The following is a 144,179-nucleotide window of genomic DNA, read 5'->3' as shown; positions in this document are numbered from 1 at the left end:
CTGCTTTAACTTCAAATTTATTTTTTAATTTTTGTCCTTGTTTGCACAATGCAGTACTTAGTGCAACCACAAGAAATGGAGGAATGAATAGCAGATTTCTCAGTGCTTGTCACATAACTATTCTTGTGGCAGCATGTATATGTGCAAGGATACAGTATAGAAGTTCTTGTTTTTATACAGGGTGTGCAATCTTCCCTCCACTTTCTGAGCTACATGTTTGCACTATATCATAGGCATGGACAAAATAATAACAAGATCACCTGTGATCACCTTATTTCAGTATCAGTGCACACTGTGATTTATAGGTGCACATTGCACACTAATGACCACCAATGGAGATGATATATTCAGTAAAGTAGCAGATGTTTTTCATAGATGCTAATTCCAGCATAATCAGGTGATTTCCAGTACTATGAAGCTATTCAACAAGCTATAAAGCATCCATGTAGCCTGTATTCCAGTTTTCCTGCATACTTCAATACCATGGAGTAGAGACAAGGAAATTCTATACCCAAAATAAAATTTTCTCAACAGTTGCATTTAAACGGTAAGTCACGAACCTAGAATGTATTCTTTAATAATATTATGGAATATCCTTGTAAATGTTAACTTGGTGCAGTAATGAAGTAAATAGTGGTGGATTTGTACAGAAAGTGCATTAACACGTGACAGCAGACAGTTTACTTATATGCATCCATTACTAAGATTTATTTCTTACTGATCTCGTTTTGCTTTGCACTTTTTGCGTGATATGCCACAGAGCACAAATAGCATAAGCAGGCAATGGCTGTGTTTATCTTTTTGCGTGAAGCACTGCTAACCATCTACAAAGAAGATGGCCAAAAATAGTAGCTATATACATTCAATTAATGCCATTGACCATCCTGAAAAAACAGCCTGGAGCACAGATAGTACTGGGTTCTAATACAGAGTCTACAACCTTTTTTTACTGTTGTGACATTGCAGATTACTGCAGTGAAGTGCAACATAAACAAGTGTTTCCTCTATATTCTTGTGGACTGCCATACACATGGATCTGGGTTCAAATGCACTATATTCCATATAGTATTATTTTTACTGATAGAATCATCTATGTATTATTACATTTATGATCACATGTATGACTGGGTATAATGTTTAGTATAGTCCTATAAATGCATTCATGTTATCTTGACCAGCATGGCTTTAACTTTTGTGAAAAACACATGCACAACTGCCTATACATGAAATTGTTTGCTACTGTTGCATTCTGCTTGGCAGATGTTAACAATGTGGTTCTCATTTGCACACTGCTTACCTACATGCAAACAGGTATAACTCACATGCATGTATACTTTGTTAACTATTGTGCAAATCCGCTGCTCCCCGAGCTTTGGTACTGTGTATTATATGATGTTTTCCTATTAGTATTTATTGTCCATTTCCTTTGTACAACATAAAACTACATGTGGAAACATAGAAAATTCATGGCACACTCTAAATAAATCATAGAGTCACAATACATACTGTGACACCCCTGCACTAGCCCAGTAATGAAGAAGTCTCAATCCTCACCATTAGCACTCATGAGGGATGTGCACATTGGGAGGATGACAAGTACACACACAGCAAAGTACAATTTCCCTTAAGAGCACACAGAGATCACAGCCAGTCTGGGGCTGGTTTCTCCCTCTCTCTCCAGATCCCCAATAAGACTTCCCACTGGCACAGCTATAGGGTTAAGATCTCAGCTGAGTGGTCAAGCCAAAACCTCCAGCATCCTCTCTGTCCAACCAGTGATTCATGTCCCTGCTCAAGTAGCTGACACACACACACTTTGAGATTTGAGTTATATATAAATAAACAGACAGACACTTCTGGGGAAGGCTGGCACAGGTTTATTAGCTATGCCCCCTTCTGCCTAGACTAAAAGGTAGTTATCACTGCCACCAATCATCTCTTTATCAGCTACTATAAGGCCCTTACAAACGGTGACCAATTCTACTGTGAAATGTTACTATCATCCAAATGGTAAGTGTGACCAAGACTTTCAAGGCTATTTAGGAGTGGCCTATACAGTGTCACCAAATACACATGCAAGTACACTAAGAGCTTAAATATCTCTAAACAAAACAGCCACAATTAAAAGGTTGAAATATATTTAATAATACATAATAAAAGACAAAGACAATACTCAATCACAGACACAGTAACTTCAGAGTTCAAAATCACAGGAAATATTTTAAAACAACATTTCAGGACAGTCTCAAATAAATACAGAAAACATCTAAACTAATCCTTACTATATTCCTATCTATATCTAAGAGAAATCACTTTTCCCAAAGCATTACTTACAGACAACAAACGGGCAGAAGTGCTGATGAGTCAATGTTTCTAGGTCCAAAACAAGATACAAAATGCACCAGACTTTCTCTCTGACAGAGCTCTTAAATTAATATCACATTTTACTGCTGGGTCAGCTTGGGATGACATTACCCTTTGTCACCTGCCTTCAGTTCCCAGGCTAACAGAAACTTAGAATTTAGCAGGTTTGTGTCAAAAATGCATATCTCTCAGAAGTTTGCCTCGAACTGGAAGTCATAAAACAGTTAAGCACTTTTACATTTTAAACCTAGTAATTATTTCTGTTTCAAGACAATAGAAAACCCTCTAGCTCTAGACATCCTGTCTCTTTGCATTAACTATCTTTTATAGCACAGTTCTAAACAATTTCAACTTATTTTCCTGAAGTTTTGCAAGTTAACTCTGCATGTTTCAACTTCTACCATTAAAACACACATCTTCACAGGTATATAGTTTATACACATTTCTGCTCTTTTCCAGTAGGGGAAACTGTGGTTACATTCTTGAAGCTCAGTACATAACATTCCGTTCAGCGCATACTTCTGCACCGGTAGTTCAATATTCAATTAACATAATTCTCTTACATTTGTAAGACAAGCATACGGATCATATTAATATTTACAATTGACATAGAATTATTTACAAAATTCCAGATAGCTAGGCTGGCAGCATATCAGTTTGTCACACATACATGTAATGTTCCCCCTACCAAGCAGTACAACCCAGGTGGCTAAGTATTTTTTAAACACATATATCAGGTCAGCCACACTGCAAAGTGTAATATGTAATGTTGTGCACTCTCTTATGGACAGGGTCAGTTGGTGGTGCTGATAACCTTGCTCTGCTGAACTCAAACATCCAACTATTTTCAACAATGGTACTTGTGTTTTTACACAGCTAGGCTTTTACACTCCTAGGACACATTATATGAACTTATGAATCTAAGTGCCTATGCAGGCCACACAGCCTGTTGTCCCCCACATAGCCTGCTGATGTCATCTTCCATAAGTTCACCTGCAGCCATACAAAAGTCAGACTTGTGCCATGGCACTTGCTTAAAGTACTGAGTTCTGTAGTCTGTGTACTTAGATAGGGGTTATGTTCTAACTGCAGTCAACTGTGTGTGTGTGTGTGTGTGTGTGTGAGTGTGTGTGTGTGTGTGTGTGTGTGTGTGTGTGTGTGTGTGTGTGTGTGTGTGTGTGTGTGTATCTGTCCAACCAGAAGAGCAAGTGTGTATTCTGCAGTTACTGCCCTGATGCAATAAATTGATGGTATTTTGATACTTTCACCTGGCTACAAATCCATTTCAGGCAGGCCTGCTACCTTCTTCTCTACAACATGCACTGTTGATGTCATCTGTTCAACAGACAATGCTGATGTAGTCAGCTATATCAGATTATTGCATATGCATTCATCCCACCAAGGCAGGATCAGACACTGGCCTGGAGCTCCAGCAGACATCACCTTAGGTTCATAGGAGGTTACTAGGCTATATGCCGTATGGCCATTGTAAGCCTAGCCATGGTATACCATTGTTCCCTTACTGACCAGGTTGCATGGTCTACAGTGGATATAAAAAGTGTACACACCCCTGTTAAAATGCCAGGTTTTTGTGAGATATAAAAAATGAGACCACAATAAATAATTTCAAAACTTTTCCCACCTTTAATGTGACCTAAGACCTGTACAGTTCAATTGAAAAACAAACATATCTGTTAAGGGAAAAAATATATAAAAAAAAAAAAAACGTACAATAAGCTGTTTGCATAAGTGCGCACACCCTTAAACTAATACTTTGTTGAAGCACCTTTTGCTTTAATTACAACATCCAGCAACAAATAACAAGGAAGAAAAAGAAACTGATTAATGTCTGTAAAGTAAGGAAAATACATACTAAAAAGGACAGTACTTTGTTATGTAACACACAGGCTACAGGGAATTATAATATTTTTTCTATCAGTAAACCTTCAGTCTACAGAAAAAGGCATAATTTTTCCAAAAGAGAAGGTAATTGAACATGGAAGTAGTGAAGAAAATTACTGTAAGAAAAAAGAGAAAGACAGATGTTGACTACATGGCTCAACTTGTGGATTTACAATGCCAGCTGGATAAGAATTTAATACACAATGAAAACAGTGGGATTAATAAGACTAATGTTGAAGAAGCTCTATCCTTTGCAACAACTGATAGAGCAAATGTTACAGTATTACAAGTTGAAGATTCATCAGAGCTGGTCAGCAAATATATTCTTGTAATTGGAGATTCAGTTATTAGAGAAACTGATACTTATATTTGCAGAGAAGATAATGAACACCGAATAGTGCTATGTTTACTAGGAGCAAAAGTAGAAGATGTGAGAAACCTTGGAATGCCTTAATGTAAAGAAGTACAGATCTGTTTTTATTCATGTCAGTACAAATGATCTCATCCACTAGGGTTCTCTGTCTGTTAGTAGGAACTGACAGCCCTGTTTGATAGTATAACTTGTACTGGTGTTAGGATGTATTTTTCATAAATCATCTATAGCAAGGATAATCAGGTCACAGTGAATGAATGAAAAGATTTTTTGGGTAAATACCTACATGGAAAAAATGTCCTGTTTTAAAAAATAGAAATGTGTAGAACATCCAAGCCTAAATTTTGGCCACACATGTATTCAGACGGGATGGTGTGCATTTGCAAGATCAGGGAAGAAAGTTTTTGCAGCAGATATTTTGCAGTATATGATAAACACTAGGCAGGAATTTTGTCACCTCAAAAATGTGACAGTTCACAGATAGCAACATTTCATGCATCTCTGATGATTTGTAATACTATGAGCATTAATAATAAAGTTTTATTATTGGAAAATTTGCTACATTCCCACAAGATTGAAGTTGTTATTGTCTGTGAAACACGGTTATAGAACAATGACTAGAAACCAGTTCTGTTAGGGTATAAATGTTTTTATTGTAACAGTAATTCTAACAAAAAATCAGGTGGAGGTATTATGATAGGGATTAAAGATAGCTGTGAGACCTGTGATTATTACATGTTCAGTAATAACCAATACTATAGATTGTGTAATTGTGACAATATAGGTGACCTTAGAACATATAACAATTGTTGGAGTGTATAGACTACCAATGCCAAGTGCAGATGACCTAGAGGAATCTATACATTTCTTGCATGAAACACAGGAGGGAAGAATAATATTATCTGGGGACTTCAATTTATCAGAAACAGACTGTAATAATATTGATTCAACAACATTAGTAAGGAAATTCTTCACAACATATATTCAGGAACAACAATTTCTTCAGATTGTTAAAAAACTACCACGGGATTGGACATACTAAGCATTGTTTGTGTTCCTATAGAAATTGCTGCTACTTCACGTCAAGATTTACCACCATTGATGGGCAGTGATCATGGGGCTATAAAGGTTAATTTGTTGCTAGATAATTCTGCCAAACTGAAATCTAAACCAATGCACAGAAGGTTAATTACAGATTATATGGAAGCAAAACAGTCACTATGTAAAACTAACTGGAGTGAGGTGTTCAGTGGAAAAACTGCAGAAGGAATGTGGAGAGTTTTAAAAGAGAAATTGTCTGAGCGCAAAAAATAAAAAAAAAGGTTTAACATCAGGATCTAGTCATACAATATCAGGGGGATATATTTCCATAAGAACAAGATATCAGATTAAGGTGAGAGACAAAAAATATAAGAAATGAAAAAGATGTCAAACTATGACTTGGAAAACTGAAATAAACAAGTTGGACAAACAGATTAAGCATATTGTGAGACAAGATCAAGAACATTTTGAAGAATATTTATATAAAAATATTGAGCATAATTGGAAACCATTTTATAGCTATATAAGATGTGGAAGGAGTAAAGACACACAAATTGATAAACTGTGTGCAGTTTCTAAAATTTATTCTCAGAAACAAAATATTATAGATATATTTACAAAATCTTATGCAAAACAGTTTGCCTCCACAAAAAGGGTGATAGGTTGTCCTAGTGACATCCAGGTAACCTCATGTACTGGCATCAAATTAGATTATATTGAAAAAGTATTGCACAAACAGGATCCAAACAAAGCACAGGGAGGAGACAGAATTAGTAAAAATGATCTGAGATTCACAAGAACGTATGGTGCCATTATATATACTATTCATTAGGTCATATAAATATGGGGAGATTTTTCAAGATTGGAGACGTGCTTATTAAACCTGTCTTTAAGGGAAAGGTGAGTAGGACAAACCCAGAGTCTTATAAACCCTTAAGTCTACTTTCATGTTATGGAAAAATAATGGAGAAAGTAATATTGGATACATTATTGTCAGAATTGGATAGGTTGGGGCTTGAAACCATATATCAGCATGCATAAGTTGAAAATAGATTTATTGTCACCAGTAGCAAGATGTTCTATAACAATATAATAACAGCTATGAATGAAAAATTGTACTGTGATGTAATTTATATAGATTTAACTTTAGCATTTCACAGCGTCATGCACAAAACACTGATCAATAAATTAGAACAACTAGGCACTGATGTACTCTTGATAAGATGGATAGCTGCATGGCTTTACAATAAGACATGGCAAGTATCATACAGCAACTGGACAGGTGAAATTCTTGGTTAAAGTCAGGGTGTCCCACAAGGCTCTGTCCTAAGCACTTACTTGTTTAGATTGTATTTTTCAGACCTAACTTTTTCATCTCAGGTGTTCTACGGTCTATATGCAGATGACCTGAAATTGATTAGTTAATTACGTGTCACAGATAAGGCATGTCTGCAAAATAACTTGACGAAATTGACTATTTGAGCACAAGAGAATAATATGCTGACAAATACATCAAAAACTAAGTATATGAGATATGGGAGACATAAATTAAAAGGTGAATATTTAATACAGCACATAGTGACTGAAACTGTATATTCATTTAAGGACATGGGTATATGGGTAGATCCAACAATGAGTTTTTCTAAGCATATCAACCAATTGGTTAATGATAGTTATAGAACTATAGGTTGTACAAAAAGATTTATAAAGTCTACAAAATCAAAAATGATGATGTCATTGTTTGTTAGTTACATTAGACCCAAACTTGAGTATAGAATAACAATGTAGAAGCCCTATAAGAAAATAAGCATGAATAAAATGGAAAGAGTACATGGAAAATATACCAAAGGCATCCATGGATGTGAACATTTACGTTATTATAGAAAGACTTAAATATCTGAACTTGTACAGTGTCTCTTATAGATATCTAAAAGGAGATCTGATTCAGGTGTATAAGGCATTTAGAGACAACTACTTTGGGGTTATCAAATGGTACTAGAGAATCATCAGACAACCTATGTAGAAGACTCTACAGGAATGAAAAGTGTACTATCTAGTTCTCTGACAGAGTAGCTGATGCACGGAACAGATGACCAAATTAAATTAAAGCAAGTACTAGTTTAGATATTTTTAAGATCAGCCAGGACACTTATTATGGGAGCAAGTGTTTTGGTATATTGACATGCTGGAAGAGCATTAATACCTGTGCTTGAAATATTTGTACATATGTATTTAGTAGGCAGCTTGGGATGTTATCTGGTCCCACAAAAGCTGTGTTTATGGCCATGGATAGTGTGGTTATGACCTTCTCTTTGGAGATACTAGGTAGAAGACTGGTGACAGATTTGCTTTGGGGTATGTCTGGTGGTGACAAATGGAATGAAGTTTGCCTCCGAAAGTTGGCCCTTACCTTTTAGATTTATGATGTAGTTAAAGAATGCCTCCTGATTATCTTTAGCTAGGGATTCTAGTTTATTTTCATACTTGGCTTTACAGGACTTTACAAGATAGCTAATTTGCTTGCTCAACCAGTGGAAGCTGTCCTTAATCTGCTGAGTCAGTTCTCTCTTATTCTTAGACATTAGTTTCTTCCACTTGTTGTATAAGCCATTTATGCTTGATTGTCAGCATGGTGGCTTACTTTTTTGGGAGCACCTTGTTTTGATCCATTCAGGTTCAGCCAATTCTATGCATTTGTATAGGTATTTATACAGGCCATTTGTTTCACCTCTGTATAGCAGTCATTGTTGACAGTGGTAATAGGGAGTTTGAAACTATTTATGGCATCACTTAGGAGGCTATAGTTTCCTTTGAAGATATTTTTAATCCTTTTTGCTCTTGAGTGTGGGTGAGGTATGATCATTAACTTGAACGAGACTGAATTCTGATCCAACCTGACCAGGGAGGGCAAAACACAGGGGGTAATACAGAGACCCCCTATGTTGGTCAGTAGTAAGTCTAGGACATTTGAGCTGCTTGTGGGGTACAGACTATCTGTTACAGAGCATTTGTATTAACAAAGTCTAGGAACCATAGGACAAGTGTGTTTGTGTGTGTGTGTATATATATATATATATATATATATATATATATATATATATATATATATATATATATATATATATATAACTCCCAATTGATGGAAGGATAGTTGAAATCGCACATGACCAAGGTGTTTGGCTGTATAGTGAGTGACTCAAGTAGGTACAAATAGGCAGAGTGGTTCTCATGGTTCATGGTGGTTGACCTATAGCTAACAATGATGTGAAAGGTGGTTTTATCTACAGTTTAGTTGGACTTGAAGTAGCACTACAGAGTTCTAGTGTTTGAGCAGTCTTGAGGTGTAGTTGTCTTTAATGGAGATGTATTCACCTCTGCCTTTGGTTCTTTCATGCTTGTTTTGAGGTCTGAAAATGTAGAAGGTACTGTAGCTTTGCATGGCTGGGGGGGGGGGTTCTCTGCAACCTTGAACCATGTCTCTGTGTCTCCACAGATGATGTGGGCATCTTCCAAAGTAAGGTCTGTTTCCAATGAGTGAGTCCCTGATTTACAATCCTTGCATTAAACAGCATAACCTCAAGTTTCTCTCTAGTAGATTTTTTTAATGTTGGGAATTTAGTTGTTCCAGCATTGACTAAAAAAGGCACTATGGGGAGGCAAGTACCTTTGCCAGTAACAGAAAGCCAAGAGGTGACAGGTGAAAACCATTACTTGGCAAAGCAACATGGTCTGTCTACCATATCTTCCCAGGCTGACAAATACTAGATCCCCCTGGACAGATAACAGAAGCTAGACCAATTGGTGAAGTTAATCATGTTTTGTTTACAATGAAGCATCATCCTGGGTGAAGGTTGAATGTTGCTTAGGGCTAGGAACATACGTTCCTGAGATAAATAATCTGAGATCTCAGTCATGTCTCTCTTCATATACTACAATAATGTATGGCTCCAGTCATTCAGTCCAACATGGACAATGACAAAGTCATAATGGTACTTGTTCAGAGACTTGACACCTGACAGGCAGCTGACCGTGATTTTCTCCCCATCCTGGTGAGAGGGACATTGGTGTGTCCCACTATGGAGTCATTTATGATCACAACATTTGGCTTTGAGGTATTTTTCCACAGGGGCGTATTGGCTGAGACACTGTTGTGTATGTTATTATGTGTAGTGGATTCTGTTGGGTCTGCAGTGTGTGCAGTAGGTTTGCACTTGGGAGGTCTGTTATTTTTAGCTAGACTTCTAGAAAGTACCTCTGTCTATGTAGGTTTATGTTTTGTGAGCTTGTTATGTGCACGAGGTGAAGCGTGTGTACAGACAGCATGTTTGATATCTGGTTTGTTGTTATGCGAGAGAATTAATTCCAAATTCATAGTATAGATACACCTCTCACATGTTGTATTAGTTTGTTTTAGAAGTAAGTGGCTTTCAGTATACATGAGGCAATTGCTACATTACCTCAGGATGCCCATGTCAATCAGACTGCCTTAAGAAATGGGGGATCACTGTCCATCCTTTATGGAAGGTGTATACTGTAGTAACTAGTTGGGATTGGGCTAGATGGACTAGGTTTTGCTGTAAGATTAACAAAAAGCATATATTCTAGGGAGGGCTATGGGTAGAAAAATGTGTCAGTGCTTCACGGTGCACAACTGAGTTCCTTGCAGACAGCAGTGCAAGCTCTGAGCAGCTGCAGTAAACTGAGTGCAAACCCGGCCAAACACAACACTGAAACAAGTGAAGTTACATAATTTTAAAGAAGTAAACAAAGGGAAAGGCCAAGACTGAGTCTTCTTCCAGTAATCCCCAAATCAGATTGGTCCTTGGCTGCACACTTTTGCCACAAAGGTGGAAGGTAGCCTTCTTTGTGTAAGATGGCTGGTTTTAGTGTTCAAATGATAACAGTCTAGATTCAGCAAGCCTGAATCTAGCCTATGCTATAAAATGCGGAAGTAGTGGAAATTCAAAGTTCAGAAAAATTGCAATCACAACAGCAACAACAGCAAAAGCAAAAAACACTTTAAATAAAACAGCATTTCAACACAATACTCCAAAAAGAGTGTAGATATCAAACCTTCCTAGTGTGAAATAAGTGGTCTGAAACCTGAGTGTTTAAACCAGAGCTAAGACACAGATGCAATAAGCCTTCAATCAGCATTTCCCAGCTCACAAACCTTCATATTGTAAAGTAACTGGTTTGGAGCCCAAGTGCTTAAACCATTAAAAAGATACTTAGAACAACATGCACAATAAGCATTCAACCAGCAATCCCCAGCTCAGAATGGCAGAAGCTACTGTCTCCTCCCACAAGAGTGTAGAGTACAAACCTTCTTAATGTAAGACAACTGTCCTAAAGCCCAAGTGCTTAAACCAAAAGTAAGAGGCTTAGAATAACAGTTACAATGTAGCGCAATATCAGACAGATGACAGTGACATATCATTCAGTCTACCCACATATATCATGTCATGGTTAGTAGGCCCTGTGTTATCTTGATGAGAAAACCCTGTGGTCTCTCCAGATGCTGCATGTGTCTGTTGAGGTTCATGCAAAAGACAGCATTATACTGTATTGCATTTTTGATAAGTCTGACTACAGTGCTGTGATACAATCCTGGGATCTGAATGTGATGCTGTGTGTTATGATATGCACCATATATATCTACTGGAAAACAGTAAAGGGAAAAGTTAAAAAGTAATTAGACACATTACAGTTCCTGACTTCACAAGCCTTACAAGAGAATACACTAGAAAGTATTGGCATGATGATGCTATCCACTGTATAATTTGCCAAGGCAAATATAAGTGACAGATACAATTATCAGTTCAACAACACAAATTCTGATATGCTAGGCAATAATATAGTTGTGCACTCTATGCATCAGACAAAAGCTTTTGTATCTCTGAATCAAAAAAAAATGGAAACAGGGATATGGAACAGTTATCATCACTTGCACAAGGTGTTGTGTGGGGCGGCAGGAGGCTTAGGTTGTTATAAAAAGTTGGTGAGTGTGTGTGAGTAAGAAAGGGAAGCAGGAAGGCTGGACTAATTAACTGTTGTGTGCATGTCTGTAGGGGTACTACATGTGTAAGTGAAGTGTGACAGTCTGCATGAACACAACCAAGCTCAGTGCTAACTCTACTTCTTGGTATGTCAGAAAGGTGTGAGCCATGCATGGTAGAGTTGGCAATTTATCCTAGTCACCCCCAACCATGAGAACTGGCTCTGTCAGGAGTTGCACTGGCACCTCCACCACAAAGGTCAGATGCAGTGCTGCTACCTGAACATAACTGATGTCTGCTGGACATGGTCTCTTCATGGAAACACCAAGGACCATGACCTCATGGTCTGTCATGTCTGGGTGTGGACAGTGCACTCACTGATGGACCAGTGGAAGCACTGCCACTATGAGATCATGATCTGACAAGGCCACATTGGCATGGCTACATTGGCTATCAGTAGATGTGGCTGACCTACGCCCACTATGATGCTCTTCCCCTCCCAGCAGACATTAGATCACAGACACTGCTTGTTCCATGACAGACACCTCTCAGTCCATTACAGACACCCCCAAATCCATTATGTCATTCATCTGATCCAGTGAATCAGTGACACTGTAGAAGCAGTCACACATGTCAGCCTGTGCCACATCCACAACCCTTAGCATTTGTCTGGAGCATCTTTCTGAATGTGCCTGTGGCTACATGATGGCTCTAAACATACATTGAGTGACAAGGGAAGAGACATCTGCACCAGGTGGAGAAGGGGGAGCAGGCCCCCTCTGAGTATCCCTATCAACCCTCCTGTATGGTACCTCACCAACATTTTGGCTATGGCCATACTCAACAGGCACTAAAGATGCAGTAACCACACTTCCCTGCTTAATGTCCTGTACGTGTTCAAGATCTGTGGCCTCAGTGGACTGGGTAGGTATAGGTCTACTGGCTGTATCCAGGGAAAATGAAGGGGATGGTTGGATGTCAGCCTCTGTATCAAATTCAATCTCTGCACCCTCAACCATGCCTCAGTTTTACCACCATCATCATCAGTGTCTGGTGAGACACTGACATCAGGTGGCACAGGGCCCACACTCCCACTGTCATGATCACCTGTGATGTTGTTTGTCTTTTTGGCTTTTCCTGGTCAGGGGTCGCCACATTGGAAATCTGGTCTGCTAATGATTGGCAGTAGATTTTTATGGTGCCGAGTTGCCAGCCCAATGCCCAACCTTCAGTGAAGGCATGCCCATTTGCAGTACTGAAATAAATTTATTTGGCTAACCATCTGCAGTAGGCATACATCTTTGGATTCCTAATAGTCCTGAAATAAGTTAAGCAAGAGGTAAGGGCAACATCATCACATTTAACAGAAAGGGGGGTACTAAATGTACTCCTGTATATCTACATTATGTATATGTTTCAACAAGAATGTGGCTGATATCTCCAAAATGAACTTAGCACTGTACCAATCTTCAATCCCCCAAAGATAAGACATGTGACACAGAAGTAACTTTTATTTCAATTATTTTACTATACAACGTATTCAGCTGGTCATATAACAAAGCCTACCTGGTAGCCCCTCCTGGGACTCAAAAGGAATGGCACCTACATTGATGACATGTTGTGGGCCACTTTGCTGTGAGTTGTCCTGTCTGAGGATATTTGCCAGAAATTCCTTATTGGGGGTGAGAGGTGGTTATGCAGAAGGCCCACCCAGTTACCCTCTGGTCTTGGGCAACAGCAACTGCATGCCTTCATGCATATGTAATCATGTTAGTGGCCCTGTGGTGCACCTGCTTGTATGTCCAGCTGTGGCTGCTAACAGAATTTATGTTGGCAACAATCTACTGCCATAGTCTGATCTTTTCTGTCACACTGGAACAACCCCTTCTGAGAAGAAAAGTGCCATGTTGAAGGAGTGCATCAAAGATAATAGTATTTTGGATCTCAGCCTCAATGACATTTTGGTTCCTAAATGACAACAGAATGATAAACAAAGGGATCACATAACTACAAAGAAACTGTTACCAGGTAAAACAGTAAAGGTAGGCAGTCAATAGTACCCACTGGAAAAACATGAAATAGTCTACAGATGTGAAACACTAATCACAGCAGGATGCAAAACAAGAGGAGTAGCAGTAGCAACATATTTTTGTATGCGCTGTAGCAGTAACTCGGCTGTGCTCCCCTGCAAAGGAATAGTCCATTCTAGTTTGTGACAAAACAGTAACCCTCCTTTGCCCCTCCACCCACAAAAGAACAGGCACATGAACCATTTTGCTAATAAACCATCTTTGAAATGCTAAACATATTTTCAAAGGGCTTGTCCCTGAAGCATTTGTAGATATGTATCGCATGGCTTTCTATTTTCATGTATTGTCAATCACTTATACTTCTGAAATGGCTTGACAACCATGGCCATGTCATCAGCACACTTCTAACTACTGTGTATATATAACAGTGTAAAAGGCTTTGCTTCACATTATTTATTAATATATTCCACAATATGCATTATGTAGGTAACAAAATGGGAGCATACCAAGTGGAGTTCAATATTCCTCTGTATATATATCTTTGGAAATATTTTTTTTTTGTTTTGCAGTCCTGCAAACATGTGGTAAATATTGTCACCATCAGTTTGGCTAGGATTTCATAATGGAGTAGATTATTAATGGATTTCATCTGTCTTACCCTCTGTTTCAGAGATACTAATTACAGCATAAGTAGCTGAATCACATGATAATAAACCAATATGGTGGAACTACTCAACAAGTTATAAAGCAATCATGCAGAGTCCATGCTGTTTTCCCCATGTATTTCAAAAGTTGTGGAGTACAAACACAGAATGTCTACACAGACAGAATGTTAGGTACTGCTGCTGCTGCTTAACTCCATTTGTATGTGCTACAATTCAGGCAATGCTGCTAATGCTGCCAATAGGCCTAGGCCAAGACAGATAAGAGTATTTCAGGCAACATTTAACTTATCGCAACATACACAACATGGACTCTGTAGATTGCTACAGGGGGACAGGGATAGAATACAGAAACTCTGTGACCTCTGCCGGACTCAACTCAAAGCCTTTACCTCCCCATGTATTGGCTGTGTACTGCTTGCATCACAGTCAGCCCTGAATTAACACTGTAACAAGTGCTGCATTAACAAGGTAAATCCTGAACATGTACTGTATTGTATAATAATATTATGATGTGTCCTTGTCTTTCATCACTTGGTCCAGTAAGCAACTACAAGGTGGAAGATTTGTACAGAAATTAATGTAACAATAGCAGAGAGTTGTTTGACTTGTGTGTGTCCATTAGCAAGTAATAGGCCTCAGGCCTCAAATATTCACACATTGATACTGCCCCAAAGTACTGATGATCACTGCATGGCCTCAGTTTAGCACATATGTTTGTAATGAGAAATCATAACAGAAGTTAGAAAGTAATGAGAGACATAGCAGTTTCTGGCTTCACCACTGTCACAAGATCAAAGAGGCAGGATGCAAAACAAGGAGAGTAACAATAGCAACATATCTTAGTTTTTCCCATAATAGTAGCTCAGCCTGTGTCTACCCCCTCCCCCCAAAAGAACAGTATACCTTTGCATGTGCCATGACAGGAATCCACCTTTGCTCCCCCCGAAAACAACAGGCTATGGTTTGTCTGAGCCATCAGACCTACCCTTCATTTGATGGCAACTGCATATCATAATGTTCCCAGTTAAGATTCTCACACATTTTAAGGTAAATTATATAGATTGGCTTACACACTGCATGTCTCTGTGGTCTATTATCATGACCACAAAAACCCTGTGCAGTGAACATCCCTTTGCAAAATGCTACCCAGCAAAATCTAACTCCCTCAAATGGCCATTCCAGTAGGGGGAAAAAACACTTCACCAACCACAAACCTAACAAAATTTAAAACCTTCCAAAGTGGGGGGCTTTCCCCCCACACCCCCCTAACTAAATATACCAACTCCGAGATTGTACTACAGTGGGGAAAATGGCAAACTCCCAATGACGACCAAGTGTTTTTTCCCCAAAGAAAAAAATTGCTGAAATGGCCATTTGAGGGAGTTAGATTTTGCTGGTTAGCATTCAGCAAAGAGGAATTTGCTGACAGAAGTTTTTGCAGACATAATATAGAGCCTGTTTCTGAGTACTGGTCAGATAATTGATGAATGACCAAGAAACATAGAAAGGTCAGACACAGCTGTATATTTACAAGGAATGACCATAACAGCTTGTGTAATCACTAAGTGCACTACATCCAAATATATTAAATATAATACATTTACAAATAACAGGTCATACCTTGATATCAGTGTGCATTCAGTTGCACTTTGTTGTGTGAGGGATTACTTCATTTATTTGCTGCAAAGTTATTTGTATGGCAAGGATGAATAAGTCACCCCTCCTGTTTTCTGATGGTGCATTGGAGTGATAGTTGGGATCTAGAGCTATGTAGTCATATCTCATGTGTGCTAACATTTTCTACTGTGTATGTCATAGACTGATTTTCCTATTTCAACTATTTCTCCATTTTTTTATATTTATATATATATATATATATATATATATATAGATATATATATATTTTTTTTTTTTTTTTTTTTGCAGTGGCCACTGTTTGTGCTATGTGCCACTTCACACAAATGGCTTTGGTGTCCACACTAATGCATGGTGTAGGCAAAAACAGTTATGAGTGTTATTTACACTTGTATTGGAAGCAAGTACCATCTAGCCATATTTTAGAGACTCCATACCAACTATCACACTTCAGAATTTGGATTTACACATAAAATATTTGACACTGTTACATTCACATGGATTTGAACCCAGTACCATCTGAATACAAAAATGAATGGAATGCTCCATTAACAGATGGTAGTACAGACTCAGTTGAGTAGCAAGTGTATTTTAGAGACTGAATAGCAAATGACAGACTGAACTGCTCTTGTACACACCTGCTACTTAACTGAATTTCTGGATGTAGGTTTTAATGCACTTAATGCAGTTAAAAGTTCTGTCCTGGGGCCAACTGGTACTGGTTCCAAATGCATCTTTAGCAATTACATTGAACTACTTTGGTAATAATGTATGCATCACACACCATCATATACTTCTGCTGTATAAAACTAAATGAGTATCATGTAATAGTAGTGTATAAAATATTACAGAGGATCACACAATGCTGCTTCATACAAATTTAAAGGGGAAGATATAACATTAGTGATATTGGGAGCAAGCACAGAGAGTACAAAGGGAAATCTTTGCTAAACTGTGTCAGTTACTATTGATTGTATTAAATAAATCTTCTAGCTAACTGACTGTGTGGCAGCATGTGTTAATGCGTTGTTGGAGGCAGATGTTACTGGGTTCAAATACAGGTGTAAGTAGTAATTTTGCAAGTGTGTATGATACTTTAAATATATCTACTTATATTGCAGACATTTACCATTGCTTCTCATTGGCATAAGATGCACACCATTATGGAATAATTATTTAAAGAAAATAAAGGGGAAAGACAGGAAAGTGGAAAAATGGAGAGCAAGCAGGGGGAAGAACAAAGTGAAAGGATAGAAGGTATGTGCAGTAAGGATGTAGGAAAGAAACATAGATATACATTTCTTCAAGAATAAAACATGAACATATACATAAAACATTACCTGAATTTGGACTATCACCTCCAGAGAGAGGGGTGACCACAACACAATGTGTTGTATAGGGAATTGTAACGAATCAAGTGTGTCATGAAAACACATCTGCAAAATGGAGAGCTGTATATTTGATGATGTTTTTTATGGGACAGGTGACTTTTTTTTGAGAGAGAGCAGTGTTGGGGAAGGAATGAAGGGATGTATGGGTGAAGTAAGTTGGGCAGGTGAGGAAGTAATTCCAGGCAGACAAGACAAACAAGATAAAAAACAGGGACAGTGAATGACATTAGAGGTGGGTGAATACCATGGTTGGGGAGGGTGGGAAATCCAGTTCCCATGCACATCGAGAAGATTGATAGTGAGAATCTAGTCCTCACCCAGTGGACTGTCATCACTGTCACCTTGCTGCACTGTGGACTGAAGTGCCTGACATCTGTGTCTCCTATGTGAACTCTGAACAAGGATGGAGAGCAGATGCACTATCTGGCATTGGCATACACCCACGGTGTGATGCACAATCCTATGTACCATCCCTGGCAGTTCCTGCCTGGTGATAAACTCCCCACTTCTGCCACTGCTCCCAGAGGGAACCCATGGGACAGGCCTACCCCACTGTGTTGTGGAAAACAACAAAAAATTAAAAATAAAAAAAAGAGAAAAGGGTTGGGTGAGAGAAAAAATGGAGAACATTAGTAATTTCATATAGAGATACAAAGCACTGATACAATTATTTGACTCTGTTCTGTTACCTTTACTTTTAACACTACAAACTCCTAAGAAATGTCTTCATTACTTTTAAGACTACCCAGTCCATAACAGAGACATACTATAGTACAGATTGCAGCCACCAATCCTTGATGTGTGCATATATTGCACTGATTACAGTTTACAGAAGGCCATTTGTGCCACTGGTATAGAGGTTTGAAGTTACATAGCAATAATGATGAAAACCTAACAGTATTGTATATTTGAGAAGTGTGGTTTTTGAACCCACAACCAATGATTACTCTCTAATACTGTACTGTTATTATCACATACAGACTACTGCATGAATACTTTCCTTTTACATTTTAGAGATTCATGCTCACTGTTATTTAAGAATATGGAACTGCTGCTTTGTGCTACAGACTAAGGCATGCATACTTTGTTTTACAGTTTAGATATGCATGCTCAGTTTGATACAACTCTATTAAATACCAGCTAAGCATTCCTTAATGTGAATGCTACTAAATTACTACAAAAATTATTATTATTATTATTAAATTACTATTTAGACCTGAACTGTTCTGGTGCATACATATCACATGCTTCTCACATTCTTACCAAATGTGTGGCATGGGACCTGACATTTGAGGCTTGCTCAGTATCAGCTGTAGAAAAAACAGAACAGAATACCATTATGAACACCCATTTTAAGTATATTCAGTTTACCTCTTAAAATTACTCACTGAAATTGAAACTTACACATCTGAGGGGTATCCCCTGTACTAAATTTTCAGATCCAGTGGTCAAGGGCATCCCGCTTCCTCCTCTGGAGGTCACCAAAATGATGTATGCATTGCTCACCAGTGTGGGAGATACCTGTAACACTGGTCAAAGCCTTAGCAGTACTATTCCAGGCTTCAGACTTTTATTCTGAGCCTGAAGAGTCCTGCTGCAGCAACCAGGGCCCATGCTTCTTAACTACAAGTCCAACAAAAACTTTGGCCACCTCGGCACTGCTCTCAAAAGCACGCCCCCTTACCAACAACTCCAGATATGTCTACCATAGCTCAAGTTCAATGTATAATGAGCATTTCCCACTAACTGCATTTTATAGTTTGATGTTTATCTGCCAATTGCGCATCTCGTGCTTATTGAAAGTGCACACATTTTGGTTTTGCAACATTTGAAAACATTGTGCATCACTTACCATTGCGCAAACATGGTACATGAGGGTATGCACTGCCAAGCACCATGTTTTTCACGATAGTTAGAGATGCTCAACAGTGCAAAGTACTGCAATTTCAAGTTTCTTTGGTATACAGGCACTTGTGTATATGTGCTAGTCAAATGGACCATGTCTAAAGTTCTCCTACACTTACAGCTATTGCCACAAGAAGGTTGAAAAAAACATTGTGTATGTTGCACTTCATTTTAATAATCAGCAATCTCATAACAGTTAAACAAAATTTGCACATGTTGTAATAGAACCCCAGACCATCCGCACTCCACACCTACACTTAACACCTGCTGCCACGGGACTAGTGACATGATATGCCTTATCTTACTAGTTATCTTAATAGTTATTGTAAAGTTCTCACTGTAAACGTAGTGCAATGCCGCTTACCATTTTTGTGTGATAGACAATAGTATTAATTGAATGCATCCAATTTATGTTTGTCGCTGTCTGGGTCCTGTCTGCAACCTGAGTGGTCCATTCCTCCAGTTTGTGTGATGCTGCACTTCGCAGAAAGCAGGTTAGCATAGTGGCCCATCGTGTAAACACTGGCCTCAAAAACATAAATAAATAAATAAATAAATAAATAAATAAATAAATAAAAGGAACAAAAGAGAGATTATCTTAATATTTTTCAGAATGTCTAGACGTTTGCATCATATTTTCATCATTAATATTTATGGCATGATGCTGCATGATGCCGCGTGATCAGCAGTATAGCATATGTGAACACACTCTGTGTAGGATCTGAGTGTAACCTACATGGAGTTTATTGAATCTGGACCATTAAGTACAACCAAATCATTATAATTGTTATAAAAATCACAAGAATTTGCTCTAAATGAATAAATACATTAATAAATGCCATGATATATACCTACATATGCTAAAATCAATAGTACTATAAAATATAAATTAACAATCATTAAATTCAGATATGTATTAACTGTTAGTTTAAATAGCATTATAACAGCTCAGAGCATATCTATCTATCTATATATATATATATATATATATATATATATATATATATATATATATATATATATATACACACACACACACACACACACACACACACACTAAACCTCATACACAACTACCTACAACCTTAACACCCAACCCTAACCCTACAACTAACCCTAAACCCTATTACACCCTAACCACACCTAACACACCTAACTACCCTAACCCACACAACCCACACACACCTAACCCACACCTAACTAACCTGCCACAACAAACAAACTTAACCTCACAAACTCCAACACCACTAACCACTATAACTAAACCAGACACTTATAACCGCTAACCCACAAACTCCTACCCTAACTCACTTAACACCCCATACCTACCTAAGGTCGGTCACTTTTTTATTCGCACTAATGTCTCCCACTGAAACCTTACTAGTCGCTACATCGAATATATATATATATATATATATATATATATATATATATATATAATAACTTCTCTACAGTGCCAATTCTATAAAAGTGATTCAGTGTTTATTTTCAGTACTGAAGAGAGTATCTATTATTTATTAGTATAAAACTTAATTTAAATGTCAGGTAGTTGCAACATACTCTCCATATTCTTTACTAAGCTATGACATACCTGTCTAACATAAATAATAACTAAATAAAGCTATGTTTGCTATAATTACCACCCTTTCCTATTGATATTAATCTAATTTGACCTGTTCTAGCCTAAGTAAATATTACTAGCTGTAATCAACAATTTCACTAAAATAATAATTAATATTTCACTGTAATTTCCTAAGCATAATAAAAATAGAATTTACCTCTCACCTATTTTCTGATACATCTGATAGTCAATTTTGTAATCTTCAGATACTCTGCCTATCTTTCAGTTTGCATTAATAAATAGTTTTAAGTTTATAATTTATATATATTACATACAATAAAACATGAAAACTTCTTATAACTAACTTTTAGTTATTTTATCTGCTATGTATCTCAAAGATTCCCATTTAAACTATTTTAAAATTCTAAAGTTAGCACTTCTGGGTTGGAAGTTAAGGTGAGAGGTCATCACAGTCTTCATACCTTCTTCAGTACTTGAGATCTGCTAGGACTGCTGCTTAAGGACTTCACTTAGTACTTCTACTTGTTTATTACATTCATCTGTAATGTTGTCAGATTTATTATCCAGTTTGTCCATCTTCAGTGGACGTTCATTGATGCTGCTGAGAATAGACTGTATATCTTTTTTCATTGTAGAATCCTGTAAACTAGGTTGAGTGACTCATTCTGAATAAGACATATCTTTAGTTTTTTCTCTGACAGGAAAAGACGGCATAAAATATTTCAAATCTGATTTTTCTTGAAGAGACTTATAGAAAACATTTTAATTATACATCTGTCTTCAGACCTCTCAACCAATTGGGGACAAATTTCAACAGAATCAGGGACAAGTCAAGAAAAAATCAGGGACAATTAGGGACACTTTTAAAATATTAGTGCTATTAACTTGAAACATTGACAAAATCAGAGCATATGAATTAATACACATTTTCTGAGGTAAAAGAAGTGTGTAATTCTTAATTATTGTCATTATTCGTTAAGTGTGATTCACCACCTTTCCTCCAAAAGTCACTAGTTTTAGGAGGGATTAAGAGGGACAGAGTTAAAATTTAAGTCAAAATCAGGGACATCCCTGAAAATCAGGGACAGTTGAGAGGTATGTCTGTCTTATTTTAAACAGAGTTTGTTGATTTTTGATAGAAAATTCTAGTCAAAATTATTGAGAAGAAACAGAACAAAAGATCAGTGCTGTCAACTACTCACCATCTTGGCCATCCCCACAAAGTTTTTAATTTCTGACTCTAGCATTGCAAAGTGAAAAGATAAGTCTTCAGAAAACCACACATCTTGAACTTCCTCAGGAATATATGATCACACTGCAGAGGACATTGACAAGGAGGAAGCATCTTTTCCTTCTCTGTTGTGCAACTCAACAACAAAAATGCGTCCAAAAATGCAAACTGTCAGCTCAGGCAAGAACTGAGATATTACAATTCCAGATTCTGTTTAGTTCCAAAACAGATGTGGGACCCATTATTGACCTTTCACCTGTTTTTCATCTTGTATCCAGTAGGTGATGAATTTAGTTTTTGACTCAATGATGCTTACAAGCATGTAAAGACAGTGAAGTGGTCAAAAGCTTTCTTCATTTCTGGAGAGATGCATAGCTTTGTAGGTAAGCAAAGACAAAGATACACATCACTGTGTTAAAGATGAGAGCAGTTCTTCTGTTACTCTGATCTCTGATATAGGAAATAACACCCGGGTCTGTATTCATTCAGCAGACAAAATAGCTGGTATATGATGCATCATCAAGCAAGGGAGAATAATCATATGCTTTATGTATTAAAAAATTGGAGTATGGGGGTTAATCTTCCATATGCACAAGATCCTGCCAGAATCCCACATTCAATAGGAGCTGATCTCTCTGGCAGATAAGTTGAGAGAAAACATCTTCATGGTTTACCAATGGTCTCTCTATAGCTTAATAGCAAAAGTGATTATTAGGCTGTGGTTATCTTCTCTTATGGTTTCTTTGTCTCCTCCATGAATTCAAAGTGCCTAAAGTTGTTCTCTCTGTTTCCTCTAACCAACTGCAAGTACAAGGATTCCCTGACAGGATTGTGATGCAGGAGGCTTCATTATGCTTTCCCTATGCTTGTATTGATAATGAAATCACTTTCAAAAGTAAGAAAAAGCCAAATGCAACAATGATTCTGACTGCTACTTTTTTAGCCTCCTTATATCTGTTTTCTCATCCTTTAAGATTTTGTACAGATTCACCTGATTCAATTCTTTCATCACAAGAACTATTGATATCTTGCTAATTCTTGCTGTTCTACTGATTCCATTATTTGCCAGATATGAAAAGTACTCTCATAATCTCATGAGTTATATCCTCCTAAAAGCATTCCCTATGAAAGGCTTACAAAAATGGATGTACTTTTCTGTTTCTGCCTAACAAAGAATTCATATCCCTTTTCCTTCCCTACATCATTTGTTTTTCAGTACTTTAGAGGGTCATCTAGTACAGGCCTTGGTTACTATTCCTCAATTGGCATAAGTTTTGCAGCCAAATCAAGTTTTGGAATAGAAAAGGAATTTAATCAATTAGCAGCTTTCAAGGTCAGCAAGATGATTAGTTCACTATGTTCTTTATTAAAAGCTGAGAAAGCAGGGAGGTTACCAAATTATATATTTTCTAGTGGCTGTATTACTGTATTGTGTTACATTATGAAAAATATTGTCAACTCACTGCAGTGCTGTTCACCTGTGCTGCCCACTGCTGCTGGCACCACTTCCAGAACATTCTTTTTTTATGCATTTTTAGACAAATCTGTATCGCTACCATTTCAGCATCTAAAAATACATTTTCAAATATTGTAAACTGGATATAACATTAGAGTCTACACATGGACTCTGTTTTTAAGGGAACATTCTTATAATATAGTCACCCAAAAGGATGAAGCTAAAACATTGCCCTGTGCATTTTTGCAGCTTTGATATCAGATAAAAAAATTGTATATTTTCATCAGAACACTGGATCTGTGACAAGAGCTTTGCTTCAGAAATACCCTTGTCTTCTTTCACTTGCCTTTATCCCCTTCATATGTCTTTTAACTTGTGCAGAATTTATTATTCTATTTGAAGGGCATTTTGAGAATAAGTAGGATTTGTAGTATATTTAAAGTTTGATTTATTGAGCAGTACAATACCACTGGAGTGCATCTTCTCTTTTCCTATGGCCGATACTCTTTCTACAAATCTAGTATAGTGGTGACTACTCACAAATTTTATGTCCGTCTTCTACTGATATCTACTCAAAAGTAGAGTGATGTCCTATTTATCAAAAGCTAACATCAACAGATGGCAATAAACATTTTTGCATTGAGACATTAATGCATAAAATATCCTATTAGCATGTGCATGTTTATTATAAAACTGTAAGGCAGGAAAAAGATTAGTTAACTAGCTAAAGACAAGTTTCAATATGATTGTGTCCTTTATATTTTAGATTGAATTATATATGCCCCAGGTCAATGCTGTATGGTTTTGGTCGACTCTCGATTTAACTGTGGCATCATTTACAAATGGTGCTCTAAAATGGTACATTTTCTAATTTTATTGAACTAACTAAACACTGTAATACTTCCAAAATTAATGATAAATACAAATTTCCCATAACCAATTTAAAGCAATTATCTGATAAAAAAAGTACATGTAACATATTTTGATGGATATATGGGACATCTATTTGAGATCAATTATTACGTTTGGCAAACTTTGTGGCTGTGTTCAATGTGATAAATGTAATAATTGTAGTCATGTCAGCATAACTATAATTTTTGCATATATGTATGTGTATCACATTTATTGAATTAAATATATTAAATATTCCAGCCTTTGGGTAGCAAACACAGCAATTTGTGTTTGTGAAGTCTTTTAAATAAGGATAAAGATTCAGGAGGTAATTCAATAAACTCTACATGGAGCAATTCTCCATGTAGGAATATTGTTGTGGCCCAAACACAGAATATGGCCCGCCAAGCGATCAAGGAAACAGGGCTGGGGGTGTGCATGAGTATGCGGACACTGTTGGAACATGGAAGTGTCTACAGAATGCAAATCACCTCATCGCCTGGTGAAAACCATGCAAATTAGGTGATTTTGTGATCCAGCAAGCAGAAAGGCATCCGTGCAGGTGTCATGCCTGCAGGAAAAATGTATGAGGTTACTAACTGTGCACCGGACTATAAAATTGAAACAGGGTCTGTGACAGTTGTATATGTAACAGTAGCTATGCAAATGGCCAAATCTATGGCCAGTAAGACAAAAAATTAATATTTTTTAATACATATGCCACATTTAAGTGACATACAGCGGTGGACAAATGCTATTCTTTTGAAAAAAAAATGTGCAAAATATGAAATATAAAGGTATGCAAAGTTATTAGATTATAGTGGCCAGCATGCAGTGTCATACAATGGCAGCCTGTAGTGGTTGCTAAGGAGATAGGCCCTGCTGTAGTGCTGTATCCAAGGTATATGCAATTAGGTGTATGTAAATGAGCCATGTTTATTGAATTGCAAAAAGGACCACCGTGACCATAGGAACTAACTGTGGTAGGGCTAGAACTGTGTTGGTGTAGGCAGAACAGATAGGTACCAGGAAAAGAGTGTGTGTCACGGCATATTTCAGTGGATTGGAGCTGAGTGTCACATGTTTGCACTCAACTAAGCACAGCTAAGTAAGGGGGCATGTCTTCTTTGCTAAGCTGTGCTCAGCCCTGCTGAGCGTGTTTTAGCAAGATAAAGGAAAGCTAAGCATGTCCGTGTAAAGGGGAGGGTCTAAAGTGCTGAGCAATGTTTACACTAGAGCTGCAGGTCTGCATGGAGTGCCACAGGGCTTAGCAGTGGAGGAAAGTTAAAAAAATAAATAAATAAAAGGAAATAGCCTGGAAGAGCCAATCAAGTATAAATGACTGAGAAGCCCTCTTCCACTCACACTGGCCCATTCAAACTCCTAAATTATATAGCTAGCAGGTGGATTGTATGATAGTCATCAAATCACACAGGCTACATCTGCAGCACACCACTATGAAGTATGCATACACTCTTCAATCTGATTTCTCCCACATACTTTGTACCATTGGAGTACACCCTTGGGAATTTTAACTGACAAAATGATAGGGGCTGATGCTGCTTTGCTACATCTGTACACATTACAGACTGAGGTCAGTGACGATGATGATGATGCTGACAATAGGCCCAGACTGAGGAGGAAAAGACTGTTCTGACCCAGGGTAACCTTTCAGGGGCTACATGAGCTGGAGATAGTAGAGCGCTACAGGGTGGACAGGGACATACTATAGGAACTCACCAATCTCTGCCGCTCTCATCTCAATCCTAGAGCAAACAGAGGGGAACCCATCCCAAGTGGAAACAAAGGCATGTGTAGCCTTAAGAATACTAGCTACAAGTACTTCCCAAAGACCTACTGGGGACATCATGGGGGTCTCACAGGCATCCATATTCAGGGTACTCCACCAGTTCCTCGATGTCATGCTAACACATGCCAATGAGCACATTTATTTCCCCAGCATCCCTGAGGAGAGGACCAGCAATATGTGTCTCTTCCACCATGTAGCACACTACCCAGAGGTACTGGTGCCATAGACTGCACTCATGCACATCAAAGCACCATCCAGTGAGGAGGGCAGAGTCTATGTCAACTGGAAGGGGTATCACTCCATCAGCTGCTAGGTCATGTGCAATGCCCAGGGCATTATCATCAGTATGTATGCTGGCAGCCCTGGCAGTTATCACGACTCCCACATCTGGCATGCATCACAGCTGTACCAGGCATTTGCCAGGGGGAACATCCCGTACAGCCATCTAGTGAAGGATGCTGGCTAGGCACTGGAACCATGGATGATGACACACATCAGAAATGCACACACACACCCACTGAAGAACACCATAATGAGGCACATGCACAAACTAGGAACATCATAGAGTGTGTGTTTGGGCTGCTCAAGTTACAATTTTCCTGTCTTGACATATCTGGTGGAGACCTGCAGTACTCTCCAGCCACATGTGCGCACATGTTCATAGTATGTGCCATGCTACACAATACGATCCTGTGGAAACAGCTGCAGCAGGAACATCAGAAGGAAGAGACACACAGCCCCTACCATTGCCATTGTCCCCACAGGCAAAAGGGGACTTGGAGGAGGAACCCCCTGAGCCTGTCCCTGTAGGCAGATGTAGGTGTGCCCAGTAAACCCTGGCCTTGGCAAAGAGGCAACACATAGCACATACACTGACAACCGAGGGACCCAGGGACTGACATCTCACTCCAACTCACATACACACAGTAAAAAGGATGCCACCCACATCACACTTCCTGTACCTTACCATGCATAGGCTCTGTACTGCGTGCATCTGACAGAGTCAGCCCTGAAGCACTGCCCTCTCAACTGCTGCAGGCACAAGGCAAGTTACTCTTTTTAACAACAAATGAATGGGATAGTAGACAGTGGTAGCATATCTATGGTATTGCTGTATGTTTGCAAGGAAATTGAGTGGGCTACCAAGATTGCAGCGGACAACTGGCAGCTATGTGAGACAAAAGGAAATGTCGGCCAAATACTGGCTGCCCCAGAATATGCAGTAGTCCCCAATGTGGCAAAACTCACTGTAGTTTATGTGAGGGACTGACAAACAGCGGGATCATAGGACAGATATATGGATGCCAATGTTGGAGTTCCATACATACCTCTCAACCTCTTACAGAAAGACGACTGTACAAAGCCATAAAGAAATGTGTGGCAAAGCCCCCAAAATAGGGACAGTTATGAAATATTGTTCTTACAAACTTAGTGAGTTATATTATAACAGGTCTTGCACTAGCATTAATTCTCTGAGGCATAAGAAGTCTGAAACTCAAATGTCTGTTATTACTTTTTAACTTCAGTCTTTAATGATTTGTCAGTATTTTCCCAGACAACCACAATAGTATGAAAAATGGACTCAAAATATGAGGCAAACATCTGGACAGTCTGCAAAAATGTGTGTAGTTGAGAGGTATGTTCTCCCACCTCCAACACACCTGTTCCCATAGAACTGCAGTAACATTTATGTTTGTAAGGTAATAGCAGCAGACCACACATTCCCAGGGTTGTCCCAATCAACTTGCTAACTTGTTCCATTTCCACAATATGCAGGTGTCAATGTGCTATGGATGTGCATGGTTAATAGTGTCAGGAAGTAGACAGCACTGACTGGTGGCTGTTGTGACTTAGTGGTCTAAATACAGAAATACAGTACTGTGGTTGATAGGGTCCATGGTTTGAGACTGGCTGTACCAACTATTTTGCATGTCAGCTACACCTACAGTAGGAGTTGTACAGACTGTGCAGATGTCAATATGTTTTACTGCAGGAAAGCTGGACAATGGAGAGACAGGGGGCCACACATATGGACAGTACACAGCTCTGAGTAACCTAGATGGTGCCTAGTAGAACAGCAGGTTGTGACAAGTCAGTCTAATGCCAGGATATAAAGGCTGCCACATTACTGTGTCAGTACTGACAACAAGCCAGTGGGTACCATCCATACTCCTGGAATGACAGGGTGTCACAGAATGTCAACACGTATGCCTCATATATCTGTTCTGCTTTAACATTACATTTGCCTGGCAAACTATTTGCAGACCAATAAAGGTTGATGTGAAAACATCAATGGCAGACAGTTGGGATGCAGACATCATACCCATAAGAAAATGTAAGCTAATACAAAACTGTTTTACCAACTGTCTACATTTGGAAGAGCAATATTAAGACCCTGTCCCCATGTCTGGGCCTGTGTCCAACTATTATATATGGTCCTGTGCAGATATCTGTCTGTAAGAGTTTGAGAGCTATGGCCAACATGTAGCCTTATAATAACAGTGCAACACAAACCATCTGATGACCACAGCAGACGTATGGGACACATTGATGGACAACCTGCTAAACAGGTACAGTCAGAGGTGTGAAGTCCATAACCCTGTGTGTGATGTTATGACTTCTACCCCAGTCACACCATAACTACAAATACATAACAGCAGCCACTGTGGAAAAAGCCTGTGACTAGATTACAGAAGGACAAAGAGACACATATAAGGGTAAGTGGAACCACTGGCCAGACAAACGTAGAATGTGCACACTAGAACAATTCATGCAATAACATAGGTTCCCTGCAGTGTATGGAGTTAGTAAACAAATGTCTGTCAATGGTTTTTCACATTAATCTATACTGCTCTGGCACTGACATGCCAGAAAATCACAGTGCTATGTAGAATATACCACACATATTATGGAAAACTCTGCTTAGCCCAATGCACTCTGTACCCACTCCAGGATATGACTCAGTTAATAAGGACAGCTCACAGCCAGGAGATCCCTCAGCCAGTACATCAATGAAGTGCTGGACTGTTTATACAGGTTCATCAGCCAATCGACTGTAGCAGACAAAATCCTGAACCGGATTACAGGTAGCTCTGGACTGGAGTCCCACTGTTAGTTGTGATTGTCATACTGGGCATGATCCTACACTTAGAGAATCACAGCCCATGTCTAAACCCACATCTGACTATAGAAATGCATTGTCCATATATGCCTTTGCATGCAGACAGCTATGCACACCTTAACTGTCTCTCCCCACCCCCATCAGACAGGATTGCCCTCATCTATCTGTATGTGGCACATATAAGATATATCTGGATCTGTTGAGTGTGATATACATACATATATATAAGTAAAATATAGAAATATATCAATTATAGACAGGCAGAGAAAGGGGGAGAGAGAGACAGACAAAGAGAGATAGAGATAGATAGCTAATTAGATTAACAGACAAATAGATAGATAAGATAGATAGATAGATAGATAGATAGATAGATAGATAGATAGATAGATAGATAGGCAGATAGATAGAGAGAGGCACCCTGAAAGGCATAGAGTGATGTACTGCTGCAGCATTTGCATGCCAATTGTAACCAGTGGCATGTGCAAGTACTAAAGTGAGCTCCATTGTGTAATTGTAGTGAGGTAGGGATTGTAATGTCACATTACCAGGTGTGTGTGTGTGTGTGTGTGTGTGTGTGTGTGTGTGTGTGTGTGTGTGTGTGTGTGCACGTGTGTGTGTATCTATTACATTTGCAGCAGAATACACACACCCAACAGGCCTATGTCTGTGTAGTGGTCACTCATTTTATGGTCCTGATACTAGTGTCCTCTACAACAGTGGCCTACCTGGCAGCAGCTACTGATGTTGTCCACTCCAACAGCAATGGCAGGCACTCCTTGTATAAGTAAGCCTCCTGGCACAAGTGCTAAGTACATATTGCTATAGTGGAGACAGCAAGATAGGTAGTGGTTCTAATCCCAGCAAGGGGAACGCAGTCTGTGTGTGTGTTTAAGGATATCCCATTGTGGCTGTCTGTATTTCCTGCCTATGTGTGTGCATTGCCAATGCATTTTAAGGCCTGTTCCACCCTGTTAACCCACTGTTGCACTTCTTTACTGGGACTGCAGATGTCATCCACCTTAGAAGCACAATTGGACACTCTTCAGCTATATAAGCTTTGTGGCGCATGTGATAAGTACTTAGCACTATAGTACATACAACTAAATAGGTAGGGGTTCTAATCTCAGTGTTACCAATGGTGTGTGTGATCACAGGTTATACCATTTTGAGGCCTGTTCCATCCAGTAAGCCCCCTTGCCCTACTTTACAAGGCCTGCTGATGTCATTCACCTTAAAAGGCACCGTTGGACAATCTTTAGCTGTATAAGCTCTGTGGCATATGCGACAAGTACGTAACATTATAGTACATACTAGATAGGTAGGGGTTCTAATCTCAACACTAGCAAGTGTGTGTGTGTGTGTGTGTGTGTGTGTGTGTGTGTGTGTGTGTGTGTGTGTGTGTTCATAGGTTATAACATTTTGAGACCTGTTCCACCCAATAAACCCCCCCATTTCCCTACTTTACAAGGCCTGCTGATGTCATTCACCTTAGAAGCACAGTTGGACACACTTCAATCATATAAACTCCATGATGTATGCAATAAGTATGTAACCCTATAGTACATACAATAAGATAGGTAGGGGTTCTTATCTCAACACTGGCAAAGGTGTGTGTTCATAGGTTATACCATTTTGAGGCCTGTTCCACCCTATTGACCCCACATTGCATTACTTTATAGGGCCTGTTCATGTCATACACCTTAGATTGACTGTTGGACACTTTCTAGGCATGTAAGCTCCGTGGTGCATGCGATAAGTAGATAGCACTTTAGTACATACAACTAGGTAAGTAGGGGGTTGAATCTCAATACCCCCAAATGTAATATTGTATATGCATGTGTGTGTGTGAAGCATATCCCCTGTGGCTGTGTGTGTGTTGGTTATACCATTCTGATGCCTGTTGACTCCCTCCCCATGGCATTACTTTGAAGGCCCTGTTGATGTCATCCACCTTAAATGCACCATTTGAAACTCTCCAGGCCATACCACTCATCTGTACAGATTTATGCAGAATGTCTAGATGTTTACCACATATATGTGGTCCATGTCTCGTAACAATGGGGTTCTCTGTCAAATCATTGGCAAATCAGTGAGAGTTGAAGTCAGAAATAATGACAGACATTTGAGCTTCAGATGTCATACCCTTCTGAAAATTCATGCTGATGCAAAACCTATTAGTCTATGAGTTGTCTAAGTTTGTAAGAGCAATATGTGAAAAATGTCCCTATTTTGGGGAATTTATCCCACCACTACTGAAGGCTAAGGCTTTGTCCAGATTAATTGCTGTAAGACATTGTGAGGTATGTCCCTGTCATATAATTTCCATGACACATGCAATATGTATGTAGCACTATAGTACATACAACTAGATAGATAGGGGTTTTAATCTGAATGCTGCCAGCTGTGGGAGTGTATGTGTTTCTTTACGCTTATCATATGTGACTGTCTTGTGTATGCAATGGTTATACCATATTGTGTGCCTGTTCCACACTGTTAACTCTCCCATTGCCAACCTACTCAGGGCTTACAGATGTTATCCACCTTAGAAGCAGAGTTACACATTTTCTAATACAATAGCACTGTGACACATGCAATACTCTTATCAGTCTGTAGTGTACATAACTAGATAGGTAGGTGTTCCAATCTCAAAAGTGACAACTCTGTGTGAATATATGTTTCAATGCTGTTCCCATGCAGCATTGTGTGTATGCTTGAGATGGCTCTACCAATTTAAGGGCCTGTTAACCCCCAGTGGCAATCCTTACAGCACCTGCAAATATCATCCACTTGAATAGTAGTGGCAGATACTGAAAACCTATATAAGCTCTGTGGCGCTTGCATTATGTATATAGCACTATATGTAAAACTAAGCAGGTAGAGGTTCTACTCTCAACAAGGGCAGTTCATAAGTGGGTGTGTGCATGTATGTATGTATATCCCCTTGCAGCAGTGTGACTGTGTTAGGGTCACCAGCATACCCCTCACAGAAAGACATTTGGATAAAGCCATACAAAAAAGTGGGACAAAGGCCAAACATTAAGTTCAATCTTCACATATTGCTGTGACAAGCATAGAAAGTAGATATCATAACAGGTTGTTCATTCACATGCATTTTCTGAAGGGTATGAGTTGTGACATGACAATGTCTGTCATTATTCTCTAGCATTAGTCTTTCAGGATTTTCCACCAATTTGCCAGAAAGCCACAATGTTATGACAGACGAAACAAAAATATGTAGCAAACATCAGGACATTCTGCAGAAATATGTAGAGTTGAGAGGTATGGCCACTATCTGTACCACCCTGCAGGTTGCAGTCCACATTTGGCTAGGTGTGACCTGTGACAACTCAAATAATACAGAGGTCCCCAGAGTGTAGGACAACAAACATTTCCTAAAGATGTCTACTAGTTGCACAAAGCAGTTACATTACATCAGAAGCACCTTAATGTTATGAGAAATAGCATAAGCTAAGGTAATGTCACACAAAGAAGCTGTCATATTAGCAAACCAAAGGAAACCCTGTCCATTGCACTTGCCGTAGGTATGGTATGTCCTGCCAACTGTCATAGTATTACAGGATATGTCCCACAGTCCACATTTGATAAGGCAGCAACCCCAATCTGTGTTGCCTATGTGTGTGCAATATGTAGGCATGTGGAGGCCCTGTAAGTAGCTGCTTCCCCCAATGACACACATGTATCTAGGCATGAATACTAACTGCCACCACCCACATATATAGGTACTGCCTAAGGCTGTGTTAACTGAAAGTAGTGTGCTGTCTGTCATTGACCCACAAACTGCTAGCACACTGAAATGGGGAAATACAGTGGGTATGGTATGGTGCCAAGGCCCTGGCCTCAAGATGAATGCAGACAATGGTAGCAGCATGCCATATGGCAAGGATATGGCGCCACTATTTCCCACATCAACAGTGACCCTATAAACACACAGTCTGCAGTGACAGACCTGGGTACTCAGGATGATAACACTGTCACATTCAGGCACCAAGTAATGGCAGTGGTCAGAAAAAGCCTCTACATGGTTCACCACATTGGTAAAGGGACTACATCCAGACAAAAGGTGTACATTACCTCTGTATAATCCTCAGTCAGTACAACAATGCATTATCAGCATGGCCGGTCTACTATGTACCTATGCAGATAACTGCAGCAAATGTAAAGCCTATGTTAACACTCACAAGGGTTATCCATGGCCTTCAACACCTGTTCCACACAGATGGCATTGAATCTGTACTGTCCCACTGGGTATTGCTCAGGTTGTCAACAGGTGGACTGTGGCATGCCTAGATGACAATGTTGTGCTCAGCCCTTCAACAGCTGCCCCATATTTGAGACTATAACTCTGTGCACATTACCAGCATGACAGGTCTGAATCACATATGGCACAGCAAAAAAAAAACTGATGGACAGATAGTTTTGTCACCCAGAGGCTGCCCTGTCTCACAAATTCACTCCCCAAACATGTCAAACACAGTACCATGCAGACCCTCATCAACTGCTTCAAGGTTGAGTGGATGAGACAAAAATAAAATATCTGTCCCAGGGGTCCAACCTGTGTCCAGCAATGCCATGAGCAACAGGTGCTGATTGATGATTCTGTTGGGAAGTAAACCCAGGTCCAGTACTCTAGTAACCTCTTCTGTAACTTTGAACCTGTGATCCTATGGAACACCCAGGTGACATTTATAGACAGAATGCCTACCTCACATCTGCTACTAAAATCACTCTCTCTACTTCCTTCCTTATCCCCTGCCTTCTCTATGGCGCCCCACTACTAACTAATCTTCAGTCCTTGTTAAAAAAACAACTTGCCACCTGCTATAACAAAATTGCAAAATTCGCCACCAGCCATAAGTCCTCCTCTCACCACTGTTTCTCCCTCCATAAACTAAAATGGCTAGAACTCCCCAATCAACTAACTTACACTCAACTAACTCTAGCCCATAAGCTTATTCTAAACCCCTCCCTCTGTCCCTCCCTCTCCTCTGCCTTTAAAATGCACCGACCTAACAGAGTTCTAAGATCAAATAATCAAAATCTACTAGAAGTGCACAAACCTATTCATCCCCCAGGAAAAAACCTTCTCTCCTTCAGCCTCGCCCGCCTCTGGAACTCCCTACCTCCACCCATACGCACAACCTCTAACCACTCTACCTTCAAAAAGTCTCTTTTCCTATATCTAGCATCACAGTGGGAATGCTCTTGCTCCCACCCTACATAACTAACTCTTCCTAATTATTACACCCTACTTTTATTTAGTTACTATGTTTTGTTCTCTAATCTGTATTGATATTCACATTTGTTCTATTACTAGCATGTTTCTTTCAATGTATTAACTGTTACTATTGCTATTCTACACTTGATAAGTTGTAATTTTATTACTGCCTACATAGTATTAATATCTCTCTGTAACTACATTGTCACTGTCAAATGTTAAATGTACATTTTGTCTTGGAGCTTTTCTCCCCAGGACTCCATTGAAAACGGGTTCTTTTTGGCCCAATGGACTATCCTGGTAAACCAACTGCAATAAATAAATAAATAAATAAATAAATGTATCAAGACTAGCTTGCTGTGTCAAGGGGTATGCATGCAAGGTTAAGCTGTCTGCCCCCATTGTCCCTCACACACTGTTCCACATATACGTACCTAGGTAAACATGCACATATCCAGCCATACCTTGGCAATGAAAAAGTCTCTGTGTTGCCACTGTGTTGCAATGGCAGCAGCTCACCACAACTTTACACACACAGACACCTGGAACAGAAACAGAATAAGGTCTGTGAGACAACAGTCAGTCAGCAGTACTAACTGCAATAAAGCATCATGGCATAAAGGTACATACATTTGGATGTGTACGCATGACAATTGCCAGCAGACAGTACCTTACAGGACATAACACTACTGCACTACAAACTGCGATTACCTGTACTCTATTCACCCTGTGCATCAGACACATATTAGCATGTCCCTACATCAATGGTATGGATAACAGGAATGTGGCACAGGTATCATCACATGCACAGGGTGTGGTGTGGGGTTGCCAAAGGCCTAGGCTGTGCCATACAGTTAATATTGTGTGTGTGCCTGGAGGGGTGCTTGTCAGCTGGGCCATGGAGAGTAGCTGTATGCATCTGTTGGTCACCTGCATGTGACAGTGATGTGTGAGTGTGTGCATGCACACAGTCAAGCCATGTGCTAGCCTTACACAAGGATATGTTGGACAGCCATGGACCGTACATGGCAGAATGTACAGTTCACTGTCTGTGGCCACGAACACAGGAACTGGTTCTGCCAGGAGTGGCACTGGCAGCACCATGCCCAAGGCCAGATGTGGTACTACTTGCTGACTGTGACCGGTGTCTGCTGGGTCTGTGTCCCTCACAGGACCACCCAGGACCATGTGCCCATGGCCTGCCACATTGTGGTGAGGACAGCACCCTCCCTTCGGAAGTGCTGGTGGTACTGCCACTATGGGAGCGTGGCTCTGCATGGCCACATGGACTCTCAGCTGATGTTGTTACTGACTTATGTTCATGTGTCTGACTCCTGCCTCCCAACACATGTTCAAGCACAGACATTGCACGGTTAAGGACTGACAATGTCTCACCCCACTGTCTATCCACTACATCAGCAAAATGACGTAAGGCATCACCAATGCCATGGACAAAGTCATGCATGCCAGGCAGTGTTGCATTCATGTACCATTCACATCATGCCTGTGCCTCCATGATGGACTGAAACATGCATTGGGTGACACATGCTGTTACACCTCTGACAGGTGCTGGATGGGTAGTAGTTCTCCTTTGAGTACCCCTGTCTATCTGCCTGTGTGGGACCTCTCCAGGTCTCTGGCTATGGCTAGTGTCTACAGTCACAGATCCCATAGTTGCCACACTACCCTGTTCGATGCCACCACCCTCTGACTGCCTAATATCTGTAGCTGCTGGAGACTAGGTATGTGTGGGCTATTGACTGTGTACAGAGACATTTGGGGTGTAAGTGGGATGTCAACCAATGGGATACATTCATCCCCTAACATCTTCATCTGTGCATCACAATGGCCACCATCATTCAGTCCAATGAGACACTGACATCAGGTTGTGAGGGGGACACACTCCAACCCTCATGGTCACCTGTGAGGGGAAGACAACATGACTACATTAATTCTTGCACTATAATGTTTGCTGATCCACACACACACACACACACACACACACACACACACACACACACACACACACACACACACACACACACACGTGAGGTGCCACAAAGACATTATACAGACTACACCTTCTGACTGATGCCATGCACAACACACAGACCACAACAGACACACTTTGGACAGGCTCTCAGCACACGCAGTGTAGCTATGCCCAGTTAATATTGCTTGTACTATACACCTATGAGATATGTGACAAGTCAGAGTATGTGATGGACCGTCACCTAGCACACTGTGCACCCATGTACACAATAGTAATGCACTCTTGTATAGCACAGTGGCTACACCTATCAAAAACAATGTGCTAGTATGTTACAGCTCCTGCAAATATGCTACTGTGATTGCCAATGTAATGCACTGCAGTGAACATGCATGTATTGCAATGTGGCTAATCTTAACAGTTGTGTGCATGACAAACTGGCAGCCCTTAACATGCCTAGGGTATAGGTGAACCATAACATGACAGGCTACAGGTTGATGTTCCGCAGCCACACCAGAGTTACTTATGGATTTGTGGGGGAGAGATATTGTCAGCACACACACATGTGGCATTGGTACAGGATAATATGTGCATTTATCAACATGTATAGTACAAGCTGTGATACTACCCAAATTGCTGGCATTCACAATATGTGTGCACACGTGTGCATTACAAAACCCCACCCACAGATGCAGATTGATCTGACATATGTGTACAGGTATCTAGAGGCTGCCACGATGAATGTTACAGTATTAACATAATGACCACTGGAGGCAGTATTAACATAATGACCACTGGAGGCTTACCTGGATGATCCTCATCTGTGGAATCTGTGCCACCTACCTCCACAACATATGTACTGGTGGTTTCTTGTGAGCTGGTGGCAAAACCCAGGTTTTCCAGGAACTCCTGTGTGGCTGATAGTGGTGGTTGTGTAGCAGGCTCTCTCCCTGTGCCAGCATGGACCCTGGCCACAGCTGCAGCCCTTTGCCATGCATGGTGTATGAGATCAGTAGCATGGTGTCAGACCTGTTCATAAATCCTGTCCCGGTGGCCCACATTATTCTCTGTTGCTACCAGTTCTGCCCACAGGGCAGAGCGTTCTTGCTGGTTATGGCAGCTCCTTGACAACAGCACACAGTGATGGAATCTCAGGGCATCGATAATTGCAGTGGTCTCAGCTTCTGAGAAGGATGGATTGTGTCATCTGTACATCCCACCTGAAGGACATGAACAGAAGAACACATCACAGGACTGCATACATTGCTCGCCATTATGTACAGATCCTGCACATCCACTTTTGCCAGCATTATCCACCACTAACCCCCCACATCATGCCCCCGCTATCTATCAGCACAGTATGTCTGTGGGTATCGGCAACATAGTGCCAGTACAACATGTGTTGCTCCCCTGATCCTGTTTTTTGCTACTTGCTGCATGTACTATGAGGTGTTGCACTGCATGTAGCTGTTGCACCTATTACTGCTTGTTCATAGACTATCTACATGGTCTGGTATGGTGTCAGCCTCCTTCTGTATTAGCTATCACCTGGTCTGTAGGCCCACCCCTCAGGTCCCATGGTCTTCCTCCCTCAGATTCTGGACTGTATGGCTGGACAATGTCCTACAGTTTCCCCAGCCAGTGTGGTTGATATGGGTGTCCTGACACTGTGTAACACCTGCCTCATGTACACGGATGGACAGCCATCTACAAAGACTAACAAGGAACACACTGTGAGAGAGATGCAATGACTGCATGAACCTGAAGTCTATGCTCTCTGCATCTCAAGGCCGCATATCTGTCTCCAAACAGGTTGTTGACACAATCAGTACACCCCTCACACCACCCACACCTACGCAACACACACAAACATCTGCAGTGGTTCTCAACATACATATCTATAAACAAAGGTGATTGAGGCAAAGACACACATGAACACCACAGCTGTACACAGCACATCCCACACATGCCCACACACCTGTGTCCCACAGCCACTCAGGCATCAGCCCATGTCAAACATGTTACACATAAGGGACTCCAGTGGAGACACACTGGTGTGCCTCTGACCTGGCTGTGTATGTGGATGGTCAAAGTTACTTTTGTGTCAGGTGACAGACTCTGACATATTGCATATGCACTGCTGTTTCTCACCAACAGGTACTGTCATGGGTCTGTTACAGTACCTGCTGTTGTGCCTGACCTGAACTGACATGTACGTTCCTGGATGATATGCAGTGAGACATGAGTGAGCACACTGGTTATGTGTCCCAGGCAGGTATGTCCCTAGCCTTGCACAGCATTATGCTGTCACACAGATGGATACCGCAATACAATCAGGGAATGATTGCCCTTAACATGTGCATGTTTATCCTTTGATATTCCAGGAGTTCCAGTACCTGCGAGTCTGTGATGATATCGTAAACAGACCACGATGTTCTGCGACAGGCCTCCATCTGTCTTCACTGGTCTTCATGCATCTGGCAGTGGTTCTTGACAGCCCCATAGTGACTCCATTAGTAAAATTGGTGCAGTTATCACTACCAACATACAAATGTCAATGCAGCATACATTGAAGGCCATGCTGCTAAACTCTAGAGGTATACATATGACTTTGCCTTCATTGCAAGCAGTCCTAACCCTCAGAACTGCAGACATCTATGCAGTCACACAGACATGGTTCAAAGCTACAGAGAGTACCCCAGCCTTGCATGGTCAACCATCCTGTCATACATCAAAAAACAAAAATAATAAACTGATGAAAAAACAAACAAGGCCAGTGGTAATCTCTGAAAAGTTTATGTAAGCACTTTCATTGAACAAATAATCCAACTTCTTCAGACACAGAGTACCAATAAACCATTCAGTTTAAAACATTTCAAAAGGAAATGACATCAGCAGTAAATGACATCATAAGCAGTCTCAGCACTCATAAGGAATATATATAAACAAAAAATGAATAAATAAATGTACAACACACTAAGAATGAAATCACATTAAAGCATATGAAATTAATTACAATTACGATATATACACCCATTATGAAATCAGTATACTTCATAATAATACCTTCCAAACAAAAACTTCTCATCTTTGGAGTGCTTTTAACTTTAAAATACATTTCAAAGAGCAATACTAATTGAGGCCTGGAAAGGCAGAAGCATTTAGTTTCAGCTGCCAATACAATTCTCTACTTTCTAAAATGAATTGCCATGTGCCACCTCTTTTGTTTTTTGTTACCTGCTCAATAACCATGTATTCAAAGGAGTGGCCCTCATGTTCCATGACATGCCTAGCTAAAGTATTGTTGCCATTACGCCTGCCAATACTATACTGATGTTCATAAATTCTCTCTTTGAGGTGTCTCTCAGTCTTACCAATATAAAATGCAGCACGGTATTGGCATAAGGCAATGTAGACAACCCCAACACTTTCACAATTAAATCTCCCTTTAAGATAAACAGTACCAGAAATAGAAATACAAAACCTATTTGACACCTTTATGAGATGGCAACTCCTACAGCACCCACATTTAAACATACCAAATATAGCACTGTGATAAACGTTAGTATTCTCTAATAAAGTCCTAAGATTAAGGCCTTGTCTAAATATCATACAAGGGCCATGAGTCAACCTCTTTCTGACTGAAGCATCATCTGTCAGTAAGCACCAGTTCTTAGTGAGTCTAGTTCTTAAACGTCCAGCATCTAAGGAATAAAGTATGCTAAATTTCAATGTATAATCCATGCTGATATCACCAGATGTAGCCATCTCATCAAGGTAGTGTATATGAATATTATCAGGAGTGGTTGACTCTCCATTCAGCAGGGTTTTAAACCAACCAGACCACCTCTTAGCAACCACCTCATCAATAATAGTGTTTAAAAGGTCATCAGGGTAGGACCTAGCTGAAAACATCTTTCTCAAATGTTCACATTCCAATAAAAAAATCATCATTGAGGGTGACCATTCTGGCCGCCCTCATTAACTGACCCTTAACCACCGCCTTTTTCCTGATAAAAGGGGTGGTTACTCTCATACTGTAAAAAATTATTCAAGTATGTTCCTAAACATTCAAGCTACATACCTCAAATTCAAGTGGTCTTTAAAAAGGAAAATGTCCAAATAGGAGATGGATTCAATACCAAATTCAAAGGTGAAATTCAAAAAATCAGTTAAACTAGAAATTTTCTCCGCAAACATCACAGCTTGCTTATTATCACCTTTGAAGATGATAAAAATGTCATCCAAAAATCTTGTGTACTAGAAATGTTGCTTAAAGCTGTTACATTTGAACACATATTCCTCCTCCTAAAAGGCCATCACACTATTTGCAAAACTCCCTCCACAAGGGGAGCCGATCGCTACCCCTGATTTTTGCAAATAGTAACAATCATTTGAAAAGATGAATTTGCTGGAAAGAACAATGTCAAGTAGATACTCAATTAAATCTGTCTCATCTCCAAATGAACCCTTTTTCAATAAAAACTCCCTGACCCAAGCAATGCCCAAAGTTTGCGGTATCACAGTATTTAAATCCCTAACATCAATAGTTATGAAATTATAATCCACTACAAAGGTCAGGGAGTTCAAACATTTCAGGAAATCCCAGGAGTCATGACATATTAGGGGTACAGTTTTCAAATATTTCTCCAATAGACTGTCAACATATTTTGCACAACCATATGTTAAACAATTTAACAATAGGATGCAACAGTGTATTAACTTCACTTTTGTGGAGCTTGGGAAGTCCAAATATAGTCAGAATGATAGGAGATAGGATGTTCAGATAATTAAAAGTACTTATATCTACCCTAGAATCAATTAATAAATCATTAATGTGAGATCTGACACGTTGGCATGCCCCATTATACTCATTCAGTGAGCATTCAACATAAGCATCAGAATTCAATATATCCAAGATCTTGTTAACATAGTCATCCTGATTCATAAAAATAAGACCACCCCCTTATCGGGCTTTAAGATCATAATATCAGCATTCTTGAGTTAATTTCAGGTATGAATCTGGTCAGTAGTAACATTAACATCTGCAAACATTCGATTATTACAACATAATGCATGCCTGATGTCCAATTCTCAAACTTTTTCAAACATGGCAATACTATTGTGCAAGACAGGATTAAATAAACTAGGCACACAAAAATTCAGTGGTAAAGATTCATTATTGTCTTTTAACAACATTAAATTCAATTTGTGAGTGAAAGTTTTCAAATCCACTAAGGTACCCACCAACTCAACTTTTCTAGATGGTGCAAATGTGAGTCTTTTAGCTAAAAAATCAACTAGCAAATGAGAAGGAATATGAGAGGAAAAATTGTATATTTTAAAGTTACCTAAAGAATTCATTGTAATCTGTGGTCCAGGCAATACGTTATTTAAAACTGCATTGGAATTAGTAATAGAAGTGTCCCCACAAAGCACTACCTCCTCCTCCTGTTGTTCCTCTTCTGTCATCTGTTGTTTATAGGATGAGTATTCAACAATTGAGTATCCTGCCTCACAGCATTCTGAAAACCCTGATTTCCACTAATATTGAAAGAGCCTTCATTTCCTAAATTAACTGAAAGTTCATGAAGTCGTTCACTATGTTGTACATCAGGGACGGCATTTTCATGAATATTCATGCTGTTTTCAGTCTCAGAAGCAACCAAGGGGCTGTTATGGGGTGTTCAGGGCATTATTAATGCTCGCAGAATCAATGGAGTTAGTAGGAAGTGGATATGCCCTTCGGTTAAGATAATTAAGGTGATCTCTTTCCAATTTCTTAATTTTAGTGCCCTTCAGTTTTATTAAAGCACTGTCAATGCTGGAGAATATGCACTAATACTCAAATATATATCTGGAAAAATCTGCATCCCCTGTTATTAAAGCTTCCAGCTAATCAATTCTGTTTTTAAGACATCAGTCTCAGATTTATAATTCCTGACTAACAGTTGCAATAATTCACAACCCTGTGAGTCAAAAAGATTTAAAAGTTCTTGATGGAAAGGAGAACCATGCACTACCTCCATAGTCACCAAAGCCATGGATGGGGGTTGACAGTGCAAACTGCTTTCCTTGACCTGCACAAACTCTGTGACAGTATAACCCACACTGCCATTATAGATATAACACTCCCAAGTATGCATCACACCATATGTTACCATAGGGGTAGCACAAAGGTGTGCTGACACAACCGACCTATTCCACATAGGGGAATCTTCCTCAAGCAGTTGACTCATAACTAGGCATGTAACCTGTTGTTCCATGTTTGCTTCTCTGTTATGTGTGATGTACACATCTGAGGTGCATGTAACGGCCATTAGCCTATGTCTGACCATATCTGTGGATGACTGCATGCTGTGTGCTGTCACCACATTCCCTGTGATGTAGACATCTGCCTAGGAGGGTCTCACACAGATACATGACTGTTGCCAGACACATGGCCTCAGGCCGCATACCAGGACATGCATTGTGAACCCCTATGGGGAGAGTGACATCTCCACATATAATCACAGTACTAACAACATCCTAGGCATGCTATCAGTCATGAAGGTGCTGTGGACACAGGTTTTTTGCAACACGACATTTCAACACAATGGTTCTTCCATTGTAAGGTAAACCTTCTACATGGCCCATGTCATACATAAGGGTATGTCATCAAGGGACATGGGGTATAAACATCCCCGTATTCCCTCCAATGAGGACCATTAATGTGTATAATTCCCCGTTCGTCATTCACATCACACAGCACATGCAGCAGCTGGTGACATCACAGAGGTCCCCCACCATGGAATACCAAGGCATCAAACATCTACTGTACACTGATAGGCTATAAGGCCAACCCTCGACCTGGTTTTATACATACTTCTCAGGGGAGACCTTAGTGTGGCATGCAAGGGAATCACGGACTCCACATTGCTGGGACTGCTGCATGAATGCAAGTCATGCTCCACTCTGTTAACACACACATGCCCTCAATCTGGTGTGTGACATGAACTGTGCTTGTTGGGAGCTCAGATGTGTGTCCCACACAATCACCCTGCAGTGGAATGGAGACCTTGTCCACATCAGGCAGGGTAGCTATTTACACCTTAGCAGGCATAACCTGGATAACTGGGTGGTTAACTGCATATACACCCTTGGAATACCACCTGTGTCCCTGTTAGATGGGAGCATCAGGTGCTGCCTTGCATACACATGGGCTAACATCTGTCCTAGACATATGACTGCTCAGGGCCCATAGCCTAGTAACCTCATATGGTACCAAGAAAACCAGATATGGCCTGACTGCTGTGACTGAGTGTATTGTTATGTGTCCGCACACATAACTGCCATCGACTGTTGGATGAAGTTTCAACCGCATGTGTGTGCTTTCTCCTCAAATATCATTTTAGAATTCCCTGAAATTTTTCTTGTGAACTGCATAAAGTGACCTGATGCACAGTTGGCATAATGGTTAGAGTCTTTGCCTCCCATGCACAAGGTATAAGGTTCAGTCCTGATCTCTAGATAATCCCAATAATAGAGTTGTGAACCACAACATAGACTCTAGATTGTGCCTATCAAGAGAAGAGTTGTATAGACAAACTGCTTTGGACATCAACTGTGATGCACAGGGTCCTCTAGAAATGGGAACATAGAACACAGACTGATAGCCACTCAGTGATGTAAAATTAAGTCTAGCTGATTTAGTCATAGTGAGTAATGCCACAAAAAATGGGCATGGATGTTGTGATGGTGATAAGGCCCAGTGTACTTCAACCTACATGAGGGACCCATGTTAATGTTGGAAGGGGCCTATGTGGTGTAGACGTCTTGGGACAATAAGCTACTAGTAGGCCAGTGTCCAGTTGCTCTGCTTGGGTTACCTGGGACAGCTCCATTGTGCAAAAGCTGGACGTAAAACCACTCACAATGTGAATTGAGAATTGCTACACTGAGTGACAAGATATAGTTTGGAAGAGGATGATGTGATGAAAGAGGAGGCTGGAATTCCTCTGTATCCAGGAGACAAGCTGGAAGGGCAGTTCAACAAAACCACATGGCTTGGGATCCAGATTGTACTGCTCAAGAGAGCAGAGACTAGTAATGATGTGGGAATTGTGGTGTGCATGTGTGTGTATGTGTGTGTATGTGTGTGTGTGTGTGTGTGTGTGTGTGTGTGTGTGTGTGTGTGTGTGTGTGTGTGTGTGTGTGTGTGTGTGTGTGTGTAAGAGAGAGAGGGAGAGAGAGAGTGGCTTCAGAAGAAAATGAGGGATGTCATCAGATTTAGAGACAGACTTATGGCAATCAGACTCCAGTACAAGGATAGGATACTATTCATAATTTCAGCTTGTACCTCATAGCAAGGTTTTGATAATGAGAAAAATAGTGCACTCATGAAGCAGTTGCAGGACCTATTAGATAAAGAAGAACAGCATGAGTTGGTGTTGATAACAGAGGGCAGGAATGCACATATTGGGACAAACAGAATGTAAGGACTGCCTGATTCACAGGCTGGGGCACCAGGAATAAAAAAGACTTCTGTCTGGCAAATGCCAAACACATGGTTCAGCAAGAGATACAGTCATAAAATCACATACAAGAGAGTCCATCATCCTACTAGCAAGGAAAAGGAATTAGAGTGGAATCAGCAATTGTAAATTCATTCACAGTTATGCAGTTGGCCCATAGCATAAACTAGTGATTGCAACAATCATCTGCAAGCAGTGATAAGAAACAGCTCTCAGCTCTCAACAGAGACTACGCTGAAGACCTGGTAGTTGACATAAAGCACTGGTTGCCACAATCAGCTACAAGCAGTAGTCAGAGTAGGCTCTCAGGTCAACAGACATGGCTGAAGACCTGGACATTGACTGGAGAGAAAGTGCAAAATGAAATGGAAATATTCAGGGTTCTAGCACCTCCAGAAGAAGATGAAAGAGAAGAAGAAGAACAACAACAACAACAACAACAATGGCAGCATCTGATAACAGCAAAGGTGTGAACTAAAGAACAGATATGTGGCTGAGCCAGGTCTGTTAAACGGTACATAAGGAAAGCTGGGGGTGGAATGCGAAGGTCCAGCAAGTCATCAAAAAAAAGGAGTAGAGGAAAAAGTGGGAGATAGAAAAGACAAACCAAGTTAGGAAGGAAAACGGTTTAGCTAACAGAGGCTAATAGAGCAGTTGCATTAGTAGAGAACAAGGCATCAGAGGCACATCATCAGCTTCTGGAAAGGGTCTCAATAGATTGTGCAAATAAACGGTATCAGGTTGAAAGGCAGATAAAGAAAGATAAAGAAGATAGTTATCAGACACTTTTCATAAGGAATATCAGCAAAATCTTGTTCACCAGTCCACAGGACATCAAAGGTAGATGGAAGGAATACTTCCAGCAGCTTCTAAATAAAGAAAATCACACAAACATTGTATGCCCAAGACACAGCCAACCCTAGAACAAGTAAGAACAATTAGGAACAGCATTAAGCAAAATAAAGTTAGGGAAAGCAGCAGGCTCAAATAAGGTCATAGCAGATATGATCAATGTGTTGAGTGAGTTAGGGGATAATTGGCTCCAGAGGGTACTTATAGCAGTATGAAAAGAAAGATGCATCCAAATGACTGGGGAATAAGCATTCTACTGCCAGTGTACAAGAACAAAGTTGACATTCAACGTGGACAATATAGAGGTATCAAACTCCTGTACCACTGCATGGAAGTTCTGGATAGGGCAGTTGATAAATGACTATGCAGCGTATTAGTAAGTAATCTGGGAGATGAGCAGTATTCACATCAGGATGCAGTACCAATGACCCAATATTTGCAGTGAGACAGCTTGTTGATAAGAAAGTATTCCACAGGAAGAAAAAAGCACTGCGTCTCAGATCGAGTGGCTGAAGATAAGAATACCACAATGAATACAGTGTCTTAGTTGATTCCAAAAAATTCCGAGGCCAATAAACGCTCCAAAAATAGTTTATTACAGAACAAACAACCTGCGTCGACCTAGGTTTCGTCAGTAACCACTGACTTCTTCAGAACACAAGTTGAACCATACAAAAAAGCCACTTAAATACTACCCACAATTATTATAAGTCTTTTTGGAATACATGAATAATAACGTTTGGTTTTTGAAATTTACACACGAGATTAGTATGGAGAGTATCACCTATTTGGACATAAGGTTAACATATGATAAAGTTAACAAGGTGGTTAAATCCAACATTCATAGAAAGTCCACCTTTTCTAATTCTTATTTGCACTTTGATAGCTGGCACCCTCACCATCAGAAAAAGGCGGTGGTAAAAGGCCAGATGGTGAGGGCGGCCAGAATGGTCAGTGACGAGGTGGACTTTGAAAATGAGATACGTTTTATTATATCTTTATTTACAAATATGTGTAATAAACTATTTTTGGAGCGTTTATTGGCCTCGGAATTTTTTGGAATAAACTAAGACACTGTATTCATTGTGGTATTCTTATCTTCAGCCACTCGATCTGAAACGCAGTGCTTTTTCTCCCTGTGGAATACTTGGTGTTTTTGGTTCTTGGTTTGTAGTGTACAACATGGAGGGCGAAGGCGGCGTTGTCGATGTGAGTGGATTATTGAAGGAGATGAACGAGCAGTTAAAGTTACATACTTTACTAATCAATAAGTTGATGTCAACAGCTACTCAAAGTACGGAATCCACGGGGTCTTTGGGGTTGCCACTTACCCAAAACACACCCCAGCCGACACACACTACAGGTAATGCAGCTGCTGCTGATTTGAATTTTGCCAACGCTGTAAGACATAAGGATACCCACACACTTTATAACACTGATTTGTGGAAACAGCATCAATATTCGTTTAACAGTGACAAAATTCCAGTAAGACTGAAAGACACGAGAGTGTCACTCAATATGAAAGACATGTTGAAAGAATTTGAGATCAAACTGTTTAGGTTAAAGCGGACACAGATGGAGAATGGATACCTCCAAAGAAACATTGAGTTGGGAATAGTTCCCAAAGGACTTAGGTTGTGGAGGTATCCAAACGGATGTGATAGTGAACCTAAGATGTTAAACGACTTACATGAACTGTTTAACAAAACCGGATTGGCTTTGATGGATATAATGATCACCTACAACAATAAGAAAATAGGATCACTATTGCTTGAGTTAGACACTATAAATGGGAACATCAGTAGTGATTTACTGTTTGAACAATATTATACAAATTACGTGAACATTATAAAAGATGTGGAGTACAGCTGCAATGTTATATATGAGAAAAAAAGCAGCAAGATTCGTAGGGATGTGAAAATATACGAAACGGGATTTGTATATCCCAAATCTAAGTGCACCACTCGTAAACATGGTAACGAGCGGAAAAACAACGTGAGAGGCTCCCTTGACGAACTTGATGACATCACTTCCCCTTTGCCTACTGAGGGAGTTAGGCAACACGAGTTTGGTAGTCCTGCTGATGAGGATGGCCCGAGGAGATCTAAGCGTCTAAGAGGGCAAAGTAATTTCGACGAAGAGAATGAACATGAATGGACAGGTGCACGCCAGAGGCAGGATCATGAAAGCAGGAAAGTTAACTTTTCAAAAAATGGATGGAGGGCGCGCAAGTAGCCGATGGCGTCCTGCAACACGAGGTATTGGACAAATTGACTGATACAGAAACATCAGGTAAACACCATTTAACATCGAATGATATGACTGAAACATCTATTGATATGTTAACCTATAAAAACAGGCTTTCAACTAGTTTTAACCAAGCTAATACGCAGAAAAACGTTTACAATTTGAGTAGAAGGGTTACAGTTCAATTATCTGGCGACATGGAAAACGGTATGGTTCACGATGCACAACGGACATCTTTGGAAGCCATTCCAGTTAATAGGTCAAGTCGCAGGGATAGTTTTTCATTACATTTAAGTAGCATTGATATGTTTTGTAACACTTGCAGTGTGGTAACTAGTGAATCAATCTCAGCCTCTGGTGGTATTGTAACCATCACTGACCATGATGGAAATCAGTTATTTACAGATTACCACAATCCACTAGTAGAGACAAATAACATGGACAGCAGTATTTCTTTATGTGACTTGACTGTGTACAGTTATGATGGTCAGACGGAAGTAGCTAATGGTAACAAAACAATGGAATTTGAACAGTGTATAGATTCATCAACAGCGCATGAAATGAATTGTTTTCCTGTGGTTGGTTCACAAACATTTGAGAAGCTTGAATGTAATTTTACGGATAGGAATGATGATTGCCATTTATTTAATGAGCCCACTGTCGTTACAAATGATAGGAAGGATTTTAAATTATATAACTACACACATTATGTTTTTGATAGAGAGTATGTTAACTTATTTTCTAAGGGTTTTAGTTTTGTGCCGTGCAGGAAAGGGAATATGGTAAACACCATTATAGATTTAAAACTCTTTACGCGAAAATTAAATTTAAAAATATTATTTCATGATAATCCAAGTGATATTAGTGTTGATACAACAAAAGGTGGATTATCTAAACCCAGCACATATAATCCACCAATGAACGAAAAGTAGCCCTATTTGAAAAAGTCACTGAAAATGACATAAGGGATTCATTCTACAAATACAATAATAACTTTCACAAGAACATGACAGATAAGGAAGAATTAATATTAAAAAACATTATGTCCATTAAGAACATTAGAATTATGAAGCCCGACAAGGGAAATGGTGTGGTCATAGTTGACTATAATGATTACATTTCATACATGAATGCAATGTTGTTGGGGGATGCATACGAGGAGGTTAGCAGAAATGAAATAAATCTAGCACATAAGAAAATTGACATATTACTTAACGACATGTTACATCAAGGTGAATTGGATGAATTGGAATGGTCATTTTTGCAGAATGAATACCCAGTTATTAGTGGAATTTTTGGTATTCCAAAAATTCATAAAGGATTAAGTAATTTACAATTTAGACCTATAGTAGACGGCAAGCGGAGTAAGACTCATTTCATTAGTCAATTTTTAGATTACCATTTCAAGAAGGGTATAAACACATTTACACATATTCTGAAAGATTCCTGGGATTTTTTAGACAAAATAAGTACCATCAAATTTAACCAGGGTGACATATTTGTCACAATGGATGTTTGTAACCTCTTCACAGTTATTCCACATGACAAGGGGCTAGAATGGTTGGAAGAACAGTTGTTTTATACCAACATATACGACCAAAATAAGATTAATGTCTTAACAAAACTAATGGACACAGTATTGAAGAACAATTTTTTGTATTTTGAAGGTGCTTATTATCGTCAAGTGAGTGGAGTAGCCATGGGGGCGGCATGTGCCCCCATGTTTGCAAACTTTATAATGACATACTGGGAATTGAATTATTTATTCAGTACACAATTTTATACACATATCAAATTTTACGGTCGGTTTCTGGATGACCTATTTATTATATGGAATGGGGACTTATCAGAATTAAAAGTCTTTTTGGAATACATGAATAATAACGTTTGGTTTTTGAAATTTACACACGAGATTAGTATGGAGAGTATCACCTATTTGGACATAAGGTTAACATATGATAAAGTTAACAAGGTGGTTAAATCCAACATTCATAGAAAGTCCACCTTTTCTAATTCTTATTTGCACTTTGATAGCTGGCACCCTCACCATCAGAAAAAGGCGGTGGTAAAAGGCCAGATGGTGAGGGCGGCCAGAATGGTCAGTGACGAGGTGGACTTTGAAAATGAGATACGTTTTATTATATCTTTATTTACAAACAGGGGTTATCCGGAAGAATTTTGTATTAACATCTCGAGAGAGGTGAAAAATAAAAGGCATAGTGGAGTGTATAAAGCTATATTGAATGGCAAACATCATAATAATGTGGAGGGCACCAATTCTTATGTTGGACGGTACAATTTTAATACAATACCTTTTTTTATTACTACTTTTAACGGTATGTCAGAAAACATTAAAATTATTATACAGAAAAATTGGAAATTGATTAAGTTGGACAATACTCTGGGTACTTTGTTTAACGGTGACATTACATATATTTATAGAAAGGACATGTCACTTAAAGACATTTTTGAGAGTATTAATTATAATGTAGGCAGGTATTCTAACAAAACACCAGGCAATTTCAAATGTGGAAGGTGTTCTACTTGCACACATATGTTGAACACGGGTCCAGCAATGACAATTAATAGACACACTGTTAGGATTCACGAACACATCAATTGTTATACTGCTAATGTTATATATATTGCGGTTTGTCAACATTGCGACGCCTTTTATGTCGGAAAAACGTGTAGACATTTGAAGAAACGAATACATGAACACCTGGGGGATATCAAAAATCTTAAGCTTACTAATGCATTAGCCAGGCACATAGTTAAACACACCAACCATCAATTTAAGTTTTTTGGTGTGTCTCATTTACTGCAAGATCCACAAGGTAGGATCACTAAGTATAACCTGGATATATTAGAACTCAGGATGCAAATTTTGTTAAATGCACACCAGCATCCTGGGTTGAATGAATTTGTAAGTATAAAACCTGTTTTAAGAATGTACAATATAAAAGGAAAATAAAATTAATTTATCATATACTATGTATGTATTATATATTAGCAGTAGATATGAGTTGATGGTGGTCACACTATTTAATTAGTATACACCATCAAAGGGTATTTATGGGTTACACTCATATACACAACGTTCACATATATTAAATAATAAGGAGTTTATTAGAAAGTTGTCTTATATTTATTATATTATCCATCAATACAAACAATTCGGTTATTATTGTTATATTGTTATATTCTAACTGTTTTTAACTTTTTATATATATTTTTATATGTATATTATATTACAATATATGGTTTGAGATATATACGATGTAATTAGTTTAATGCACATTAATATATAGTTGTATGTAAGTATTACTGTGCACTTCCATTTATTTACACAATTGTTTACATAGTATAGGACGGTAAGCTCATTAATTGTTTATAATCAGGCAACTTAGGTTTTTAATTATTCTTGTATTAATCAATTAAATAATTGTGGGTAGTATTTAAGTGGCTTTTTTGTATGGTTCAACTTGTGTTCTGAAGAAGTCAGTGGTTACTGACGAAACCTAGGTCGACGCAGGTTGTTTGTTCTGTAATAAACTATTTTTGGAGCGTTTATTGGCCTCGGAATTTTTTGGAATCAACTAAGACACTGTATTCATTGTGGTATTCTTATCTTCAGCCACTCGATCTGAGACGCAGTGCTTTTTTCTTCCTGTGGAATACTTGGTTGTTTGGTTCTTGGTTTGTAGCTTGTTGATAAGAAGCTAGAGATGAGGAAAGAGTCCAACTAGGCATTTCTAGACTTGAAGAAAGGATGTAACAGGGTCTCGAGAAAGCTGATTTGGGCAATCCTTCAAAGGTCCAAAGTCCCAATAACAGTGGTGGAATTAATGCAGGCTGTGTACAAGGACATAACGATACAAGTATGAACAGGGTTCAGAGTCACAAATAAGTTCCCAGTTGGAATAGTTGTGCTCCAGGGTTCAGTACTGAGCTCACTGCTGTTCATGCTAGTGATGGACTACCTTAACAAACAGGTTGGAGGAGACAGAGCAACAAAGCTGTTGTATGCAGATGATGTGGTATTACAGGCAGATTCCAAACAAGAACTTCAGCAAATGAAAGGGGAATGGAAAGCAAAGCTGTTGGCACATGGGATGATACTGAGAACAGATAAAACAGGTATAATAACAGCAAATGGGGGAAACCAGAAGAAGCTGAGAATTGAGATAGAAGGGAAAATAGTCGAATAGGTTAACAGCTTCAAGTATCTGTTGGTTGAGGAAAAGGGAAGTCTGAATGAGGAGGTCAAAGCTAAAATCAGAGGGGTTGCAGCCAACTGACACAGAGTGTCAGGGGTAATGTATGACAGAAGAAAGTGAAAGAAGCTGAAAAGTAATATGTACAAAAGTATAGTGTGACCAATATTACTATATGGTACCTAAACCATGACAGTGAAGGCAGACCAGCTGAGAAAGCTAGACACAATGACAATGAAGTGAATGAGATAGGTGGTAGGATGCACAGTATGGGACAGATGAAGAAATGAGGACATCAGACCAGAAACTCAAGTACCTCCAATTGCAGAGAACATCTAAAACAACAGATTACTGCTGTTCAGCCACATGTGCAGTAAAGCAGAAGACAATCTTTTGAAAAAGATTTGGGGCAGAAAGGAAGAAAGCAATACGGAATAAGGGCAACCAGTAAAGTGACTGATAGATAGTGTGAGAGAAGCCATCTGACAGCCAGGCATGAGTGTCACAGAAGGTAGGAGTGTGGCACTGAACTGAGAGAGACAGTGACAGTTGATGTGACACCCCAACACCATGTAAAAATGAGAAAAAAGGGCTAAATGATGATGATGATAGATGGAATGCCATGCTTTGAAACAGTTAAAGTACTGCGGTCAAACTCAGAAAGGCTTTGCATTGGCATCCTAAAGTTAGAAACAACAGTCTTAGATATATTTTATAGTAGAACACCTTATTTTATTGCCTGAAAGTTTCAGAATAAAATGCCATTGTGACATGAAGAAAGTGTCATAAACGTATTCACTCTCACTGTCTGACATTTTGAATTACACATTTGGCGGGCTTTTCTGGCATTAGAGAACTTAGCATAGCTCCTCGTGGTCCCCTGCAGAGTTCCTAAGGCAGCAGAGAGCAGAAAAAGCGACTTTCTTGATTCTAAGTATTTTTTAAGCATTTTTTATTGCTTTTTCGACCTTTTGTGCATTTCGACCACTGTTTGTGCTTATATTATTGTTATATTACCTGTTTTCTCTGTTTTTCTGAGCTTAATTTGTTGACTGCACTTCTTAGCTAAAGTTTTGCTTATAAGTTAACAAACAGGCTAATACACTCAAGTGTACTAGCCTTTGATAGCATTTAGTCGAAAAAACAAGCATTTGCTGTATTTTCTGTCTGTGTGTGTAAAAAAAACTAAAAAAAACAAAAAAATACTTCTGCTTTCCTAACTTTCCTAGCTAGTTGTTCCAGTGATCAGATTTGCTGATCCCTGGACTTTGTATTTGGTTCCTGTGTTCCTCCATTTTCTTGTGTGGCCAGAGGGAAGTTTCTTTACTCACCAGTGAGAGTGGGGAGTACTGAGCTGCCTGTTTGTCCTCAGAGCAGTGGTTAGAGACAGCAACTGGTAATTCATTGGCCATTTTGGGTAATTTCCTGTTTTTCCAGCCCCTGCTATAAAGCACGCTTTGGCGGGCTTTTCTGGCATTAGAGAACTTGGCATAGCTCCTCGTGGTCCCCTGCAGAGTTCCTAAGGCAGCAGAGAGCAGAAAAAGCGACTTTCTTGATTCTAAGTATTTTTTAAGCATTTTTTATTGCTTTTTTCGACCTTTTGTGCATTTCGACCACTGTTTGTGCTTATATTAGTGTTATATTACCTGTTTTCTCATTTTTTCTTTGCTTAATTTGTTGACTGCACTTCTTAGCTAAAGTTTTGCTTATAAGTTAACAAACAGGCTAATACACTCAAGTGTACTAGCCTTTGATAGCATTTAGTCGAAAAACCAAGCATTTACTGTATTTTCTGTCTGTGTGTGTAAAAAAAACTAAAAAAAAACAAAATACTTCTGCTTTCCTAACTTTCCTAGCTAGTTGTTCCAGTGATCAGATTTGCTGATCCCTGGGCTTTGTATTTGGTTCCTGTGTTCCTCCATTTTCTTGTGTGGCCAGAGGGAAGTTTCTTTACTCACCAGTGAGAGTGGGGAGTACTGAGCTGCCTGTTTGTCCTCAGAGAAGTGGTTAGAGACACCAACTGATAATTCATTGGCCATTTTGGGTCATTTCCTTTTTTTTCCAGCCCCCTGCTATAAAGCACGCTTTAACGTGGAGTTGCCACAGAAGCACACAAGAGCAGCGGCGGTTAATCAAGGTTAAACTATTCGGGCTACCTAAAGTCCACTCTTCAAATTTTCCCTTAAAATAGCCTTCCCTGAACTGTACTGTTGATCTAACCAGCGTATTCTATATCTAAAAAGCTCAGCTCTACTTGATTCCGAAGTAGAATATTCTCTATCTGTAAAGCCTAGCACTTGCTCCTAAAGTACTTTTTTACTTGATATAGCACTTTTATTATAGATAGTACCCCACCAGCCAAAAACCCCATTCGATCACCCACATCCCCCGGAGTCTTTTAAAGTCCTTGTCTTTTCCTTCTAGCATGTCGAGGGATCAGTTGCTAGTGTCCTCTCCTGCTCAGCTGGTGAATCTGGGAATATTGAGGCAATGTTACAATTGTCTCATGTACACGGACAACCCTCTCCTTCTCCCACAAAACACAAATACATGCGAGAGATGCAACTATATAGCCAAACTGGAGGCTGAGCTCTCTCAACATAGGACTGGTAAGACCAGACAGGAGGAGAAGGTAACCACACACACCACAAACCCAGTCTCACATAGTACTATCACAACTTCAAATCATACACATAAATACACAAAGACATATTCGGAGGCTCTGATCAAAAATCTACCAAAACAGCAGAGGCCACCAAAGCAGACACCCAAACAACTGCCACCTCAGGACACAACACATGCAACACATAGACCACATAGTCAGTGTGCCAAACAGTCACAGCCCTTAAGGCCAAACACAATGCCAGACACACTCGTCATTGGTGACTCCATAGTCAGACACACTGACGTCCCGCTCACCAGATTGAACAAGGAAAAGGTCACAGTAAGCTGCCTGTCGGGTGCTAGAATCCGTCACATAACGCAAGCACTCAGGTCTCTCAACAGCAGGTACAAGTACGACTCTGTCATTGTCCACGCTGGTGTGAACGAACTGAGACGTACCTCCTTGGACTACATGAAAAGAGACATAGAGGAGCTCTCTGATTATGTAGCCCAGGCAGGTATGACCCTGACCTTGAGCAGTATCCTACCTTCACCAAGAATGATGCCACAATACAGAGACAAGATGATCAGCTTTAATAATTGACTTAAACTCTGGTGTCATTCAAAGGGGATCTAATATCTGTCTGCCTGGGATGACATGCTGGACAAGCCACTCTGCTTCGCAAGGGACAGCTTGCACCTGTCACCCCTGGGCTTCCGGATATTGGCAAAGGGTCTTGCCACCCCCATAGTGCCTTTTTTAGGCAAGGCTCAAATTCTAAACCTACCACCCTAGAACACAAAAAAGGAAAAAAACTAAGGGTAATGCTGCTCAATGCCAGAAGTCTCAACCTCAAGATGCACGCACTCGAGGCCCTTCTCAGTATGGAGAACATCGATGTCTGTGCTGTGACTGAAACCTGGTTCAAGGCTCCAGAGAGCACCCCAGCACTATCAGGCTTTACCTCTTATCATGCGTTCAGGCCCCAAAATCCGGACAACACCAAGAAAGGAGGGGGGGTGTCTATATTCATCAAGAACACCCACACCTCAAGGTTGGTGGCAACGCATGATGCATCGGAGACCATCCAGGTGCAACTAACCATAGGCAAGACTGCTCTGCAATTTGTAGCATGTTACAGGCCACCCTCTCAATCTCAGGAACCTCACATAGCTTTCCTGAAAACACTGGAGGGGATAAATGTATCTCCAAACACCATCATACTAGGTGATTTCAACTACCCGAATATAGACTGGGATCACTACTCTAGCCCCAACAATCTAGCCCAAAGATTCCTAGAGTTCATAAACTCTAATGCCATGGAACAACTAGTCACAATTCCCACAAGAGGAGATAACATACTAGATCTCATCATCATGAACATGGGGTCACAATGTTCAACACCGGAAGTGTACCCTTCACTGGTGAGATCAGACCATAAACTAATCTCACTAGAAGTCCACATCCCGCCCCCACCTGAGATAAAAAAGACCACAGTGAAGAACTTCTCAAAAGCTGACTTCACACTTCTAAAGGCTAGTGTGGTCTCTTTTATGGCCCCCGAGACTGCGGAAACCATTACTCAAACCGCTGAATCACTTACAAATGCCTTCTACCAGCACCTACAGGACTGCATGGATCAGGCAATCCCAAACAAAACAAAGACCCTTTGTACCAAAGGCAAGCGTCCAGTTTGGTGGACCCCAGCCATAAACAAGCTCTACAACAATAGGAGGAAGCTACTACAAGATAGAGCAAAATCCTTAAAAGGGAAAACACCTTTGATCATTATAAGTAAAAAATTAAGATCTCTCATAAAATCATCCAAGGCAAATTTTGAGAGAAAAGTCGCCAAGGACTCAAAGGACAATCATAAGGCCTTCTTTAGCTATGTTAGAAACCTGGGAGGAAACTCCCAGATATGCTCAGAATTAGTTCAAAATTATGTAAAAATTACTGAACCTACAGACATTGCCAACATACTGGCTGACAGGTTCAGTGCAAACTCTCCCCAAAGATGAGATATCTATACCAGAGAATTATAGCCCCCCAAACATCTCAAACGCTCAGGTGAGAACTGCTCTTTCCAAGGCAAAAAACACAGCATCCATGGGACCAGATGGTGTCCCCGGATGTGTGCTCCATGAACTCAATGAGGAATTAAACCCGCAGTTAGGGAAGCTGTTTAATCTTAGCCTCACCTCAGGATATGTGCCTAAGGAGTGGCGTACAGCAACTGTGGTCCCACTTCACAAAGGAGGTGCCTCCACCGACCCGGGAAATTACCGTCCCATCAGCTTGACAAGCTTGATCTGCAAAGCTATGGAGAGGATCATAATGGAACTCATAAATAAACACATAGGAGACTTGCAGACTTTGGATCTGACCCAGTTTGGCTTTGTCAAGGGCAGATCATGCCTTTTAAACCTGGTGGACTTTTTCAAAACAGTCACCAAGGCCATTAATGAGGGAAAGGCAGTCCACACAGCCTACCTCGACCTGGCAAAGGCTTTCGACACAATACCCCACTCAGGTATCATTGAAAAACTCATCAGCTTAAATGTAAACCCATACGTCACAAGATGGGTTGCAAATTGGCTAAGTGACAGAACCCACAGGGTCAGAGTTGCTGGCGCCATGTCAGACTCAAAGCCTGTCACAAGTGGTGTCCCACAGGGCTCAGTCCCGGGCCCTCTCCTGTTCGGCATCTACTTTTCAGAAGTACAAGCAAACACAGGAGGATTATGGCTGATAAAATTTGCAGATGACTGCAAACTGGGCGCCATAGTTGAGAACACATCTGACACAGATATCCTTCAGAAGGGTCTTATAGAAACGGAAAACTGGTGCCAGAACCATGGCCTAAAGTTAAACGCCAAAAAATACATAGTCATACCCTTCGGGAAAAACAAGGTTACTCCTAGCTACCATATAGGCGGCAACCCACTAAGCACAGAAGAGGTTATCAGGGATCTGGGTACCCAGGTTGACAGTAACCTTTCATTTGATACTCACGTTGCCAAAGTAGTTAGGAAGACCTTCTACATTGCCCACCTGATCATGAAGGGATTCGCATCTAGATCAAGGGAAGTCATCGTCCCCCTGTACTCATCACTCATCAGGCCAATGATTGAGTACAATGCCCCATTCGGAATGTATCTGACACGACACCTGCAGCAACTGGAAAGGCCCCAAACGTTCCTCACCAAAAGGATAAAGGGTCTCAAAAATATGTCCTATGCTGCCTGACTGAAGGAACTTCAGCTCTACTCAGTCGCCTACCGTCTGCTCAGAGGTGACCTGTGCCTGACATACAAGGCCATGTCCAACCCAGAATTGATGAACATGCTTCACCTCAAAAAATCTAGATCCCTCAGAACTACAAGGGCGGGAGACTTAAACCTTGACACGGTTATTAATAGGACGTGCTGGAGGGACAGATTCATCACCTAGAGACTCCCTATGCTGTGGAACAAAATCCCGGTACATGTGAGGCAGAGCACCTCGCTGGCTTTGTTCAAGAGAAATCTTGACCAATGGATGAGAGATCGCAGATATACCCCAGGGATTATCTCAGTGTCACTGCTTGACAGAGGCACAGCAAAATAATGGGCATAGTATCCTCCAAACTAAAGGGGTGGCAAAAGCCACAAAACTCTGGCTAGGCTTATAAATGCCCTTGGGCAGATAGCCTAGTATGAACCTATGAACTTATGAACCTATAGCTATAATGCTGAACTTTAGCTTTTTTAATTTCTTAAAATTTCTTTTTTTTTAGTAATGTGGTAGGATTGAATTCAGCATACTGCTGCATTGAAATTCCTGAGGCTAGAATAGGAGCTTTATCTACTTTTTTATTTATTATTTTATTTTATTTATTTGCAGTTGGTTTACCAGGATAGTCCATTGGGCCAAAAGAACCCGTTTTCAATGGAGTCCTGGGGAGAAAAGCTCCAGCACAGACAAAATTAGGTACATACAAGATTGCTAAAATAATGATAATTATACAAGTAGTAGATAAAACATTTTGCTCAAAATTCAAGAAGCATTCAACATTACAATAAATGAAGATTAATGTGAAGTAAGTGAACTGAGACAGTAATGTGATTTACATAGCAGAGTTGTAATTGAGAGGGAACATAACATTACATTACAGAGTAGTTATTCACAAGCTTTGTTAGATAAAATTGAGTATGAAGGCATAGAGGAGGTTGGATGCCATATATTTATGAGGGGTGGGAGCAGGAACAATCCCATTGGGACCTGAGATGTGTATGGAGGGAGTTTTTGAATATGTAGTGATTAGAGGTGGTACGAATGGATGGTGGGAGTGAGTTCCAGAGACGGGACAGGTTAGAGGATAATAAGTTTTTACCTGGGGGATAGGATGGTTTATGAACTTTGAGTAGGTTTTGATTGTTGGACCTTAAGACTCTATTTGGTAGGTGCATTTTGAAGGCAGAAGACAGGGAGGGACAAAGAGAGGGGTTAAGAATGAGCTTATGAGCTAAAGTCAGCTGTATAAAGATAAGATGATTAGGTAGTTCGAGCCAGTTTAGTTTATGGAGAGAGGAACAGTGGTGGGTGGAGGACCTATGGCTATTTGCGAATTTGGCAATTTTGTTATAGCAGGAGGAAAGCTGGCTTTTGAGAGAGGTCTGAAGATTAGTCAGTAGTGGAGCCCCGTAAAGAAGAGAGGGGATGAGAAAGGAGGAAGCGAGAGTGATTTTGGATGATCTAGTAAGATACTGAATCTGCCGGTAGAGCATACCTAGTTTTTTGGTGTGTTTTCTTAATATTTAGTTGTAGATGGGAGTTGAATTTAAGCTGATTGCCAATTTGGACACCTAGTAGCTTAGTTTCAGATACCAGTTCCAAGAGTGAGTTGTTTTGGCTGGTAATTAAGAAAGAGTTTATAACGAAAGAAGTAGATTTGGAGGGGGTAAATACCATTAGTTTTGTTTTGGAGGCATTGAGTGCTAAGTGATTTATTTTCATCCAATGCTCGGTAATTGAGAAAGCTTCTTGAGTAAGTTTTTGGAGCAGAGAGGTGGAGGTGGCAGAGCAGATTATGGTGGAGTCGTCTGCATATTGGATGATGTTTGCAAATGGGATAGATTTGTGGAAATCGTTTATAAATATGTTAAAGAGGATGGGACCAAGAATAGATCCTTGGGGAACTCCAGTGGGGGTGCTAAGGAAGGAGGAAGTGGCTTTCTTCCATATTACAGCTTGGTATCTGTTTGATAAATAACTGGAGAACCAATTTATGGAGGAGGGAGAGAGATTAAGTTCTGACAGTTTGGATAGGAGCAGGCTGTGTGAAATAGTGTTGAAGGCCTTGGAGAGGTCTAGTAGTAAGGTGGAAACAATGTGACCGGAGTCTCGTGCTGTATTAACAGTCTCAAGAAAGGACAGGAGGGCTGTCATAGTGCTATGATTTGGCCTGAATCCGTGTTGTGTAGGGGTTAAAAGGTTGTTATCTAAGAGATGTGGTAGGAGTTGAAGCTGGATACACTTTTCCAGAAGTTTAGATATGGGCGACAGGATAGCAATAGGACGGAAGTTATTGATGTTGCAATTGTTGCCTCCTTTGTGGAGGGGGATGATGAAGGCTTGCTTCCATAGTAGGGGCACTGTGCATTCTTGGATGGAGCGGTTGATTAGAATGCTGATGGGATAGGCAATAGCTTCTGCGGCTATACTTAGGAAGTAAGAAGGAATGTTGTCAGGAGCATTGGTACACGGCTTCAGTTTCTGAAGGAGTTTCTTTATGGTGGAAGTGGGAATAGGTTTAAATGAGAATAGAGAAGAGTTGGGAGAGAGAGATTTTGAGGAAGATATGGGTGAAGAGGGAGTTAGAGTAGTGGAAGAGGTGGAAGATGGATGGTGAGAAGATGAGAGTGAGGAGGAAGTGGTGATGATGGGAGGGTTGTTTGTGGGAGAGATTGGGGGTGTATTAGGTAATGAGGAGGGGTGTGAGAAGGAGGATGTGAGTTTGCTAATAGAGTCGATGAAAAAGGAGTTGAACTGTGTAGCTAGATCTAGGTCTGGGATATTTGGGTCTGGGGTTGGGGTGTGTGGTTTGCTGGGGTTTAGGAGGGTAGAGATTCCCTTCCAAAACTTTTGTGGGTTGGTTTTATTGTTGTTTTGGAGTGTGAAGAAGTATTTTTGTCTGTCAGAGATTATAAGCTTTTTTACTTTATTTCGAAGGGTTTTGTAAGCAATATGTTGTTCTGGGGTCTTATTTCTCAGATAGAGTCCCCAGGCTTTGTCTCTAAGGCGCATGATTGATAGTGTGGTTTTGGTTAACCAGGGGGCAGAATTTGTTTTTATTCTTTTTGTTCTTAGAGGAGCTTGGGAATCAAGTATTTCTAAGAAGGTAAAGTTGAAGTGAGCAACTGCGTCTTCTAAAGGTAGTGTCTTTAGATTGTTCCAATTTACTGCTTTTAGAGAATATATGAAGGTTGATGGGTTGAAGTTTTTGTCATTGCGGGTAGTGATGAAATTATGGGTTCGGTAAGAGATGCAAGGGAGACGGCGAGTGAAAGTAGGCAAATGATCACTAAGAGGGTCTGGAAGAGTACCACTGTCTGAGAAATAGTGGGAATGTGACACTAGAATCCAGTCAAGGATGGTGCCACAGGAGGGGTTTGTTGATGGGTGTGTTATTGTATTGATTAGCTGGGAAAACTTAAATAGGTTGATGTTAAAAGGGTTGGTTGAAGACTGGATGGAGGCCCAGTTGATGTTTACATCTCCTAAGATTATGGTTTCATTGCTGATATTGTTAGAGAGCCATGAGAGGATGTTTTCAAGTGTTGAAATATTGTCCCCTGGGGGGATGTAAAGGGATGCTAGACAGATGTGTTTGTGCTTGTTAACTTGAAGGAGAGTGAGGAGTACTTCAGCATTGTTAAATTTTGGAGTAGGTTTGTTATAGGGGGTAACTAGTAAGGAAGAAGAATATAGGAGAGCAACTCCACCACCTTTTTTTTGGGTCCTGTCTTTTCTAAGGATTGAATAGCTAGGTGGAGTAATTTCAGAATCCTTTATAGAGGGTTTTAACCATGTTTCTGAAATAGATACTATGTCAGGTTTGTTATACATGAGCCATGCGTGAAGGGTAGGGACTTTATTGACAATACTTTGTGAGTTTAGAGAAGTAAATAATATTGGCCTGTTTGAGGAGGAAGAGGTGGAGGGGCCAGGGTTGGGATGGATGTCACCAGATAGAAGGCTGGTGATGAGATGAGAGATTGGGTTAGAAAGGAAACTGAGTAGAGTGAGGAAGCGATTAGGATCTGTAGTGATGGTCAGAGGGTCTTTAACTACTATGGGGATGGGGTTTCTCAGTGAGGGGAAAACTTTGAATGAGAAGGTTAGAAGTTGTGTTATTGGGTAGAGATGGGGAGAAATAGGAGAGTTTAAGGGTGAGAGAGGGGAGTTCAGGTGGTAAGTTGTGTGATAAAGTTGTGAATGATAAGAAGTAGGAGGCTGGGTGAGGTAATAAAGATATGATAGTTTAAGAGATAGTAATAGTAAAATAGAGATAGCTGGGGGATTTAAAGTCATGACTAAAATGTTACTTGGTGTTATGTGATTTGGTTGTCTTATGTGTTTTGTGAGTTTATTGTGTAGTGGATAAGGAAAGAGTAATAGGGTTGGGTGGAGTAAAGAGTAGTAGGAATAGAGCTAGGGGTGTGTGTTTAGAAGAAGAAGTGTAGTATTTTGGGTTAGCTGTAGGTGTGGTGACAGTAGGATGATATGCTGATGGGGGTGTGTCTAGGGAGTTGTGGGTGATTGGTGTAGGGAGAAAGTGGGTGTGGTTACAAGAGGGATATAGCTAGAGGCACTAGGGGCGGGTGGGATTTGGGGGCAGGGAGGGGAGCGGAGTGAGCCTTGAGGCTAACGGAGCGGGAAGAAACAAAGGAGTAGATAATGGCTCAGAAGAAAACAATCAGTAAAGTAGAATAACAGTAGGTAAGTTAAAACAGGTAATGTGAATAGTAGGAACTATGGGGTAGATGATATGGCAGATTATAGTAGACAAGTAGGAATAGGAGGGTGGTTTGACAAGGGCCAGGGGCAAGGAAAAGTGTAATTAATAGAGTAAAAGATACAGGTAGAGATCAGCATAACCAGTAAGTGTGACAAAGAGCAGAAAGGGAGGAAAACATAGAAGTAGAAGGGTGCCACCTAGTGGTCGAAGGTTTAGATTCAGTTGTATGGAGGTAAAGGAAGGGGTAAAAAAGGGAATAGGAAGGGAAAAAGTAGTATTAAAGGATAGGAGATGGGAATAACAATGGTAGTGATGGCAGTGCAAAGAATGAGGGTCTGGTCAAATAATTGATGGGGACTGGTGCTGTTGGCTGCTGGCAGTCCTGGGCAAGTAGGTAGACTAGGCACACAGTTGAGAAGTTTAGGATTAAACATGTAGTACAAACATACTTTGACAGTATTTTCTTTTAAGTTTGGATGATATCCCCGACGATTTATGGGGTTGGGGCTTACTGGACACAGTTCTGGTCTTCCAGGAGGACAGAGACACTTATATAGGATAATAGCTGGGTCCAGTTAGTCCAAGTTGGAGGATATCTGGGGGAGAGAGGAAGACAGTGAGGAAAGAACAAGAGAGCACTAATAAACTTCTACAAAAGTTTAAATTAAAAAGGAGTACTAAACACTGTTATATTTAAACTTGAATTCTCTAATAGTAAAACAGCTGATACAATTCATTTATAAATCATAGTAACAACAGTAAGATACAGTCACTTGAAGTGGATGTAGCTAAAACATAGAACCCACGATCTATACTATTTCACTAGCTAGGGGTAAACCAAATCTTCATACCCTTGCAGAATATATCAATAAAATCTGGCCTAACCAAGGGTCTCACCACCACAGAATGTGTAGCTCAAGGAAGCAAGGCGAAGGTAGGACAGCAAAGCTTTAGAGCGCTGTCCTCTGTTGTGGAGGCTATTAAATTATACAAACTCTATAGTGAGTAGTATGTTAGCAAAAGGTATTCGTTAGAAATATAATACAATGTGTTAACATATTTGTGCAAACGCTTAGTATATATGTAGGTTAAAAGAAGAAATCACAATCTGCTCGGATATAGTGGCTAACGATATACCATGGACTCGTAACCCTTTTAGTAGTTTATATTTAAATGTACAGGATTACCATGCGTCACGCCACTGTTATATAGCCGAAAAATAAGTTTAAAAGCAGAACGGCAAAGAGTTGGAGCACTATATGCTGTTATAGAGGCTTTCAAGTTAAATAACAAAGTGTAAAGCGCCGTATAATTGTAAAGCGCTGTTATAGAGGCTTTTAAGCTAAATAACAAAATTGAAGGCGCCGTACGCAGATAGAGAGCCGTCTAGATTAAGTAAATGTCTATAGGGAGTGTTATATTTACAAAAAGTATAATGTAGTGTGGTTAGAAAACCGGTTATCATGTGCAGTCGCTAAATTTAAAGATAGTATGAGGGTACTTTTTGTAGTGGATTATCCTATTGCATTTCCTCAGAGTTTCATAATGAAATCTAAAAGAAGGGCTAGGATATGGCCTATTATATACAAGCAGTAGGTCACCTTACTTCATAGGTGTTCACTGCCTCAGGCAGACAATCCAGATTATACCTACTTCTCATTGGGTGTGTTGGTCTGAACATCTACTCAGTATGCAGAACACTGTAATGGCATGGAATACTATTTTGTTGCATCGCTATTATGTGAGTAGTACAAAAGCTCAATGTCTCCAGAAATAAAAGTTTTTCAATTATAATATGCTGTGATGACAATGACATATTTTGATTAAATTCATTGGTGAGTTGCCCTGAAAGCCCCGAGGATGAAGGAGAGATCTTACATATATTTTGTGGCAAAGTACACTGCTGTTACTACCTGAATTTTTCATAATGAAATCTCAAATGCCAACACCAGTATGTCTTTTTGCATATGAGTAGCAGCTCAATTATTTTAGAGGAGCTCCCTGACACAGTTTGACATTTTGCATAATGCTTAATTTCCATTGTTGGTGGAATGCTGAATGTTTGACAAGTATTCTGAGTACAATAATTGTCTACAATAATTCTTTTCATGTTTTCATTACATCTGAAGTAAAAGTCTGATGCATTTCTCCTTTTTTATCATTTAACTTATGACTCACACACAAACACTTTAGTAAGTCTCATGTGCAGGTAAACTCCATTTAATGGAGACAAAGTGCATGTGTCTTTACAGCTGGAACCACCAGTTAAGAATAACATATAGTTGTGAGTCATGATATACTATCCTGATACATTTTCTATAATATTTCATTCCACTAAATAGATTTATTTATTTATTTTATTTACTATACTTTTGTTGACCAGGTTAGTCCCACTAGGCCAGTGGCCTCTTTTCAGGGGAGACCTGAGGTGGTATTTATACTTCTAGAGGAAATGTACTATGGCATTGGGGAACTTTCCCTACTTTTTTTTAATTGAGTGCTGTGGGAGCTTTTACACCCACCTGAGCTACCACCAACTCAAGGAAAAGGGACCTTGGTTTAAAGTCTCATCCAAAGGATGACTCAGGAGTGCAGCATCCCCCTCCCCCACATAAACATATGATACACTACAGTGTGTCAACAATCCATCTACAGGGTATGAGAGTAGAACAACAGCCATCTTTATCAAAGGTGAGTGTGCTACCTGTTACACCAGTGACACTGCTATGTAATTTGGTGTTCTATTGACAGGTGCCACTAACAGTCTTGTCTATTTATTTTGGTGCTCTCTTTTTCCCGTCCAAGTTACAACAAACATACACATTTCAAATGTTTTTTTTCAGGCCAAATGACTCAGTACGTGTCTGAATAATATAATTATGAAATAACACCTAAACATTATTCTCATATAAAATGAGGTTGATTTAAGACATAAAATGATATTCTTTTCTCAGAGAAATGTAATGTTGTTTACAATGAAAATGTTATAGAAAAACACTAATTTTTACATTCTCTGACAGGCATGCACATATCTGAAATTTAGTTTTCTACATTTCTTAATACCTATGAGCCAGTGAAAAAATATGATAAAAATGAGAATATATAGGACAACAGAGAGAGATGCACTTAAATAGCCAAACTGGAAGCAAAGCTCTCTCCACCCAAGATTGTACTAGACAGCCAAGAGGAGAAGGTTAACACCCGCACTAGACTTCAAGCAGCACATAGCCCTTCTAAACCCACACCATCAACACCCTCACATAGCAACACTAAGCCATCATATGTGGAGGCCCTTAACAGTGACCTGCACAAGCAACAAGGACCTCCAAAACTGAAATGTAAACAAACACCAATCACAACCAAAGTGTCACATAGCTCACAACACCAATGCGCTACCCAATAATAGCCCCTAAGGCAAGACAACATACCCAACCCTTTAGTTATAGGTGACTCTATAGTCAGGCACACTGATGTCCCACTCACCAGGCTGAACAAGGAGAAAATTACAGTCAGCTGCCTGTCGGGTGCCAGGATCCACCACATAACGCATGCACTCAAGTCACTCTACAACAAGTACAAATATGACTCTGTCATTGTCCATGATGGAGTGAATGACTTAAGACGTACCTCCCTGGACTACATTAAAAGAGACATGGAAGAGCTCTCGGATCATGTGACACAGGCAGGTATGACCCTAGCCCTGAGTAGCATCCTGCCTTCACCCAGAATTATACCACAGTATAAGGACAAAATGATTGACTTCAACAACTGGCAAAGCATCTGGTGTCATTCAAAGGGGATCCAGTATCTGTCTGCCTGGGACAACATGATAGACAGACCATGATGCTTTGCCAGAGATGGTCTGCATCTTTCACCCCTGGGATTCATGATACTGGCTAAGGATCTTGCCACCCCTATAGTGCCTTTTTTAGGCAAAGTTCAAAGGACAAAACCACCACCGTAACACGTACAAGCATGCAAAATCTGAAGGTAATGCTACTCAATGCTAGAAGTCTAAACCTCAAAATGCACTCTCTCGGGACACTTCTAAAAATGGAGAACATCGATATCTGTGCAGTAACTGAGACCTGGTTCAAGGCTCCAGAGAGCACCCTGCAATACCAGGCTACAACTCTTACCACACTTTTTGACCACCAAACCAAGACTGAAACACTAAAGGGGAGGAGTGTCCATATTCACTAAGGATATTCACACTACCAGGCTAGTTGCCCAACACAATGCGTCTGAAATTCTCCAGGTGCAACTAATACTAGGTAAGACTGCAATCCAAATTGTAGCTTTCTACAGATCCCCCACCATGCCCCAAGATTCTTACTACACCTTTCTAGACATACTGGAAAATATTAAGATACAACCAAACACCCTAATACTGGGAGATTTCAACTACCTTGCCATTAACTGGGAAAACTACTCATGTACCAACACCTTTGTCCAACGGTTCTTGGAATTCATAAATTCCAATGCCCAATATCAACTAATCCATAGTCCCACCAGGGGGTCCAATATTCTAGACCTGGTCATTACCAACATGGGAAATTGATGCTCCACACCTATGGTCACCCTGTCATTGATCAGGTCTGACCATAAGCTAATCACCCTTGACATCCACATTCCTCCTCTACCCCCCAGTAAGGAAACCTCTGTAAAAAACTTCTCCAATGCCAACTTTATGCTACTCAAGTCAGAAGTGACAAACTTCATGACACCCATGCATACGGGAACTGAAAGTTCGACTGCTGTATCCTACACTAAGGCACTGTACGAGCACATCCACTTGTGCATGAATTGTGCCATCCCAAATAGAACCAAGATGCTCTCCTACAAAAAAAGGAAGCCAATCTGGTGGTCCCCTGCCATAAACAAACTTTACAACAAAAGGAAGAAACTGTTGCAGAAAAGAGGAAAATCCCAGGATGCAAAAAACTCCCTTACCAGCCTCAGTAAGAAGCTGAGATCCCTCATAAAATCCTCCAAAGCTAGTTATGAAAATAAAATTGCCAAAGATTCCAAAGACAGACGCAAGGCATTTTATAACTATGTCAAGAATCTAAATGGCAATGCTCAGATCTTCTCTGAGCTACAACAGAATGGCAAAAGATATACTGATCCCAAGGATATTGCCAATATCCTGGCAGATTGATTCAGTGCCAACTTCATCCCCCTCTCACTCCCTAAAGGGCCCATCTCAATACCAAGAGATTGCCAAATTCTGGTAATAATGGCCATACAGATAAAAAATGCACTTTCCAAAGCTAAGAATACAGCATCCATGTGACCAGATGGCATCCCAGGCTGTGTACTACATGAACTACAAAATGAACTGGCACCTCACCTAAGTGTCATGTTTAATCATAGCCTCACCTCGGGCTTCGTGCCCACCGAGTGGTGCACAGCTACAGTTATCCTACTCCACAAGGGGGCATCCACCTTGGTTCCTGAGAACTACTGCCCCATCAGTCTGATGAGCCTGATCTGCAAGGCCATGGAACGTATTATTATGGAACTTATAAACAAAAACATTGGCCACCTTCAAACACTGGACCCCACTCAGTTTGGGTTTGTGAAGGGCCGATCTTATCTCCTGAACCTTACTGACTTCTTTGAATCAGTCTCCAGAGCTGTCGACAAGGGTAACGCAGTCCACACAGCCTATCTGGACCTCACCCTTATCTGGACCTCACCAAGGCCTTCAACACCATCCCCCACTCTGGAATCATAGATAAACTTACTAAGCTGGGCATTAATCCGTATGTCACTCGATGGGTTGCTAACTGGCTTACTGACAGAATCCACACTGTAAAAGTAGCCGACTCCTAATCCAGCTCCAGACAAGTGACAAGTGGAGTACCTCAGGGTTCAGTCCTCGGACCGCTCTTGTTTGGCATCTACTTCTCTGAAGTACAGGCCAACATTAGGGGACTCTGGCTAACAAAGTTCGCAGATGACTGCATACTGGGAGCCATTATTGAATCCCCAAATGATTCTACAAAAGGGCTTTACAGAAACAGATGCTTGGTGCCAGAGCCATAGGCTCAAGCTCAATGCCAAGAAATGTATAGTTATCCCCTTTGGGAAAAAACATGTACCCATGAATTACCAGATAGGTGGCAGTACACTAAACACTGAAAGTGTGATAAGAGACTTAGGGACACAGGTGTACAGTGGTCTCACCTTCGATAACCACATCACCACAACAGTCAGGAAATAATTCTATGTGGTACACCTCATCACTAAGGGCTTTTCATCCAGAAAAAAGGAGGTCATTGTCCCACTGTACTCATCCCTGATTAGGCCCATTATAGAATGCCATGCCCCATTTGATATGTACCTCTCAAGACATCTGCAACAACTGGAAGGGTCACATAAATACCTCACTAAAACAATCACAGGCCTAAAGCAGATGCCCTATGCTGACCATCTAAAAAAACTCCAGCTATACTCTGTCACATATCATCTGTCTAGCGATCTAGATATCTCTGCTTAACATACAAGGCCATGTCAAACCCAGAGCTGTTGGACATGCTACACTTAAATAAATCCCAATCCCTCAGCGCCACATGCTCCATGGATCTAAACCTTGTCATCACAATGAACAAAAGATGCTGGAGGGATAGGTTCCTGACTCAGAGACTACCCAGACTCTGGAATAGACTGCCCATACATGTCAAGCAGAGTGCCTCTTTGGCCCTCTTCAAAAGGAAACTTGATGATTGGATGGAAGATAGGAAATTCACCCAGGGAATCACATCAGTCACTCTGCTAGACAGGGGAAATAGCCAGGGAATTGCTATGGTTAGGCTTGTATAGGCCCTAGGGCCGATAGCCTAGTACCAACCTATGAACCTTTGAAAAATCCATTTGAGTATCTTGAAGCAGTAGAAAGAGAATGTCATTTGAAATTAAGGTGATATTATGGTGAGAATTGTCACTGGGAAAGGACATAATGTAACACTGACAATATAGCCAACTAAAAGTAGATTTATAGCTTTCAATTCTGTTCAGAATACAATAAACAAAGTCTATCAAATACATGTAATCTAGTGGATGTGGTATATGTTGAGTTTGTGAAAATATTTAATTTAATTCAGCTTAGAGAGGTAATGATGAAAACAAAACAATGGTGGTGGGATCAATAATTTGAAGTGGATCAGGAATTGACTTAGATACAAAAAATAAAGAGATATGCTCAGCGGGAAAATTATGGATTGTTTACATGCTTCAATCCAGAAATAAAAGTCACAGTGTGGGGGTTTGTGAACTTACTAAACAAGTTGATAAGAAAACTGCAGTGCAAGTAAACAAACCATGTAATGATGATAGGAATGAAATAAAAAGGCCTGTTCCTGTGGCAAACAGGGATGAAGTCCTGAGTATGACCGAAATGACCCATGTTCAGATAATGTGATGGAGGAAGGATAGATGAGGTGGGCTATGGAGGAAGAGTCGGCGTGACCACTTTTAGCTTGTCTATCTGTGAGAGAAGGGAAGCAGCTCAATCTCACTGATTGGTAAAGACTTAGAGAGAGCACTAGATATTGTATTCATACAGCATGAGCTTCTTCAGCAATTGCTGGTCCTTAATGCTATGCACCTTATAAGTCCAGGCAGCAGTATGTGTGTGTAAAGGCAGACATGCTTCTCTGAGGTCAGTCAGCAATTGTGGAGCTCTAGGAAACTGCCAAGTGAGTTAGAAGCTCCAGAAGAAGGATAAGGAGAAAGAAAGGAAGAAGAGATTCCTCTGACCAACTACCTAGGCTGATGTCAATGGAGTTATGAGCTCTAGTAGAGGGAGAAGAGGTCCTCCTGACTTACTACCTCGGCAGATGTCCATGCATGAGGTTATGAGCTCTAGGAGAGGGAGGAGAGGTCCTTGACTTACTACCTCGGCAGATGTCCATGAGGTTATGAACTCTAGGAGAGGGAGGAGAGGTCCTCCTGACTTACTACCTCAGCAGATGTCCATGAGGTTATGAGCTCTAGGAGAGGGAGAAGAGGTCCTCCTGACTTACTACCTCGGCAGATGTCCATGAGGTTATGAGCTCTAGGAGAGGGAGGAGAGGTCCTCCTGACTTACTACCTCAGCAGATGTCCATGAGGTTATGAACTCTAGGAGAGGGAGAAGAGGTCCTCCTGACTTACTACCTCGGCAGATGTCCATGAGGTTATGAGCTCTAGAAGAGGGAGGAGAGGTCCTCCTGACTTACTACCTCGGCAGATGTCCATGAGGTTATGAGCTCTAGGAGAGGGAGGAGAGGTCCTCCTGACTTACTACCTCGGCAGATGTCCATGAGGTTATGAGCTCTAGGAGAGGGAGGAGAGGTCCTCCTGCCTTACTACCTCGGCAGATCTCCATGAGGTTATGAGCTCTAGGAGAGGGAGAAGAGGTCCTCCTGACTTACTACCTCGGCAGATGTCCATGAGGTTATGAGCTCTAGTAGAGGGAGAAGAGGTCCTCCTGACTTACTACCTCGGCAGATGTCCATGCATGAGGTTATGAGCTCTAGGAGAGGGAGGAGAGGTCCTTGACTTACTACCTCGGCAGATGTCCATGAGGTTATGAACTCTAGGAGAGGGAGGAGAGGTCCTCCTGACTTACTACCTCAGCAGATGTCCATGAGGTTATGAGCTCTAGGAGAGGGAGAAGAGGTCCTCCTGACTTACTACCTCGGCAGATGTCCATGAGGTTATGAGCTCTAGGAGAGGGAGGAGAGGTCCTCCTGACTTACTACCTCAGCAGATGTCCATGAGGTTATGAACTCTAGGAGAGGGAGAAGAGGTCCTCCTGACTTACTACCTCGGCAGATGTCCATGAGGTTATGAGCTCTAGAAGAGGGAGGAGAGGTCCTCCTGACTTACTACCTCGGCAGATGTCCATGAGGTTATGAGCTCTAGGAGAGGGAGGAGAGGTCCTCCTGACTTACTACCTCGGCAGATGTCCATGAGGTTATGAGCTCTAGGAGAGGGAGGAGAGGTCCTCCTGCCTTACTACCTCGGCAGATCTCCATGAGGTTATGAGCTCTAGGAGAGGGAGGAGAGGTCCTCCTGACTTACTACCTCGGCAGATGTCCATGAGGTTATGAGCTCTAGGAGAGGGAGAAGAGGTCCTCCTGACTTACTACCTCGGCAGATGTCCATGAGGTTATGAGCTCTAGGAGAGGGAGGAGAAGTCCACCTGACCTACTAACTGGGCTTCTCTCCACTCAGTGTCCCTTGTCTCTCAGCACAGATGGGATTGCTGAGTCCAACCTGAAAATGGACGAGCAACTGAACTATCATTATCTCATTGTTTCTGCCTCACCCCAATGAGGGGATAAACCCAAGCAGTAGTCTGAAATGGCAAGCTGGTAATCTTTGCAAGGAATGAATGGGTTGCAGGACCCTTAACTTTACAAGGGCCTAGTGTTATCTGAGATGGGGAAGAGATTTTTTACTGGTTGTTCTGGAGGTCCAAATTAGTTCCATACGGAGGAACAAATGGGCTAAAAATGAAATGGTAAAACAAAGGAAAAACTACCTGGGGGATCAGGCATACAAGAAAGCAAAATTAATGATTTTATGAAATGAAAAGCAAGCAATGTGAATATGGAAGATAAAGTTAAACTATATAGACTTTTGGTATGGTAAACACCCATCTAACATATTCTACTTGTCAAAAGTTACAAATGTAACTGTACATTTAAATCGTACATGTAATAAGTGTTATTCCATAATAATACTAAATACCCTAAACAGTTTAAATTATGCTTGTTAAGGTAAATAGACTTTCAACAATGTTTTAGTTTTGTGGAATAACCTGTTAGGAACTCAGGCATAGAATATAATAGTACAACATGAGCACCTTATATTCTGCAAGAGTAAGGCTGAATAGCCTGTTTGCAAAACTCTGCAGTACAAATAACTTTTTAATGTCAGCATATAGGTTCTAAGAAATTTCAGCAGTAAAATGTAATGGCCTGATCTGAGTGCATTTCACAGTCATAGTATGTTTCTTCCATTACATCAAGAAGAAAGATTGTTCTCTTCTAATTTCTGTACTCTGAAAAGCCCCAAAAGATGCATTTATTAATCTCTGTGTATGTATATATATATATATTTATATTTATATATATAGTTAGAAAATAGTAATATCTGAAAAATTAAGATCATACAATAGTTCTGAAGCATTGTCTGCCAAGTCCCTGTCTGTTAGTTAATAAAGACAATTATTATGTTTCAGAGGTTTAGTTAAGCAAAACTTGTATACAAATGATACTTTTCTGGCACTTTATTTACACATCTTTTGAGAGATACAAAAGCAATACTACCTCACAGCTTTGTTCTTTCTTTTCTTACAGATTCCTAAATCAGTCTGTAGTGAAAATTGTCCTGTTGGCTACAGACATGCATCAAGACAGGGACAGCCTATCTGCTGTTTTGACTGTATCCCATGTTCAGATGGAGAAATTGCAAATGAAACAGGTGATTCTAAGCCAGATGCTGATATTACCAGTTTGTAATATGTACCTTGTCAGATACAGAACACACAGTGAATTGTTCAGTCATTTTAATTGTCTACTTGTTGAAATGTTGCCTTAATATATATTTTACTTATCAAGTAAGTATTTTGCTTACTAATCATTTTATGTATATTGTGATACCTTCAAATGTAGTGCTACCCTTTGCCTATGTATATTGTCAAAAATTATGTTTTAAATTTACTCGATGAAGACATCAAATAGACAAATATAAACATACGTGTGTGTGTGTGTGTGTGTGTGTGTGTGTGTGTGTGTGTGTGTGTGTGTGTGTGTGCACGCCTGTGTATTTTGTGGGTTTGTGTTAAATTTCTAAGGACTGCAATTTAAATCCCTGGAAAATGATATTAAAGGGGGAAAGGGGAATACAGAACAAATCTGGTGTTGTGGTACCATCAACTATTTTACTTTGCTCCAGGGTAGAGCAAGCAATAAAACCACATTGAACACCAAAGGTAAACAGGATAAAAGTCAACAAACAGTACTTTAAACATAAAATCGCAAGTTAACAGAAAAATTGTCAAACAATATAACAAGGCATCTTAGCAGCACACCTTACATTCATTCTTAATTTACAGTTTTATTATAAGCATACTCATAAAGGTATCTAAGATAACATATCAACTACACACACTTATTTTCAATGGCCCTTGATTGCAACAAGATAATCATTACAATCCTATGCATGCAAATGCACATTTTGTTCTAGATTAGAGTTTCCAGTAGGTAAATGTATTGACTCACTCTCCTGCTTTGGTTTATTAAGGCCAAATGCATTCCATCAAATGACAGAGAGGCTTAATCTTCCCTATATCCGGCTGTATGTAACCTCAGAGAAGTATCCACTTCTACAACCCAGAGTCTTCCTTTTCTTAACAGACAGTATGCAGATATGCGAGGCAGTAAACCATAGACTTGCTTTATATTTAAGGGAACACTCCACTCAAAATATAACCTATATATCAAGCTCACATAAACTGTCCTTTAACACAACCCCTAAATTTATGAATAAAGTCTGCCAATACCCCTTGGCAATATTTACATTTATCTGAATCAATAAGCCTCTTCTGTAATCCATCCAGTGAGGTCTAATAACATTATACACAAAACAGAGTTGCAGTATAATTTCTTAAACTACTCAAATATTGCATCATGTTCATCTCCTGATAAAGCATACTTTATCTTGCAAATTATTGAATAAATGATTGAACAATTTTGATTAGACTCCAACAACTATATTCAGTCTTTCATTTCTCTAACAACCTATAAATGCTGGTAGTCTTAACTTGCATGAATCGGCAAATACAGGACAAAAAGTTTCTGCAAAGTATTCAAAAGGGATAGCTCATCTAAGGCAAGCTAGTCATACATAACATGTTTAATAAGTGCTTCACTTAACTACAGAACTCATCCGTGGTCTTGAGAAGGAGTTTATGGTTCTGACAGTGGCCAAACTTAGGAATGGTTCTTGTATTATACTTTTCCTCTGCAAGGGTCTCCAATTACCAGATCCCTATATTCTCTCAGTCCTATTACTGGATCATACAATCTCTGTCCTTCAAACAAGGGTTATTTCAGATGGGTATCAAAGTACCCCATACCTTAACTAGCTCAAATTGTTTACACAAGGAATGATACCTCAAAGGAATAACTTATATGGCACCATCTAACTAAAACAATAGGCAAGTCTTTAAAATGCCTACCCAATCTCCAGCTAGTTCAGCTTTGAAAAAACTTAACTTCCAATACAAGTCAAAGCGGAGTGGGAGTTATCATGCATCCTCAAAAATTAGGTACGATGTGTCGGTTATTTCATATATACCATATTCCAGGATTCTAAGTCCTCTCATATCATTCAACGTGATCATATCATGCTAGTTTTGCAACTTTTCTAGACCAGTAAATACTGGAAGGGGTAGTAAATACATCACAGCATAAAATATGTCGGGAAAAATTAAGTTTTCACTACTTATGACCACAGAGAAAGAATATATCTTCAAAAGGAATTTTAATGTTTTCAAACATTCTCAAACAGTGTCTATGAATAGTTATCTCCAAATATTTGGTTGATAAAGATGACCATCCAAGTACAAAATCAACTCTGCTTTGTTAACTAATACTAGAAACAACAGTGTTTTACTCACTTTAACTTTAAGTCAAAGCAAAATTCTGTTGCATTTCACTTAAACTTGGGACGTCAACCTAAGGATTAATAGTCAGCAGTAAACAGTTGCAATCAAAAAGTAAAACACTAGCTTCCATACTTAGGCTTTTGTACCTCCTACCCGTGACACCTGAGTAAATCACCCTAACTATGGTTCCATTGCCAGAAACATAAGCCTGGGGATAATGGGGGTAATGGGCGACCTTGGTAAGTACCCATCAGCAGTGATAAATTAGGGAATAACAAGCTACTTCCTGTTCCAAGGGTACAGGTTCAGGCTAAGTAACCTTGAGCAAGACATTTAACCAGACAGTACTCTGGGGCTATGGAGGATTTGGGTTAGGCTTCTTAATGGTTTTCTGGACTGCATGCCTAGTAACCATCTATGAGCCTACACTGACTCTGTTAATCATAGGCAGATTTATCCAAATTATGAGTCAAGGTAGCAGAATGTGTTACTGAATATACAATGCACTAAATAAAACTTTGTGCCATTCTACCAGGAGAAGTCAGTATAATGACACTGTATTTTTAGAACACTGGTATTTCTGTTTTGATTTTGCCTGCATAGAAAAATACTTTTTATTCTCAGCAATGAAAGCCAACCCTGAAGTCATATTGTGGTTTATAATGAACAATCATTTTTTCAGCTTCTTAGTAATACTGCTTAACATCTTTTTATTTGGACTTGTAAAATATTTCTTAAATCCCTTTTGTGCAGTAAATGTGTTCATATTATGGAATCCATTGATTTGAACAGATTCCTGTGAAGTCAACCACCATGTTTTATCTTCAATCGTTATTTAGTGGTATGTTTTAAAATGTAAATTGGATGGTTACAGAACTAACATCATTTTGCACCGTTTATTTTATTAGCTGTTACTTTAATAATAGTTGTTTTCTTGTTATTATTTATGTTATGTACATGCTTGTAAACCTAATAAGTGTGATTTACTGTCCCTTTTGAGCAAAACATTTATTGCATTTGTATTTGCGTTAGCAATTTCATCTCAAAAGGCAGGAGCATTTGAGCGGTTTTGCGCGCCGGGCAGTGCCGGTTAGCTAGGGTATAACTTTTCCCAGCTCCACAAAGTCTGCTCTTCAATTTTTCCCTTGGAACTAGGCAAACTTTCAACTTAAGCACTCAAACCATTTACTTCTCATGTCGGCACTTGCTCAAAACTCATAGCAAGCACTAATAAACCTTAGCACTAGACTCCCCCATACTGTAGAGAAGGACAAGGCTCTCTATTCAACCTTACCAGCCAATCAGTAATACAGTTCACTGTACCTATCCAGGCATGTCCAAAGGGCAGTTTTAGGTGTAGTCTCCAGTCCAACTGGTGAATCTGGGCATTTTGAGGCAATGTTACAATTGCCTCATGTACACAGACAACCCTCTCCTCCTTCCATCAAACACTAATACATGCGAGAGATGCAATTATACAGCCAAACTGGAGGCTAAGCTCTCTCAACCCAAGACTGGACCAGGCAGTCAAGAGGAGAAGGGAATTACTTGTATCACACCACCAGTCTCACATAGACCTATGAAACCAGCACAGGCAAAAAACACACATAAATACACAAAAACATACTCGGAGGCTCTAAATAAAAATCTGCAGAAGTAACAGAGACCTTCAAAGCAGACATCCAAGCAACCTCCACCCCCTCAACACAAACCATGAAACACATACTTCACAAAACCAGTGTGCCACACAATATCAGCCCTTAAGGCAAAATAACATATCCAACACACTAGTAATAGGTGACTCTATAGTCAGGCACACTGACGTCTCACTCACTAGGCTGAACAAGGAGAAGGTTACTGTTAGCTGCCTGTCGGGTGCCAGGATCTGCCACATAACACAAGCACTCAGGTCACTCCAGAACAAGTACAAATATGACTCTGTCATTGTCCATGTTGGTGCGAATGACCTGAGCCATACCTCCCTGGACTACATGAAAAGAGACATGGAGGAGCTCTCTGATCACGTAGCCCAGTCCGGTATGACCCTGACCCTGAGTAGCATCCTGCCCTCACCAAGAATGATACCACGGTATTCAGAAAAAATTATCAATTTCAACAATTGGCTAAGCTTCTGGTGTCATTCAAAGGGGATCCAGTGTCTGTCAGCCTGGGATGACATGCTCGACAAGCCATGCTGCTTTGCTAGAGATGGCTTGCACCTGTCACCCTTAGGCTTTTGAATACTGGCCAAGGCTCTTGCCACCCCCATAGTGCATTTTTTAGGCAAGGCTCAAAAGGCAAACCCACCACTGTGAATAGCACAAGTAACAAAAAACTGAGGGTAATGCTACTCAATGCCAGAAGTCTAAACCTCAAAATGCATGTACTCAAGGCACTCCTCAGTATGAGAAAATCGATATATGTGCAGTAACAGAAACCTGGTTTAAGGCTCCAAAGAGCACCCCAGCACTACCAGGCTACAACTCATACCATACATTTTGGCCACAAAACCCAGACCAAAATACAAAAGGTGGGGGAGTATCCATATTCATCAAGGATACCCACATCTCCAGGTTAGTGGCACAGCACGATGCTTCAGAGATCATCCACATGCAACTAACAATGGGAAAAACTGCTATTCAAATTATAGCTTGCTACAGATCACCCACAATGTCCCAGGACCCCCACTCTGCATTTCTGGAAACAATGGGAAACATAAAGGTCCTACCAAACACCCTGATATTGGGTGATTTCAATTACCCAAACATTAATTGGGAGAACTACACAAGTGCAAACTCCCATGCCCAACATTTCTTAGAATTTATAAACTCAAATGCCCTGCATCAACTGGTCAACACCCCCACCAGAGGTGACAACATATTGGACCTGGTCATCACCAACATCAAGAAACTATGTTCCCTCATAAAATCATCCAAGGCTAGCTTTGAAAGAAAAATTGTCATGGGCTCCAATGATAACCACAAGGCATTCTTTAGATATGTCAAGAATCTAAGTGGCATTTCTCTGATCTGCTCGGAGTTAGTGCAGAATGGCACAAAATACACTGAACCGACCAATATAGCCAACATCCTGGCAGACAGGTTCAGTGCAAACTTCACCCCCCTCTCACCCCCAAAATGGCCCATAACTATACCAGACGAATGTAGTGCCCCTGAAATCATAAGCACTCAGGTTAAAACAGCGCTCTCCAAAGCCAAAAACACAGCATCAATGGGATTAGACGGTGTCCCAGGCTGTGTCCTACACGAGTTCAAAGATGAACTAACCCCTCACCTAAACACACTGTTTAAACTCAGCCTCTCCACAGGCTACATGCCCACAGAGTGGCACACAGCAATGGTTATTCCACTCCACAAAGGTGGAGCCACAACGGACCCTGGGAACTATCGCCCTATAAACCTGACTAGCTTGATCTGCAAAGCTATTGAGTGCATCATCATGGATCTCATTAACAGAGACATTGGAAACCTCCAAACACTGGACCCTACCCAGTTCAGCTTTGTTAAGGACAGATCATGCCTCCTAAACCTGGTGGACTACTTTGAGACAGTTACCAAGGCTATAGAAAGGTGGTCCACACAGCCTACCTAGACCTTGCAAAGGCCTTCAATACCATTCCCCACTCAGGTATTATAGACAAGCTCACCAGCCTGAACATAAACCTCTACGTCATGAGATGGGTTGCCAACTGGCTCATGGACAGAACCCACATGGTAAGAGTTGCGGGAGCTAGGTCTGGCACTAAACCGGTTACAAGTGGCATTCCTCAGGGCTCAGTCCTAGGACCCCTCCTGTTCTGCATATATTTCTCAGAGGTACAGGCACACACAGGAGGACTATGGCTGACCAAGTTCGCAGATGACTGTAAACTAGGGGCTATAATTGACTCTCTGGCTGACACAGACAACCTCCAAAAGGGTCTCACTGAAACAGATACCTGGTGTCAAAACCATGGCCTTAAGCTAAATGCCAAAAAGTGCATAGTCATTTGCTTTGGAAACAACAAAGTACCCACAAACTACCACATAGGTGGTAGCCCACTAAATATGGAAGACATAATAAGGGATCTGGGGACCCAAGTAGATAGTAACCTCTCCTTTGATAATCACATTGTCAAAGTGGTTAGAAAATCCTTCTATGTGGCCTGCCTAATCACAAAAGGGTTTTCATCCAGATCGAATGAGGTCATTGGGCCCCTCTATGCATCACTCATCAGACACATCATAGAGTACAATGCCCCATTTGGGATGTACCTTGCAAGACACCTGCATCAACTGGAAAGTCCACAGAAGTACCTCACCAAGAGGATCACTGGCCGCAAGCAGATGCCCTATGCAGCTCGACTGAAGAAACTCCAGCTGTACTCTTTGCATACCGCCTACTCAGAGGTGATCTCTGCCTGACATACAAGGCCATGTCCAACCCAGAACTGATGGACATGCTCCACCTAAAGAAAACCATATCCCCTTGAGCCACATGCTCCAGGGATCTAAACCTCACCACAATAATAAATAGGATGTGCTGGAGGGATAGTTTCCTGTCCCAGAGACTTCCCATGCTCTGGAACAAGATTCCAATCTACATTAGGCAGAGCTCCTCGCTAACCCTCTTCAAGAGAAACCTTGATGAGTGGATGGGAAACAGAAAGTTTACCCCAGAGATCACTTCAATGGCTCTGCTGGACAGAGGCACAGGGAACTAATCTAAGGGGGTGGTGAAAGCCAACACATTCCGGCTAGGCTTATAAATGCCTTTGGGCAGATAACCTAGTACCTACCTATGAACCTATGAACCTATGAATAACTGTTGTTTGAGACCTAGTAGCCAGAGAATGTTTTCACAATATTCCATTTGAACATGCCAGTTATTGCTGATTGCAATATCATTTGATACAAACACTTCATCAAGTGATAGGGGGTAAACAGGAGAAGAGTATTATGTAACAACACATGAACTCAACTTCATTTAATCAGGGGGTTGTAATTTATTAAGAGCACTCCTCTGAATAATTATATGCAACCCAAGTACCTAGTTAATGAAACATGTTTTTCAAAGGAAATTAGAACAATTTATAAGCTGGAGAAAACCTGGCTGAAATTCAACAAAACACCATAAAATAACTACATAATAAATGACTGGGCTTCACATGTCTATATTAGATTCCTTTATTTGAAGATTTTACAGAGAGCAGATGGGCAGTCATCTTCAAATAAAGGAATCTAATTTAGACATGTGAAGCCACTGCTATTATGTAAGTATTTTATGGAGTTTTGTTGAATTTCAGCCTGGATTTTCTCTAGCTTATAAATTTGAATCACTACATGCTGTTCTGATCTCCACCAAGTAGGACCCAAAAGTGTGGGTTTTTAAGCTAAATAAATTAAAGGATCATAGGATCATGGGAGATTACTAGGTATCAACCCAGATGTCATTTTAAGCCTAGCCATTTCATCCCATTGTAAGGGTCTATATTAAATCAGCAAACACTTAAAAAAGCAAACGTTGATTTATCGTCCCCATGTAAGTGAAAGTTTACATTTCCGAACACTTAGAACAGCAATTTTTTTCCCAGGGAAAAAAAAAAATCAGTGTTCCAAAAAAGAAAAAAAAAACTTTAAAACATTAAATAAAGTGGGGGGCTTCACCTCCCGGAACCCCTGATGTAAACCCCCCACACCCCCCTACTTAAATATACCAAATGTGAGATTGCACTACAGTGATGAAAATGGCAAAATAACGAAGGGAAAAATTTGCTTATATGCAGTTTTGGTATTTTGCCATTTCATGCTTTCAAGTTCAATCAAGACGCATTCGAAAGAATGCGTCTTCGATCATATAATAGGGAACCCAATGTAATACCATGAAAATGCTAGTCAGTACCTAAGATTGCATTTAGTGATGCCTGCCCATGTCCAGGAGGATTGTGGGCTCTATCCTTGGTAAGAATTAATGGTGTCCCATCCACTCATCCAGGTTCCTCTTGAACAGTGTCATAGAGGTTCTCTGTTTCACATGAATTGGTATCCTGTTCCAAAGACATGGCAGTCGCTGGAAGATAACTCTGTCCCTCCAGCATGTCCTATTTAATTCACAGGCCATATTTAGGTCCCTGAAATGGGTACCTGAGTCCTGTGTGATTTACTGATATGCAGCAAGTTCATTAAGTTTGAGTCTTGGATTGCTGTGTAGGCCAGGTATAGGTCTCCCCTAAGAAGTCTATATGACACGGAGTATAGTGACAAGGACTTTAGTTGGTCTTTGTAAGGAATTAGCTGGAGCCTCTTGATCTGCTTTGTTAGAAATGTTTGAAGTCTCTGAAGTTGCTGCAGGTGCTTTCTGAGGTACATGCCAAACACGCCATTATACTCAATTATGGGCCGTACATGCTAAACAGGCCATTATACTCAATTATTGGCTGGATTAGTGCTGAGCACAGAGGGGTTATAACCTCTTTTGCTCTCAAGGTGATGCCTTTGTACTACAAAGAAAGCCTTCTCTACTACAGTAGACACATGGTGGTTGAAGATAAGGTTGCAGTCAACCTGTGATCCAAGGTCCCTTACCGCTTTGTGGGTATTTAGGGTATTGCTGGTGATTTGACAGTGTAAAGGGACATTGTTTGTGCTGAAGGGAATGATGATGTATTTCTTTGTATTCAGTTTAAGACTGTGACTAATACACCAGTCATTGGTATGGGTAAGACCCTCCTGGGGTATAGTGACATAAGTTGGGGATTGAATGATTGCACCTAGTTTGCAGTTGTTTGCAAACCTGGTCAGCCACAACCCCTAAGTTTTGACCTGAACAACTGAGAAGTATATACCAAACAGTAGGGGACCCAGTACAACCACTGTGGCACCCCACTGGTAACAGGTCTGCTGGTTGATGTGGACTGACCCACTTTGATACTGTATGTCTGGTTTCTGAGCTAGTTGGCAACCCATCTTACAATGAAGGCATTTGCATTTAGTTCACTAGATTTATCGGTAATGCCTGAATGTGGACTTGTGTCAAAAGCCTTTGCCAAGTTGAGGTATGCCGTGTGCACAGAGCTGCCCTCATCAGTGGCCCTGGTCACATTTTCAAAGAAGTCCACCAGATTTAACAGGCAGGATCTGCCCTTGATGAAGCTGAATTGGGTAGGATCCAGGCTTTGGAGATCACCTATGTCTTTATGAGGTCCATAATGATACATTCCATGGTCTTACAGATGAGGCTGGTTAGCTTTATGGGTCTGTATTTTCCTGGGTCTGTTGCTAGACCACCTTTGTGGAAGGGAATAACTGTTGCTGTTCTCCACTCTGCAGGAACAAAGCCTGTGGTTAGGCTATGATTGAAAAGGGTGCTTAATAGTGATGCTATTTCATGTTTTAGTCTATTTAGAAGACTGCCCGGGATGTTGTCTGGTCTCATAGAGGCTGTGTTTTTTTGTCTTGGACAAGGCTTTGAGGACCTGCTCTTCAGACATGTAGGGTGGGAGGAAGTTTCAGGGAAGACTTGTGATAAGTTAGGAGGGGGAAAGGGAGTAAAATTTTCACCAGACCTATCCAGTAGCAGGTTTGCTATCTCTGTGGGGTCAGTGGGTGTCAACGATTGGTCACTAGTTCTGCACAGGCTTGGGTCCTACCCTTTAGGCTATGTATGTAGCTGTAAAAGGCCTTATGGTTATCCCTGGCTGTACTTGCTAAGTTTCTCTCAAAGGACCCCTTATAAGTTTTGACAAGCTGTCTTATTTGCCTGTTGAGGCTAAGGCACGTGCCTTTCCATTGTTGGGGCCTTGTCTTTGTTTCCTTGGACAGCAATTTTTTCCATTTACTGTATATTATGTTGATGCTGGATGTCCACCATGGCAGCTTGTTTTTACTTGGGGCTCTAGCTTTGTTTCTTTCTGGTACAGCTGAGTTTATACACTTATGAAAGTAATTATAGAGGGCTTTAGTGGAAGCTTCAGCGCAGTTACCACTTCCAGCTCAGGGTGGAGCTTGAAATGCATTTACACTGTCACCTAGGAGGATATAATTTGCTTTGGTGAAGTTTTTTAGTCTGATTTCACCCTTTGTGAGTTTGGTGTTAGTGCCAGCCCAAAGGTGACTATTTTATGGCCAGATTTAACTAATAAGTGTCTGACAGTTGCGGCAGTGCACCTGTTTAACATGTTAGTGAGGACCAGATCTAGAATGTTTGTTCCTCTTGTTGGGGTATGAGCAATTTGTTCCAGAGCATTTCAATTAAAAAAGTCAAGGAACTTTTGTGCTAGTGAGTTGGGGCTAACGTAAGTTTCCCATTTGATGGTGGGATAATTGAAATCCCCCATAACCAGAGTGTTCGGCAAAATTTAGATTGTCTCCAGTTTGCTCAAGTAGGCTTCATGGGCATCATGACCCATGGAGGGGGATCTATAACTGGTTATGACTTGAATGGAGGTCTTACCCACAGGAACCTCAACTTGGAGTAACTCCATGGACTTGCCCAGTGTAACTAGACGGGAGGGGAATTTAAACACCACCTCCTTTGAATTTCATACATTCATTGTGCAGTCTAAAGGTGTGGAAGGCATTGTAGACTTGCAAGGCCTGGGTCCTTTCTGAGGCCTTGAACCAGATTTCTGTGATTGTACAGAAAAGGCTGCTAACTAGTGTTTTTATACATACTTCAATGAAAATTAAATCTGAAAGATATGACTACCAACCTAAACACTGAAGATGCATTTACAGCTAATATTACTCCCTTGTACAGGAATCTTCCAAGAGAAATATACAGCATTTGTATGATCAACATTTCCCCAAAATCAGTATTACTAAAAAATAAAGATGACAATCTTTAAGGGTTGAGGCAGAGAGGCAAGTAATATCACATCTATTAATTCTGGACAATCTTGAAGATGACCAAATTGACAGTGATATAAATCTCCACTGTTGCTAATATTAATCTCAATTGTAGCAATGACATTAGCAGTTACTCCGGCACATATTGGTTATAGAAGATACTCTACTTAGGAGAGTAAAGAACTTAGGACGAATAATAAACAGCACTAGGGTTATAGCAGTCTACGTTTATGCTTGTAACCTAATTAGTATACGAGATATATAGGCCAGATCAATTGAGCTAATCTGATTTAAAGAATAATAAACAGCACTTGGATTATAGTAGTCTGTGTGTATGGTTGTACACTAATTCGTATAAGATTTATATAGGCCAGATCAACAGAGATAAGATTTAATGACTCAGAAAAACTGATTTGTAGACTATGGTAGAAGTAGTGAAGAACATACATTATGAAATTTTGCACAGACCAAAGGTGCTGGATTTATAATGCCAGATTTGTCATCATCTACCAGACTATCCACATGGAAGTCCAAGCCAGCTAGTACCCTTTGCTGTGAAGTTACTTGGTTAGGTATTACATACGATTCCTTCCTCGTTTTCTTTTTAGATGAAATGTTTGTCGAGTTAAACCTTTACACAAGAAATAATTATCATCTAGGTCACATGGGTACTAGGTTGTTGCAGTCAGTACTCGACATTCCTGAGGTGATAACTTTAATACGCCCAAGTCTTACTAAATTTGCAAAGCCTCTTTATATCAGATTCACAGGGTGTAAGACCAGGATAATGGGAACAATTTTGTTAGTGCTATTGTAATTTCACCATGAGGCTTTATTAGAAGATGCTCGTAATTTAGAAAGTGGTGAAACCGGTTTTAATGCCAACAGCCCTCCATTCCTCCTAAAAGGCTTTATTGGCTATCCTAATAGAAAAAAAAAAAGGCAGGTGGGGAAGGTATCTCTGTTTATGCTCACAGTAGTTTGCCATCTCTCCTTTTATTTAGTAATTACAGAGCTGAAATACTTATTTTGCTTTGTTTTTGGCACCTTGCAAGCAGCTAACCCTCAAATGATCCAGTACTGTTCCTTATTCATCCAGTCCTCTGAATACACTAATTCCAAGGATTCCTTACCCTGGAGTATCTCCCATAACAAAGAACAACAATCTGATAGTATATATGAGCTGCAAGGACTTAGTGGACATGGTACCACATCAGCAGTGCTGAGGATACCCGTTATAAATGTGCATTAGTGGCACTGAAGAGAGTTTTGACACTTGCTGCATCATTTTTGCAATTGCATTTTAGTTGTTAACGTTGTAGAACTTGTAATAAATGGTGTCATGCTTCTGCAAGGGGCCATCCCTTTCTATTTTAGTCCTTTTTACTAAGGAATGTAAAGTGTTTCAAATATATAGTACAAATCCATGCTTCCTCCCCTGCTGGTAAATTAACTGCTAATATCATAGGTTCATAGGTTCATAGGTTCATACTAGGCTATCTGCCCTAGGACATTTATAAGCCTAGCCAGAGTGTGTTTGGCTTTCGCCACCCATTTTGAATTAATTTTGCTATGCCTTTTTTTGAGGTTAGTATACTGTGCCTCTGTCTAACAGTGACACAGAAGTGATAGCCAGGGTAAACCTACAATCTCCCATCCACTCATCAAGATTCCTCTTGAAGAGAGTCAATGTGGGACTCTGCCTAACCTGGACTGGGATTTTATTCCAGAGTGAAGGGAGCCTCTGGGTTATAAATCTGTCCCTCCAGCATGTCCTATTTATTTCAGTGCTGAGGTTCAAGTCTCTCGAGCGCGTAGCTCAATGGGATTTGGATTTTCTGAGGTGCAGCATGTCCATTAATTCCGGGTTGAACATGGCTTTATACGTCAGGCACAGATCGCCTCTGAGCAGGCAGTATGCCACTGAGTAGAGCTGGAGTTTCTTTAACCGGGCAGCATATGGCATCTGTTTGAGCCCTTTGATCCTCTTGGTGAGGTACTTTTGGGGTCTTTCCAGTTGCTGCAGGTGTCTGGTAAGGTACATCCCAAAAGGGGCATTGTACTCAATTATGGGCCTGATGAGGGATGAGTAAAGAGGCACGATGACCTCCCTGATCTAGATGTGAATCCCTTCATGATTAGGTGGGCTATATAAAATGTTTTTCTAACCACTTTGGCCACGTGGTTGTCAAATGAGAGATTGCTATCAACTTGGGTCCCCAGGTCCCTAATGACTTCTTCTGTACTTAATGGATTACCACCTATGTGGTAATTTGTGGGCACTTTGTTTTTGCCAAAGGGGATGACTATACACATTTTGGCGTTTAGCTTGAGGCCATGGCTCTGGCACCAGTTGTCTGTTTCTATGAGGCCCTTTTGGAGGATGCTTGCATCGGCTGAAGAGTTGATTATGGTGCCCAGTTTGCAGTCATCTGCAAACTTGGTCAGCCACAGTCCTTCCGTGTTGGCCTGTACCACCGAGAAATATATACCGAACAAGAGAGGTCCCAGGACTGAGCCTTGTGGGATGCCACTTGTAACTGGTTTGGAGTCTGACATGGCTCCAGCAATTCTAACCATGTGGGTTCTGTCCTTGAGCCAGTTTGCAAACCATCTAGTGACATAGGGGTTTATATTTAAGCTGGTGAGCTTATCTATAATGCCCAAGTGGGGTATTGTATCGAAGGCTTTTGCGAGGTCCAGGTAGGCTGTGTGGACCACCTTCTCCTCATCAATGGCCTTGGTGACTGTTTCAAAGAAATCAACCAGGTTTAAGAGGCAGGATCTGCCCTTAACAAAGCCAAACTGGGTAGGATCCAGTGTCTGTAGGTCCCCAATATCTTTATTTATGAGGTCCATGATGATCCTTTCCATAGCTTTGCAGAGCAAGCTAGTCAGGCTTATGGGGTGATAATTTCCAGGATCCGTTGAGGCACCACCTTTGTGGAGAGGGACCACTGTTGCTGTACGCCACTCTTTGGGTACATATCCTGTAGTAAGGCTAAGATTGAACAGTAGTTTTATGTTTGGGTTTAGCTCTTCTTGGAGTTCATGTAGGACGCAACCTGGGACACCATCTGGTCCCATTGATGCTGTGTTTTTGCTTTGGAGGCGGCTCTTACCTGAGCATCTGAGATGTCAGGGGGGCAGCACTCTGTTGGGATAGATATTTGCCCTTTTGGTGGGGAGAGGGGAGAGAAGTTTGCACTGAACCTGTCAGCTAGGATGTTGGCAATGTCTGTGGGCTCAGTGTATTTTATGTCATTTTGGACTAATTCTGAGCATATCTGGGAATTCCCACTCAGGTTCCTAACATAACTAAAGAAAGCCTTGTGATTATCCTTAGTGTCCTGTGCAATTTTTCTCTCGAAGCTGGCCTTAGATGATTTTATGAGTGCCCGTAGTTTTTTGCTAATACTGATCAGAGATGCCTTCCCTTTTTGGGATTTTGCTCTATCATGTAGTAGCTTCCTCCTTCTATTGTATAGTTTGTTTATGGCTGGGGTCCACCAGACAGGACGTCTGCCTTTGGAGGATTGGGTCTTGGTTTTATTTGGGATTGCATGATCCATCCATTCCTGAAGGTGTTCATAGAATGCGTTTATAAAGGATTCTGCAGTCTGGGCTGTATTTTCCACAGGCCCGGGGGCTTTGAAGGATTTCGCCTTGGTTTTGAGGCATGTGAAATTTGCTTTAGAGAAGTTTTTCACTGTGGTTTTCTGGGCAGGGGGTGGGGTCGGGATGTGAATATCCAGTGAGATTAGTTTATGGTCTGATCTTACCAGTGAGGGATACACTTCTGGTCTGGAGCATAGTGTCCCCATGTTGGTGTTGATCAGGTCCAGTATGTTTTACCCTCTTGTGGGAGTGGTAACAAGTTGTTCCATAGCATTTGAGTTTATAAATTCTAGGAACCTTTGGGCTAGGGTGTTGGAGCTAGAGTAATGCTCCCAGTCTATGTTTGGGTAGTTGAAGTCGCCCAATATAATGGTGTTTGGAGAGACTTTCATATTTTCCAGTATTCTCAGGAAGGCCAAGTGGGGTTCCTGTGTTTGGGAGGGTGGTCTGTAGCAGGCTATAAACTGGAAGGCAGTTTTACCCATAGTTAGTTGCACATGGATAGTCTCTGATGCTTCGTGCTGTGCCACCAACCTGGAGGTGTGGGTATCTTTGACTGAATATTGATATTCCCCCTCCTTTTGTGGTTCGGTCCAAGTTTTGGGGCCGAAAAGCATGGTATGAGGTATAACCTGGTAGTGCCAGGGTAGTCTCGGGAGCCTTGAACCAGGTTTCTGTTACTGCACAGATATCGATGCTCTCCATGCTAAGGAGAGTTTCGAGTGCATGCATCTTGAGGTTTAGACTTCTGGCGTTGAGTAGCATTACTCTTAGTTTCATATCCCTTGTGATACTTATGGAGGTGGGTTTGTCTTTTGAGCCTTGCCTAAAAAAGGCACTATGGGGGTAGCAAGAGCCTTTGCCAATATCTGAAAGCCCAGGGGTGACAGGTGCAAGCCGTCCCTAGCGAAGCATCATGGCTTGTCGAGCATGTCATCCCAGGCTGACAGGCATTGGATCCCCTTTGAATGACACCAACACTTAAGCCATTTGTTGAAATTGATCATCTTGTCTTCATATTGTGGCATCATTCTTGGTGAGGGTAAGATGCAACTCAAGGTCAGGGTCATACCGGCCAGGGCTACACGCTCAGAGAGCTCCTCTATGTCTCTTTTCATGTAGTCCAGGGAGGTACGTCTCAGGTCATTCACACCAGCATGGACAATGACTGAGTCATATTTGTACTTGCCTTGGAGTGACCTGAGTGCTTGTGTTATGTGGCCGATCCTAGCGCCTGACAGGCAGCTCACCATGACCTTCTCCTTGTTCAGCCTGGTGAGCAGGACGTCAGTGTCCCTGACGATAGAGTCACCTATTACAAGTGTATCAGGTGTGTTGTTTAGCCTTAAGGGCTGTGACTGTTCGGCACACTGGCTTTGTGAGCTATGTGTTGCACGTGTTTTGTTTTGGGGTAGCGGTTGCTTGGGTGTCTGCTTTGGAGGTCTCTGCTGCTTAGGCAGATTTTTATTTAGAGCCTCTGAGTATGTTTTTGTGTGTTTATGTGTTTGGTTTGTTGTCGTGGTAGGTCTATGTGAGACTGGAATTGTAGTGAGTGTGGTTTCCTTTTCCTCCTGACTGGTTACGCCAGTACTGAGTTGAGAGAGCTTAGCCTCCAGTTTGGCTATATGGTTGCATCTCTCACATGTGTTGGAATTTGTTGGGAAGAGGAGAGGGTTGTCTGTGTACATGAGGCAGTTGTAACATTGCCTCAAGATTCCCAGATTCACCAGCTGGACCGGAGAGGAGATTGACAACTGACCTTTGGACATGCTAGAATAGTATTGAGAACTCCTTTATAATTTAAAAAAGGGCCATTGGGGAACAAGGTACTCAAGGGGAGTTTGTGAGGGTGTAGTGCTTTTAATTTTTTAGAGCTGACTTATATAATTGCTTTAGTGAGCAAGTGCCAGGTAACTTAAATGCAATGTGTTACAGGTAACTTAAATGCAAAAACGACAAACAGTAACTTTCTTTCAAGTGAAACAAGGAAATAAGTACAGTAAGCAATGCAGATATCACTAGGGATCCACAGAAGTGCTAAAAGGCCGTGTTTTAGGTGGAATTAGCGTTTCAGGGAAATAGACAAACAACAAGCATACAAATAAAGCTAGATTCAGCAGGCCTGGATCTAGTCTATGCTACAGTAAACAAGGTGTACCAATTTCAGTAAGAAACAGTTAGAATATGCAGGCACTATAAGCCTTTAACCAGAAATTCCCTGCTCAGAAGGGCAGAGTCCAGCCTCTCCTCCCACAAGAGTGCAGACCGCAATCCATCTTAATGTAAAATAACTGGCCTGAAGCCCAAGTGCTTAAACCAGAACTAATACACTTTTAGAATAACAGACACTGAGCTCTCAGTCAGCAGTTCCCAACTTAGAAGGATGTAAGCTACCTGTCCTGCCACCACAGTGCAGGCCACAAACCTTCCTAATGTAAAACAACTGGTCTGAAGCCCAAGTGCTTAATCCAAAGACTTAGAAATGATAGCTACACTTTAATCAAGTTACTACCAGCAGTAATAAATAAAACTGAATACTTTAAAGAATGCCTGGATTAGTGCTCAAGTTATACAAACAAAGCTAGATTCAGCAGGCCTGGATCTAGTCTATGCTACAGCAAACAAGGTGTACCAATTTCAGTAAGAAGCAGTTCAAATATGCAGGCACTATAAGCTTTAATCAGAAATTCCCAGCTCAGAAGGACAGAGTCCAGCCTCTCCTCCCACAAGAGTGCAGAACATGAACCCTCTTAATGTAAAATAACTGGCCTCAAGCCCAAGTGCTTAAACCAAAATTAATACACTTTTAGAATAACAGACACTGAGCCCTCAATCAGCAGTTCTCAACTTAGAAGGATGTAAGCTACCTGTTCTGCCACTACAGTGCAGACCACAAACCTTCCTAATGTAAAACTGGTCTGAAGCCCAGGTGCTTAAACTAAAAGGCTTAGAATGAGTTACACCAAGCAGTAATAAATACATCTGAGTACTTTTAAGATGACGCAAAAGCAAAATAAAGTAGGAAAAAACACAAATACAGTAAAAGCAGATAATTTTTTTTTTTTTTTGGAAAGAGAGAAAGGAAAGAGAGAAGGGAGTAGCAGAAACTAAGCTGATTGGCCTTCTCAAATGCTCTCCCTGTACTGGGTAGAATGAGGTAATGACACTAGACTGGGAGGAGGGTCCCAGATCAAATTTACACTAGGGGCAGGCAACTGCAAAGCCACCAACTATAAAAACACTATACCAACAGGGAGGGAGGGTGAGAAACAAACTGCAGAAATGTTACTCACAGCTGAAAAGCAGCAGTGAGCCTTTAAATGAAAGTTTTAATCTGCTAAAGGAGCCACTAGAAAAAAGAGTTTAACTGCAACAAGTTATCATAAACAAACAACCCAACAGATGCTTAATAAGAGTGGACAATTTCCAGTTAATACCTCACACAGAGTGAAACTAGCTAGAAAAATACACAGTACACAAAGTGCTATAAACAACAAAGAAATAAAGAACAAAATAAACAAAAAACAGGATACTTAATGTTATATATTGTAGCTCCGAGTTTGCTGAGTGTCCTTCCTTCGATTAGCTCACTGTAAAACTGTGGACATATATTTTTTATGTGAGCAGACTGGGGATGTGTTAGCATCTCTATTTAATGATAAATAAAGGACAGTGTGCTACGGTTGCTTTCTGAAGGTGGCATTACTTCTCTTTATTGTTGTTAAATGTGCCTATGTCATAATTCATGCCTCTTTTCATTATATGGCTATGGATTAGAAGGCACATTTGGCTGCACTTTTCACTAATAATATAATTCCAGATTATTAGATATATTTTTAGCTTCACAGGTCCTTTTTGGTTCATGTGTGGTGAAATATTAAATGATATAAATGATAACAGAAAAAATATGACATATTATGAATACATAATCAAATTTAAGTTTTTAAATGTATTTATTGTTAACTATTAAAGATACATCCTTTTTTGTACCCATTTCAATAACAACCATGGCCATAATGGACTGAAGGAAAATATAATATATATGCAGAACTAATTGTAACCAAGCAACCAGGATCATTTTGGGAAGAAACCATGAAAAAGCACACAAAGTATACATAAATTATTGTATGTAAACAAAGTAAAGCTGTGCCAACATAGTGGAAGTTAAAAGCTAGTTTAATAGACTCAAACAATAAAATATATACAAACTATGAAACTCAGAGTAAAAATAAAGATTAAAATAAAAATAAATACAAGTCGATAAGCACTTTCAGCAGTTGCCTTCTTCAGATCCTGTTTTCTTAGCAGAACTTCCTGTTCTTAAAAGTTAATGATCTGCCAATCTCATAATCATCTCAGAAGTCTCCGCCCCTTGAGCAAAGGCTTTAAATGGACCATCCCATACAGGACAGGCAACTTGTCAGCCTGTAAGTCAGCAATCCATCCAGTCTCAAAATTTTTTGCTCTGTTGACTAGATCTCCTCCTCTCAAACTTTCTTCAATAACTTCCAAGACCATGAAAGAAAACTTGTGACCAGGGTATTTGGTAATATGTTGAGAAAGAGCACTAGTTTTGTTGTGTAATCTGCTGTCACTCAAGTGGCGCAGAATTCATTCCTTGAAGGGTCTGTTGGTCTTGTCAATATAAAACCCATTACACAGACAGCAGGTGGCAACATATATAACATTTTTAGTGTTACAATCAGCAAACACTCTAAGCCTGTATGTTTTCAGGGTAATCAGATGCTTGAATAGATTGCTAGAATTTATAGAGCCACAAGCTCTGCATTTTCAACAGGGAAATGTACCACATCTCAGAGTAATTGGTCTAACTCCAGAGCCATGTTTATTCTGGCACAATAATCTCTTTAAGTTCTCCTTATTCTTGAAACAGAATCTAGGCATCTCGCTAACTATACCTCTAATATTGTCATCAGCTATCAGCATTTTCCAATTCCTCCTGATGACCTCAAATACCTGTTGAACATCATTGCGGAATGTAAGAAACACCTCAGCCCCACCCCTAGTTTCACTTTTTTCTCTAGCTTCGATTCATCTTCCTTGTGTGTCTCTCCATCCAAAAAATAATATGGCTGACCTTTCATATTTCTTAGATACTTGTTATCTAGGACTCCTTTATGGATTTCCCTCTTCTTATATCCACATTTGTGGAAAAATTGTATTAAATGATCAGTCTCTTCCTTGTATGTTCCCTCATTGGTACAAAGTCTGGATGTTCTAAGAAGCTGACCTTTAATGACAAGTGGATAAACATGTCTAGGGTACATACTGGTCCTATGTAACAAATGATTTTTTCAGCAATATTTCCTATGTGAGTATTGAGATTTCCATCCATTCCATACTGCAGTGTAACATCTAGAAAATCTATCTTCTCTCTAGAACTACGAACCTCAAATTCAAGGAAGGACGTAGTATTGCCAAGGTGTTCAGTAAAATCAGAGAGTTGTGTTTTATTCCCTGTCCATAAGAGGAATATATCATCCACAAATCTCCCGTAGTAGGTTATATATGTCTTCTATGTATTTAAATTACTAAGGGCATGGTCAGTCTCCCATTGGGCCATAAAAATGTTGGAGTAACTGTTAGCACATGAAGTGCTCATCGCTAACCCCTGTTTCTGCCAATAATGTTCATTCCCATAGATGAAAATGTTGTTCTCTAGGATGATATCCAGCAACATACAAATCTGGGAGATGGTAGTAATATCAAAGATGTTCCCTTGTTTTAGAAACTGCCATATGACCTAACTTTCATATGACTGACATTCATTTGACCGAGACCCTATAACATAAAATTCATAATACTGAAAACTCACTAGACTGAAACACTTAACACCAACACCTTATGATGCTAGATTTCAACACACTAAATTGCAAACTATAGATGTGCACACTTACAACACCAATTACTTAAACGTTCCAGAACTAAAAGACTAATTATATACTCTCTTATCAGAAACCAGATGATATAAAACAAAATTTGGTGGGGGACTACTCCCACCCCCACCCCAACTAAATATACTAACTCCAGGATTGCACTACAGGGGGGGAAAGGTATATACCTTTTACTTATGTTACAGTAGTCTACACACTGCCACTACTATGTTGAAATTTAGCATTGTAAGGTGTCAGTGTGATGAGTTTCAGTCAAGTGAGTTTTCGGCATTTTGAACTTTAGGTTTCATGGTCTTGGTCAAATGAATTTCAGTCAAATGAAAGTTAGGTCATATGAAGTAAACCTATATATACATATATATATATATATATATATATATATATATATATATATATATATATATATATGTGTGTGTGTGTGTGTGTGTGTGTGTATATATATATATATATATATATATATATATATATATATATATATACACACACACACACATACATATAGACTATATATATATATATATATATATATATATATATATACAGATATATAATATATATACAGATATATACACACACACACACACACACACACACACACACACACACACACACACACACACACACACACACACACTCCAAGATCACACTACAGTGAGGAAAAGTGTAAATTTTCTGAGTCCCACTGCACCAAAATCTACACAGACATGCTTTAATAGGTAATTTGCTCTTTTCTCCACTGTAGTGCTATCTCAGCGATGGTATAGATATTTTTTTTACATTCGAGTAAATACCAGATGTGGAGTACCTTTTATCTATAAGGAATGATGAACTGGATGCAGCCAAGGAAGCTACTGGCTTTCTTAGAGGTGGTGTTTATACCAGTACCTTCAGATTCTTGCAACAGCCACAGAAGGACAGTGTGAAAGGTTAGTTAGTCAGTAATTAGTATACCACATTTTACACTTGTAACCTTACATGTTTCGTCATCAGGTATGCCATCAATGTCAGAAGAAGGAGAATATCTTCAGGCAATGCATTGCAAGTTATGTCAAGTTATCTACATGGAAGAATAAAAAATAAGCCTTACACAGGTCACATTAATGAAATGTTCACATATCTCTTCAGAGGGTTAGAACCACAACCCATCTCATCATGTGCCTTCACACAGAAGACAGATGTTGACAACAGGATATTACACAATCTCAAGGTGTACTGGCAGAAACATCTATACCACAGCAAGTGGATAGGACGTGACACAGTCTTACATACTCAGTATTACCTGAAGGGGAACAACTCCCTGTTGAAATGTCTTCAGTCAAAATGCCAAGTGCTGACAAGCAGAAAAAAAAGACTGAAACTATAGGAGAAGAGTGAATCTCAAACATCACTCTTATCCTTTAAACTACTTTAGTGAAAAAGAATATCCTAAGAATTGTCCATCTCAGACTTATTATATGTAAGTCCATTTTTTCTGCCATTCAGTCTCCATGTTTTTTACTCTTTCTAGTATGCCCCAATATTTCAAATGTTTACAAAGGGGGAATGTCACACAGCTGAACACCTGCTTCTGGAGAACTGCCTGAAAGTCTTGATGAAACTGTCTACCCTTTCAAAAATAGAAGCATTGACTGTCACATCTGTATACAGAGCTGAAAAGGCATATTTCACCATTAGCTGCAGGGACACATGAAGCCTTGGCCAGCCAGCAACATATGTGCCTTTATATAATTCAACCACAGGCTACTGCAAGTGAGAGACAGGTAGAGATGCTTTTAGCAATGTACAGTATACCTGAGGGCTTTCACTAAGTTATGTGAAAGGATGATGCCAGAAAAATGCCATGATGATTCTCATGCACAGTATGGTTGCACACATGACATTTGTATCATGTATGCAACCATACTGTGCACTCATGACATGGATGTCATGTGTGAAAGTATAATTTGCACATATGGCATCCATGTCAGCCTGTCTACATGATCACTCATAAATATTCATCAGGCACACATTGGGACCACAGGTGGACATGACCATGGAAGTGTTTGCATGGATGGTGGAGATGTAGGCTGCATTCAACATGCATCTCCACAAAGTGCTGCAGACATTCCAGTGGATTCAATAAAGAAGTTAGGCCTTGTCAGATTTCACAACACATATAAGGATCTTTCAGTCAAGGTCTAGGTTTCAGAACACAATCAGGTCAATGTCAGAGGGGTCCTCTGCTTCCAGAGGATGTCGACATAGGTGCAGCTAAGCATCAAGCTCATGTGCCAGGACTTGCTGTTGAGCTATAGGACCATCACCTACGCTCTCCATAGTGGACATTGTCTATGGCACCTTCCAGCTATGAGTTACACTTTAAAAATCAACAACAGGACAGCAGTGCTCACCCAGCAGTCCAGCTACTAAGTGGCTATCACTGTACCTCCTCCTGGAATGTGAAAAACACCTAGTAGAAAGTACCATGAAAACAAAAATCACACAACATAACTACTTTGTGATGCCTAACACTCAGCTTAGCCTGGTCTAGATACTTCATGTAAAACACAGCCATAACAATGTATTACATGACAAACTTCTCCACACTCACTCCCTGCCAGTATAACTGGTATTTGTGCCACTTACTGCTTAGTGCTGTACAAATGATAACTGATGGTAGGCTTATAAAAAGCCACAACTATATTGCTGTAATATATAAAATTGTCTGACGTACAGTGCAACTTGGCCATGCACCACACAGCATAGTCCACAAGGAATATTGCATGCATCAAGTATTACATGTACAAATTTTTTGATTTCTGTTGTTAAGTTAGTGCCCTGGCCCATAGCTGTGGCCTATATGCTACCTGTTTGCCTGCTCAGCCATAAACAATGCATGAGCCTGCTGGAGAGTTTGCCATGTTACTGTCATCTACTGGCCACCATTACTACCATTACTGGTGGAAGGAACAGTAGAGGAGTATTCACTGACACTATTAGTGGCTTGCTGTGGCATTTGTAAACTGGGCTGACACATGATCATGTTGTGCAGAAGACAACAGGCAGTAAACATCCTGCATGGAGTAGCAAGGTCATTCTGAAGGTTACCCCTAGACTCACCGAGTCTTGGCACCTGCCTTGGGGATATGGACTGCTGTCATTAACCAGGGTTCGAGTGGGTAGTGTGCATTACCTACAAAATAAAATAGGGGACACATAACAAGAAAGGGGGCAATGACTACTCAAGACTACCTCTACTTCCACTCTACAGATAATGAAACTGCTAAAAATAGGACCATAAAAATGTTTTGCACTTACCATCTAGGTGACGATAAGGAATCCTGCTGTGCAGGAAGAGCTGGTAGAGCCAGCTTGTGTCAAATATGGGAATGATGGGCACAGCCAGGATACTGGCCTGTTAGGCTGTCATTGCACACCCATGCATCACACACTACCTGGCAGTTAATGGAATGATAGCCCTTCCTATTCTGGTGCCACTCCACCATGGTCATGATGGGGTATGGGGTCCTAATGACAACATAGGTCCAGTCTGTTGCCCCTAACACTTCAAGGAAATGTGCCATTCCATAGAAGGTCTACATGGTACTCAGTCTATCATGAGTCTACACCAGGATACAGATGTCATGATCCACATGTGCCAAAAGTATATTGAGGAACTGCTGAAGTATCCCCAAGACAGACGTCCCTGAGATATCCAGTGTGTCCTCACTTTCTCACTGGAAGGTCCCTGTGGTAAGTATAGTGAGGGTTATATATACCTTGGTATCCATGGGTATTGGAAGGCCACATGCACCTCTAGTTCCTGTCTATGAGCCATACAGACTAACCACAACCCATATTATATCCATCTCCACTCTAAATATATTCAACATTTCCTGACCAGTAAATTTCAGATGGGTCAGCCTTTGCCTGTATATATTTTTTTCTTGACCAGGGAGCACCACTGTACATACCCTCTTATGACTTGGCCAAGAGAAGGACCTCAGAACATCACGCAAATGGGCTTGCAGTAAATGTAAGCATCTTCCCAGACTGAAAAATAGATAGTAAGTGCATTAACATCCCTCAGGTGCACAGCACAGAAGAGAATAGAAAAGTGACTATCAATTGAACAAAGGGGAAAAGAGATCCTAAATTGCATGACATGGGCACAGACTTTTCACATAGTCCTCATTTACATTTCATTATATCCTTATTTGCATGTTACTTTCTTAGGCTGGTTCTGACGTCTATACCTATGACCATCTGCTAGCTATGAAACACACCTTAACTGCACTTAAGCATAAGCAGCACAGCTTTACTCTATACCTAAGTACAACTATAAATACATCCCTACAAGTCTGGTGGATTTAAAACTAATCCATAAGTTATTTTCATAAGGATGTATTTTAAGTTAATCCAAGAACCCATTTATGACGAACCACCACTGTCAACTAATATTTGACATGAATATCCCAACTCTGGGTCAGTAATAAAGGAACTGTATTCCTCACCACTGGCACCTGTGGGGGGATGATCACTGGGAGGATAACAGGTGCACACACAGTATTTCCAGATGCAGCTCCCTGCATCAAGTGCAATTTCCCTTAAGAACACACAGAGATGACAGTCAATCCAGGGCTGCTTCCTCTCTTTCTCCAGAATCCCAATAAGACTCCTCACTGGTACAGCTATAGAGTTGAGTCTTTAGCCAGGGTTCCAAGCCAAGTCCTCCAACACTGTCTGTGTCCAACCAGTGCTTCATGTCCCTGCCCAAGTAGCTGACACACACACACTCTTGGAGATTTGATTTGTACAGACACACCTGGGAAAGACTGGCACAGGTTTACTACCTATGCCTGCTTTTGCCTGGACTATAAGGTAGTTACCACTGCCACCAGAACCCCTTGGCAGCTAAGTTAAAGCCCTTAACAAAGGGTGCCCAATTTTACCGTGTAATATTAATATTAATACAAACGGTAGTTTGACCAAGAGCAAGGCTGTTAGGAGGGCTCACACAGTATCACCAAATAAATATGCAAGTACTCTCAAAACTTAAATACCTTTACAAAAATCACCAACAATGAAATATTTAAATATATTTCATAATAAATAAAAGAACAAGACAACGTAAATATATATTCAGTGTCATCAGAGGTCAGAATCACAGGAAATATTTAAAACAACATTGAATGACAGTCTCATACAAGTAAAGAAAAATAATATCTAAACTAAGCTTCACCATATTCCTGATGGAATCTAAGAGAATTGTACTATTCCCTAATAACTTACTTACCAGAGCAAGGAAGATGATGTGGTGAGTGGCTTTTGTTGTCAGGTCCAAGACATAATACAGAATGATCTGTCTCACTCTAAGATACTTCTCAAAATAATATCTAAAATATTACTGCTGGGATAACTTGCAGAATGACATTGTTTCTGTTCATCTGACTTCTAGTTCTCATGCAAACTCCTATTGCTGTCAGTTGGCAGTATTTAGCACCTCCCTGAAAAATACACACACAAGGGCTTTTGTTGAGATCTGTTGAGCTTCTGGAGGTTGTAAAGCAACTAAAAATGTCTACTCTTCCTGAGTGGCAATTAATTCACCCCAAAGAGAATATAGAAAGCTTCCTAGTACAGACTTTGTGTCTCTGACTGCCTTCAAACCTGTGAGATAGCATCTTTATGGCCAAGCCTATAAAATGATTTTATTTTAGATATTTTTCTAAAGTTTACTGGACTGAAGTTAACCCACCAGTTTCCTCTGTTAAAACATATACATTTAAACAGTTACAATAGTGCATGTCTGTCAGCCTGGGATGACATGCTCGACAAGCCATGCGGCTTTGCTAGAGATGGCTTGCACCTGTCACCCTTAGGCTTTTGAATACTGGCCAAGGCTCTTGCCACCCCCATAGTGCATTTTTTAGGCAAGGCTCAAAAGACAAACCCACCACCGTGAATAGCACAAGTAACAAAAAACTGAGGGTGATGCTACTCAATGCCAGAAGTCTAAACCTCAAAATGCATGCACTCAAGGCACTCCTCAGTATGAGAAAATCGATATATGTGCAGTAACAGAAACCTGGTTTAAGGCTCCAAAGAGCACCCCAGCACTACCAGGCTACAACTCATACCATACATTTTGGCCACAAAACCCGGACCGAAATACAAAAGGCGGGGGAGTATCCATATTCATCAAGGATACCCACATCTCCAGGTTAGTGGCACAGCACGATGCTTCAGAGATCATCCACATGCAACTAACAATGGGAAAAACTGCTATTCAAATTATAGCTTGCTACAGATCACCCACAATGTCCCAGGACCCCCACTCTGCATTTCTAGAAACAATGGGAAACATAAAGGTCCTACTAAACACCCTGATATTGGGTGATTTCAATTACCCAAACATTAATTGGGAGAACAACACAAGTGCAAACTCCCTTGCCCAACATTTCTTAGAATTTATAAACTCAAATGCCCTGCATCAACTGGTCAACACCCCCACCAGAGGTGATAACATATTGGACCTGGTCATCACCAACATCAAGAAACTATGTTCCCTCATAAAATCATCCAAGGCTAGCTTTGAAAGAAAAATTGTCATGGAATCCAAAGATAACCACAAGGCATTCTTTAGATATGTCAAGAATCTAAGTGGCATTTCTCTGATCTGCTCGGAGTTAGTGCAGAATGGCACAAAATACACTGAATCGACCAATATAGCCAACATCCTGGCAGACAGGTTCAGTGCAAACTTCACCCCCCTCTCACCCCCAAAATGGCCCATAACTATACCAGACGAATGTAGTGCCCCTGAAATCATAAACACTCAGGTTAAAACAGCACTCTCCAAAGCCAAAAACACAGCATCAATGGGACTAGACAGTGTCCCAGGCTGTGTCCTACATTAGCTCAAAGATGAACTAACCCCTCACCTAAACACACTGTTTAAACTCAGCCTCTCCACAGGCTACATGCCCACAGAGTGGCACACAGCAATGGTTATTCCACTCCACAAAGGTGGAGCCACAATGGACCCTGGGAACTATCGCCCTATAAACCTGACTAGCTTGATATGCAAAGCTATTGAGTGCATCATCATGGATCTCATTAACAGAGACATTGGAAATGTCCAAACACTGGACCCTACCCAGTTCGGCTTTGTTAAGGACAGATCATGCCTCCTAAACCTGGTGGACTTCTTTGAGACAGTTACCAAGGCTATAGAAAGGTGGTCCACACAGCCTACCTAGACCTTGCAAAGGCCTTCAATACCATTCCCCACTCAGGTATTATAGACAAGCTCACCAGCCTGAACATAAACCTCTACGTCACGAGATGGGTTGCCAACTGGCTCATGGACAGAACCCACATGGTAAGAGTTGCGGGAGCTAGGTCTGGCACTAAACCGGTTACAAGTGGCATTCCTCAGGGCTCAGTCCTAGGACTCCTCCTGTTCTGCATATATTTCTCAGAGGTACAGGCACGCACAGGAGGACTATGTCTGACCAAGTTTGCAGATGACTGTAAACTAGGGGCTATAACTGACTCTCCGGCTGACACAGACAACGTCCAAAAGGGTCTCACTGAAACAGATACCTGGTGTCAAAACCATGGCCTCAAGCTAAATGCCAAAAAGTGCATAGTCATTTGCTTTGGAAGCAACAAAGTACCACAAACTACCACATAGGTGGTAGCCCACTAAATATGGAAGACATAATAAGGGATCTGGGGACCCAAGTAGATAGTAAACTCTCTTTTGATAATCACATTGTCAAAGTGGTTAGAAAATCCTTCTATGTGGCCCGCCTAATCACAAAAGGGTTTTCATCCAGATCGAATGAGGTCATTGGGCCCCTCTATGCATCACTCATCAGACACATCATAGAGTACAATGCCCCATTTGGGATGTACCTTACAAGACACCTGCATCAACTGGAAAGTCCACAGAAGTACCTCACCAAGAGGATCACTGGCCACAAGCAGATGCCCTATGCAGCTCGACTGAAGAAACTCCAGCTGTACTCTTTGCATACCGCCTACTCAGAGGTGATCTCTGCCTGACATACAAGGCCATGTCCAACCCAGAATTGATGGACATGCTCCACCTAAAGAAAACCATATCCCCTTGAGCCACATGCTCCAGGGATCTAAACCTCACCACAATAATAAATAGGATGTGCTGGAGGGATAGATTCCTGTCCCAGAGACTTCCCATGCTCTGGAACAAGATTCCAATCTACATTAGGCAGAGCTCCTCGCTAACCCTCTTCAAGAAAAACCTTGATGAGTGGATGGGAAACAGAAAGTTTACCCCAGGGATCACTTCAATGGCTCTGCTGGACAGAGGCACAGGGAACTAATCTAAGGGGGCGGTGAAAGCCAACACATTCCGGCTATGCTTATAAATGACTTTGGGCAGATAACCTAGTACCTACCTATGAACCTATGAATCTATGAATAACTGTTGTTTGAGACCTAGTAGCCAGAGAATGTTTTCACAATATTCCATTTGAACATGCCAGTTATTGCTGATTGCAATATTATTTGATACAAACACTTCATCAAGTGGTAGGGGGTAAACAGGAGAAGAGTATTATGTAACTGCATGAACTCAACTTCATTTAATCAGGGGGTTGTAATTTATTAAGAGCACTCCTCTGAATAATTATATGCAACCCAAGTACCTAGTTAATGAAACATGTTTTTCAAAGGAAATTAGAACAATTTATAAGCTGGAGAAAACCTGGCTGAAATTCAACAAAACACCATAAAATAACTACATAATAAATGACTGGGCTTCACATGTCTATATTAGATTCCTTTATTTGAAGATTTTACAGAGAGCAGATGGGCAGTCATCTTCAAATAAAGGAATCTAATTTAGACATGTGAAGCCCGACTGCTTATTATGTAAGTATTTTATGGAGTTTTGTTGAATTTCAGCCTGGATTTTCTCTAGCTTATAAATTTGAATCACTACATGCTGTTCTGATCTCCACCAAGTAGGACCCAAAAGTGTGGGTTTTTAAGCTAAATAAATTAAAGGATCATAGGATCATGGGAGATTACTAGGTATCAACCCAGATGTCATTTTAAGCCTAGCCATTTCATCCCATTGTAAGAGTCTATATTAAATCAGCAAACACTTAAAAAAGCAAACGTTGATTTATCGTCCCCATGTAAGTGAAAGTTTACAATTCCGAACACTTAGAACAGCAATTTTTTTCCCAGGGAAAAAAAAAAATCAGTGTTCCAAAAAAGAAAAAAAAAAACTTTAAAACATTAAATAAAGTGGGGGGCTTCACCTCCCACACCCCCTGATGTAAACCCCCCACAGCCCCTACTTAAATATACCAAATGTGAGATTGCACTACAGTGACGAAAATGGCAAAATAACGAAGGGAAAAATTCACTTATATGCCGTTTTGGTATTTTGCCATTTCATGCTTTCAAGTTCAATCAAGACGCATTCGAAAGAATGCGTCTTCGACCATATAATAGGGAACCCAATGTAATACCATGAAAATGCTAGTCAGTACCTAAGATTGCATTTAGTGATGCCTGACCATGTCCAGGAGGATTGTGGGCTCTATCCTTGGTAAGAATTAATGGTGTCCCATCCACTCATCCAGGTTCCTCTTGAACAGTGTCATAGAGGTTCTCTGTTTCACATGAATTGGTATCCTGTTCCAAAGACATGGCAGTCGCTGGAAGATAACTCTGTCCCTCCAGCATGTCCTATTTAATTCACAGGCCATATTTAGGTCCCTGAAATGGGTACCTGAGTCCTGTGTGATTTACTGATATGCAGCAAGTTCATTAAGTTTGAGTCTTGGATTGCTGTGTAGGCCAGGTATAGGTCTCCCCTAAGAAGTCTATATATGACACGGAGTATAGTGACAAGGAATTTAGTTGGTCTTTGTAAGGAATATGCTGGAGCCTCTTAATCTGCTTTGTTAGAAATGTTTGAAGTCTCTGAAGTTGCTGCAGGTGCTTTCTGAGGTACATGCCAAACACACCATTATACTCAATTATGAGCCGTACATGCTAAACAGGCCATTATACTCAATTATGGGCCGTATTAGTGCTGAGCACAGAGGGGTTATAACCTCTTTTGCTCTCAAGGTGATGCCTTTGTACTACAAAGAAAGCCTTCTCTACTACAGTAGACACATGGTGGTTGAAGATAAGGTTGCAGTTAACCTGTGATCCAAGGTCCCTTACCACTTTGTGGATATTTAGGGTATTGTTGGTGATTTGACAGTGTAAAGGGACATTGTTTGTGCTATAGGGAATGATGATGTATTTCTTTGCATTCAGTTTAAGACTGTGACTAATACACCAGTCATTGGTATGGGTAAGACCCTCCTGGGGTATAGTGACATAATTTGGGGATTGAATGATTGCACCTAGTTTGCAGTTGTTTGCAAACCTGGTCAGCCACAACCCCTAAGTTTTGACCTGAACATCTGAGAAGTATATACCAAACAGTAGGGGACCCAGTACAACCACTGTGGCACCCCACTGGTATCAGGTCTGCTGGTTGATGTGGACTGACCCACTTCGATACTGTATGTCTGGTTTCTGAGCTAGTTGGCAACCTATCTTACAATGAAGGCATTTGCATTTAGTTCACTAGGTTTATCGGTAATGCCTGAATGTGGACTTGTGTCAAAAGCCTTTGCCAAGTCGAGGTATGCCATGTGCACAGAGCTGCCCTCATCAGTGGCCCTGGTCACATTTTCAAAGAAGTCCACCAGATTTAACAGGCAGGATCTGCCCTTGATGAAGCTGAATTGGGTAGGATCCAGGGTTAGGAGATCACCTATGTCTTTATGAGGTCCATAATGATACATTTCATGGTCTTACAGATGAGGCTGGTTAGCTTTATCGGTCTGTATTTTCCTGGGTCTGTTGCTAGACCACCTTTGTGGAAGGGAATAACTGTTGCTGTTCTCCACTCTGCAGGAACAAAGCCTGTGGTTAGGCTATGATTGAAAAGGGTACTTAATAATGATGCTATTTCATGTTTTAGTCTATTTAGAAGACAGCCCGGGATGTTGTCTGGTCTCATAGAGGCTGTGTTTTTTGTCTTGGACAAGGCTTTGAGGTCCTGCTCTTCAGACATGTAGGGTGGGAGGAAGTTTCAGGGAAGGCTTGTGATAAGTTAGGAGGGGGAAAGGGAGTAAAATTCTCAACAGACCTATCCACTAGCAGGTTTGCTATCTCTGTGGGGTCAGTGTGTGTCAAAGATTGGTCACTAGTTCTGCACAGGCTTGGGTCCTACCCTTTAGGCTAAGTATGTAGCTGTAAAAGGCCTTATGGTTATCCCTGGCTGTACTTGCTAAGTTTCTCTCAAAGGACCCCTTATAAGTTTTGACAAGCTGTCTTATTTGCCTGTTGAGGCTAAGGCAGGTGCCTTTCCATTGTTGGGGCCTTGCCTTTGTTTCCTTGGACAGCAATTTTTTCCATTTATTGTACATTATGTTGATGCTGGATGTCCACCATGGCAGCTTGTTTTTACTTGGGGCTCTAGCTTTGATTCTTTCTGGTACAGCTGAGTTTATACACTTATGCAAGTAATTATAGAGGGCTTTAGTGGAAGCTTCAGCGCAGTTACCACTTCCAGCTCAGGGTGGAGCTTGAAATGCATTTACACTGTCACCTAGGAGGATATAAAACCAAATCCAACAATAAACGGGTAAAAAATAGTAAAGGCAAGGAAGCAGATTAGAAGACACACACACGGGCTTTAATATCAGTAGTTCGTAAGCGCTTTCGGTCTAGCCACTTGCTCAACCTTCATCAGACAAGATAACATTGTTTGATGTACAGGTTAAATAGTAAAAAGCCTGAAACCTTAATTGGATAATTCTAAAAATCAACAATTAATTAATTAATACAACAAACAATGAAATTTATATTAAAATTAAATTTAAAGGGACTAGCTAGAATAGATAATAAATACATATATTTTTTTAAAAATACTAAGAATCACAACAACTCAGACAAGGAATAATTTAGACAAACAGTGATACATTGATACTTACACTGCTGAGTTATTGTGTACTTATTATTAATAGGTAAATTGATTTAATACACAAATAAATAATAGAAACTCGTGGTATTATACTATATTGTCTTTACGTGCTGCATACATATTTTACACATTAAAAACACATTTTTTAAAAAATAATCATATTAAAACTTAAAGCACTTAGAAGATAAAATTATTGATAATTTAGGTATATCCATATATAATATATATAAATGTGGACAAACCTCATATAATCATTTAAATTGATTTACATTTTTATTATATTATATTATATTAAGTGTAGGTTAGCGTTATTTTATAGTATTATTAGATCTCCTAGCACTAACATCTATTATTTATTTATTTATTTATCTGTCATTTCACATTTATTACACATTTCCACATACATATATACTTTTTAGGAAAACCTAAATGTTTATATATACAAAAAAATGATTATTTTTTAAAAAATGTGTTTTTAATGTGTAGAATATGTATGCAGCACGTAAAGACAATATAGTATAATACCACGAGTTTCTATTATTTATTTGTGTATTAAATCAATTTACCTATTAATAATAAGTACACAATAACTCAGCAGTGTAAGTATCAATGTATCACTGTTTGTCTAAATTATTCCTTGTCTGAGTTGTTGTGATTCTTAGTATTTTTAAAAAATATATATGTATTTATTATCTATTCTAGCTAGTCCCTTTAAATTTAATTTTAATATAAATTTCATTGTTTGTTGTATTAATTAATTAATTAATTGTTGATTTTTAGAATTATCCAATTAAGGTTTCAGGCTTTTTACTATTTAACCTGTACATCAAACAATGTTATCTTGTCTGATGAAGGTTGAGCAAGTGGCTTGACCGAAAGCGCTTACGAACTACTGATATTAAAGCCCGTGTGTGTGTCTTCTAATCTGCTTCCTTGCCTTTACTATTTTTTACCTAGGAGGATATAGTTTGCTTTGGTGAAGTTTTTTAGTCTGATTTCACCCTTTGTGAGTTTGGTGTTAGTGCCAGCCCAAAGGTGACTATTTTATGGTCAGATTTAACTAATAAGTGTCTGACAGTTGCGGCAGTGCACCTGTTTAACATGTTAGTGAGGACCAGATCTAGAATGTTTGTTCCTCTTGTTGGGGTATGAGCAATTTGTTCCAGAGCATTTCAATTAAAAAAGTCAAGGAACTTTTGTGCTAGTGAGTTGGGGCTAGCGTACGTTTCCCATTTGATGGTGGGATAATTGAAATCCCCCATAACCAGAGTGTTCGGCAAAATTTAGATTGTCTCCAGTTTGCTCAAGTAGGCTTCATGGGCATCATGACCCATGGAGGGGGATCTATAACTGGCTATGACTTGAGTGGAGGTCTTACCCACAGGAACCTCAACTTGGAGTAACTCCATGGACTTGTCCAGTGTAACTAGACGGGAGGAGAATTTATCTCTAATATAGATAGAAACACCACCTCCTTTGATTTTCATACATTCATTTTGCAGTCTAAAGGTGTGGAAGGCATTGTAGACTTGCAAGGCCTGGGTCTTTCTGAGGCCTTGAACCAGATTTCTGTGATTGTACAGAAAAGGCTGCTAACTAGTGTTTTTATACATACTTCAATGAAAATTAAATCTGAAAGATATGACTACCAACCTAAACACTGAAGATGCATTTACAGCTAATATTACTCCCTTGTACAGGAATCTTCCAAGAGAAATATACAGCATTTTTATGATCAACATCTCCCCAAAATCAGTATTACTAAAAAATAAAGATGACAATCTTTAAGGGTTGAGGCAGAGAGACAAGTAATATCACATCTATTAATTCTGGACAATCTTGAAGATGACCAAATTGACAGTGATATAAATCTCCACTGTTGTTAATATTAATCTCAATTGTAGCAATGACATTAGCAGTTACTCCGGCACATATTGGTTATAGAAGATAATCTACTTAGGAGAGTAAAGAACTTAACACGAATAATAAACAGCACTAGGGTTATAGCAGTCTACGTTTATGCTTGTAACCTAATTAGTATAAGAGATATATAGGCCAGATCAATAGAGCTAATCTGATTTAAAGAATAATAAACAGCACTTGAATTATAGTAGTCTGTGTGTATGCTTGTACACTAATTCGTATAAGATTTATATAGGCCAGATCAACAGAGATAAGATTTAATGACTCAGAAAAACTGATTTGTAGACTATGGTAGAAGTAGTGAAGAACATACATTATGAAATTTTGCACAGACCAAAGGTGCTGGATTTATAATGCCAGATTTGTCATCATCTACCAGACTATCCATATGGAAGTCTAAGCCAGCTAGTACCCTTTGCTGTGAAGTTACTTGGTTAGGTATTACATACGATTCCTTCCTCGTTTTCTTTTTAGACAAAATGTTTGCCGAGTCAAACCTTTACACAAGAAATAATTATCATCTAGGTCACATGGGTACTAGGTTTTTACAGTCAGTACTCGACATTCCTGAGGTGATAACTTTAATATGCTCAAGTCTTACTAAAATTGCAAAGCCTCTTTATATCAGAATCACAGGGTGTAAGACCAGGATAATGGGAACAATTTTGTTAGTGCTATTGTAATTTCACCATGAGGCTTTATTAGAAGATGCTCGTAATTTAGAAAGTGGTGAAACCGGTTTTAATGCCAACAGCCCTCCATTCCTCCTAAAAGGCTTTACTGGCTATCATAATAGAAAAAAAAAAGGCAAGTGGGGAAGGTATCTCTGTTTATGCTCACAGTAGTTTGCCATCTCTCCTTTTATTTAGTAATTACAGAGCTGAAATACTTATTTTGCTTCATTTTTGGCACCTTGCAAGCAGCTAACCCTCAAATGATCCAGTACTGTTCCTTATTCATCCAGTCCTCTGAATACACTAATTCCAAGGATTTCTTACCCTGGAGTATCTCCCTTAACAAAGAACAACAATCTGATAGTATATATGAGCTGCAAGGACTTAGTGGACATAGTACCACATCAGCAGTGCTGAGGATACCCCTTATAAATGTGCATTAGTGGCACTGAAGAGAGTTTTGACACTTGCTGCATCATTTTTGCAATTGCATTTTAGTTGTTAACGTTGTAGAACTTGTAATAAATGGTGTCATGCTTCTGCAAGGGGCCATCCCTTTCTATTTTAGTCCTTTTTACTAAGGAATGTAAAGTGTTTCAAATATATGGTACAAATCCATGCTTCCTCCCCTTCTGGTAAATTAACTGCTAATATCATGGACATATATTTTTTATGTGAGCAGACTGGGGGTGTGTTAGCATCTCTATTTAATGATGAATAAAGGACAGTGTGCTACGGTTGCTTTCTGAAGGTGGCATTACTTCTCTTTATTGTTGTTAAATGTGCCTATGTCATAATTCATGCCTCTTTTCATTATATGGCTATGGATTAGAAGGCACATTTGGCTGCACTTTTCACTAATAATGTAATTCCAGATTATTAGATACATTTTTAGCTTCACAGGTACTTTTTGGTTCACGTGTGGGGAAATATTAAATGATATAAATGATAACAGAAAAAATATGATATATTATGAATACATAATCAAATTTAAGTTTTTAAATTTATTTATTGTTAATTATTAAATATACATCCTTTTTTGTACCCATTTCAAGTAACAACCATGGCCATAATGGACTGAAGGAAAATAAAATATATATGTAGAACTAATAGTAACCAAGCAACCAGCATAATTTTGTGAAGAAATCATGAAAAAGCACACAAAGTATACATAAATTACTGTGTGTAAACAACGTAAAGCTGTGCCACCATGGTGGAGGTTAAAAGCTAGTTTAATAGACTCAAGCAATAAAATATATAAAAACTATGAAACTCAGAGTAAAAATAAAGATTAAAATAAAAATAAATACAAGTCGATAAGCACTTTCAGCAGTTGCCTTCTTCAGATCCTGTTTTCGTAGCAGAACTTCCTGTTCTTAAAAGTTAATGATCTGCCAATCTCATAATCATCTCAGAAGTCTCCGCCCCTTGAGCAAAGGCTTTAAATGGACCATCCCATACAGGACAGGCAACTTGTCAGCCTGTAAGTCAGCAATCCATTCAGTCTCAACATTTTTTGCTTTGTTGACTAGATCTCCTCCTCTCAAACTTTCTTCAATAACTTCCAAGACCATGAAAGAAAACCTGTGACCAGGGTATTTGGTAATATGTTGAGAAAGAGCACTAGTTTTGTTGTGTAATCTGATGTAACTCAAGTGACACATAATTTGTTCCGTGAAGGGTCTGTTGGTCTTGTCAACATAAAACCCATTACACAGACAGCAGGTGGCAACATATATTACCTTTTTAGTGTTACAATCAGCAAACACTCTAAGCCTGTATGTTTTCAGGGTAATCAGATGCTTGAATACACTGCTAGAATTTATAGAGCCACAAGCTTTGCATTTTCAACAGGGAAATGTACCACATCTCAGAGTAATTGGTCTAACTCTAGAGCCATGTTTATTCTGGCACAATAATCTCTTTAAGTTCTTCTTATTCTTGAAACAGAAACTAGGCATCTCGCTAACTATACATCTAATATTGTCATCAGCTATCAGTATTTTCCAATTCCTCCTGATGACCTTAAATACCTCTTGAACATCATTGCAGAATGTAAGCAACACCTCAGCCCCACCCCCAGTTTCACTTTTTTCTCTAGCTTCGATTCATCTTCCTTGTGTGTCTCTCCATCCAAAAAATAATATGGCTGACCTTTCATATTTCTTAGATACTTGTTATCTAGGACTCCTTTATGGATTTATGGACTTCAAACCATCGGAACGATGTGTCTCATCCTATATAAGGCACTCGCAAATACCTCGTATGCAAAACCATTAAGTAAAACCAAAGTAAAAAAGAAAACTGAACTTGCTGTCATATAATATAAAGAATTATAAACATAAGAATCTATATGTGAACTTGTAAGAACATATATGTAAACTTATTTAAACTCTCTACGAAAATAGTAATATATCATTTATTAATGAATCATAAAACTTAGGCACATGATCAATACTAAGGCACATTGAAACTGAAAGCAATTCTTCTAGCCTACTAACTAGAACTTGCAAAAACACGTAACACAAACAAGTACTCAACTTCAAAATAAAACAAATATTAATTAATCCTGTTGTATGAAAAAATGTAAATAATAATAAAATTTAAAAGATTTGCATAACTAACTAGGACATCGTTAATGATAAGAGCTACAACAACTATTCGATGTTCACTAATATGAAACTTTTTGAGCCTCAGAATATATAAAATCACCTGGCATATATAAAAAATATATATGTATCTAGCGTTATCTCCAATTTAACGCTGATATGTGAAAAGGATGCAAACACGTGTTTAAATATAAAATTATGCTACTTAAATTCAACCTGGGTGTTTGTAAAACATATATGCAATTTATAAAATTTATAAAAAATTTTTCTATAAAACTATTTAAAACAACTGTTAACTTCACTATCAGGATTGAGGCTCCACCTATACATACTAAATGAACCGCAAAAATCTATCCATAAACATATTAGTCCACCATAGTGAACATGTTAAATCAAAAACATCAATCTATCTTTCTGCAATGGAACCTAATAATGTGACAATTTGCTAAAATGATTACGCAAAAATATAAATATACATCTGAAACCACATAAATATTCAAAGACGCATGATGATAAAAATGGATATAAAAATACAAAAATATAGTTCCCAAATAAAGATCTAGTCATACTTATGTCCATGTGTTCAACTATCTAGTCTGTTGCAATCAGTCGACCCAAACCTATATTGTCAGTTTAAGACCTAAATTAATGATGAACAAATCATTCAAAACGTGCTGAAAATTATGTAAATGTAGATGCATTTCCAAGGCAGTATAAAATGAAGTGAAATAAAAATGCAGTTATATACAGTAAATGTACTGAAATCCCTAACTTGCTAACCCTAGGCTAAATAGACTACAACATATTACTAATCATTATACCTATACCTCCAACAAGAAAGAGAACATGTTGCCCTTCTAGCTGCGGAATACACATTACTTGGCCCTACGTTCTTTTAATGGGGCCCTTACACTCACATACTGATTCAGCCCTGGCTCATACTGGGCTTTAAGTCTAAAAATCCAAGAGAGTTCTACTTGCTCTAAGTCATTGAAAATGTCTCCCTCTCTCACATTGGGTGTGACTCTCTGTAAAACCCTAAACACAAAAGAGTGCCCCGAATTAACCACAGTGTGTTTCGCTAGGGCATTTTTAGTATCACATTTTTTAATATCATTAACATGTTCCTGTACCCTTTCTCTCAGGGTCCTGGTTGTCATTCCAACATAAAATGCACTACATGTTTTGCAAGTAGCCAGATATATTAAATTCCTATCCTCACATGTAGCTGTAAAGTGTGGTTCAAAACTATAAGTTAATGTAGGATGTATAAATGATTGATCATGTGTAATTAAATTACATATACTGCATTTCCTACAAGGAAACGTACCTAAATTGTTACCCTTATAAGTATTGGGTCTTGTAGACTTACTTGGTTCAATACATAGTAGCCTACTAAGGTTTTTACTATTACGAAAAGTGAAAGAGGGTGTGGACCCTACTAACTCCATGATTCGTTGGTCAGTTAAAAGAATATGCCAATTCTTGAAAATAATGTCTTTAATATGTTTGATATCACTAGTGTATCTCAAATTTAATCTTACCCTGGAGTTGTCAAAAGTCTTCCTAACGTAATTCGAATGTTTATGGATTCTAATATCTCTGCTTGGTATCTTCCTATCATACAAAACATTGTCTTTAATGGCCTGTATTCTCTCAGCATCATAACCCCTCTCAATAAAGCATTTTTGCAAGAAATTGCTCTGTTTGCGAAGTTCATCATCCGTTTTACATAACCTTCTCACTCTGATGAACTGACTTTTAACTATACTGTCAAACACAAATCTTGGGTGCATACTATTGATCTGGAGTAAAGTATTTCTCCAACACTCCTTCCTAAAGATAGTAGTTTCGATGTTTCCCTGTGATCCTCTGTATATGGTTATATCTAAAAAAATCTATACTAGTTGAAGAAGAGTTCACTGTGAACTTCAAAAAGTCTGTGGTAGATTCCAGGTATTGCACAAAAGACAAAAGTTCTTCTATGTTCCCGTGCCAAAATTACAGAACATCATCCACAAACCTTTTATACAGACTAATCTTCTTAAAACTATCAAGACTGAAGAGAAAAGCTTGTTCCCAGTATAACATTACTAAGTTTGCATACGTATTAGCGCAGGGGGTGCCCATGGCTACCCCCCACTGCTGTAAATATAACTGATCTCCAAATTTAAAAACATTATGTGTTAGTATAAGTTCCATAATTGCACGTAATAAAATTTCTTCATTTGTGTTAAACTTCTGACTTCTGTTAATAATACTCCTCAAAGCTTCTAAACCAAACACATTCGGTATGGAAGTGAAAAGATTTTTCACATCCAAAGTCACAAAAAACAATTCTCCTGTTGAGTCTATGGAGTAATTGTTCAAGTTTTCTAGAAGTTCATAAGTGTCTTTGAGAATTGAGCAAGTATCAGAGACCAAAGGTCTAAGTTTTTTCTCTAAGTATGCAGTATGTATTTTAAGTTAATCCAAGAACCCATTTATGACGAACCACCACTGTCAACTAATATTTGACATGAATATCCCAACTCTGGGTCAGTAATAAAGGAACTGTATTCCTCACCACTGGCACCTGTGGGGGGATGATCACTGGGAGGATAACAGGTGCACACACAGTATTTCCAGATGCAGCTCTCTGCATCAAGTGCAATTTCCCTTAAGAACACACAGAGATGACAGTCAATCCAGGGCTGCTTCCTCTCTCTCTTTCTCCAGAATCCCAATAAGACTCCCCACTGGTACAGCTATAGAGTTGAGTCTTTAGCCAGGGTTCCAAGCCAAGTCCTCCAACACTGTCTGTGTCCAACCAGTGCTTCATGTCCCTGCCCAAGTAGCTGACACACACACTCTTGGAGATTTGATTTGTACAGACATACCTGGGAAAGACTGGCACAGGTTTACTACCTATGCCCACTTTTGCCTGGACTATAAGGTAGTTACCACTGCCACCAGAACCCCTTGGCAGCTAAGTTAAAGCCCTTAACAAAGGGTGCCCAATTTTACTGTGTAATATTAATATTAATACAAACGGTAGTTTGACCAAGAGCAAGGCTGTTAGGAGGGCTCACACAGTATCACCAAATAAATATGCAAGTACTCTCAAAACTTAGATACCTTTACAAAGATCACCAATAATGAAATATTTAAATATATTTCATAATAAATAAAAGAACAAGACAACGTAAATATATATTTAGTGTCATCAGAGGTCAGAATCACAGGAAATATTTAAAACAACATTGAATGACAGTCTCATACAAGTAAAGAAAATAATATCTAAACTAAGCTTCACTATATTCCTGATGGAATCTAAGAGAATTGTACTATTCCCTAATAACTTACTTACCAGAGCAAGGAAGATGATGTGGTGAGTGGCTCTTGTTGTCAGGTCCAAGACAGAATACAGAATGATCTGTCTCACTCTAAGATACTTCTCAAAATAATATCTAAAATATTACTGCTGGGATAACTTGCAGAATGACATTGTTTCTGTTCATCTGACTTCTAGTTCTCATGCAAACTCCTATTGCTGTCAGTTGGCAGTATTTAGCACCTACCTGAAAAATACACACACAAGGGCTTTTGCTGAGATCTGTTAAGCTTCTGGAGGTTGTAAAGCAACTAAAAATGTCTACTCTTCCTGAGTGGCAATTAATTCACCCCAAAGAGAATATAGAAAGCTTCCTAGTACAGACTTTGTGTCTCTGACTGCCTTGAAACCTGTGAGATAGCATCTTTATGGCCAAGCCTATAAAATGATTTTATTTTAGATATTTTTCTAAAGTTTACTGGACTGAAGTTAACCCACCAGTTTCCTCTGTTAAAACATATACATTTAAACAGTTACAATAGTGCATGTACATTTCTGTTCTCTTCCATTGGGGCACACTTTGGATACATTTCAAACACAAGAACTTTACCAATACCTTTTTAACACAAACATCTGTACAAATAAGTTTGATATACACATGACATACAGTTCTAATACATTTGTTAACACAAGCATCTTATATAAACCATGCTGATATTTAGAAATTACATATAATTATTTACAAAATTCTAGCTATCTGTGCTGGCAGTACCTCCTTTTGTCATACCATCCATTAAAGATTCTTACTTATCTAAACAGTTTTCTATTTGATACAGGGCATGAAGTATTTTTTATTATTCTGTACCTCAGATGTTGTGGCATGTGAATAGTCTATTTAGTTCCAGCCCTTTATGTCACACAGTTAAAGTTAATTTGTCAGCCATGTGTGTTTGTTTCCTTGCTTATCTCTCTATTGCATTACACACGGTGATTAGAAGATCTAGAAGCATATTGTACATCAGTTCTTTTAAAGAAACTTTTATTTATTTTGGATACGAACTTGGTGACTGAAAAGCTGACATTGCATTCATTTCTACTGGCACAATTTCTTGACTGAAATTTCTGTCTTGGAAAGCTCTATTTTTTGAGGATTTTATAGGTTCATAGGTTCATACTAGGCTATCTGCCCTAGGGCATTTATAAGCCTAGACAGAATGTGTTTGGCTTTCGCCACCCATTTTAAATTAATTTTGCTATGCACTTTTTCGAGGTTAGTATACTGTGCCTCTGTCTAACAGTGACACAGAAGTGATACCAGGGTTAAACCTACTATCTCCCATCCACTCATCAAGATTCCTCTTGAAGAGAGTCAATGAGGGACTCTGCCTAACCTGGACTGGGATTTTATTCCAGAGTGAAGGGAGCCTCTGGGTTATGAATCTGTCCCTCCAGCATGTCCTACTTATTTCAGTGCTGAGGTTCAAGTCTCTCAAGCACGTAGCTTGATGGGATTTGGATTTTCTGAGGTGCAGCATGTCCATTAATTCCGGGTTGGACATGGCTTTATATGTCAGGCACAGATCGCCCCTGAACAGGTGGTATGCCACTGAGTAGAGCTGGAGTTTCTTTAACCAGGCAGCATATGGCATCTGTTTGAGCCCTTTGATCCTCTTGGTGATGTACTTTTGGGGTCTTTCCAGTTGCTGCAGGTGTCTGGTAAGGTACATCCCAAAAGGGGCATTGTACTCAATTATGGGCCTGATGAGGGATGAGTAAAGAGGCATTATGACCTCCCCTGATCTAGATGTGAATCCCTTCATGATTAGGTGGGCTATATAAAATGTTTTTCTAACCACTTTGGCCATGTGGTTGTCAAATGAGAGACTGCTATCAACTTGGGTCCCCAGGTCCCTAATTACTTCTTCTGTACTTAATGGATTACCACCTATGTGGTAATTTGCGGGCACTTTGTTTTTGCCAAAAGGGATTACTATACACTTTTTGGCATTTAGCTTGAGGCCATGGCTCTGGCACCAGTTGTCTGTTTCTATGAGGCCCTTTTGGAGGATGCTTGTGTCAGCTGGAGAGTCGATTATGGCGCCCAGTTTGCAGTCATCTGCAAACTTGGTCAGTTATCTCCAACAACAGGATTTCAAAGCCGTGTGCTCTACTGTGAAATAACCTTACACACTCTTCTTAAAGACAGAAATTTCTTGACAACACATTTTTCCTTCATGCTACTAGTAGCTTATGCTCTTTCTCTTGTCAATGACACTTTAATGCTTTTCATTATGACAAATGTGACAAAACTTTGACTGAAAAATTACTCCTTATTGTACTGCAGAAAAGGTCAACTGGCAGCCTTTATAGGAATGTTTCAGATGATAATAGCTAAAAATGTACTTCATAGGTATACATACACACACACACACACACACACACACACACACACACACACACACACACACACACACACACACACACACACACACACACACACACACACACACACACACACACACACACACACATATATGGTTCAACTTCAAAACATCAAAAACTCATAACATCTAATTTCAAAACACTGAAACTTTGCAACATTTTGCGCAATGGTTTCTAGCATTTTATCTTAATAGTTCCTGATCTATGCCTCATTGCTGCAAAATATACTAAATATGTGTGTGTACACAACAATTTTGAATGGTAGTTTTCTGAGAACCATAAGGCAATCTGCATTCCACAAGCAAGGGCAGACACTACTTTTGGAAATGGCTATAGAGTGGTAGGGATTAAAGAGAATACCTTAGATGCAAAGTTATTTGTGCAACACTAGAGGTTGACATTCGTTTTCACAATGGTACAGCTTCAGTGTTGGTAGCTATATGTAACAGGTGTGGGGTGCAGCCCCACATAAGGCTTGCCATGCTTCGGAAATCATTTCATTTTTTCCCCACTCTTCACTGCCTTTTGCATTTGGTAGGTTTTGGTAATTTCTGATTTCTCACTTTTGTGAGGTGATCACAAATGATTTGTATACTTGTCAGACAGATGAAAGTGATATTCAGCATTATTGCAGCCATATATATTACATGCGGAATCAGCTGTTATAGTGAATACTTAACACCACTGTACCTTCACAAGTGAATATAATGTAGTCACTTTAAGTTGTTGTTCAGAGTTTCTTCTTCTACAAAACCCATTTCTATGTGCAACACTAGCACTATTTCTTCTCCTCTCCATGTGTGTCTGTCTATTTTAGGAAATGGCAGACTCAGGCATCTTCTCAAGCTTTCTGTTCTCATAATGAAAACATCTGCTTTATAATGCATTTCGTAATTTTTTCTGCAGTTACATATATGTAAACAAAAGTGATGTACCTTTTGTGGGGACTTCTGTAGTTGGTTCCTATTTACATAAGTGTTAGAGTTGCAGTGCTAAATATACTGTTGCTTTGTTAAATATTTACATGACAGAATGAGGTTTGGTGCACTTTATGACTATTGGAGGCAGTGTGGTCAGCAGTTTAAATTATGCAAATAATAGAGGATCATCACTTAAAATATATACTGTGAATAGCCATTTCAGTGATAATAATCAATGCCATTATCTCTCAACCTGCAGCCACTGAACACAGGAGCAAAGGCCCTTGAAAAGTATGAACATCCAGCTAAAAATTGGACATCAAATTAGTATAAAATGTAAATTCCAAACAGCACATAACTCTTCCTGATTCCAGTAGAAATGTGGGATACAGCTCAGAAACACATTTAAAAAAACAAGGAAAATGATGACAAAATGTAATCACTATAATATAAAATAATATAATATAAAAATATAATATAAAAGAGACAGTGCAATAATTTATTTCCATTATTGGTGCCACTAGTATGTTGGCCCTGTAGTGTGGTTTTCAGTGTAATAGTTATCAACAAATATCACAAGTAATGCAGGGGATTCAGTAAATTGTGTAAATGGGTAAATCAAGTCTGAAATGAGGAGTATACCTCCAAAACTGGGAACATCCTGTGCAGGGGTAAATTTGGCCTGAGAATAGGAACATTCCTCCCAAACATGGACAGTTGAAAGGTTTGACAATCCCTAGTGCGTTTGTAGTTGTGATATTGTATTTGTTTACTGATGAAGGAAATCAATGATCCAGTAATAGTTAAGTAATAAGGATGTTGTAGGACTATGCCGTACAAAATCAGGCACTGGGATAATGGACTTGTCACAGTAAGAGAAAAATTGCATAATACAAGTATTCATACTACACTATAAGTGGAAGAACACTATCTGGGCCAAATAATTATAATCCATACATACGTACAGGAAAGACTGAAGGGTACTATGGATAAAATTCTAAATTTTCACATTCATCCATTCCTAAATGCAAAATTAATCCTAAGTAGCACTTCAATGCATTTGCAATATGCACCTGAAAAAGATCCAGAGCTTCCTTTACTCACCAATGGTTCATGCATGCTTTATTTTTACTAGTCTTTCAACTGTACTTTGACAATGGGATTACACTGAGTTTCTAAATATAAATTTAACACTGCATGCCTGCCTAACCATCGTCATCTGCTTACTGCCCCGGCATTTCACTTGCCCATTTACCATTGCTAACCCACTACCAAAAGGCAACAACATAGATATGCCCATCTGTTTCCTTTAGAAAAATGGAGAAATGCAAGGAGATGACACTGTACTTGTATATGACCAGTCATTTTCAATAATCTTGTAGCATGAGATGGCTGCACCTGCACTTCTTTGTTACTGTAAACTTTGGTATCAGCACTCCTTCTTGAAAGATAGTATAACTTAATTGTTTCCTGTTTAGCACTTCACTACATCTTTGCCATTTGGGAGTTGCAACAATATTACAGTACAGATTATCACTGTCTTCTTTGTGTATGAGTGTGCTTGTGTGTGTGTGTGTGTGTGTGTGTGTGTGTGTGTGTCTGTGTGTGTGTTTGAGACCAATAAGAGTAAAGAGACAGAGTCATTCATCTGTACATCCACACTCAAAAAACATTTGCCCAATGTTCATTCTCCTACTATAATTTAAGGTTATGTTTAATGGATACAAAATATGTAAGACTGAGGTGTTGCTATTTGTTAATAGTGATGAGAGAGGCTTTGATAAAATGGACTGGCAAGATGTTTGGGTATCAGTAAAGAATGGATGTGAATTTAGGCAGCAGGGAGTTCATCTCTGAGAAATCAAGTGCTTCCACATAAACACTCTCAGCACAATTCTTGTATCTACTTTCAGAAGGCACATGCATCAGTCCAGATCCCAGTTCTTTTCTAGTATAAACTGCATCTACAGCCCTCAGTTACATTTCTTACTTGTATGGAGGATTTCAGAAGGATGGATGTTTCACTCCCTCAGTAATCTAAGACTAGCATAACTTGGTCAAGTATATCTTCGATTTACACAGAAAGACCTTCTGGTGTAGTAGGTTTTTACATAGCCACATGCTGTGCTCCACACATTGCACTGCAACTTTAACAAATGCATGCATTTGACATCCTTCACAATCCGCCTGTTTGCTGCTCTCTTCAACTCCTCTGCATAGACTTCAAGTTAATAACATATAAATACCAACACTGTTCACATTGTACTAAAATTTACACAATGTTAGACTGTAACAAAACAGTGCAAACAATGTTTTCCAATATTACAGAATAATTTTTAAGAAAAATGAAATATTATTTCTCTTTCTTAGGCATGACTAACTGTCTGAAATGTCCTGATGATTACTGGACCAATCTGCAAAAAGACAAGTGCATCATCAAAGCAGTGGAATATCTTTCTTATGAAGATCCTTTAGGCATCGCTTTGGTTTCAACAATGGCTGTCCTTCTCCTCCTGAATTACATTGTCTACATCACATTTATTATATTTCGCCACACTCCTGTGGTTCGTGCAAATAACAGGCAGCTAAGCTACCTTCTCCTCTTTGCACTTAACTTTTGCTTTCTTTCCTCTGTGATATTTATTGGACAGCCTGTGAAGCTGACCTGCATGCTAAGACAAGCCATGTTTGGAATCATTTTTACTCTCTGTATTTCATGTGTTCTGGCAAAAACAATTGTGGTTGTTATCGCGTTCAGTGCTACAAAACCAAAGAGTAACTTACAGAAATGGGTGGGATATAAGCTGCCATTGTGTATTGTGATTTTTGGTGTACTGTTTCAGTTTATTATTTGCATGACTTGGCTTATAACATGCCCACCAACTGTGGAATATAATACAAAAACAGTAATGGGAAAAGTGTTAATTGAATGCAGTGAAGGCTCACCAGCTGCATTCTGGTGCATGCTGGGATACATTGGTATTTTAGCCAGTGTTAGTTTTGTGGTAGCCTTCATTGCCCGGAAATTGCCAAACACTTTTAATGAAGCAAAATATATTACATTTAGTATGCTTGTGTTTGTCAGTGTTTGGGTTACATTCATACCAGCATACCTCAGCACAAAAGGAAAATACATGGTAGCCTTGGAGGTTTTTGCCATCCTGTCATCAAGCATAGGATTGTTAGCATGTATATTCTTTCCTAAGTGTTATATCATAATTTTCCGTCCAGATCAAAACACCAGAAAAAACATTTCTACTAAATAAGACTAATATTACTTGGCATTGTATTTATAAAATAATGTGACAGGTGTTATTATGTTACTTATTAGAAATCAGGCTTTATCAAATTTAATCATTAAACATTTGATTTGTGAAAAATGAAGCTACAGAAAAACAATGCTGTTTTTTTTATTTTCATGTGATTAAGACAATATCATGGTACTTCAAAAGACAACTGTAGGTGAATTTAAAAAGTACATCACAATATAACTTAAAATATATTTGCATAATGTGTTTTAATAACATATTTCTCATGTCTAACCTTCATTAAATAAGTCATGAAAATAGTTAACACATCTGCTGTTATGTGCTGCTTACATGAAATTATCTTGTTCTAAAATATCATTAAAATACTGATAATATGAACCAGTTGTTTGCTATGCTTATGTACAAGGACTCATTCACCAGAAAAATTTAAAACAAAACTATTCATTCGATCAGTAAAAACATATGGTTAGAATGGCCTACAGTAACACTAAGCATGAACCCAAAGTTACAAAGCTAAACACTGCTTTTAGCCAGATACAGGAAATGAGTCAGCCTAGTAATTTATCTTTTATAATTATTTATCACTTACATGGCCTCCTCTTTGCGTTTATTACTAGAAATTAATAATTTATTATTCTGCACCTGCCAGTATCACAGACCTGCAATAAACTAGTACCTACTGGAGTTTTCCTAACCCTTACCATGCAATTTAACAACTACCATTTTATTTTTAACTTTACATCTAACAACAACCACTCCAAATATGGACACTCTTTATTTCACCAAATTTTTTGTCTGCATTTATTTATGTTTTCCCACTCTCTCTGAAACTCTGCTGTTGGCCTAGCTCCCACTCCCACACAATCAGCAAAACTTTCCCTTTGTCTACATTACAAATATTGTTGTCACTGTTTACAAAGTTTTGATCTAATTCCGCTTATACTCCTTCAACTCTATTGCTTATTTTTTAAACAAATGAATAAAATAAATCCACCCACTCATATTTACCAGTTCTTTTTCTAATTACCTGCTTAATCCAACTGAGGATCTTAGGAAAGCTGGTACTTATTGTAGCACTCAGTGAATGCAAGTCAGATAGCCTTCAATGGCGTACCATCCTCTAGTGAGAAGAACAGGCACATTCCATCCAATATAGTATGCTGTCTTGAAATGCCACCAGTTTGACTATTGTACATATGGGGATGCAGAAGGAAATTGTACTTGCAGGTGAAAATGCATGCAGGCTGAGAGAGGATGTGAAGACTCCACAAAGAAAGCATCAAGTTGAAAAGTAAACTTGCTAGATTCTACATCTCTGTGCTGCTCATCAAAGCTTAAATTCATGTGAAGCCATCTGTGTCTGTTTGTATTCCATGTGTCCCTGAGTAAAAAATATTTAACCTGGTCAGTACTCATGGACTGCTCTTAAACAAATGGTCCACATACCTAGTGGATTTACCAGGATAGCAAGCATAATAAAAAGACAAACATATTGATATCTGAAAAGCTACCACTCGATTATTTCTTGTAAACTACAACTTCTCAGCAAATTGTTCATTTCATACAGTTATAGCTATCCTTTCCTTTTGTAAGATATCTTACAAAACTTCCAGTCTTGTATAATTATGACTGGCCTTACATGTTGGCCAACTAGATGTTTGCCTAGGGTGCTGCACTCACTGTTGCAGCAAGGGAGCTTTATAGCTATTTATTTCTTTATTTATTTATTTTCTTAAAGTAAAGAAGTGCAACATTTCATTACTTTAAATAAATAAACAATAAATAAATATACAGAAACCAAGCATCTAAACCGTACCAGTTTCTGAGGTAAGTGCCGATGTTCTGCCTTCATAGACAGGATGCCACAAAGTACCAATCCCACACTTTAAAAGAGTTCTTAGCTGCAATTTTTTTTCCTTTTTGGTTTACAGCATAATAGGGCAGGAGCAGACTGCAAGCAGCCAATCAGGTAAGGAGGTGAGCCCCACTACTTAAACAGAAACCTGCAGGTGGGAAGTCAAATAATGAGATAGAAGCCTTCAGGTAGGTCAGCCAGATCATTGTTACCTGTGATTAAATTAGCAGTCTGATTGCATGGTGCTGGAAGTACTCCACAAACTTGTTCTTTACTGCAATAAAATAAGTAAGTGACAGCAACTCTCCAACACCGTCACTAGAAATGCTGTGATGATGCCTGCTGTGGGTAACTGTGTGGTCCATGAAGCGAACTGAGGAGTAGATCATTGAATGAATTGCAAGGGCAAAGACAGTCTTAAACCGTCAGATAAGCATTAATATTACCAATGTGTCTTAGTCATTTTAACCTATTTAGAATGCATATATTTTGTTTTCATGTGTGTGTGGTGTAGATACCTAATACCAGTTACACATCTTTTAAATACTTCAAGGTTTGACAGCTTAACATTCTGGTAACTTCATCTGTCTTTAATTTTGCAGACTATCCCTGATTTTTTTTTCTGATATACTTTCTGTATCACTTGTACATGTTTTGATTTTCTGGCAAATCACAGAGAATTACAATCAGTCAGAAATACTATACATTCTATTTTACCGAAACTAATAACAGACCAAGTGAAAAAGATTAAAAAAAAATAATTCTAATATCTTTTAAACATACAACTTCATCCCTTAGATGTAATCTCTTTACTTGGAAATTTTTGCATAGATCTTTCTTCACACCACATAAAACTGAATTAATGTTCAAGCAGAAACAAGTTTGTTGGAGATGTAAACAAGAACTTAAAGCAGATTGGCAGCTCATGTTTTTGACTGTACTGTCTCAACACATTATTGAAATAACACTAATCTATTTTTACAGTTTTTTTTTTTTGGAGATGAAATTGATTCATATAAATCATTAATACTTTTTAACACTTCTATTCCTATATGTGTTAAATACATGAAATGTCTCATTTTATGGTCTATACTATATATATGAAGAAAGATTATAACTCAGAATTGGAAGAATGAATGTACACCCTCCTTCAAATAATTTATAAATATTGTAACTAAAGTCTGTTGTAAAGATAGGTGAAGGCTGCCAGCCTAGCCAGATAGAATTTTGTAGATAATTCTGTCATTTGTAAATATTAATATAAGCCACAGACTTGTTCTATCAAAGGGGAAAAAATTGTGTTAAATGTGGAACTGCAAAAATGTAACAGTGCACTCTTCTGTAACAATGCTGACAAGTCAGTTCTTTGATGTCAAAATTTGGAGCCGATATGTCTGGATGAAGGAATTCTGCCTATTGTTTTGAGGCCAGAGTTAATGGTTAGAATTTGCATATATAATTTATTTTATTGCTCTGGTTCCTGACCAGCTACAAGATCAAAGAGGCTATTAACCTCTGAGAATCTGTTAGCCTGGGAACCAGAAAGAAATGATGTAATCTGACATGAATCAGTGGTACTGTGTTATCAATTTAAGGAGAGAAAGAATGAGAGCATGAGAGCATTTGTCTTGAGAACATCCAACATCACCAGCACTGCCTGTTTCTATATGCAAGTAGTGTCTTAGACTTTAGTGTTTCTCTTAGAAATAGCTAGGAAATAGGAAGATTAGTCGAAGTGTTTTTTTCTGTGATGCCAGAACTTTTTTAAGGTATTAAGTATGTCTCTGTAATCTCTGAACTCTTGACTAGCACTGTGTAGTAAGAAATATTGTCTTGTGTTTTTATTATTTATTATTACATATTTTTAAACCCTTCAACTGTGGCTGTTTTGTGTAGAGATAATTTAAGCTCTAGAGTACATTGTATATATATATATATATATATATATATATATATATATATATATATATATATATATAGCAATACTGTACCAAGTTACTCCAAATAAACTTTGCTGTTCAGTCACACTTACAATTTGGACAATAATATTGAACAGTAATATTTGGATACCCTTTAGTAAGGGCCTTTGAGTAGCTGATAAATATTAGCTGGGTGGTGTCAGTGATTTCTACTGTATAGTCTGGGTAAAAGGGGCACAGCTGGATAACCTGTGCCAGCCTTCCCCAGGAGTGTCTGTGTGATTGGATAAACTCTTATCTCAAACTGTGTGTGTGTGTGTGTCAGCTACTTGGGCAGGGACAGGAAGCACTGGTTGGACAGAGAGGGTGCTGGAGGTTTTAGCTTGCCCACTATGCTGAGATCTAGACCCTATAGCTGTGGCAGTGGGGAGTCTTATTGGGGACCTGGAGAGAAAGGGAGAAACCAGCCCCAGACTGACTGTGATCTCTGCGTACTCTTAAGAGAAATTGTACTTTACTTTGTGTGTATTTATTGTCCTTTCCCTTTATGGACGCCCCTCACTGGGGTTAGTGGTAAGGATTGAGGCTCCTTGATTGCTGGGCCAGTGCACAAGCATCACATCTGTCACCTGGAAAACATTAAAATTAAGTCAAGAACAACCAGGGTTATCTCTTGCTACAATGCATGGACAAAACTTAGACATCTGCTTGACAAGCAAAAAGAACTGCATTTTGAATTTAATATAATGTATAACAACTTAAATAACTTGATGGTCAGTGGACACTCCTGTAAATAGTTGTTTTTTTCTTTCATGTGTGAGGTTTGGTTGAATTTGTTTTTCATTTATTATGTTCACAAATCTCTGACTGTAAATATTGTTGTGATTATTTTACAAATTGAAAATCCAATAAAACTTTAAAAAAGAAATGCTATACATTGGATTTACATGCTTCTTATTCCATAGAAAATATCTGTTGATGCAAAACCTGTTGTTGTACTAATTAAATACATTTGGGTAGCATATAAAATATTGGCTTTTTTTAATTTCTCCAAATCTTTTGGGTTTCTAATACCACAACAGGAATGAACCCCATTCCTAAGTCAAAGTGTGATTAAAGTTCATGAAATTAGTACTGTTTCAGTCCTTGATGTCAGCCAAATGTGCTCTTCACAGCACCTGCAATGTGTCCAGTAATGACTCCTTCTGCAATTCGTACAGGGTTACATGGATTGGTAACATATCTAAATATGATTGTAGATTATTTTTTTAAAAGATCCGTTGCTCCTACTACTATTGGAACTGTCTGGGTATCTTTCTTCCACATTGCTCTCATTTCTGCCTACAGATCCTGGTATTTTATGACTTTGTGTCTCTCTGTATGCAAGACACTGCAGTCACTGGGTGTGATGATTTCAATTATCAATGCTGCTTTTGTCTTCTTTTCTTGGACCACTATATCTGGTTTTCTAGCAACTATCTTTTGAACTGTTGGTAATGGGTGATCCCATGTGATATAAATTCATCATTTTCTGTGATGCTTTGTGACTCATGTTTCCAGTGTTTTTCAGCCACTTCAATACCATAATGTTTGCACAATCCCCAGTGCAACAGTCTCTTCACATTATTATGCCTTTCAGTATATAGTCCTTCTAACATTAGTGTGTCACATCCAGCAACTAAGCATGTGACTGTTTCCAATTTTTTTTTTACAAAACCTACATTTGTCTGTTTTTCTCACATATTCAATGGACTTTGTAAACCAGCATGTATGTATCCCACTATCTTGGGCTGCCAATATCAGCCTTTCATCTCTCGGTTTGAATTTGCCTCTCCTTAACCATTCATGCATTTGTTCCTGATCAACATGAGGTTCTTCCAGATGTTTTCTATACTTGCAAGTATATTTATGGTTTTTCCACATTTCTTGCCTTCTCATCTGGTCCTTCACCTTATATTATTTCTTTTGTTTTTTTTTTACCCATTCAGTTGCTGCCTGACTTTTATCTACATCTGGTTTGATTTCCATTCCTGCTTGACTTCGATATGCTTCTGTGAAATTAAGCAGAGAAGTTGTCTTAGATTTATTCTCCTCACGTTTCAAACATTTCACTACATTTGGATCTTGTGAGGTCAGTAGATATGTGTGGAGTCCCATGATTGCAGATCTATACATGTAATCAATTTCAAGGAATCCCATCCCTCCTTCGGAACGGGAATATATAATATTGGTATACACTGATTTTTATAGATCATTTGGTGAGCATGGATCATCTTTCTTGTTTTAATATCTAATCTATCCAACACTTTTTGGGGCCAGTCAATCACTCCAAATCTGTAAGTTAGGACAGGAAGAACAAGTTGGTTTATAGCTTGGATCTTGTTCCTAGATGTCAATACTGTTCTCGGGATTAATTTAAGTCTTCTAAAGTATTCCTTACTGAGTTTTATTCACATTTGTTCATGTTTTATTGCTGATCCTTCATCAATTCCCAAGTATTTATATGGTCCCTCTTGCTAAAGTTTTTTTTAGCTCACATTCTTGTCCCAAACTGATGTTTTCCTGGTGCTGCAGTTTTCCTGCTTTAAAGGTTGCTTTTGCACATTTATCAAGACCAAATTACATTCTAATATCATCTGAAAAAGTTTTGACAACCTGCAGCTGTGCTTTCAGTTCTTCATCTGATGAGCTATACAGTTTTAAATCATCAACAAAGAGAAGATGAGAAGTCTTTAGACTTTGTTTTTTTCTAGGAGCCAAATTGTAGCCATGGCCTAAGCTGTTAAGTAAACAGCTTGATGGGTTAATGACAAGACAGAATAGCAACGGTGACAGAGAGTCACCCTGGAATATCCCCTTTGAATTTTTATCCCTGGGATAATAATCTGTCTTTTATCATGGCTTAATTACAAAGTGGTCTGCCACTGTTTCATAGTTACTGTAATGTAGTCAATCAGTGTAGATTGTATCTTATTCATTTTTAAGCACTCTTTTATCCATGAATGTGGGATACTATCAAATGCTTTTTTGTAGTCAATCCATGCCATACTTAGATTCTTCCCCTTTTTACAGTTCTCTACTAAAACTTTATCTAACAACAAATGATCCTTTGTTCCATATGACTTGCTTTCATTGCCCTTTTGTTCTACTGCCATAATTGAGTTTTCTTCTAAATGACTATAAACTCTGTCAGCGTCAATTCCCATGTATAGTTTATACATCACCAGAAGGCAATTTATTGATCTATAACTTTTAGGGTAGCTTGCAGGTTCACTCTTAAGTAGGAGCATTGTTTTTCCTGTTGTTAGCCAGGTTGGTGTCTGTTTGGGGTACACATATAAATAGTTCCTACTCTTGGATAAATCCTCATGCAAAGATGCTAATACTTTTAACCAGAGTTAAGTACTACATCTGGTCCTGGGGTTTTCCAATTAGAGGCTTTTCTTAGCTTTGTTTCAATCTCTCTTGCTGTTACTGTTGGCTTTTCTGTGGGGGTTAAATAATGGCTGTTTGTTGCTTATTATTCAAACTTTGAAGGATTATTGTGATCTGTGTGAAATGTCTTAGAATCCTTTAATGTATGTGTGGCTACTATTTCTATGGAATAAAGTTGAAATACAATACATAGCTGTCGTTTTAGCTATAACTGCAGTGTGGGGTGGGAGATTATATGCTAGGCAGAGGCAGAGATCGCCTCTGCCTCCATCCAAACATCCAACATCTAACATCCAAAGCTATGTCAAACCCAGAGCTGTTGGACATGCTCCACTTAAAAAAATCCCAATCCCTCCGAGCTACACGCTCTAGGGACCTAAACCTTGTCACCACAATAAACTGAACATGCTGGAGGTATAGATTCCTGTCCCAGAGACTTCCTATAATCTGGAACAAACTACTTATCTATATCAAACAAAGCTCCTCATTAGCACTCTTCAAGAAAAATCTTGATGATTGGATGGGAGATAGGAAATTCACCCCGCGAATCACTTCCATGGGTCTGCTTAACAGTGGCATAGGAAAATAATTTTCTTGGGTGGCAAAAGCCAGGGTACCATTTGGCTAGGCTTATATAGGCCCTAGGGCCAATAGTCTAGTACCTACCTATGAACCTATGAAAGTGAATGACCCTCTTGCTGTTTTCTCAGTTTAAACAAGCATACTATCTGGCTTTGCAGAATTGGTACATATTTGCAGGTTGCTGTTATTTGTGTGAAGCAACTTGCAATACTTTAATGCCTGGTTACTGTTTCTATGGAGCAAAGCTGAGATACAATGTACAGCCATAATTTTTAGCTATAACTGTTGGGTGGGGGCATTGCCTATCAAAATAAATAACCCTCTTGTTGTTTTCTCAGTTTAAACAGTCACAAATTATCTTTGCTAGAGTACTGTGCATTTTCAGGATTAATGTGATTGTGTGAAGCAACCTGTAATAGGTGGCTAATGTTTCTGTGGAGTTCACAGAGTTAAAATACAATATGTGGTTGTTATTTTTTTATCACAATTATCTGAAGTGCACTCAGAAGTAGCTATAACTGCTGGATGGAGTGGTAGCTGTCTTTTGAAAGGAACTGACTCTCTTATTGTTTTCTCAATTAAAAAAAAAATAGTAATCTGGTTTTGTAGAACTAGTGTGCATTTGTGTAAAATAAGATGGATTGCTAAAATGGGCATCTGAGACATATAGTGTCAGAGTAGCTATAACTGCTGGAACTAACTTTAGAGGAGAAATGATTAGCTGCCTGATGCTGGTTACTTATTATTCTGGCATTGCATGACTAATGTGATTTGTGTGAAGCAAGTTGGAACACGTTAATACTCATAGTGATGATTGTCTGTGTGGAACAAAGGTGAAATACCATACATGGTCATCCTCTTGTATCACCAAAAGATGTCTGAATTGTACAAAGAAGTTGCTATAACTGCTTTGTGGGGGGTTAAGGTATTTGAATGAAATTAACTGACCCCTTATGATTATCCCAGTTTAAATCATCTATTAAAAATAAGGCATAAAATGCATCATAGAACATCCAAACTCTCAGCGATTCTGGATCTTAGTAGCTCCCACAACCCAAGAGTGTATAAAATGATTGTGGCATATGCTTAGCAGTGTCTACCCTGAGCCATAACTAATGTCAAAGCAGCCTTTCTCAGTGGTATACATAGATAGTCATAGTAGCTTGCAAGTGGGAAGTCTGGCAACAATGTCATTATTTAATTAATTTCAATCCAAACCTCAAATGGCCACTGTAGCTTGTATATAATCAGTATACGGACTAACAATAACAAATGGAAAACTTTATTGTGATTATTATATTCTCCCACTTAACTCAAAATCAGATGCGCATGCAAGTGGCTACCTTTTCAGGAAAGGGGAGTTAGTATAGTTCATAGGTAGGCACATCGGCTATGCTCATATGTTAGTTACATAAGATCATGCTGTTTATGTATGTCTGACAGCAATTTGTCGAAACATATTATGCCATATTTTTTAGTTGTGTCCCAGACTGACATCAGAGAGTTACACAGTGATAGCTGTCATTTGGTGGGGGTAGGGATGAGGAGTCATGGTGTGTGTGTGTGTGTGTGTGTGTGTGTGTGTGTGTGTGTGTGTGTGTGTGTGTGTGTGTGTGTGTGTGTGTGTGTGTGCGTGTGTGTGTCAGGGATGAGTGAAGGATGGGTGTTGCCTGTTTGTGTGTGAGTTTGTATATTTTAGGGTAACTGTTAGCTTAGGAAAAGATGTACTGTTGTCTGCGTGTGCTTGTTTATGTTTGTGGGTCTGAGTCTGCCTTGTGTAGTAGCAGTGTTACAGGAAGGTTTAATGATGATAAGGTGTAGGGTTAGGGTTGGAGAAAGGGCAGCATTTGAGTTAGGGTTAGCACCCATTACTAAGGTAGTGCATGGAGGATCTGTCAGGCATATGTTGTACACACCGTGGAACATATTACTTTTAGAACGATTTTATTTATTTTGTAAAATGACATATAGTACTCATTAAATTTAAAAGACTTTATGTACTTACATGGTTTTAGTAAGTTACAGATTTTGATAAATGACTTTTTAGAATGTTAGGCTGGCTAAATATGATTTTTTTTTTGAGTAAGCTTGTAATTTGATGATTTTTTTTTCAGCAATAAAAGGCATGTTATCCAGAAACATGAGCTAACAGGGGTGGAGAGTAAGTTATACTTGCAGGGAGAGGAGGCACTATATTTTTGGAAGTTGATGTACCAAATCCAAAAAAATCCTGGTTATGTCCCTAGTTAGTAATGTCTTATAATTAAAAGTTGCCCTTCTCTCATCACCCTACCAGTAGTGTTCCAATATTGTGCTTGTTGTTTAGAGGCATTCTCTACAACCACCATATCACAATATCACATTATAGTAGTGTCAGTTATCCAAGGGCATATCCTCTGACTTTTCTTACATCCTGTATTCTTGTCAGTGTCGTGATGAATCAGTCTGTTATGTTTAAGTATAGTGCACCCAAGCAGCTCTTGTAATATGTTGCTTGTGCCGCTACTCAGAATATAATTTGCACATTAAGTAATGCTGTACTGTCAACTGTCCACAGGTACCTCCTCCATCTCTTCTCCATCCAGTAGTCAGTCATTGCTACATTGAATTGCTCAGGTATGTCATACCTGAACAAGGCACACCAGCACATTTCTTCTTACATAAACGTTTTATACCAGCTTGTAATCCTAATGCTGCTGTGTTGTCAAGGCAACATATACCTGATATAAACTGGTGGTATACAAAAATGTCATGATGCCTTGCTGCAGGGGGGTGCAGAGTGCTGAGAAAGCCCCTGGAGGCAGGATCTCATCTCTCTTCCCTCCCTGTACAGCAGAACAACAGTAAAATGTTTCAGCATCCCACACCTCAGAGTTGCCCCGCCCCATCCTTTCTGCAGCCACAGCTCCATACTGTATGACAGAAAAGTAGGGTATGCTCCTAGCCCCAATCCATTTAATGCTCATCATTCACTAATTAGGACTATTTCTGGTATGGTACAAATAGGATAATTAACATTTGCTATGCCGTATATTATTGCTTACTACAAATCACTGTAACACCTTTAGAAACTTATTCATTAGTGGCAGTTTCCCTCCCAGGAAGGAGGGAGGATTGGCATAATGATTAAGGCCATAAACTCACACATACAAGGTATAGTGTTTGATTATGGCTGCTGGTTATTGGCTAGACTTGTAATAGTCTGCAGACTGATAATCTAGCATTGATCTTGGTGGTTGGTATAATGGTTAAGGTACTTAATTCATTTACGCAAAGTGCAAGGTTTGATTTTCACCTTTGCTGAAAATTGGCTAGGCTTAAATTGGCTCACAAGAACTATGTACTAATACTTAAATATGAACCTATGCTGGTGTGAGCTATGCAGCCATGTTAAATATATGCCATTTTAAATTCACACTGTCACTTTGGCCATGGTGGTGCAGCGGTTAGCACTGCCACCTCACAGCAGGAGGTTCTCAGCCGAGGTACCTTCTGTGAGGAGTCTGCATGTCCTCCCTGTGGTGACGTGGGTTTCCTTCGGGTGCTCCGGTTTCCTCCCACATCCCAAAGATATGCTGTAGGTGGATTGGACACTATAAACTGGCCCTAGGTGTGAGTGCATGTGTGTGTGTGTGTGTGTGTGTATGTGTGTGTGTGTGTGTGTGTGTGTGTGTGTGTGTGTGTGTGTGTGTGTGTGCGTGTGTGTGCCTTCTGTGGAAGGTTGGGCACCAGGCTAGCAACTCGACACCGTAAAACTCCACTGCCAATCATGAACGGACGGGTGATCCACTGTGGTGAGCCCTAACCGGGAAAAGCCAAAAGAAGAAGAAGACTGTCACTGACAATAGCATTAGAAAGCACAGATCAGGGATCAGCATAAGGAACTTACACCATTCCAGGTCATGTAAGTACATTTTATGAATCTATCTCTATGCCACTCCCTAGGTACATGTATTTATTGCTAGTATGGTGGGCTACAAGCAATTACAGCTTTTACAGTCTGAGGATGCTCTTTGAAGGGCGTTATAAAGAAAATGAATTCTAAGATTTGTTAATATGAAGATACCTCAATTAGAGATGAGCTGACAGCTGAAATGTGATATGAAAAGGGCAATCTATTCTTTGACAAATGATGTTTTCTGGAATTCAGGTCCCTGAGCACAACCTCTTAAACTGACAAGCCCAAGAAGTATTTGACGTTGCATTGCAGCACTTATTTTAAATAATCGTCTTATTTTCATAAGTAAACTTATTAACCATTGTTATGGTTGATAATATTATAGTGAAGGCATATATTAATGTAATAGAACATTTTTTTATTGACATTTATTTATATACTTGTATTTGTAAATATGTGTTGTCCACATGAATGAATAATGAAATTTGTGAGTAAGCCTGTTGTTCAGATGAGGCAGGACAGATTTTGAATTAATTTGTCTGCTATTAGTTCACCTGGTACTATGTTTCTTAGATGCTTTATTGGCTTAATTCATTAATTGACTAATTAAATGACATGATTTCTGATTATGTATACCAATATACAAGCCAGTATTACATATATGGTTTTATTTTGATGAAGTCCTGAGAGACGAAAGCTCTAAATGGTTGTTTCATTAAAGTAACTTGGTTGCGAACACAGCTCCCAAACCTTGTGGTGTTTATTATTTTCATAATTAAATAAAACTGATACAGTAATTAGCTGATAAAATAATGTTAGGCATCACTGTTGTATTATATAAAGAGATTCCAGTAGTGTAACTACATTCTTTTTTGCCCTTGCAGTGTGTTTTCAATGTTGGTGCAACCAAGTTAGTGGAGGGCTGAAAATGAAAACCCTACACACTGGGGATTTTTAGGAGGTTGAAAGAGAGCTTTTTTTGAAAAGCATTTTTTTTTCTTTTTTGGAAGCAGATTTAGCATATACATTGTTGATGAGTGATTCATTCAGTTTGCTCACAGCAGATGAACACTGATTTCTCATGTAAGACTTGTAAGTAGGTATTTTAATATCATAGCACAGCATATAGTGTTGGCTGTTTCAGACACTCCACCTTTTAGAATCTTGGTTGCATTGCACCTCGTCTCTCCGTCCAAAGTGTCTTTACTACACATTTATCTTCACAATGTCTTATTTCTTCCTACAAAAAAGGAATGAATATAAAACATGTATTTAGTTAGAACAAAAGGAAAGGTTAATGCCACTTAAAATCACACCTTGTAACGATAGCTACTTGAGCTAGTTCACTCTCAGCTTTTTGAGGCCTTGTTCTGACTTCGGTCTTTTTAGTTACAGGTATCAGGCAAGGGAACTTCGTAAGAAAGACATACAAACTGCTTTACCATTGCTCAAAGGTTCTAGGTTGCCAAAAATATTTTTCTTGCATTAGTTATGTTTTCATCATGAAGAGAGAATGCCCATTTAGTTTTTTTTTTTTTTGATTTAACAGAATGTCAATTCAAAATGGCTTCTTAGTTGTACATTAGCTTATCAGCTTAAACAAATGGAGTCTTACCCTTCTCTTTTCCTGACTAGCATTTCAAGTCAGTGAAAAAAAATCAGTTCAAGTTATTGGGTTACAGTACTCGGTCAGACATCTTACTCCATTATTCACTGTGAGACATGTGGCCGTAGTTAGTATCACAGTGTCTGAACCTCTCCCCCTCTATCTTTAATGGATATAAAGGATTATGAGTAGGTCGGTGATCATAACGGCTTTATTTTTTTTTTTGAGACATAGCGCTCTTGAGGTGAATCTTGACATCCATGTCAAGAACACGTAATATGTGGTTACAATCTGCTGACCCATTCATAATTCTTTGTAGTGCATGGAAACTTATCTTCTCCACATACTACAAATTAATAAAAAGTAAGAAACAAAAATATCTCTGAAAGATGGTAAAGTAGTGGTAGAGTGGGTTCCCCTGAGGAAAGAAAGCAATTTAATCCAAAAAACATTTATGCACTTCAACAGACAGCATACAGAAGCAGGAGTTGAAACAAAGCTGTTTCCTGCCAAACTGCTGCTGTTTGATGGTCAGTGCTATCTGCTTTCCATGCAGATTCCACCTTAGTGGAACATAGGAGGTGCTTAACAATCCTCTAAGCATTCTTAAATTAGGCTAGTAGCACTTAACTGGATTGTCATTTATAATTTTTAGCATAATCGCAGCACTCCATGCACTACAATCAGTTTATGGTTAAAGTCAGTGGGACAGTAAAATGTGAAGGGAAGCTTTCACCAAGCAGCCAAGCAAAAAAACATTATTTTGCGTGAAACCAGACTGTTATGTAATACACTGCCAGGGATGAATCTGTCAGACTGAGAGTAGACAGCACATGCAAATCACAAAGTAACATGTCTGTACTACTTTGAATGTGCCGAAAAAGTATGCTGAATGTGCCTTGCCATGATTGTTATTGTAAATTACACATGAATACAACAAACATATATAGCAAGTACAAGCAGGAGTTACACTACCTGAAGAAAATAAGATACTCCCTGCAGCAGTGAAAAGTGGCAGCAGATGATGAAAAGCAACAATTAAGTAGATGCAGCAGTGAAAAGTGGCAGCAGATGATGAAAAGCAAAAATTAAGTAGATGCTCTAGTCTACAAAAGTTTTCATTTTTAACAATGAGATCAGTCATATATTATGACCTCAATTAGTGTAGTTTGTTAACAATTTGAAGTTCATCTCCTTGTGTCTTACAGAAGAATTCACTATATGATTGTAAACTGTAGGCTTAACAAAGGTATTTTCTCATTTGTAGTGCATTTCAGAATATATTTTAGTATAATATATATTATTAGGCATGACATTATTATATTGTAATTATTTTTTGATGGCACTAGTACTAATATTATAGCCAGTAGCCACTTGATATATTGGGACCTGTTACAGTGAGTCTCATAATGCAGAGACTGAATATCCAAAAAAATGGACTTACATACATTAAGTCCAAGATGGCCATTTCTCAGATCATTCCATTTTCTCCAGAGTATGTTTATCTTAGATTTAGTATATATAAGTTTGGGGGTTCAAGGGGGCCTTTCTCCCCCTGCAAAAAAGAAATTTAAAGGAGAAAAGTGATGTTCAAGAGTTGCTCTTCTCCTATATTCTGAATCATTTTCTTTTCCACATGTTGGCACTCAGCTTTTTGGGTGCTGGCAATATTTAACATTTGCAATGGTTGTTCTTTGCTAAGATGTAACTACCGTACAGGTCTCCGAGTACAAAGTGACTGCTCTAACAAGTTGGAGAGTTAAATTGCTTAAGTAGTTCTAAAGAAATAACCATCTGCAGCTTGAGGAAGCAGGAGGTGGCACATAGGCCAGAGAGAAGCAGCAGAAAATTGAAATATAACAGAAAATACATTAGCAACTTCAAATATCTGGGAAGTCTGGTTAAGGAGACAGCATGGCTAAATTTCCATGTAAACAATGTATTTCCAATCGTATGTTATTAGGTGTGAAAGGCAACAAAGTGCACTGTTTGGACATGTTACTAAACATCTCACAGCTATATATACAGTAGAGAGTCAATTATCTGAACATCGATTATCTGAAACGTCAGTTATCCGAACCAGCCTTCCAAAGTTTTCGGGTAGGAAAAATCATAATATTTGAATATGTAAACATTATACATATTCGCTTGAGAGTGTTTTTTGAGCTTGTAGCAGCTCTTGTGTGAAAAATTATTTTTATTGTCCACTGGAATCACTGAATGGTTGAAAAGTGTATTCTTGCATTCAGAAAAAAAAAAAGATTTTAGATGTTTTCATCCAGTTCAATTATATGTTTGATTATCCAGACAGTTTTATTATCCAAACTACCCTAGGTCCCAATTAGTTCAGATAATCGACTCTCTACTGTACTTTTGTAAGCATTGACTATATTGGAAAACCCTATGACTAAAAGTGAAAAAAATCTTTTGTTGGACCATGAAGATCAAAAGTACTGTATTAATCATTTATTCACAGTGTCACCTGGGCTCAGTAAATAAATCTATTGTTTTACATAATGTTGGGAGAGTTGTTTAGATTTTTTAAGGGATTCACCATAGGTATTTGAGTCCCAAGCACTCAAAATCACTGTCTCAAAGTCAGGCACTCAAGCATCTTGTAGGTGGGTTTGACTGCTGCTCATGCTCAAAATCAAATATCCTGTTGTACAAGCAGCAGTGGGGAAGGATCACTGCTCATTATCAATCTCTAATATGAATAACGATAATACTGACAGAATATTTTATTTTATTTATTTATTATTTATTTTACATTTGTTAACCGGGCTAGTCCAACTGGAATTATTTCCATTTTCAGCAGAGGCCCGGGGAGAAAAGCTCAACATCGATATATCAAGAGCAACGCAATGAACGGCATACACAGCAACGTAAAAAGCAAACTTGAATATCCACAAACACGATACTCCAAGATGATGTAAAAGCAGATTTAATTGAGTGCACAAAGGTTAGCGCTTTCGCGGTTAGCTTCTTCAGACCAAGCCCAAACATTAAAATACAGTTTAAATAGCCTAGAAGGCGGGAAACTTCATTTAAAATTTAAAGCAAAATAACATCAAGAATAAAATCGACAATAAAGCAACTACTAACTAGCTAATAATACTGACAACACACAAGGATCTATACACATAAACATAAACATATGACAATACAAGACGGAACCAATGCACATCCTAATTCAATGCAGATGGTATGCAAGAAAAGTATGCAAAAAAGCAAATATATGTATGCATATCACTAATAACCTTAAAATATAACAAACTGTACATAAAAACTGTACATAAATAGCAATGGTACTAACTGCATACCAAAATTAAAACACTAATGGTAATATATAAAAAATGTGTAAGTATATCAATAAGGCAGTACCACAATCCCTCAACCTCTGATTTTCAGGCGCCTCATCTTTAAATAAGGTTTAATTGGAACCTTTCCATTCAAACCTGGAGGCATATCTGACCTCAGTCGAATGATCCAATCACTCTTCCTCGATTCGGTCAGATTAAATACATCGCCACCTCTATTAGATACATGCAATAGTTCCAAGATTCTAAACCTGAGTGAATGGTCACTGCTATAATCTATAACATGTTTCGCCAGTGCGTTCTGAGTTGTACCTTTCCTCATATGGTATATGTGCTCCCGCATCCTATCCCTAAGACACCTATTGGTCTTACCTACATAGAATGCGGGGCACAATGTACAGGTGGCCAAATACACAACATTGGTAGACATACAATCATGTACAGTTTGTTATATTTTAAGGTTATTAGTGATATGCATACATATATTTGCTTTTTTGCATACTTTTGCATACTTTTCTTGCATACCATCTGCATTGAATTAGGATGTGCATTGGTTCCGTCTTGTATTGTCATATGTTTATGTTTATGTGTTTATGTGTATAGATCCTTGTGTGTTGTCAGTATTATTAGCTAGTTAGTAGTTGCTTTATTGTCGATTTTATTCTTGATGTTATTTTGCTTTAAATTTTAAATGAAGTTTCCCGCCTTCTAGGCTATTTAAACTGTATTTTAATGTTTGGTCTTGGTCTGAAGAAGCTAACCGCGAAAGCGCTAACCTTTGTGCACTCAATTAAATCTGCTTTTACATCATCTTGGAGTATCGTGTTTGTGGATATTAAAGTTTGCTTTTTACGTTGCTGTGTATGCCCTTCATTGCGTTGCTCTTGATATATTCTGTCAGTATTATCATTATTCTTATTTGTTGCATATCAAGAGCATTTACTCCTTTTGGATCCTCACATTTATTCAATCTCTAATATGAGTTTGGGCAAGAGTTGTGGTAAAGGGACTGGAGGGATTTTAGGATTAGGGAGGTGAAGTGAATATTTGAGTTAGGGAGTGAGAAGGGAGTTTTAGGCTTAGGAAGTGTATGGGGACTTTAGGTTTGCGGAGGAGCAGCGGAGGTTTAGGATAAGAGGCCAAGAAGCTGGGTTAGGAACTGGGTAGGAGTTTAGGTTTGGGGTTTAGGTTCTGGTAGGGCAATGTAGTTTATAATACTGGGTCCAGGGAGGGCTATGTAGAAGTGGGTTGTTAGACTAGTGAGTGTTAGACCACTTATTTTTTTAAATAAGTGGCAGTAAGCAGGTATACCACAATTATTATTTTTTAACTTATGTTCATTAACATTAACTGTTTTTATTATTATTATTATTATTATTATTATTATTATTATTAAGATAATCAGTTACTTTTTAGTGATACTTATCTACTTCATTAATTCATGTATTAATAACTAATTTCCGTACTGAGTTTTGAAAAGTTGTTGCACATCATGATTTTTTTCTATTGTAATGATTTTTTCCATGCAGATATAAGGTATCATGTTTATCAGCTTCATCTTTAATTTTATTTTTTATTCCTACTTTATGTTTATTTTCCAAGTTTATGGATAGTAGGTGACATCAGCTAATGACAAATGGAAAAATTTTGACACTAAAACATTGCAAACTCTGATGTCGACATTCCCGAACTCATGTGCTGAGAAACAGCCACAGCAAATGGAAATTTATGCAAGGCCCCCAACACCTCCATACCTCTTGCTAATTATATTTACTATCTCCAATATCACACAAATGCAAAAAAAGGGCATATCCCTCATCCACGGGAATTCTGGGATCATATGTGGTTTACTAAACAGCTGTCGAACAAACACACACTTGACCTTCTGGAGGGAACCCATATTTATCTACATATATATATATATATATATATATATATATATAATATAGTCAGATAGATATAGATATAGGGACAGAAAGAGAGACAGACGGAGATACCTAATATATGTACATAAATACAGATACATGCACGCACACACACACACTCACACACACACACACACACACACACACACACACACACACACACACACACATACATACACGCATTTTTACATGTGAATACATAAAATATGCATATATGCCAGGTCTATGGTGTACAATGATAAACACATGGCTATGACTCAAGTAATTTGAATTTGATTAGTATAACCTTAGAACCATTTTGAGCTGGCAGGGGAAAGGCAAGAGTGAAAAGGTTACATCTGCCAAAATATCTCAGGATGTAGGAGTGGATTTAATGTTGGGGATGACATAGTACAGATGTTACATATTTTATTGCATTCTTTTTTTCAGTTGCAGAGTGAAACAATTCAGAGCAATTCATAGTTTTGCAAATAACAGGGTAATAAAATATTGCCCATTAGGGAATTTGGAAGGCTGTGAATCAGTCCTTAGCACTGCAGCACAAATCAACTCATTGGTGGTGGGTAATTTATACTGCAGTAACATTTTCTATGAATCTTGGCCTATTGCTACACTATCTAGGCATGTCAGTGTGGAATTGCATTAAACGTTTATGTTTGTAGATACATATTTTAATCAGAATTGTTCATATTACCCTTGCAATGATGCCTATACCTGTTATCAGAAATTTCTGTAGTTATATCATCCTTCCTTGTACTTCATATAACAATTACTAACTTGACATGTACTATTTATGAATTGTTATAGATGTCAGCTGACTGCATATTGTTTGAATTTTCAAAATGAGGACATCGGCTGGTACACCTACATGTGTTCACAAATCCTTGCTTTATGCAGATAACAAGGGAATTCTGAAGAGAGCAATGTTATTTTGAACAAATCTCACCACGTGTGTAAAGGGAAGTTATTAAAAGTGGCATTGTTACAGGTGGTTGATGCTGGATAAGTGGCTTTAGTGCAAAAATGTAATACTGTGGTGAGTTTCACTGCTGTGTGTTGCATTGTGTAAGCCAGCAAAGTGTTCTTCGGGGATTTTTCCTCTTTTCTCCACTATGGTGTGACTGTGGAGTTTGGATATATAATTTAAGTTGTGTGTGGTAAAGTCTATACTCCACATAGGTGGTGCAGGGGAGCTGCTGCACAGAAAATGGTTTTGTGTGTTTTTATAGGTTCATATGTTCATAGGTAGGTACTAGGCTATTGGTTCTAGGGCCGATACAAGCCTAGCCAAAAAGGTATCCTGGCTTTCGCCACCCAAGAAAAGTATTTTCTTGTGCCCCTGTCAAGCAGAACCACAGTGTATAGTGTTTTTAACTCACTGTTTTTGATATTTATTTTTTGGAAACAGTTGAGTCACAGGTATGTTTAAGTAGCTTATAGATTGACCATTAATTCATTACATCTGACTGATGCCTCCAGGTGCATCTGCAGTTACCTCCTACTGGTGCCTCTAGTCATCAAATATTGCTTGCTCATATTTGCATCAATAATTCCAAAACCATACTAGGTACAATGTTTTTAAATATTTCATTTTAAAGTTTACACAATGGCAAACTCAAGTGCATTATTATTTGGCCTCTGTTTAGTACAAGTGCATAGATATTAACTGTTTTTTATGATATTAATTTATGCAGATATACTTTTAGCATTTTTCTAAATATCTCAACAACCAAGTAACACAGACAGAACTCCTTAGCCTCGTATGAAAGCTCTCAGCTAGATGAATAAAATGCTGCTGACAGTATCTGTGTAAATTGAGTGTTTGCTGAGATACTCTACATAGTTTACAAAATATAAACATAACAGTTACTTGTGGGGATTCAATAAAGCCTACTTGATAATCTTGACTGTGGCGATGTGCACATGGCTGTAAAATGTTTTAGATTCACTAAACTCTGTGTAGCAGAGTGAACTCACGCACAAATGCAGAAACGTTCATGGCATGCAAATTACAGCATAAGTAGCTAAATTGTATGCTAATGAAGGAAACCAACACTGTAGACCGATTCAACAAGCAGTAAAGTAACTGTGTAGACTCCATGCTCATGATGGCCATGTATGTGAAAGTTTACTGAATACAGCCACAAAAAGGAGTCTACACAGAAATTAGAGGAAGTAATTGTCTGTACATTTGTACAGAACAGACCCTAACACGTAACCCCACACACATTATGACATTCCCAGACATGTTCGATGCTAGAAAATGATATTAAAAATAGCAACAGTTCCTTAACTGCCGTGACATAAATGTAATTTTGCACCTCCACCCCAAATGAACAATGTAATTGTAACGAATGTAGACAGCTAAAAGTGTAAACCCCATGAAATATAGAATCCCAAACCTGAATTACTCTGTGCAGATGTATGCACATGAGTAATAATCTTCCTTGGCTGTACAACATTGGGCTCCACTTCAGTTTCCCTGCCTACACAGTTACCAACCATGTAGATGCAGAGCTGTCAACATGGTGAAGATGCAAATGTCATCAAAACTCATTAGAATTACTGAATGCCAAAAACTTGTAACCATGTAGGGATGTTCACATTATGTAGGCACTTCTACAGTGTTCATGTTGAATGCATGGCAACAATGGATGTTGACATCAGGGGGTTTGCCAGGTTATACTTACAGAGGTGCAGCTGTAGGTCTGTGAAGTATAAAAATGCATGTAAGGACTGCACAATTTAGAAATTATGTGTCACCCTCTTTATTGTTTGTTAAAATGTATCATATATGCCTGCATTAAGTTATTTTTTTTTTAAATTTTCGTCCTTGTTGGAGTGCTGCAGCACTTAGAGCAATCACGGGAAATGGAGCAATGAATGGCAGGTTTCTTGGTGCTTTTCATGTAACTGTTCTTGTGGCAGCATGTGTATGTGTAGGGCTAGAGTATAGAAGGTCCTGGCTTTGAATAGAGGGTCTGCAACCTTCCCTCTACTTTTTGAGCTACATGTTTGTGTGATATCACAACCATGAACAAAAGTAATAAAATCATTTGCGTTCACCTTATTTCAGTGTCCGTGCATGCAGTGTCATACAGGGTGCGCAACAGCATGCAGGTGTGCACCATGAACTAATGGGCACTAATAGAGTTCATATATTCAGTAAAGTAGTGGATGCTTTTGTTAGCTGCTAATTATAACACAAGCAGGTGTTTTCAGCATGGTGGAGCTATTCAACAAGCTATGAAGCATCCATGTAGCCTACATTCTGTTTTTTTCTTGCATACATTCATACTATGGGAGTAGACACAAGGAAATTCTAGGCCTGAAATAAAATTGTCTCAACTGCTGCATTTGTAAGGTAAGCCCTGAACCTAGAATGTATACTGTAATAATACTATGGCATACCCTTTTATATCTTAGTAAAGTAATGAAGTAAATCATGGTGGATTTGTACAGAAAGTACCTTAGCATATGACAGCAGACACCTTTTTTACTGATGCATGTGCATTACTAAGGGTTTTTTTTTGTATTGCTCTCATTTTTCATTACTTTTTTGCATGATATGCCGCATTGCACAAATAGGTTAAGTGGGTAATGGCTGTGTTTATCAAGTTTGAGTGAAGTGCGGTGGACCACCTGTGAAGCAAATAGCCAAAAATAGTAACAGGATCCATTCAGTTAATGCCCTTGGCCATCTTGAAAACCTGGCCAGGAGTACAGATAGTACAGGATTCTAGTACAGATTGTGCAGTCTTTGTTTTACTGCTGTAACATTACAGTTTACAGCAATGAAGTGCAACATGCACAGTCTTCTCCTCAACATTCTTGTGGCAACAGATGTAAGACTAGCATACACATGGTCCTGGGTTTGAATACAGTATATGCCATATAGTATTATTTTTACTGATGTTAGCAATGCTGCTTGTGTTTGTATGTTGCTTACCACTGTGCAAACAGGTGTAACTTGCATGCGAGTACACTTTGTTAACCATCGCACAAATCTGCTATTCACTGCACTATGGAACTGTATATAAGATGCTTTCTTAATAGTGTCTATTGTCCATTTCCTTTGTATGACATAAAACTACATGTGGAAACATTGCAAATTCAGGGCACATTCTAAGTATACGTCATATATTCACAATACATACATGTGTTGTCCACCCCCCACAACCACTACAACCATTGGGGCTCAATAGTTTATAAACACATATATCAATCACACTACAAATTGTAATATAAAATGATGCATGCTCCCTCATGATCATGGCTAGTTGGTGGTACTGACAACCTTGTTCTACTAAACCCAAACATCCAACAATGCTCACTAATGGTAGTATGTTCTTAC

The 144,179-nt window shown here is 39.3% G+C and overlaps 1 protein-coding gene across 1 annotated transcript; it reads left to right on the top strand.

Moving 5' to 3' along the window:
* Positions 1 to 49,240: 49,240 nt before the first annotated feature.
* On the top strand, positions 49,241 to 121,405 carry LOC122790544 (vomeronasal type-2 receptor 26-like). Its single transcript, XM_044058093.1, has 3 exons — positions 49,241 to 49,918; positions 73,414 to 73,537; positions 120,387 to 121,405. Exons 1-3 carry the CDS (start codon positions 49,241 to 49,243, stop codon positions 121,280 to 121,282), a joined length of 1,698 nt encoding a protein of 565 aa, XP_043914028.1. The 3' UTR covers positions 121,283 to 121,405.
* The last annotated feature ends 22,774 nt before the right edge of the window (positions 121,406 to 144,179 follow it).

This window comes from Protopterus annectens, chromosome 16.part0 (assembly GCF_019279795.1).
Source record: "Protopterus annectens isolate FY-2018-M chromosome 16.part0, PAN1.0, whole genome shotgun sequence".
Taxonomy (NCBI): Eukaryota; Metazoa; Chordata; order Ceratodontiformes; family Protopteridae; genus Protopterus; species Protopterus annectens.
This window is presented reverse-complemented; position numbering and strand designations above follow the sequence as displayed.

Bases quoted from the DNA above. Each gene is read 5' to 3' on its own strand.
- LOC122790544 (XM_044058093.1), top strand. From the start codon at position 49,241: ATGACAGATAAGGAAGAATTAATATTAAAAAACATTATGTCCATTAAG. The intron at 49,919-73,413 runs GTGAGTGGAGTA...CTTTTCTTACAG, and splicing joins AAGGTGCTTATTATCGTCAA to ATTCCTAAATCAGTCTGTAG. The intron at 73,538-120,386 runs GTGATTCTAAGC...TCTCTTTCTTAG, and splicing joins AGAAATTGCAAATGAAACAG to GCATGACTAACTGTCTGAAA.